Raw genomic sequence first — 119687 nt, 5'->3', positions numbered from 1 at the left:
GATATTAACACTGTCAGATGCTGAGAACATCATGCTTTTATTATAACTACACTGAGCTATTGGGTACGAGAAAAAAATAAGTGGGATCATATTACTCCAGTAGTCCAATTCCTAGATTGGCTCCTACTTAGTTTTAGAACCGAAATACTATTGGTATTATTATTGGTATTATTGGAAGATGTGGGTTGGTGAAGACATGCATACAGTACACCATACCAAGCAGACAAAGGTTACCCACTGCTGAATTGCCCAAAAAGTCGGTTTACTTAAAATCTTTTTATACAATATGCTTTTTTGGTTCTATTTCTGTAAAGCACTTTGAGTTACAGTCATGTATGAAAGGTGAGATATAAATACATAAAGTAACTGTGGGAGATAATGTTGATACATATGAAAGACAAATACAGAATCATTTCATTCATGCTTTGTTTTAATAATTTCGTAGAAAAAGTATTTAAGATTTTGTTGACACAATATACAATAGTATACCATACATTGTGTGAATCATTTTAAAAAATATTAAAATATCCACCTGGAACAACGCAGTATTCAACAGACATACAAACCCATTGGTCATGCAGATAGTGTTATTCTGACTAACCATTTGGACCAAAAGCTTTAACATAGATTATAATGTAAAACAGACTATCTGAATTTAAAAACTGCTAACAAGTTTGGTCAGAGAACAGTTCACATTAGCACAATAATTACATGAGATCACATTTTTGTAATGGATATCATATGAAATTCACACTGGCATTCAGAGAAATTGAAACATGCCACCAGCATCATCATCCCGCTCTACATTTTCTGAACGGTTACGCTGTATGTGGATTTCCTATCACTTCCCGTCAACTGGAATTTCACGGAATGCCAGCAATCTGCATTCAAAATGCTGCATTGTTAGAGTTCAGGTGCTACAAGCACTATATAGCTTAATTACAACATCAAACAAATTCTTCCTTCACCTAGACCACCTTGACTCCCATGGGTTACGTATGTCTTATAGCCACTGTTCAGGGCACTAAAAATTTTGTGCAATATATAAATAAAAAAAACATAAACATACTACAGAATCAAAATGGCTCCTTGGTCTGAGCCAGGACACATTAACACCACCCATCCCAGGTAATGCTTGTGCATATAAATTAAAATACATTTACAATGAACATTTATAGATAAAGTAATAAATACCACTGTTATAAACAGCAAAGGACGAACAAGGGCTCGTGCAAAGCTTGAGGGCGGGCAATGTGTGGCTAAATCTTCACTCCCAAGTGTGAAGACAAGGCATTGATGATGACAAATTTGTCTTTTGTTAATGCTGAAATGCTTTTTTCAGCTTGCCAAATTCACGCCAACACGACAGTGAAAGACACTGGAGTTGAAGTACCTCAAGATGGCAATGGAGAGAACAAAGGATAGGCTTTGTTTTTTCAGGAATAAATGCAGTTTTTTTAAAGCATTTTTCTTATAGCTCCCTCACATATTGCACCAGCACAAACACTTTTTCTATGGAAGGCTTCTGTTCTTTTTGGTTGCTTTCTGTTCTTGATATGTGCAGAGTTCTAGACGATGTTGGAGAATCAAATACAGATTGTGAGACATTAGGAGATGTGCTACAGTATCAGTAAGAGTAATGCCTCTGGTGTAAATGAATATAACACGCTTGTGTCAGTGAAGCCAAGCGATACCCAATTGCTTCTAATTTTCGTCTTTTTTTTTTTGGCAGTGAGCATGGCCACAACCACATATTTTGAAGTGAAGTGTCCATTATCTCTCTGAATTGACGTGACTATATTGAAAGGGAAAGAGCTCATTGCGTTAACACACAATGGGTTGGCTTTATGCCTTTTGAGAGCAGCTAATTAGCGGTTAGCGAGGAAGTGACTTACATTGTTGATATCAGATACAGGGAACAGTTTTGATTAATTCAATTAATGTGAGGCATTCTCATTTCCAGTGAGACTAAACGTTCATTTTGATCAGAGACGTATCGCGTCGAAGTGCTTTTATCCTCCCGAATTTGCGTTTTTCCTTGCTTCCTGACATCGTCGGAATTTCATGTTCATTTTACCAGAGGCAAAATAATTGGCTGATAAAAGAAGCATTGTTTTCTCCACAAGAATATGTACAGTGCAAATGAAACAAATACAATTAACACAAAAATAAACTAATTTCTTAAATGTTTTGAACATTACTACTTTACCCTGACAAAATCTGTGGCATAAATGGCAATAGACGTACTTTTTATTTTCATGAGTATCTTATGATTAGGTATAATTAAATAATGAACCTGTGCTTGTTGTAAAGCATTTCCCTTTCCCAATATCCCACCCATATGAAATGAGTACTATATATTACGCCACGTTTGTGGAATTTATTCTGTAAAGACAGTGCCTCCGTTCACTCAGGTATTGCCCAATAAAATTAATAAGGAAGACTTTGCATTCATTCTTCATTTAAGAGATAAAAATATTCTCCTCTTCAGCCATCTGTCAAAACACTTTACCATTCAAATCTACTAAAATGTGTTCAATAAATAGAAACAGAACTTTAAAAAGACAATTGTAAAAAAAGGCACACAAAGTCTTTAGACAAATGTTACAAGAAGAGTGAACTCTTTGCATTACAAATACCTGTATATCAGTAGTTCATATGCTACCTCAGGACATCCCCTCATAAAAAGTCACCACAAACCCCAAAAATAAAATCTCGATAATGTCAGGCTCATCCACTCCAGCGGCCCCAGATCCTTCCGTTGGGCCGCGTAAAGTGTTCCATTTGCCCATTGGGGCCCAAGTGACTGTAGCAGTTTCCTGAGAGCTCCTTCATCGACTGTCCTGGTCCCGGCTCCAGAGGCAAGTGCGCCCCCTCTGGACAGGAGGACTAGCGCCTCCGCTGACTCAAAAGTCAACCACCGAGGCTTCTGGAAAAAAAAGGAGTGTTTCTCCTCCGAATGCAGCTCGCCGTTCCGCCATTCCCGCCGTGCTATGTGTCGACAGGCGAGGCGTCCTGTGTGATGATCTCTATGTGAGCGGCGGGCTCCTCGCCTTCGCAGTCATAGTCCACCGAGGAGTGCGTCGCCCCCTCCTCGCCCTGGCTGTACTCCTCGTCCCGCTCCGTGCCTTCCTCGGAGTCGCCCTCCTCCTCCTCCAGCGTCAGCTCAAACTGGAACTTGTCCCCCCCGCTGCCGGCCTGGCCTTTGTCCGGCTCGTAAAATGGCGGGGACGGGCTCTGGGGGATCATGCTCTGGTACCAGTTCCGGTTGTCCTCCAGGGTATCCAGGATGTCCTGGGCGTCGGGGTGCACCAGGTCCCCCCACGTCTCCCACAGAGGGTGCACGATGTAGTCAATGAAGCCCACCTGTCACCACAACACAGTTGCACATTAGACTACACATAAATTCCAAATAAGCACTGCGCCCAAAAATTATGAAAGCTTCAGGCTAACAAGCAGTAGTCACGGGGGGTGTAGTCCTCTCAGTGTTAGCTCAAGAATTAGACGTTCTAAAAGTTCTGAAGATGGTCTTTACTTTTATTTGGCTTCAGTTTAGTAAAACTACTTTACTGGTAAACTGGCACTATACGGTATAAACAAAAAAGTATATTATGTTACTGGTATACATCTATACAAGTAGCTGACAAAACACGCACACACACACACAGACATACACACACACCTGTGATTTTTCCACAGAGGCTGTGTGTTTGTCACACATGGGGCTGATCTCCATGCCCCTCTCCCGTTCTTTGTCGCCCTGGTGGAAGAACTCGTCCATGATGCGGTCGGTCCACTGCCGGTACAGCTCCAGGGACTTGGTGGGATTACTGAGGTCAGCACAGTGCACCATGTTACGAAGGACCTGTTTCCCAGGCAACAGAGAAAGGGAGACAGGGGTAAGCTCACATGTCACCACAATATACAAACAATACTTCTCCTCCTAAATTCAAGGAACCATAGAAACTGTAGAGCAGCCCAATCATAAGTATCACAGAACATCATTTTGTTTTCTCAAAGCTCTATCAAGTCCTTTATTTTACTTTTGTGAGGACTCAGGATGTTTGGAACACTGAAAAATGATCTTTATATATTAAGCCTTGAGTCATTCAGGGTTTAGACATGCACTTTACGAACAGCTGAGGTTGATAGGATCATACCTGTATTCTGTCTGTGTAGTTGTCCAGCAGAAGCACTCCAGAGCTGGTCACCTTCTTGGTCTCCACCATGGTTTTCAGGTCTGCCAGCAAGCTCATGTGCTTAGACATGTCAGTCGCTAACACCTGGAAGAATCACAACACACAATTCTGTCAGGTCTGTGTCCTGGCAACCACACATAAACCGGCTCCATGCCTCGGCAACTACAAATGGTCTGTGACCGTTTGAGGGGTAGAGCGGGGCTCACCATGTCGATGACCATCTTCCTGAGGGACTGCCGCTGCTTCTTGCTCAGGTTCTGGAAGATGTCGCAGTTCTCCTCCTGCAGGAGCTTGAAGCCCACAGCCAGGTGATGGTTCTCCAGCACCGACTCATCATTGTACATGAGGGCCAGCTCCGAGTCTGGGGAAAAGGACGCAAGAGAGGAACCCGGTCAGGACCGGTCGGAACATCCACTGTCACAGTTATTTCCCTTATTCATCCTGCCCCCCGGCAAAATGCATAAAATCTCATTTATGAAACTTATATTTAAGCTTCAGCTTCAATAGCAGAGGGAATATTTTTAAATGTCTAGAATACAGAGCTGATCAGCTGGTTAACCATGAGAATGAGCTTCCAGTAGGGGAACTCACTGGTGTTGATCAGGAACTGGTTGGAGACTCCAGGGTGGTCCACGTCATGGATTGCGGCAGCAAAGATGGCAGCAAGGATCTCCAGATCTGTGAAGACAGCCTGGAGAGGGCAGGGTGGGGGACAGGGGGGGGCATATCATGAGTTTCAAAATTTCAAATCAAACAATATATCATACTTTAGATCACAGAGGGCTTTTTATCTACACCAGTGGCTGGTGAGAAAGATAGTTTTTACATTGAATGTATTCTTTAAAATGCATATTAAACTGGAGCTGAAAAAAGCCCTGAGCTGGATGAAGCAGGCAGAAGACAGGTGGTCTGGGCAAGCCTGCGGGCCAAGAGGAAGAATGAAGGTGCTTACATCCAGCGCCGGCGTGGACAGGAGGATGTGGGTGGACTGAGCCACGTCCGCGGCGTGCAGGCTGTTGTGGTATGCCACGTCGCTATGGTAATGGTCCTCCAGGGTCATCATGAAGGTCACAAAGGTGTCGGCAGGGATCTTAAATGTCTTCATCAGCTCTCTCTCCTGGGTATGGGGGAGGGGCGGGGGTGAAATGACTTATTAAAGAGGATGCAAGAACTAACTGGGCTAGAGAGGGAGTTTCATGAATCTCACAGTGGGTGGAGCTAAACTGACTTTTTGAACCAATTAAAAGGTTTTGCTGTCCTTTTAGCAGGACAGCTAAGAAGATGATTCACTCGTTCCCTTGATGTTGCCTTTGGCTTAAATCTATCCAACTGGCATAAGACTGCTCCTCGGTAGTAGCACTTCTTGTAACACAACTGCAAGCTGGTTCTAACAAGGGATTACAGAGTAAACTATCAATAGTTTATCACAGCTCTGGTTCCAATATAAGACAATGTGTTTTACTTCATTTTCAAAATTAAATATTAATAATGTTCATCATTCTCTACTCTGTGCTTACTTAATACTTGGCTCAGTCTCTCTGCAGGCAAAAGCATTTCAAATAAATTTGAAGAGATAGCTGAGGTGGGCTCTCACCTGGAAGATAGCGTACATGATACAGGTGAGCGGTCTGTGGTTGGAGAACTCTGACACTCGGAAGATGTTCAGGCCCCACTTGTTCAGGTCGTCCAGTTCCTTCCAAAGAGATGGTAGTGTGAGAATCAAAGCACTGCTTTCCAGTGAACGGGTAAGGCACAATCTGACCCTCAACAAATGTTATCCTAGTTTAAGTCATACTACACAAATCCTGTGAAACTACTTCAAATGCCTATATGCAATGAACTCTGTCCCATTTAAGATAATGTTGTATCTTCGATCATATGGGAGCAATTGACTGAACAATTTAGGATGAGGGCTTTACCTTGCCCAACTGGTCTTCCTTTTCTGATCGGACACCGAATCGGGGGATCCCACAGTTGGAAAGGCCGGGTCCGTGTGACACCTTCTTCACCCCGCTGATCTGGGTCATCACCTGCTGCTTTTTCTTCTTCTCCCTGCCCTTGGGTGCTGGAGGGGAGATCTCCACCTCGTTCTGCTTATCTGTAGAGGGGGGCACAGGAGGAAGAGGACAACAAACCGCTGTTACTAGATGTCCTTTAGGGTTCACTGTGCCTGAAAGGTGTCTGACCAGCCTTTTGGCTCATCTCATTACCCCTATAACCCTGCTCTTTAACTGGCACAGAGGTTCATTTACTAATGCTACTCAGTCTGGATTTCAATCTCCTTCATAACCTGTACCTGTGGTTGTAAGGCAACAGAGAGAGAACTTCTCTTTTTACCACAAGCTTCATTTCGTTGGACAATGGCAGCATTTGTTTTGCTCCGTCAAACAATTCAGGTGCTGCGGAGAAGACCTAAAACAAGACACACGCTTGGACCCAGGGGAGACGGCGCTGTCTTGCCCCACTTTTCCAATGACATCAGCCGCCTACTCCTGAACAATAGCAGCCTGGTATCTGCACATGGCGTATGGCGTGAAACCCAGTGCCCGACTGTACAGGGGGGCATCTCAGCGGTAAAAGAAATGATCAACTGGCAGAGTCCTGCCATCTGTCTGAGGGAATTATGCTGGATTGATATGGTCTGGGGACTGTAGCCTAAGCAGTTTCCTGCACAGGATCCGTTTCTCCACCTCTGCTCAGCTACCGCTGCTATTAGCCCACGTCCTTACACAGTTATTCAATTACTGTGATGATAATTTTTTTTATAATGGCCATCTGAGCTCTCTCCCTCCGCTTAATCAAAAGACACAGAGCGGTGAAAGGCTACTGAGGTGGAGACGTAGTCGTCGTATAGGTGGGGGTTGGGGTGGAGGGGGTTTTGTGAAATGAGAGCGAGACGCTATTCATTACCCCTTCAACATGACTGCAATCTTGCCCGTTTCTCAGTTTTCTGAGACACAATGAATTCAAAGGGACTTAGCATAGCGGAGCGCAACGCACTGAAATTCCAAGAGGATAGAGATAAAGCACGTGGGGTGGGAGGGAGGAGAAAAAAAAAAACAAGTAACGGCGGCAGAAAGCTTTGATGCCAGCTCGGCCAAAGTAGACAGAGAGGCAGGAATAGTTCCATGTGGGTGGCGCGTGTGCGGCGGATGCTCCGGTTTCGTGCAGGTGGGGCAGCGCACCCCCCCCCCTCCAAACACGCAGCATCACATGTTCAGCGCAGCTGACACTCTCCATATTAATTACGAGTCTCCCTCTCCCTCTCCACCTCTCCCTCTCACTCTCTCCTTCCCTCTCTCTCTCACACACACTGGCAGGGACCCCCAGATGGCGGGGCTGGGTGCTCTAAAACGTCTCTTAAACACCCCCACCCCGCAGCGTTTCCGGCTCAGCGGAAACGCATCTGGGAACCCAAGAGAAAACGAGTCGGGATGGTCAGTTCTATTCACGGCCTCCCCCCCCCCCTCCCCCCTCTGTTCCCTCATCTGTGAGGAAAGTGATATTCACCTGGGGGGCCTGGGCATTTTTTAACAGGGCGCAGGACACTGACGGGAAAGCGGAGGTGCCACTGCTGCCTCTGGCTAATTGGGATGTGAGTCATGGAACCCGCCGGCTCGGCTTTGCGAGAGGGGGACCACCGAGCGCCTGCTGTATAATGCATGAAGATGCGCGCACACACACGCGCGCGGGCGGGCGCATGCGCACACGCACTCGTGCACTGCAGTGGAGCGTCTCCCGCAGACCGGATCGGACCGGATCGCACTCCCGGGGCAGACGACCGCGGCGCGACCCTGGCAGATTCGGCCGTGCCGTGAACAGGGACGGCTCAGAGCCGCGGCGTGACCTCTGGGCCCCGTGAAGGCCACCGCGGCGGCTAATCCAATGAAATGGTGCCGGTGACCATTCGTATCGGCACCGGCACACAATAATTCCATCACCAGACACCAGCAGCAGCCCCAAACACATGGCCCAGCAGAGCCTTGACAATATCACCCAGCCTTTTGATCCCTGTCCTGTCCCGAAGCACAACACATTCACCATTGATCTCACAGAGTCATTTGTCCATTACTGAAAACTGCGCTTCAGTGTACAGCCTACTTTTTTTGTGTGTCACGCACTAGTGGATCTGTTCACGTGTACTGCACCAACACTGCAAATGGGTTTATGGGCACTAAATCAATGCGCTGTCACTGTAAACTGATGTGTGACCCTAGTGTGTGTGCGTGTGTCTGTGTGTGTGTGTGTGTGTGTCAGTGTTTTCATGCGCGCGTGCTTGAGAACGTGTGTGAGAATGCGTGCAGGCACACGTGCAAGCCTGTCGTCCTCTCTCCTCGTCAAGCTCAGGTGTTTGGCTGGTGCGCTTACCTAGGAAGGTGCTGGAGATGAACTCGGACACTTGGTTGCCGGAGCGACTCATCTCCGACAAGTGCGTCAGCTCCCGGTTCAACATTCTCTTGAACTGAAAGACAGAAAGGGGGAGAGGGACAGGTGAGCACATGCTGACCTGTGGCACGATTATGGGTTCTACCGTGGCATTAATTGACAGCTTTATCACACATTAATCACACAAGCAAAGAAATGGCACGTGTCTTCAGAACCGGAAAGCAAACATACACATTTCTTCCAATACATGCAGGTGACAAAAAATGGCCGCACTGAAAAACAATCTACACCTGGAAAAAGCAAAAAGAAATACTATATGGTACACTGTGCTTTGCACCATCGTGCCCCAAATACTCGTTCAATTCAAAATGCACAGAAGCCTAGTTTTCCAGCTTCTCAAAGCCTGCCCACCTCACATCTGCAATACGAAGCTAAGCACAGACGCAGTAGAGGACGACCAGCTTTCCCTCCAGACCACCCTCAGAATCCTAAAAGCGCGGCACGCGAAGCCCCGCCATTTCCGTTCGTCCGTCCCCCCACCCCTCAGAAACCGAGCCTAATTACACACCTTAATGTAGCCCCAGGACACAGACAGCAGGTAGTTCGCCTCTGGCATTTTGGACGCTATTTTGAGCGGAAGCCAGGAGCGCTCCTCTCCGTCGGATTTCCCACTCAGGTCTCCTCTTCCCCTGCTCTCCAGGCTGCCTCCCCTCCCCCCTTTTCGTCTCCCCCTCCCCTTGTCCGGCGGCTCGGAGGTCACTCTCCCTCCTCCCTGGCCAGCGGCCGCCTGCCGGTCCTCGTCTCCATCTCGCCGCCCGCGCGCTGGACGGACCGCGTCCGGGTGATGTGGCTGCGGCGTGGGGGTGCACGGCGGAAAAAGCCCGGGACGCTCGGCGGGATGAAGGGGGCTTCCTTCCCTGCGCTAGTCCTGCTCAGACGCTCTCTCCTTCTCTCTCCTCCTCTCTCTCCCTCCCTCCCTCCCTCGCTCAGCCCGCCTGTCTCCGCCCCCTCCCTCCTCTGGCGCCTCGCTCAGCACATTGGCGCTCCGTGGCACACATGATGTGGCAGAAAAGGGAGGGAGCCCCCCGCTCGGATATGCAAAGCGGGGTTTTGGGAGCCGCGAGATGCGCAGCCCCCGCCGCCGTGGCTCGCTCCGGCTGAACGAGCCGAGGGGGGGTCTGTTCCGCCCCCCCCTTCCCATCCCATCTCATTCACGAGCACCTCAATTACTGCATTCTGTCTCTAAATAAGCAGATTCCTTCATATAGGGAGAAAAAAGGAAAACAAATCTGCAGCTTGAAGCACTCAAATAAAAACACCCATAAAGTACCCATAATTAATGCGGCAATAAGAGGCAAAAATAAAATTGGGGAATTCTCCAAGAAACTAACACCAAAAAATGACATTTTAGCATGTTTTAAAATGATGGATTCCAATGGTCAGAGCTGTATACAATAGTAGGTTTAATAACTGAAAAACACATGTGAACAAGGTTGTTTGATTGTTGTTTTTTAAAAAATAATATTGCTACAGAGTGTTTCTTCCCATCAGCGGACGTGCTCATTTCTCTCTCACACACAGCTGCGGATAATCGCATCCATCACCATTTTGGATGACATCACCTCAGATTTCCCTCCACTGGAAGAGAATCCGAGCCTTTGCAGGCAGAGCGCCGCCAATTGCGCGGTCGTCAGAACGCCATGGCAACAGCGTCACGTGACCCTCCGGCTGCTGTTTCTGAGAGGTTCCCCCTTCCCCAGCGCAGCGCACAGGCGCTGTTCCGCCGCTGCCACTGGTCGGCTCTCACCCAGCGCCTTTACGGGCTTCACCAACATCCATTTCAGGACAGAGTCGCACACACTTAAACACCAAAACGGTCTGACGTTACGACGCGCATTAACGATGCACGGAATTACCATCAGCTACAGAAATGATCGACTTAACCTAGGCCATAAAATGACCAGTCTAATGTGCATGGCCTTGCTAGAATGACACGGAATGGGGGATAGGGTCATTTTATGAAGGAATTATTCTCTTCAAGGCCGGTGCGTCAGACGTGTTTTTCTTTTCACTTTCACTGGTGCAACTTTCAGTGGCGTAGTACAGACGCAGGCTGCATATTAATACCATCCGACAACGGGTAAGCCCCCGCCCCCACCGAACCTGAACTAGTTTCTGTGAGGCAGCTTCCCAAAAAAAAACAGCGGAAAGCAAGCGACCTTATCAAGAGTTTTAGATCTGAGGAAACGCGTGCGTGGAAGTGTCTGTGAGAAATTTCCTGGCACTACAGTATGTTTTTCATAAAATCACCTCCAAAAAATAGTTTATGAATGACAGAAAGTCCTGCTCTGCTCTGTGCTAACCTGCAAACCATGTTAACATGAAGACAAACAGAGAGACACTGCCCAACAATCACTATATGCTGCAGTGTCTGCTGCTTTTCAGTGCATTTCAGCAACAATGATAAATTTAAGTCAAAGATCGGCTAAATAATCCACACACCTTGTTCCCAAGGTCTTGATAGAAAGACTGAAATGAAACCAACAATATCTGCAGACCTTGCAGTTGCAGTTACTAAACATACTAAACTAAATCTGTTGCAGACTTATTTTAACATTTAGAAGACATTCAGCTTGGCTATATGGACTGAAAAATGCAAAAGAATGCTTTTAAAAAAGAATTTTCTGCTTACACAAAGTCAAATTTTAATAAAATTGTATCAAGTGCAGTCCCATCAATTGCAGTTCCAAGTTCAGAATGTTGGCATTTCTTAGGGTAATGCTGGAGCTTTCATAGTTTAGGAGTTGAGGAAGTGAGCATTATTTGGTAAAAACTGAACTACGCCATGCCACTATCCCTAAAACATGTACAAACATTGTACAGGGATGTACAATGGTCCCACACACACCAGAGGGTGGATGACAATGGCCTTCCATTTACAAGAAACGGTTATTTCCCAACTTATTGTAAAACCAGTATCTTGTCATTGTATCTGTGCCGTCATTGTGAAATCACAAGTCTCTTACATAAGGACAGCTCTTGGAAACCTTCTGTCCTTGGTAAGGCAGCCTGAAGTAAAATAATCCAATTCTGCAAATTGTGCGTCACGTGAAGTCCACAAAGCTATCCCTCAATCTCAATCCCGGGGACTGCACACATTATATTATGCACAAACGCGCAATGAAATTGCGGACTTTGTAAAGACATTACACTTTAATCAGAGCATGAGTCACAAATAAATGGGACCCATTCTACAAATACATTCCTGAAAATGGGTTTTACTGTATGTTTCCACATACAAATGTGGCATATGATGTTGAATGAATGTGGTGAATTTTGAAGTCATTTCAAGGAATAGACCAGTGGAGAGGGGGGTCAGGATGACTCAGATTTTGTGCGTCAAGAAAGGTGCTGAAGAACATCAGATTATTCTTACATCGATCTGGTCTCACCACATTATGATAATAATACTGAAGCGCCAGAAACAAGCATTTCCACTGTCCCTCAGGGTCAGCTCTTCATAAGGTTCAGCCCTGTAAACAGCCTATCAGTCATATAACATAGTCTTGTCGCAGGCGATGACCTTTACATCAACACAGGGAAAACCACATCTTTTGTCATACGCAAAATGACGCAAGATTGACTCTGGTTTAGAGAAAGAAACCAACACCTTGATGCGTCTTACTTCCACGAAATGAGTCATCACTCCCAGTGATTTTTCTTCCGCCCCAAGCCAACAAATGCGTAGACATGCCGAACTGAAGGCAGCAGGAATTTGTGTGAAAGGTAGAGGGGTTATGCAATGTGTTGAAATGCTTCCTGCTTTTCCAGTTGAAAATATGACCTCAACGACACTGCCGACTTCAGTGATTCAAGAGGCAATTTCATAACCTTTCCTTGCACAATTTCTCAGCAATTTTCTTGTCAATCAAATGAATGCCACAAATGAATGAGACCCGCACACTTGGTCTAAGGCACCGAGATGAAAGTTTTAATCCAGCAGCAGTGTTAAAGTTTCGGCTACAGCAAGCCTCCATCATCAGGTTCCGATGAATGGAAAGCCCAGTCATCTGCAACCGCAGCTGCAGCCCTGTTTATGCGCGGACCCCCCTGCAGATTTGAGAGTGCAGACACACTGGTGTCACCCGCTGCTTCTATTTCACATTGCAGGCTACAGCTAAGCTTGCGCAGAGCGGTGTCGGAGGAAGACGAGGCCGAGCAGTCCACAGGCGCTGGATGAAACGCTGACCCCTAGCTGACTGAACCCTCCCGTAATCGAGGCGAGACGTTCATGCCCTATGGAGCTACCAGCAACAGTCGGCTCTGACACGGAGCCTCCCCAGATGGAGGGAAAAAAAAGGTCTGGTTGAGGTCCAGTGGTCTCCAGAGTTTGGTAGCTAAATTAAACATGCAGGTCATTCCTGCTCACTGCTATTTATTTTTTCATATTGCGGTTAATTATTCGCACGGAAAATGCGCTCAGACCCATTCTCATGGCCATTACCCAAGCAGCAACACAAAGCCATTAATATTTCACTCAGCGAATAAGTCCCGACCACAGTCCCAAATCTGGTCATTTAACACCAAACACATCATCCAAAATCAAAATCACCCACGGCATAACCTATGTCAAAATATGCGCATGAACTGGATTAAATCAACATTGAAAATCAACTGCATTAAACTTGTTAAAGACTAATCTTGAATGAATCCAGAAAACATTATCTAGGACAGTTAAAATGTTGTCAGCAGCCTGAAATGCATTCTGCAAAACCAGAAGTTCATGATTTAAAAAAAAAAGATTTTAAAAAAGTGCTTCAGTTAAAACAGTTATTGTTATAATGCATAACTCTAATTATTGAAAAAGTGAAAATAATAATAATAATGGAGCCAAATTTCTCTTAGTAAAACTATTCACAATTTTCGAATGTTTCTGTACTGGCAGTAGCTGGCATGTCAAGTCAAGTCAAGTCAAGTTAAGGTTGAATCCTAATTCACGTAAAAAAGAAATAAATTCCTTCCTTCTTGAAGCAAGAACTTACTTGTTTCCAATTGTGAGGTAGTCCATACTTAGTCTTCTTCTTCTCGGCCCTACACAGTCGCGTTTTCATAGAAGCGTCAGTTCCACACATGATGAGAAGCTGTCTTTAAGACGGTGCGAGTGAAATAGTTGTGATCGCACTCCTGTCTGGGGCTCTTGTACTGGACGGCTGGCAGACGCAACAAATGCTAATGACTCACGCTCAGTCACGCTGCGCTGCACTGACACAGCCGGCTGACTGGGCTGGGCTGACTCCGCACAGCCTCTGGCTGCAGTCCCGCCAGTCCGGGGTTTTCCTCACACGAGTCCTCCACCCCGCCAGCGCTGTTGGGGGGCAATTAGTATACCCGTTCACACAAAAGGCGAAGACGTCAAATTTCTAAATCACTGAAATTCTTTGCCGGGCACCCACTCCCTGCTTCTTTTGAAAAGTGAAAGTTAGACCGAGGACTTACGTACAGAAAAACAAAAGCCTGTCAGATCTACCGGGAAGCAGCCGCGAAACGGCGTCTCTGTGTTTCTGTGTGCGATCCCGCAGGTTCGTGCGCAGCCTAAATATTTCCTGGAGTTCTACGGAGGTTTATGCGGGAGACACGGGTTTCTCTCGTGTTTACTCCAAACAAAATGATTTCCTAGTATTATTGTTATTATGTTTGCCGTTTATTTTCCTGGCTCGCACACAGGTGGGGGTTTGCCAAAGTCAGAAATCTGTCGAAGGATTCCACTTTGGCCCCGTTAAATCACACCGTTACACACTAAGACAGAGCAGGCTGGATGGTGACAGTGAATTGGGGAGGCTTGTTTTTGGCAAGTGGGGGTGACAACACAGTACCACTACATAGCCTTAAAAGGGCTTTTGGACTCCAATAACAACAAACACCGAGTGAATGCACGCCATACGAGTTCTCAGAACGTATTCAAAGCTGTATATTTCAGTGGCACCCTGTGGCTCCCCACATTCTGAAATCCAGCCTACGACTGCTCAAGGCTAAACCTGCTGACGGGCTTTACCGGCAGCCTGGGCATCGAATAATCGGCTGCCATAATCAAACCGCTGCAGAGTGAGGAGGAAACCCACTGGGAGTGCAAAGGAGCCTGGGACGGAGCGAGAGCGATTGTCCGCGGCGACGTGTTTGCACGACGCTGGGCCAGCGCTCTTCCGCGTGCGGGGCTCCTTGCCTTTTGTGTTCGCCCCGATGACGCCGGTCATCGCAGGAAAACAATGAATAAGTACGAGCCCAGTCAGGAAGGAGACAGGAAACCGGAGTCACACTTCCAGCGGCCGCGGCCGGCCTCCTGGCCTGCGGAAGCGGCGCTCTCGTCCCGGGATCCTCAGGCGGAAGGGGAAGACATCCCACGGCTGCTCTGGCATCTGGAGGCCAGTTCCTGCTGCCTCTGATTGGTCAGCTTTGTCCTTAGAGTTCATAAACAGCTCTTGCTGCCGACTTCCTGTTATCCAGCTAAACTCTTTCTCCCCCCACCATTTTTGCAACTTCAGTTAAAACACAGCCCTACAAAGTGATACTTTAAAAATGCATTTCATTCATTTACTTGCCAAATAATCAAAATTTTTTCAAAATAAATGGTTACTTCATATTTATTCAAAAATGAGCCAAGAATACGTGAAATCTGTATCTCAACATGCGAGTCTGAACCTTCTGAGTCACTTTAATTCTTGTAAGGAATTAAGGAATCAACACAGCTTCACAGCATGAGGGGATATTTCTAATACATCTGTTACTGTTCCACCAGAAAATATGAAGAACCTACACATAAAACACACTCCTTCCCCTCAAGCACACTGCAGTCTCCTCAAATTAAAGGCCCTCGCTGTTTTTTTATAACCACCCAGATGTGGTCAGACTTACAGCTAGTTACCCACAGTGCCAGAAAACGCACAGCTCCGGATAAATCGACAAGACCGCCAGTTCAGCAGCACACGTAGCGCCAAGCGCCCGCACTATTCTGCACATTTCGCACACAACATAGCTTAAATATTCATAACCAAAAATGTGTGAAAGTTTTCCGTCGCTTAAATAAAGGGATGTTGGCCTGTTTTCGATTTCTGGAAAACAGACCGGCGATCGCCTGTGCTCCGAAATGTGGTGAACGGATCTGCGCTGCCAATTACTACAGTACACCACCGTTACTAAAATCCAAACCATCACCGTACCGTTTCCAACTGCCAACGACCGAACTTCCACAAAGACGTAGAACAGCAACGCTCTCTCTAGCGTGTGGACGCAGACTCCCACAGCGCATGGGGACGGCAGTCGGTTTCGGGGGAGAAGCTCCTACCTTGTTAGAGGCCATCTCGCTGACCGAGCGGTAGGTCTGAATGGCCTCCAGCTGGTCCAGACACCAGTCCAGCTCCTCCATGCTCTCCATGGCGAGCTTCTGGTAGGACTCCTCTGCGAACAGACAGACGGACACGCGGTCAGGGCGGAGGCGGTCTGCGTGCTGGGGTCCGCGCGGCGTGCTGCGGAGCGGCGAGCAGTGCTCCTTCATCACGGGCTGCGAGGCGGCGCGCTGCCGTTTCCACTCGGGGCAAAGGAGCGCAGGCTGTCCACACGCGCATGCACACCAACTGCTTTACCCGCTGAGCCTGGCGTCTGCAGTCTGCGCGGCTCTGTGGCGGTCAGACCCTAGCTGAGTAGGCAGGGGGAGGGACGCTCTCTCTCTATCTATATACGCACATTCTGGAGGAAGCACAGGCAGCCTCTCTCTCTCTGTCTCTCAGTCTCTCTCGCTCTCTCTCTCTCTGTCTTTGTCTGTCTCTCTCTCTGTCTTTCGTGTCTCTGTGACTCTCGTGTCTCTCTCTCTGTCTCTCTTTCTCTCTCTCGCCCTCTCGTGTCCCTCTCTCAGTCTCTCTGCCTCTCTCGCTGACTCAGTCTCTCTCTCTCTCTCTCTCTCTCTCTCACCCTCTCTCTCTCGTGTCTCTCTCTCAGTCTCTCTGCCTCTCTCGCTGACTCAGTCTCTCTCTGTCTTTCTCTAATACTGAACAGTTTCGGTGAGGGAGGGGGAGCCTCTTTCACCCTACGCACTGCACAGACACACTCTGGTCCCCCACGGAGGCTGACTGACGGGCAGGCGCATTGTTCAGCAGCCGAAACCCCGCAGCAGGGAGGCAGAAGGCCGGGAGGCGGAGGAGAACTCCGCAGGGTCGGGGGGTTTGTGCCGACGGGTTCGGGTCCTGTGCGTTCCAGGGCGGCGTGACGCACCGCGCTCTGAGAGACCGCACCGAAGCCACCGAGCAGAGGCTTCCCACATCTCGCGGCCTCGTGCTGAAAAGCATCTCCGTTTCCACAGCGGAGGAAAACTCCCCTCTGGGACAGGAGAGTTGGGCTCCTGCCCGCTTTCTGAGTGTATCGAACCCTTCCCCATGGGGACGGATTCTCCAAAAAAAACTGGAACGGGTCTGTGTCTGTAATTTCAGCCATCAAATAATCCAAACAGTTCACTTCCCCTGGACAGAATCATTCTCCCTGATTCGCTTTTGCATTACTTACACTACAATTTACAGGATTAAATCTACAATTATTTTATCCAGAGTGACGTAAACACTTTACATCTGTACAACCATTAAGCTTGATATTACAGAGGTCATCCGCAATAATCCATGCTATATATTACCTGCATCTCATTTCCTTAACAGCTTAAGGGGAAACAATAATAACGTAGAGTTGATTATTAAAGAAACCGTAAGACTGGTTTATTTTCATAGGTTAGAATTAGGTCACTTACTCAGGTCTGACTGAAAGAGAGGGGGCAGGAGGATCACACTTTAGTCAACTCAGTTTGGCCTAAAAGAAACAAAAACCACAACTGAAACCCACCCGGTCGCCATTACCGCAGAAACTTCCGCATTTCCATCATTCGCTGAGAAAGGCAGGGAAGCAGAGAGGGGAACAGAGCGGCCTGCTGAAACACTTCAGCCTGATATCGGATCAGAGCGAGAACGGAGGGAACGGAGGGAACAGGTTTTTTCCAGATGCTCCGCAGTCTGACATAGCCGTTTTTGCGTTATTACGATTCCATAAACATGGTTTATATGCCGCCTGTGCTGGGCACGACATCAGAGAATCTGGTTTTTTAATGGGGGCACGAGGAGCCCTAGCTGGGCCGGGACACCGCACGAGCGTAATAAGGGGGTTTTCCGGAACTCTCCCCGCTCACGTCGACCACTGATGTGGCTGCTGGCGCCCCTTCTGAGCAGCAGCCGGGAAGCGACCGCTAGACCAGGTGGTCCGCCCTGACGGCGCGTTAACCTCGTCTGGGGGAGAAAGCCTGAAGAAATAAATGATAGCTGCGAGGTCCTTGCCGTTTGTGAATAAGTTATTAAGGACAGCCATGGCCCAGGCCTGAAGGCGAGCGAGCTGACCACAGGAGCCAGGCACTGAGGCATAAGAGACTGGGGCATAAGGGGACTGCCATCTTGATCGAGACCCCCTACTGTTCAGACTGCTGCCAGTCGATGGTGAAGGAGTAGGATTGTTTACAGAAAGCCAATTATCACGCATCCTCACAGCAAAAGTAACTACGACACTGCCGAAAGTCCCACCAGGAAACTTTACGTTGCAGGGGCAGCGAGGTCACTTCCTCTCCCCATCAGCGCTTCGCTCATTTCAGCGGGTTTGGCCCTGAATCAGGCCGCCGCTGGGGGATTTTAACCTGCTGAGTAATGCGGGCTTTCAGATGAAACGGAGCAGGAACAGAAACTCGTTCACCGAGCATCTCCAAGAAAAGGATGTAAAACGCGGCATGCGGACGGCTACAGTGAAAGAGAAATGAAGAAAGAAATGAAAGAACAAAATTTTATACACGTACATTCATGCCATTTCAAAATGGAAATTACAAAATATTGTCAGGCAGAGGAAGACTAAAAAGAAAAATAACATTTAAGTGTCTCTAATAAAAATTCAAAGGGATTGAATATTTATTTTATTTTCTTAAAGAAAAACATTGTTAAATATATTTTTCATAAAAAGATGAAGATACGGGTGTGAATGATGGAATTTTTCAACATGTCTGATTGCTGCTCCAGAGCACCATTTAACAGTAACAGACAGAGTTCATGACTGTAGCAAAACTACATCTACTAATGAAATACTCAAAAGTACACAACTCCCAAACTAAAAATAATAATTTTAATAAATAATTAAAAACCTGTATTCCTGTAAATCTGTATTCATTTTTTGCGTCTAAATACATGCCTCTGACTGTTCACCTGAAGCAACACGACTTTCCTGAGTAAACAAATGGCGGATAAATCAAGACCTGTTTAACGTGACCAACACCTAGCGAAAGGAGATGTGATTCTGAGGATGACGTGAACTGATGGGCCGCCGTCTGTTTGCCCAGATGAAATTAATGTAAGATGCTCAGGGTATTTTCTCACAGTACCCTGCTTTCACTGTGTTGCCAACACACAAGGACCTACAGTGCTAATTTGCCAACCCGCACAAAACAGGCTCTGTGCAGGTGCTATGCTACGCTCGTTGGGTTCCGGACTGCCTCCCACCCCCCCCCCCCCCACCCCCAATTCGCCCCGTTACCCCTGCACAGTGCCCCCTTTCTCTGCGCCCACGACATGGACTGCCACAACTGAAATATATTCAGGAAAGAGACGTGTGACATATGGAGCTTAACAAGGAATTTTTTGCAACAGATATATCTCGATCCTTTAGCACAAAGGTTACCAAGCTTTTTCACCTTCGGACAGAGGGTGGAAAAGCTTTTTTTTTTTCTAATTCATGAATATTCTTAAAAAGAAATCTGCTGAGGATGCCCTGGAGCTACCTAACGGGGCCCAACGAGGGAAATTCTGCATACAGGACTCGGCACCCGGCCACTGAACGCCAGAGCGAGCTCTGGGTCAGGGAGGTCCTGCAGTCTTGCTTTCGTAAGAGCAAAAAAAAATATTTCATAAAAAATGGAAAGAAAATAATAAAATGAAATAATCGGTGCCGATAACACTGGCAGCGTTTGTCGGCGGGGTCCGCGGGGAGCGGGGAGCCTGGCGGGCGCGGAAACGCCGTTTACGCTTCACCTAAACTGAACTGGCAGGCCCCCTGGGCGAGGGCAGGGGCGCACCTCAAAGAGGGCATTGTTAATTTCCCCCCAAAAGCAAACACTGGCAGACATCACAGAGCCTCATCCCCCTGCATGTGGAAGTCATCAGTGACTTAGTTTGCCATGCATTTATAGGGTTTTTTGTCATTTAAGGATAAACTGTTGAAGGAAAGGCCTCATCCAAAAGTCATTCTAAATTCTGTTGTGATCGGATACTACGGAAGTGAGGCCACGGATTCCCAAGCCCAAATCCATGAGGGTCTGAGGTGTCCTCAGCAAAACGTGAAATATATTTTCCCCCATTAAGAATATCTAGAATCCATTTACTTATTTAATACGATTAAAAGTTAGACTTACACATAAAATAAAATAAACCTTGTCTGGTTTACGCATCCTTGGTAATACTGTGATTACACGGTCCAAAATAGCGACGTCTTTTATTGACGCACGTAATAACATGATTAATGTGATTTTGACATGCTTGCATGTACTATTGTCTTGCGTGGGGGTAAAAAAAAATGTATCAACACTTAACCACTTTCACAAAGTGGAAGTTCAGACGTTAAAAGAAAAGAAAGTGGCTCCCCTGGCCAAACCCAGTCCTCTGCTTAAGGTTCTCTGGGTGTGATAATAGAGAGGGATTCCTACAATATATAATGATGAAGCCCCTGCAGATCTATGATGGATGAATTCCTCGTGATGGGGTCAGATGCGAATTAACACCAGACTCCAGGACTTTTGGGCTCATAAAACCTGACAAATGCTAACTCTACCCGCCTAGTCAAAGAGTCACAGGGTCAGCTGTTTCACCACAAAAGGACCAACCAATTTATATCCAAGAAACCAGGTGAGGTGAGTTAATGGTCAATTACAGCAGTTAATTACAGTTAATGGCTTTAATAACAAGAACCAGCAGAAGAACCTGTGGCTCTCCAGGACCTGGGTTGGGGACCCCTGCTCTACAGAACTAAAAGCAGCTTAAATTAAAAACCAAAAGATCAAACATTACAAATGTACCAAGGAAATGCAGTAATTAATTACTAAAAATGAAGGAGACTTCTCTCCTCGCCTGAAACAGAAGCACACGCAGGCAGAGGACCTTCTCTCTCAGCCTCCGAATGGCCGCAGTATCTTTCCCTCACAGCTGGGACCAGGCACGCCACATTTCAGAGTGTCACTTCCCCCTTTCTTGTTGTTCTTGGCTTTGCAGGGGTGTGGGCAGGCCACAACCACCGAAAACACAGTGAATCAGTTTGTAGTCGTGCGTCAGACGTGTTAAAAACACAAATGGCAAAAACATGTTTTCTTTTTTTTTTGTTTATTTGTTTATCCAACTTCTTTAAACTGTGCACAGACAGAGGCAGGATTGTGAGGGACAGAATTTAAGCATGAATTATTTAGTTTAATTGTGGAATTTACATATTTACGTACATAAATAACATGTATTACATACAGTGAGTTCCATAACATTTGGGACAAAAAGATATTTATTTTTTATTTGGCTCGGTACTCCACAATGTTATATTTGCAATAAAACCATTCACATATCGCTAATGTGCAGGTTCGCAACTTTTATTAAAGGGTATTCTTTATACATTTTGGTTTCTCCATGTAGAAAATACAGCTCTTTTTATACATAACCCCCAATTTCAGGACTTATAATATACAGGTACTCCACAATATACATAAAATGCCACAGAATGTAGCCTAAATAGATTTTAATACATACCCACTTCATACACACACAGTCATTTTTAATACACATTTTCCATTTACTTTTCACCAACGTTTACATTCCTAAACTTACATGAGAGATGGTTATTTCGAAGTAATTCACAGGTCAACTGATCGCATAATGTCTCGATTTCAAATCGATTCCTATCATGGGGAAGAATCTATTTTCTGAACACATCTTGGTCGGGCGGTGTGATTGCAAACATGGGGGACCTGCAAAACCTGCATCAATCTGCTTCTGGTTCAGGTGTCATTTGAACACATTGACCGCTTTATTGGATTGCAAGGCTAAGCACGCTTCATTATGTGCTGGCCTGGCAGCACTGACTTAGCTTAGCGACAAAGTGTGACATTTCCAGGGTATGCAATGAACCGAGTTTAATGTGGTTTTAATCTGACAAATTCGCAGCCAGCTAGCTAAACACAGTCAGTGTGTGATGAGATTTTTAAAAACATATTTTCAACTCACAAATGTTGCGTGCCCACTAAAACCAATATACAATGAGTTGTCTGAATACTCAATTATTTGGCTGTGACGTATGCAGTGTTTAAGTCATTATTTTATGTTATTGTGCCGGGAAAAACGGCTTTGGGCGGGTTCACCATTTTCATACCTGGCAACACTGACACGTGCATTAGCTTTCCATGTACGCCCAGTTATGAGTGACTGTATAGAGGTATAGAGTAGCTAGTCAAGTTAAACTTTTGTTTATAGTTTAGCCTCCGTTTTGAATATAATTCACTAGTTGGCTGAAACACGCTGTGAGACCATTGTAACTTAAAACCAAACTGAATTTTAATATTAGGTAACCCGGTTGAGGTACTAGAAAGACACATTCATTGCTAATGGTATGGGGTAGGCTAGGAGATATTTCTGAAACACTTAAGAAATGCATGTTTCCATTACAAACGGAGACAATTCATTTGCCTTAGCCAATTTCCCTCAGCGCAGGGCATTCAGACTGTGTAATGCTCTGCCCCTAAGACATTACCCCGCGTATGCAACGCAAACCAACAAAAAGCATAATCGCAATCAAAACATGCATTTCAGAATATATACTTGTTTTATTGTTTGCATTAGATGAAGAAATATCCTATTTTAATGAGTTTCATTCTTACATAGCCTAATGTATGACAAATTAATAAATGGAGCCAAGAGTTGTACATAGCCTTTATGAGAAAATAAAAAAGATCAAGTAGGCACATGTCCAACGAGTAGACAATGAGTCAATCGCTCGTGCCCACCCCTAACTTACATTTAAACTGACATTACCATATTCTGCATTAAATAGTTTTTCTTTCATAGCAAATCTTAATTTAACTGGCTTTACATGAAGGAACAGAAACTTCAAAAGACAAAGAATTCTTTTTTTCTCTTTGCCAACATTTAGGCTAATATATGTTTTAGTACAGTATACATATACATTATATCTTTTTAAATATGATGACAAATAACTGATGTATTCATGCTTCCCCTAGAGTTCTGCTTACTGCCCTTTGGCAGCGAAACACTTCAGAAATGGGCACCCTTCTGCTTTATGGCTGCATTGACGTCAATGGCATAATTCAAATGCTTACTATGGTGCACGCTTCCAGCTTTTGGTGCTGGCTTTATAGCTGAGGGGAAAATCAGACACAGACTTCCTTTAACGGGAACAGGGGTTCGGCTACACAGCAGGCCAAAGCAAATCAAGCGCCAGAAAGAAAGAGCCAGATTCCTCCTGATATTTAAGGTGCAGTTAAGATTTGACAACATCCTGTCACTTCGAGGATGGCCAGATTCTAGTTGGAACTGGTTAACTCGGGTTTTCTTTACAATAATCCTTGGTATGCTCCTTCGAGCACGCTCTCGGCGATAAGCTCCGCCAGTCCATACTTGAATGGCGAGGCTTCACTGTGTGTTGCATTGTCCCCGTTTGATTGTCTGCAGCAGGCACTTTGAGGGAGGGTGCAGAGCACCGCCGCTCTGCGGGAGAAGGAGCTGAGATGTGCAGAGCCGATAGATCCGCAGGCTCTGTGGCGGAATGTGTACAAAGACGCGGCTCTGATAGCAGCACAATGGGACCCGTGTGATTTTCCTCTCTCTCCGGCTCACATTTGTCACGCTGTCTCCGGCACGTTCTGTGATGAGGCCGCCTGTTCAGCAGAGACCGTACACTTCTGCTGTGCTTCCCAAGACTTTCCAAAACCCTGCAGAAAAGCGAGTGTTCAGTCTGCGCTAATTTCGGCCGGAACTGTGCACCTAGCGTCACTGCTTCCCCCGCTTCTTACATTTCGTTCTCTCCTTTTAATTTGTGGCATTGAGGCTACATTTAAACTCCAAGCACAATGGGTGCTAAAAACTTGCGGTCCGTCCATCTTCTCATCATGCACGTCAGCGTGTCTCCAGCTACAGTGTGCTTCCAGAGTTCTAGCGACGTAGTCATGTCTAAACCCATACGCTAAAAGGCCGTCCATAATATACCATCAGCTCTATTCAGTAATGGTGGTAATTAATTAATTAATTTTTTTAATCACATCTAAGGAGCTTTCAGACCTTGGGTGGCTTTTTTGCACCGCAAAACTGTAAACTCATTCCTACCAGGACTTGGTCGGACAGATTTTCAATCCCGTGTTTAAGGGACTCTCCCAATGCACCATTCTGTATCAGATAAAATCTGTACAAACATTCGCTGTACAAACACTGTTCTGGTTTCTAAGCACACAGCACAGTGGCTGACAACACTCTTGTTTCCTGTCGCCCATGTCTTTACTGTAAGTAACTAAGCATTATGGGAGTTCATGTAATAGTGGCCACATTACAGTGAGTGGGCCACTTCTTGTTCAAACAGAGGCCATGAGCTGAGAGAAAGCACAATGTACTGTACAAGGGTTTCTACATCAATGCAGGAATGTTCAGGCATATGTTGATAATGTGGCATCTACAGTCACCTCTTCATGGTTAATCCTCACTGTTACAGCCATAATTTTTTTGCATCTCCAATTTCCTTTGGTCAGACAATTTTAAGTCTCAAAAAATGTTTTTGAATTCATAATTCTGTAAATTATGATAATTTACAGAAATTTACGCTGCTTCTGCTATGTAAAATGTTAAGAGAAGTCTTGGGTTTTTTTATCTGACCATATCAACCATTAGTAAAATGTCGCTGGTGCCACTAGCATTTCAATGAGCACACTAGTATGCGAAAGTCATTAATTTGGGCAGTGAGAAATTACAGGTCTTGCTTAAATGACAATTTAGACATCATTAACATAAACCACAAATGTTCCACAGGCTTACAGTGCCAGTCCATCATAAAGGATTAGCATTCTAAGCTCTGCAGTGCTGCCCTTAAACCCTTGAATAACAGCCAATTAAAACAGGAAACGGTACATGCAAGAGGGATTAGTCAGCTGTATGGAACTCAGAAAGCTTTCATTCAACAAAGGCAGAGACAAACAAAAAATTATGAGGCGCAATCACTTCCCATCAGTGACGGTAATGGAGGCTGAATGGAGTAAACAAGCAGTCGGAGAATATGAGCTCAGTTATGAAGCCTGTTTATGCTAATAGCTTCTCGTACAGCTCAGGGAGCATTCTTTTAGTTATGTCGTGTAGCCTAAAGTGTGACGGCACCCGTTCAAAATCTGTCTCAAGAGCCCACAAGGCTCACTTAAGTTTGCTGTCCAAGCTAAATGCGAGTTGGGGGGGGGGGGGGAGTTGACCTCACCAAAGATGAGGCTTGCTGCTAAATCTGATCTGTAGTGTCACACAGTCTCCAGAAACTTGAGGAGATAAACAGTGTGGTTTCCACAGCATTATACAAGAGTGTGTTGGAGGGGATGGTGAGAGTAAGGTGTGATATTGGCTTTAGGTTCTTCTAAGAAACAATTCCCAGGCAGGCCCTGCAAGTTTTTTAATCCCATTTAATCCCCCTTAATTTTGCTTTTTTTTTTTTTTGAGAGGTCAATGGCAGGGTTACACAGGGAGTTATGCCTCAAAGTTACTGGCCCGATGCTGCATGTGCACCGTGGTAGAATTTACTCTCAGTGACTGAAACTATAGTGCACCGCCCAAATATTTTATTTACTTAAATATGTGACTACAGAGCCTGCAAAAAAAATAAAAAATAAAAAACAGCAGCCTCTGGTCTCCACCAAACTGCTGGTTATTCCCACATATACAGTAAAATGAGCAGAAGAGGGGTTAGGAAGGGCAGGATTTGTTTACAAAGGGGTGGGTGGAGGGGGGATGTCTGGGTTTTTGTAGAACGGGGAATCATCAGATTTTCAGGGTGGGGTCTGGCTTCCGGAGAGCTGATGTTTCGGAGAGATTGGAGATTTATGACGCACGCCAGTGGCAGCAGCTTAAGCTGGAGGACCCTGTGGAGTGGAGGGCACGGTTCGGGTGAGTAATGTGACACTGCTCAGCGCGCTGCCCTGGAGAGGAGCGTCAGCTGGCACTGGGACGCCGTGGACAGCAGTCACTGGCACACTTTGTAATAATCTACTCACTTTTCATTAAGGAAAAAACATCCACAGCCCCCCCCCCCCCCAAAAAAAGGAAATACACTTAGTGAAATGACCACCTTTTCAATTTCCAAATGGAGTCTAGACTCCCGAAGCTGAGTGACTTCATTTTAATAGAAGAAAATATAGCTACGGAATTCCACGAAAAAAAACAGTGTGATCAAAAATCACATTCAATCTCACATGTGCACGAAAGGTAATACTGGACCCCAGTATTTTCTGTAAGCCTTTTAGTCAGATTCAGATTCACTGACAATATCATGCTAAGCTATTTGACAACCTGCCGAACATGGCAATAACAACACAGGCAATGGTCAATGAAGTACAGTTATGGCTTTATAGAGCCCCACCGTCCACCCTGGACTGACACAAGGCCCAATGCTCCGCACTCGGGCCACATCTCTCAGAAGTAGCCGCTTCGACAGGAAGTAAACATATTTGATGAGTATGCATCATGCCCATACGATCGAGAAGTACCATTATGTAGGCTACATCGCAGAAGGAAAACAATGGCTATTTAAAAGATAATTCATCTGGAAAGGTTTCTCAGAACCCACGTCAGAGAAATGCCCATGGATTTCAGGTACAGGGTGTGACTACCGCCGAGCTTACTTCAATTCTACAGAAACAGGTAGGGTAGGTATTTTGGCAGAAGGCCAGCCAGAGAGTTTGTTTGTGTGTGTGTGTGTGTGTGTGTATGTGTGTGTGTGCGGTGAGTGTGTGTGTGAATAAGGGATGGTGATTTTCAATGATTTCACAGATCAAGTGTTTTCATAATGTGCTTGATTACACATCAATTCCTGGCATCTGGCCTCGTTGTATAGAAGATGTATGCAGGCATCACAACACATATCATTACCCAAGTTTCCATCAAAATAAAGTCTTAATGCTCAGCCTATTGGGTCAATAAACACAGTCAGGGTGAAATATGACTCAAAAAACTTTTATTCTCAACATACAAAGGTTGCTTACCCACAAAACAAATATACAATCACTTGGCAGAACACTCAATTCTGATTGGCTGGGGCGTGTACACCATTTTTCCATATATGGCCAGCTATGAAGTAGCGTCAGCAAAAGTTCAATCATAGTTCAATCGCAACATAGGTTCAATCTGACAGGTTTGATAAAAGTGGAAATTTGTAAGAGCAACCAAAGCCAACAGTTACAATATCATACTTACAGTAGTGTCAGCTTGATGTTCATAAATGGCTGTATGGAGAGTAGTTAGTATAGTTGTAGCTTGTCTGTGTTTTTAGTTTAGCCTGTTTTCATTGTAATTCAGTAGTTGACTAGGTGGCTATCCATGATAACAAACATAAAACCCAAACTGAATTTAACCCAGTTCATTGCTTAGTTTTATATGGCATGGGATATTTGCTGGAATAGCCTATTTAACAAATGTTTCCATTGCACCCCTAGCGTGTCTGTGCCATTGCGTGCGTGGGTGAGTGAGTGAGTGCGTGCGTGCGGTTGGTGGGTGGAAGGCGGTATATGTGCCTGTGTGTTTGTGCGGGTATGTGTTGTGTGTGCTTGTGTGTGTTGTGTGTGTGTTGTGTGTGCTTGTGTGTGTTGTGTGTGTGTGTGTGTGTGTTGTGTGTGTGTGTGTTTGTGTTGTGTGTGCTTGTGTGTGTGTGTGTGTGTGTGTGTGTGGGTACGCGAGTGCGAGTGCTGAGTGAGTGTGTGCATGAATGTGTGTGTATGAGTGAGTTAGGGCTAAATCCTGTTTGTTTACAGAAGGGAGAGGGAGGAAGAAGCTGTTGTCCTTGGACAGGACATGGCTCCTCTCTGGCGTGAGCCTCATAAACCCGCTCACCATGAGCCTTCCTGTAGCTGCAAGTGAGGTGGAAAAATAATACCGCCACAGTCCAAGAGGCACCAACTACTATAAGGACAGATACTACTGCCTCACAGAGACTCACTATACTGTCCCACAGACACACATTATACTGTCCCACAGACCCACACTATACTGTCCCACATACACACTATACTGTCCCACAGACCCACACTATATTGTCCAACAGAGACAATATACTGCCTCACATACACACTATACTGTCCCACAAACACACACTATACTGTCCCACAGACACACACTATACTGTCCCACAGACACACACTATACTGTCCCACAGAGACACACTATACTGTCCCACAGACACACACTATACTGTCCCACAGAGACACACTATACTGTCCCACATACACACTATACTGTCCCAGAGACACACACGATACTGGCCCACAGAGACACTATACTGTCCCACAGAGACACACTATACTGTCCCACAGACACACACGATACTGTCCCACATACACACGATACTGTCCCACAGACACACACTATACTGTCCCACAGAGACATACCATAATTTCCCACAAAGGCTCCCACTGGTTCCTGTTGTCCCATAATAGATACTTTGATTGCACTTCAGCAGACAACGCAGGGGCAAATCCACATGTGGCCTCTACAGGAATTAAAGCGGAGGGATTGGACTCATTCGGTTAACAGCGACAGACGTCACTTTCATCAAGCTCACGGAAGCACTTGTGGTGGGATAACTCAATGAACAGGTCCTAATGTAATAGAGCAGACACACAGAGCTCCTGTTCCTCTCACAGGGTTCGGGAGAAAAGAGACCAGGGCCAGAGACGGAGCATTCACTCACGTGCACGTGCCGTTTTAAACTATGCTTCCCTGACTCATATCCGACTGCTATTAGCATTCCTTAAACATCCTCTTCCCGAAGCACGACAAAAACAGGCCACTCAAATGCAGGTAAATGTGAAGGAGTCATAGAGGGCTGGTTAAGCCTAAAGAATCTGTAGCAGAACCTCTCTAAAGCACATGCATGCCTGACCGGTGACACAATACGGATACAAGAGACAGTGAAATTTCCCTCAGCTTCACACACATCTAATGGTTAAAAACACAGCAAACAAGCACAGGCTCGTCCGTGCATTACCGTTTGTCCTTACATTCACAAGTGAATGTCTACTAATGAATGCTTTTCAGATGCACTTCCCATAAATTGCATTTAGCAAAATAATTATTGTTTTTATTATTATAACGACTACTGATGTAATTAGGCTCATAATCATTGTAATTAGGTTCATAATCGTTATCTCTAGCGTCTGAGGAAGTTCACATTGTGCCTTCTTCATTACTGCAGATAGCAAACGCCGTTCTGAGAGCACAGGAAGCGGGGGAAGATTTGGGAAGAGGCCGCGTCGTCCTGGCACTGGAGCGGGGCGCGCGTCTGCGTCCCGACCGAGGAGGCGGCGCGGGACGGACCAATCGGCCAAAACGCAGGGTGATGGGAGCAGGTGCTGCACTCGAGCACGGAAACTCAACTGTGCAACACACTACCCATCAACTCGCACAAGCGCTTCACTTTATAGTGCGAAGCAGTTATGGAAGCACTTCAATTAAAATGGGCTTTAACTGGTTTTTTGTTACTCTAGTCATGATGCGCACTTATTGATGGTAAAAATAGGTAAAGTGAGGAAAAAAATCCATAAAATGATAACATTACACACACACAAAAAAAATCCAGAATAATAAAACTGTAAAATCCGAAAATGGAAAAAAAAATAAAATGGACTTTGAGAAAAAATGAAATGGATTTTGCGGCCCTACTTATAGAGCCGAGCTGCCAGCGTGTCCAGCACGTGCTGACCAGTGAGCGGCACATGCCGAGGGATGCAGAAGATGCACAGAGCCACCGGATTGCAGTAGTCCTATTACCTCAGCAGCTCATAACTTAACAGCAGCTCAGTATTTAACTTTACAAACGCACTACCCATTTACACAGCTGGACATGCTCTTAAGTACTCTGGGTTAGGAACCTTGGCGAAGGGCATGGCGGCAGTGTTCAACCTGGGATTCCAACCAGTCACAACTGAGTTACGGGGGCATTTCAACAGCCACTATACAGCACTGCATCCAGGGCTCATCTGAACAGACAGAATAAAGAGATCCAGCCAAGCCAACCAACAGCAAAGCCAAAAAAATGTAACATCACAGCCAGAACCCTGTCCCCCACAGAAACACATTTCTTCAGCCGGTCCGTCCGGTCGTGCTGAGAGCTCGGAGGCGGGCACGTGCCGTTCTCCAGGAGTGAGGGGCGTGCACGTGCCGTGCTGTGCACACGCCGCGCGGCTCTGAACCCTGGCCGAGTTCAGCACACGTTCACTGTACGTCCACGCCGAGCATAATCACCGCATCTCACCGCTGGATGAGATCCCGCGCGGACCCCGCCGGTCGCCGTGGTAACGCGGGCGGGGAGACCGAGGGGTTCTGGGCCTGCGCTCCCCGACATGGGGGGGGGGGGGGGCTGCACCGCTCGGCCCAAAGCCCGCCCACCTGTCCCGGGGTACGCTGTTAATTAGCTACTGAAAAACAATCACCGCTTCCAACGCAGGCGGGTTGCGACCGGGACGGAAAAACAGGAAAAACCTGCTCTCCTTTCCTGCCGCGAAGGGTGTTTTGGTTGACGCGGAGGTCCGAGCCCCCGCACGTTGTAGGAAATAGTTTTTTTTTCTCCCCCCTTTTCCTCATTGTCTGTGCGGGCGCAGACACGCGGGGGTCCGCATTACATCACAGGTCCTTTCTCACCATGGGTTTTTAATGAAACGCTGAAGTCCGACATGCACTGAAGGGACAAAACCACAGACATACACCCGACTGGAGTTCAAAATTACTTTTCAGTTTAAAAAAACATATTAAAAAATACATTTTAGAATAATAATAAATAAACCAAAATTAATCAGGAAGTATTTGGAAATTACAGACAATTTAGCCTAACGCTTAGAAATGAAGGAGGAAGTGGACTCATTAAAAGCCACCTGTCTAACGTCATTCGCTTCATTTACAGAAACTCAGTGCGGCCAGCAAAATACTTTGGCGTGGTTTAATACTGTGGCGTGACATTGTTATTACGAAACCGCAATTAATTTCCACGACTTTCCCTGATTACGGTCTAGTCGGTGCTTGACTTCTGGGCACTAAGGAAATGAACGCAGCAGCGCAGACTCTAAAAAGCCTCTTAGAACGTGCTACTCATTCGCTCTGCTCACTGAATAATAGCGGAGGGCCAGGGGGCTGTTTTCGCCCCACACACACCTGGTCACACAGGGGAAAGAATGAAGGCCCCTCTTTATTTACCGCCACCTGATCTGCAGCGCTCTGCCTCCACAGGATGCTGTTGTCTGTGGGTACGTGCAGGGAGGAAGTCAGCGCAACCCACATGCAGGCGTGCTGACGTCAATGGAGGCTTCGGCTCCCGCGAAGCAGGGCTCGCCAACGGCTGACAGGAACCGCCCCTCCCCCCTCCTCCCCGCCCCCCCGCGCCGCGCCGCGGCCCAGCGAGCTAACAAAAGCGCCTCTGTCTGCGCCTCCCGCCCCGCGCCGGTCCTCCCTGCCTCGGACGCCGTCGACCTCCGTCCCCGTGCCCGTTTGGCCCCTGGCGCGCCGTTCCTCTGGGCCCAACAGGGCCGGTTAACACTACCTTTCCAGAGACACGTTTCCGCAGAAATATGTTAAGTCGATTTGGGCAATTCCTTAACGTCGTTTACAGCTGCATATTAAATCAGCCTGTGTAATTGGCAAACATCATTCTGATCTTATCAATTTTACTATGACGGGAGCTAGATGCAAATTTGATTAACTGAAACTATCACACACATGCATGCCAGCACGTCTCTCGGCTGGATCACACAAGGTCTGTCCCACAACTCCATTGTCCTCTGTAAATTTGAGAGGGCGCATGCTTGTGGAGTCTGCCACACACAAGTCTGCTATTACTATGCACCACCCTCGTGCAAGGGTGCAATGAGGATTTGAACTGGCAACCCCAGAGCAAGACCTATTCTAAATATTTATACTATACCACCACCCGCATACTGTTCAGCACTATCAAAACAGTCTGACAAAACCAAAACATACTTCAGCGAGATTACAAATACGAACATAGGTTAATTCTCCAGGTCAAAATCTGCACAGCCATGTTTTTTCCCCCAAACTGGAGAAACACATTCTGCACAGTGATATACCATTTCTCTGTGTGGATGTGTTCTTCAGATACACAAATGTTCTGCATATGCATCCAGGTATTAAACATTTTGGGGAAAAAAACTGCTTTTCGCTCAATTTTTGGGTAAATTATGTTTTTAACATAAAATACAACAGCTAAAATCATAAAGCACAAAAAATACAGGAACATCTTAAAATACAAAAAACGATATTAATAAATTAGATGAACAACAAAGTTCACAGCATCAAACCAGCTACTCAGAGTTCAGATCAACAAATGTTCAAAAGGTTCCTCTCTCCATACAACCCTTTGTCTCCCCTCTCACTGCTTCTTCAAATACCCCACAGCTCCATCCGTGCAAACTGAGCAGGTGGGCTTACCTGGCAAGCAGACTTTGGTGGTCTGTGGTTGGCTGGCTGCGGGGGACCTCCTGGGGAGAAAGGCAATAAAGACCTTAGGCAAGCCCCAAATCTGAAGCCCCACGAAACCACACCCAATTGTAACCAACTGCTGCATTCCCAACATGCAATTGGAGGGTGGGAAAAAATGACCAGAGGTCACAGAGGTGACAAAGAATCAAGGGGACCAAGAAGGGTAGGGGTGTAACTGCAATTCATTCAGATGACCCCAGGTCAGTATCAGTGTCCACCAGTACATCTTGGGAATTACAATGAAGATGCTGCCATATGAGAAACATGATTGCTCAACTCTATGAAAGCGCATGTACACACAGACACAAGCACTAAATCACATACACACATGAAAACAAGTGTCACGACACCCACACTCACAGAGACCCACATGAATGTAGATACAAATACACATTTGTATGCATATACACAGCCACACAAAAACAATGGCAACCATGCATGTGTACACAAACACACACACACACACACAATCTCTCACATCAGTGTTCTTGTAGTTATAGTTAAGATATGACACGCTATATTTCACCTATTATCTGACAATGATTAACCACAGATTAAAATTTAGCATTTTAGTCTGAGAATCAGCAAACACACACACTGCAACACCATGCAAGCTATAAAAAAATGTGCTAAAGCAGCTAAGGATGTTGGGATAAGTGCATCAGCCAAATGAATAAATGACAAATACTGACACCACTCTGATTTCTGAGTTAGACTGTGGGGACACACAACACCTGTTATCCATCTGTGGCAGAGACACTGACTAGAGTTTTTCATTCCAGCAATGTTTCCAGCGCAAAAACAAGCAGTTTAATCTTATATTCAGATTTAAAATCTTATTTATATTGCTTTGTTTGCTAAATAAGACAGAAGGATTGCCAATGAGAAGAGACAGTTTGACTGATTTCAAGATTTGCAAAATACAATTTCCATTTTCCAGGCAAAAACTAACTTTAAACAAGTTAATACTGTATGTTCTACTTGAACGATAAAGGTTTTGTCTCATTACAAGATTAAAACACTGGTGAAGACAGACTTATTTTTTGGTTTTGCAGTGCAGAAGTATGTTTCAGTATATTTTTCCACTTTTAGAATGCTGGCACATGATTAGATTAGACAACAAACAAAATGTCTGACATACACTCTGCAACAGTCCAGGACTAGAAGCCCTGTATGCTTGAACTTAAGTTTGAGTGTAGAGATTGCCCTCTAGTGGCCAACTTTTAGGAGCACAGAATGGAACACTAAGTATTTTATAGGTCATATATTTTTATAGGAAATTTTCATATGGGGAATTTTCATCATTTCCTTTAGATAAAAAACTGAATTAATAAAATTCAATAACCATGAATACTCCTCTTGTTCACAAAAACTATTCAAATGTGCATGTAACAGGCTGCTGGATGGCTCATTTGGTTAAGGCCCCACACAGTAGTGTGACTGAGCCTCACGGATGCGGGTGGAATCCGGACCTTGCCTGTGGCGACTGTGTCGCCAAGGGAATGGGAGCATTCATTATGACAGGGTTCCTCATGCATCGCTACCTAGTGACCCGTACATTAGTTCTAAAGCCCAATCCGAGCCCGATGGGCGACAGCCTTTTTCATTTCCTACCCCCGGAATATCAGCCAATGCTAGCTGCGCGTTGTGTCCTCTCTTGTTGCAGCTGAGCTCAGCTCGTCCGCTCCTTTGTGGTGCATGATTCTGAAACTGTATTCTGGGAAAGCCAGAGCTCGTAGCCATACTACGAATTAAATGTTGCTCTGCGTTGATTAGTTTTAATTGACTGCACATTAATCAAAATTATCAAACTCCAGCGACAAGAGGTGCATTGTGGGATCTGCGGTGTGCTCCCAAGCTCCCACAACATAGAAAACACTGCCCAAAGAAAGCAATAGCCGCGCATCTACTAGAACAGAGGCTTATTTTTGTTATTTTGTAATGAAAATGTTTTATTTATTTTAAGTTCCCCCCTGAGATTGCAGGCTAAAAGAAACAATATGTCAGCCATTTATTTGTTTATTTTTGTTTATTTATTTTTTAAACTTGCCATTGCTTGGCACTAGCTGTGTGTTGTCAGTGTTTATGTAAGCCTATCTTAATTTAGCTTTTTTTTAGCATTTTAAGCAATGAAATGACTCATGGAGATGTGCTTTTACGGCTGTTAGCTGTGCGATTTGCAAAATGCAAACCTACGATGATGAAGAGAATAGTATAACATACAGGATATGTGGATACATGTATAGTTATATCCAGCTGTATAAATGGATGCAATGTAAATGCTATGTAAAAAGTTGCATAAGTCGCTCTGGATAAAGCATCTGCTAAATGCCTATAATGTAATGTAAAAAGATGTATATTCTCACATCATGGTGCTTTATAAACAAATAAATTTAGTTTCAATAATCATTGAAATTAGCAATATAATTAATACATACAGTCGTAAATAAATTAATAACTTATACTAAACCAAGCATTTTTTGAATTGTCAGAAAAAATAAGAGTAGATGTGAAAGTTGCTTTTTCCAATTGGTCCTGGAGATCTCTTTCTCTCTCTCTCCCTGCCCGTTGCTATGCTATGTCACAGGACGCAATGACACAAAGCATGCTAAACATTTCTGAAAACCAGGTTGTTTTTTCCGGGTCATGCTCTGTTCACTTGTGATAAGTCCGGTCTGGGTTCAGTCTCGGGCACGACTCTCTCTGGTTCGGTTCGGGCTCAAATTTTTTGGAGAGAACTATACCGTAGATTGCAGTCAAAACACCGCTCCAAGTGAACTTAGCTGTTGCCAGCGATGTGAAAAGCAGCAGCTGGAGACAGCGCGTCTCCAAGTGCAGTTTGTGCATGTATGTGCATCTGCTACAATATGATACGCATATGATTGGCTAAGCCAATTTGGGGTTGGACTTGGATATTCTCAGCCCTAAGTTGGGTGCCAAATAAATTTTTAAAAATTTAAAAAATAACTTAATATGCAGTTAAAAAACCACATATTACTTACTTGTTAGAGGCACATTGTACATTGGTCAGAACGGTGATGTTGTTCCGTACACTTCGAAGGCTTGCAAGTACCTACAAAGAACCGCAAAATGAAAAAATGTCATGAAAAAGGAAATTCATGAACAAATGTGCATTAAGCCAGCAGATACACATTACTGAGCATCAACAGAAACCGTAAAAACTGACGACTATGTCGTCAGTGAAAAAGTTATTCACCTGAGCAAAAGGGGTAACTATCAGATCATCCCCATGTCTGCAAAAAAAAACCAAAAAAAAAAACATATACGTTAGTTTTTATTTGTTAGTTCAGCCTCTCATCCTAAAGTATGACAAACTGTGCTACACTGGCAAGTTTTCCAACCTCAGCTACAAGAAAGCAATGCAAAGTGTTTTTATTCTTTATCTGAGGCCCACAGAAAGCCTGTATTCAATTAACATCTGTCCTTGACTTCGATTTTCAATAAACACTTATTTAATTTTAGACCTCATTAACAAAGTTTGGCACGATTATTTATTCATTTATTTATTCATGCAACAACTGGTGATCGTTTAGAAAAATAATTCCCACTGCATTTATTTGCAAGTGAATGTAAAGGGCAAATGTTGATTGAATGCAGACTTATACATATTTGTATACATATGTATTTGTATTTAAGTGCAAGCACATGGGGCGGTACATAGTACAGTTAAAAACAAGTCACTAGAATACATATAGTAAACCACTTCTGAAATCTATTATAAATGAGGGGTGAACAACACAAATAGATTGCGTCCATGAAGACATTTAGCAGGGAAAAATGTACTGTTTTTGGAGTGCAAGACACTGCACAATAACCAAATTGTTCACTAAGTGGGCTGCCCTGGTCTTCAACTAATCATCAAGACTAGGGCAGACGAATCCTGTTCCTAGAGATCTACCATCCTGTAGGTTTTCATTTCATCCCTAATTTGGCACACGTGATTCTACCAATTATCATCTCAATGAGATCTCTTGCTGTTGACCAGTGTGCTTTGTTAGGGTTGGAGTGAAAACCTACAGGATGATAGAGATCTGGACCCCGGATTGCAGCCCTGATAAAGACAAATGCACTGTCCTCTTGTCAGGATGAATTTCCGCTGTCTGTAAACCACGTAAGATACATTGCATATACAGTGCTGTAAGCTGTTCCCTGGCCGCCCTCTCAGAGCACTCTGTGGAACGGCTGAGAGGAAGGGGAGTGTGGGAAAAAGAGGCGGGGCTTACAGCTCGCTGACGATGGAGGAGTTGCGGGACATTGACTTGGGCGAGAGGTCGTAGTCGCTGTCAGAGCGGTACAAGAAGGACTCGCGGCGCTGGCCGTGTCCTGGGAAGTTTGTGTGCAGGACCAGGCCGGACCCAGGGGACGCCTGCGGGTCCAAGGGGCTGCAGCTGGCGGAGGGGCCATTCTCCACATCAAAGCTGGAACACAACAGCATACAGAAAACCCGTGTCAACCTCACGACGCCCAGCAAAACGGCTAACAGTAGCCAAACCGACACTACAAAGCAGAGCAGCAAATGCAACTAAAAATAAAGGATGACCACTGTCTTGTATTAACCAAGATTTCAGCCAAAAATGGTTTACACAATACAGGACACCCCATGTACCATATTTCCCTGTGCCCTGCAAATTTTAAGTACCATCAGATAATTAATATGACACACAATGAAAAGCAAGCAAATGGTGCAAAACAGAACTCTTGTAAACAACGTTCAAATTTGGGTTGCTATATGGTTACTAGGCGACACAAATGTCATTCATTTCATATATAACAATGTTTGGGTGGAGACCCAAAATGGGTCGCAGGAATCTATGAGGTGGGTCCCGGAACGAGCTGCGCCTGTCCACTAGGCAATGCTTGCATGTGTATTTGAGTGTAAAGGGTCTCTGAAAAGCACTACATTTCTAATTTTAGTACATGATATTAAAAAAAACAAACAAAAAAACCCAGTAATATATGACCCATTGCAAAGACATAACTTAACCTGAAAAAGACAACCTCAAGTAAATATCTTCTATATGTTTCTACATACAATGAAAAGGCTTTGTGGACACTGAACAGAGAGCAAGTGTGGACTTGTATGCAAAAAATTGGAGGAATGAGCTCCACGCAGAAGTACTACAGTAAGGTTTGGTAAAAGGAAAATGCAACTGAAGTTCCACTCACATGAATAAATTAAGCTGTAAAAAAAAAAAAAAAAAGTTTCAAAAATAAGGGTTAATGTAGAAAAGATATCCAAATATGGCACGATAGACCTTAAAGATCCACATATTCCAGTGGAGGTCTAATTTCAAAGGCCTAAACAGAGACAGGCCTGTATTACAACAGAGCATCAGAGACGAGCCATAGACAACATGTTTTCATTCAAAACAGGGACAAAAACATCCCATGCTGGCTCAGGTCGCCAACAACCAAAATAAGGCACCGTTCCTTGACCTCCAGCTACAGCATACTGAAAAGAGCTCTTCGTGGAAGTGCTGTGGGACTCCTCAGGTTTTTCCATGGGGGCGGCGGGAGAAGATGTGGACATGCCCCCAGGAGACCAGCTTTGGAAATATTCTTTCAAGGTTTCCCAGGATGTTGGACGGTCCCCCCCCCACACCCCACCCCCCCGACCCAAAACCAGATATCCGTAAAGCAAGAATCATTTTGACCAGCAACAAACAAACCCAAAAATAAAGCAAACCGAAAAATACTCTAAACTCTTGCAAACGAGGGCTCCAAGGAGGGGAATTCCTTCTGCCGAAAATGAGAACAAGCTGTAATGCGCTATCTGGAAAAAGTCCAGCTGTGCGACAGTTTTGAGCCAAACTCACAGAACAAAATATGTTAATACACGGCAAAACATTTAATCCAAGTCATATGCCATATACGACATGACAAAATAATTCACCTTCTTATTAATAGAACTACACTGCCAAAAATGCTTCGCTAACAAAGGCATGACCCCTAATGGACCTGTACACAAATGATTTAACTGCAACACAGAAGAAACCTGGAGCATCCAATGTAAAAATATAAGGGTGTAATTAAACTCTGCCCTGCCCTCTTGCTTAGATGTTGCATCACAGAGCTACCAGCACAGATTTGTTAAAGCCTTCAAGAGGAGTGGTCTCACAGGTCGCTTGTCACTGTGGTGGCTAAATGCACAGGGATTTAACTCATACTAAAAACCAATGGTAGCAATACCCCACTAGCCATTTCTTCACAGAATTATATGAATGTGGGCACCTCACCTTTTTTTTATTTTTTTTAAAGACTTCATTCATTAAATTGACTGAAACCGCAACATCAAGGACTAACTTAACTAAACTACTTAACTAAATGCAAGCTAACTTGCGCTAAACTAGAACCAAAATACATGGTATGAGTTGTATTGTGTTAGTACACCATACTAACACAATACAACATTCACATTTTGCTACACAGGTCCTCCCTCAGAGGACTCCCACGGATGGAATCCCTATGCCGCACAGTCGGTTACAGTCCATATCCAGTATATTTACACAATGTAGTCCAAAAATGTTTGGGAAATGTTTTGTCTCTCGCTTAAATACAAGGAAATTGAGGTTTTCCCTGGTACAGGATGTGCTGGCAACTTGTGATCTTAGTTTGACCAGGCTGCTGGCTGCAATGCCAAATTTTCTGGAGAGGAATTGGGCTCATTCCAGTTGCTTACTTTATCTGTATAAGTATCCTCGGGCCTCACCTGGAAATCAATCGAGGTCCGCCATCTTAAAAGGACATTCCAATTTACATGGCTTTAAAAAGACCTTTGAAAGAGCAAGAATATGCCATTTGCCTAATACAGGTTTCCTCGATTCCTCCATCCTCCTATCTTTTCCTCGCGTCCATTGCTTGCATCCTCCATTGGGTGGAGCCAAAAATTGAGGAAAGAATGCAATGAGCGCATTGAATTCTCGGGACTGAGGAGTCAGGCAGCGAGCATGCAATGTTGACTAAGGGCCAGCAGAGAGCGTCAGAATTGTCCCTCTCAAAGACAGTATAAAAAGCTCCCTCTACAATACCGAACCATGATCACTGCATACAATCTTTGACTACTCCATAACGTTGGGTGTGAAAACACAAAAACTGACCTGGGATCAGTTCTTGGGGCCAGAGTCGCTGGTCAGTCAAGAAAGAGACTCAGAATAGGCAGTAATCTCAAAGCAGACTGAATTTAAGAATTTATAATTCAAAGATCTGAAATCTTTGGCTGCGCCACATGAAGTGACACTGCCAGATATAAGGCAGCCTCTGATTTCCACAAATTAATAATATGATTTTGGTGTGGGGGTGTGTGGGGAGATGACCAGTTTTACTAGCGTGAGAGATTTCTTTCCCCCAAAGATTACAAGTCACCAGAGGAGGACTGGGGGAATTATCCAACTTCATTTCCTTCATGTGAGGAACAATTCAAATTCTTATAATGCAACAAACTAATTTAACTGTGGAGAATATGGCTTTGGTTCAAGGTGACAAATTTCAAAAAGAAAATTACTGAAGAATGAGACTAAAATCTTGCTGCCTGGCTGCTGCCTGAACAAAGAGGACACCAAATCGCATATCCAATCACACTGGCACACCTATTAGCAGATCATAATGGTTTTAAAACGGGCTCCCCTCATTGCTTCAAATGATAGGTGTTTTCCACAGGCGAGACACTTCTCCATTCAAGCGTCCAAACGAAACTCACATAGCGGTTTAAATGAAACTACTGTTATTGTGGCTTGTGGAAAAAAAAACGAAAAGCACACCGCTACCTGAAGTGTTCGGCTGACGGACGATTTATGTGCATTCAGTGACGATAAAAATGTAAACCCTCAATCTCACCACAGTCCTCATTTTGAATACTCTTGAGAATGGTTTGTTGTTTAAAAACAACGGTGACTTTTATTTCCGGCGTTTGATTTCAAAATACACAAGAAATTCGTTCTAAACCACACTTAATCTGCTCACGGCCAACGAACTCGATTTAAATACCACAAACTTTGTCCTCGCGCTCAAGGCAAGCATAAGCGCGGTTCTGTGACTAACTACAACAAGCAAGCTCGTGAAAACAGTTTTTAGTTTTGCGGTGAAAGGGACAGAAAGCTGACCTGAAGCCGCTGGAGTGAACTCTCCTAGTCACTTCTTCGCTGAAGTCGAAGTGCACTCTGCTTCTGTGACAGGGAGACCTCCGAAACATTGCCTCGAGTACGCGATCTCCCATGCATGACACGAATAGTGCCGCGAATACAAACCACGCCGCATCAACTTCTGGATTGCGTGTTGTTTCCGCGAGGTGGACGAAGAGGGAGAGCACCTATATCCGGTATGGACCAGAGGGAATGGACTCCCGCTACGTTCATCTGTCAAGAGGCAAACTGTGCCGCTCAAACGCGGGGCGTGGATTGCGGGTAAAATGTCAATATTTGGCAAAGAAGTACCAAATATAAGGAATGCGCCGTCACCAGTTGTACAGCCGGAAGTACAGTAACTCAATCCCTAATAGTTCTGCAGGGAGGGCAAAAAGTTTTGGCTTCCCCTAGGTGGCCTCCTCTTTCGTAGAGGCCTTTAAAGAACGACTATTTGCTGTCATTTTTGTCTAAAAAGCTTTATCAATGTACGCATTCATGCTTGTATGGCAGTTGCTCCTAAATACAAGTTTGCTGATGAAATAAGCATCCGATTATTAAATTATTTGGCATTCCTATTTTCAGAGCATAATGTACAAAATATTAAGTTAGGATTTATTTAGACCAATATTTATTACGGAGTGTTAAACTAAGTATACATTTGTGAAAATGGCCATCATTGCATTATTGTACAGTATTAATACAAAATGTCTACAATAATTTGTATTTAGCATAAAACTGTTGACTGAGCCTCAACAAGCCAAGCTGTTTGCTGATGCTTCACAGAAGAGCAGACTGTGTGGACATCAGGGGAGCGAAAGATTTGTGGGATACAATTATATTATAGATGGAAACTACAAGACATGCTTGTTTGTGCAGAAGAGACAGTATTACTGTCTCTTGAAATATATATTCTAAACAGCACATTTGCTGTGCAATCAGGACTGGACTAAAGTATAGGGCTTTGTCAAAGCAGATGGCTTCATACAGAGACTGTATTGGCATCTTGGGGACTGAAAAGATGTCTCAGCAGGGTTCTGCAGAACCACAGAATTGCTGGTGCCACTTTGGCAAAAGCACACTATGACTCCTCCGGTCTCCAGTAGCATGGGAGTTAATGGCAGTTAAAGCCAACAGCAGCCCAGCCAAGAGCCACACAGCCCAGGTAATCGTTCTATCTTTAAAAATTTAGAATTAAATACCACAATATCAGCTTAATAGAGCCACACAAGAGGTAAAGAGGTTAGCATGAAAATTCCTGGAAAGTACACAACAATCAGAGCACAGCCAACAGAGATGGAACCAATACAGATTCATCATAGCCACTAGATGGCACTCTAACTCTGTGGATACATTACTCTGGTCATAGTACATTGAAGTGGTTAGAATAGGTCAGTGTAACTGCAGAAGTTAAATGTAACACATGCCGCTCAGGAAATGCTGGGGTCAGGCTACTTCAGAAATTTTTTTTAAAAAGCGGAACTGTATTCTCCACATTGAATTTTGAAAGTGTTTACACAGCTGACCCCAGGTCAGCATCAAGCCACTGTCGGGGAACAATGTTACCACATGGTCCACAGAATAACATGTATGACCTGGGCTGGGTGAAACTAGCCTAACTGTCGGTCTCTGCTGACAGCCCAGGATCCAGTCCCCACAACTCAGTGACTCATCCTTAGTTTCAAGGCACCACTCAATAGTATGAAAAAATTATTCTGCGGTCTGGTATTGAATTGGGACTATGCCAATGGCAGCTGTGGTCAGCAGACACATAGGGCAGCAAATTTAATTGCTTGTACTATTGCCCAGGCAAAGAGACCCTTGGCATTCGGATAGCTGTGTTGTATCACATACCTTCAGTCCCCTGTGGCCAATCAGACAGCCACAGTCTGCCTACAGAAGTGATTCAGTGTCCTTCTCTGACAGTGTCTGTGTATGAAGCCTTTATAGATTTATTCTAGACAATGCAGGCATAATTAGTCTCATGAATGACAGTGATGCTACACAGAATCAATAGTCTTCACGAAATTCATAGCTTTATACTTCTATTGCAAGACAATGCAGCCAAATAAAAATTTTTGTAAAAAACTATGTATTAATAAAAATAATACTCATATTCCAGCTCTGCTGTAATACCAAATACATGATTAGTGACACAGATGCAAACTTGTGAGCAAGATTCACTAGGTCCTAAGATTTTAAGAAATTAAGAGGCTTAAGTAATTGTGGCCATTGGCTGACTGAACCTACAACTGATAAGAGTACACTGGAAGGAGTGTTGCAAAAGAAAGAAATGTAAGAATTTGCACATGCTTATATTCAGATGCACACAGACATAGGTTGATCTGTCTGATGACCTTGACAGACCACTGTACCATTCACGCACTAATAATGATGCCCATATTTCAATCTTTCCTTGTAAAAATTCTGATGATTACGCTATTACGGATGCTCAATAAATGATTGATGGATGCATTACACAAACTATATCACTACAAAATACTTTGTCAATGATAAACTTATATTAATAAATCAATGTTCATGTGAAGAACCAGGCCAGCCTGGTCAGATTGTGAAAACTTCACATATATATAATATGCATGGTTTATTAAGCATTGATACTTTTACTATTCATTTAGAGTAACAGGTCAAGTACATTTTCCCCAGGTTGCAACGGCAGTTCCCCACCCTGGATTTCAGCCTGCATCCCCAGAGCGACACGGCCACTTCCTTGCACTACGCTACACCGAGGACCAACACACTACCAACCTTTCTTCTTCGTACCCACAGTTCGCCAACACTGGCAACCCAGACACAGCATTGCAGTCTCCTGTCACGTGTGTTGTGCTTGCTGACCCAGGCAGCTTTGATGTGACTCTCCATGACACGCGGGGCACAGTCAGTGCAGCATGCCACCGGGAAGAGCCGTGGGGCTGTGGCGCTAATCGCGGTTTCCCTGCCATAGTGCCAGTGACCTGAAACAAGGCCCGTGAACCGATCGCCACGTCAACACGCATTTGTGACATTGCTTTCCTATACAATAATGTCAACATTGGAGCTGCTTATTTCCCCTGGACTCTTTTCTAATATGTACTAAAATTGATCTGATAGGTTGTGGTATTAGTAACCATGCTATACTGTGTAATTAGAGGTATAGTACAACATAAGAGGTACTATAGCAACAGATGCATGCTGGGACCTGATATTAATAAGTTCCTCACACGCGATGAAGTGAACTAAGCTATTTCCTGTCCATGCACTGTTCCTCATTTGTCTCTTCATACCAGCTAAATAGACACTACATAAATAGCTTATCAGTATTATTCACATAGAAGCATTAGAAACATGCAAATGCAGTAAGCTTCAAAATGTTTGGAACAAAGACATTTTTTATTGATTTAGCTCAATCTGATTTGATTCTTAATCAAAATTTACATGTGAACACTGGATAGCATTGCTTTGAAACAGAGCTTGTTCAATTTGTGCTTGCTAAGATAGCCAATATTGTTTGTTGTAACTTGACCCTATTTTAATATCAATACTTTTAAGGACCGGCCTAGATTTTATTTGAATATAACAACCTGTGCTTTGTATGTGAGAATAACCAGATCTTCTTGTACACTGAAAATGTCTTTTGTTGAGATTCAGACTTACTGTGATGGACCACTTTAACTTAGACATGTCTCACATGAAAAGGGGTGTGACTTCCTCATAAAAATATTCTAAATATTATTCAACACAGCCATGCAGATGCAATGAAGATTGCAGAAGTGAACAAAGTGTATACAACACCACATCACAGGCTACAGTGAGAATTCAAGCAGGCAGTGGGAATGCTAGCCATGCTTTTTTAAATTACATTTTTAATAACTCGCATACCAGCCTTATTCTGCCAAAAGAAATTATTTATTCCACAGTCATTTTTCTCCCAGTCAATACATTTATTCCTCATTGAAGCCCCTTTTGTCTGGTGGCAAAATCACTCAAAGCTGCGCATCAAATGTTCAGCTGGTTCCCGAAAGGCTGATTTGACTCTCCAGGATAATTGAGCGCCACAGGCTTGCATCGGGAGCGGATAATGAGATGGAGCTCTGCAGCTGGGCACTCCATGGAGACAGGCCTCTCATTGCGCCTGGTGACGAGACTGACGCGCGTGGCAAGGACAGCCCGTCTTTGGTTGAGCGGAGCTGCGTGCTTTCTCCCACTGATGCTACAATGGCTGGAATGGAAGGTATGGGGGCTGCACATACACATTTAAACGTCCCTCAGCACTCAAATCACGGGATCATGGGTGCCAGAAATGGGGCGGGGGGCACTTTTAGATATCGTAGAACTTTGTGAGTCTATGCTAAGTGAATTTGTTGATCTGTAGTTATTACATGTTGCGCAACACTCGATTCCGATTGGTCAGTTGAGGCATTATGCAGAAACTTATTTCTGAATAGTTTTTGACGAGGAGCCGATGTGGGCTCAAAGCTGAATAGTCTAATCAGCTTTCACTGTGATTATGTTTTAACCTGTCATTGACTACTGGATTGACAAATGTGTCCGATAAAGAATATGAAAACACAGACGCACGCTCTTTTTTGTAACACCAAATTTGATTGGGCTAGATGCCATCCTGCTCTCAGAGTTTCCCTTTCGCTGGTGTAGCCCATATCATAGAGTTCAGTGGTGTAGCCTTCTCTGATACTTTAAAATGTTAATAAAATTGCAAAGCCTAAACAGAGTGCTTTGTTCAAATTTCTTAATCATGTTCACAGTAGGCAAAGATGAGGATTCAGCCCCCACAACAGCTACCCCTACTGCTGCTAAAAGACCCACAAGCCAGCAAGTTAATGACGAGTGGACACGTAGACTAGCTATGACAGCTAACATTCCACTGCATTTAACCGAATAAAAATCTGGCCCACCCAAAAAGTGATTTCAGGCTACACCACTGGATTACAGTCAGAATTACTGTAAAAAAGACAGCCTGAAATTAATAAAAATATAAAAGATATATTCTGTCTTCCTCCTTATTGCATCATCCAAAATGACACACCATCATTTTGTCAGAATTCTTCAGGTAAATATTTTCACAGCTGCATTAGTGCACAGAGGACAATAAAATCATGTATAAATTATTTATTGTCATTGTTTTTGTATCTTTTTCAATATTGGGCGTTTTTCACACCCCATTTTAACTGGCATACTTTATCATTATTCATTGCACTTCTGCTAAATGATGAGTCCTTTGTTAAGGCTTCAATAATAAGTAAAACGATCAAATGATTTGTGCTGTATACAGTACACTACCTTGACAATAATTCAACATGCATTGAGTGTTGCGATGCAGGAGTAACAACTGTCCCAATCAATAAACGCCACTCAGTCAATTAATGAGCAAAATAGGCAGCTCTCAATTTAGCATGGATTTTGTCGGAGTGTCGTTTTGACGGTGAGGAGTGTGATTGGCAGGATCGTTTCTGGTTGTGGGGGGGGGGGGGGGTAAAAACACATTCCGCTGCTGCACGCTGTCACAGCCTGTTGATGTAGATCGATTTTCAGATGTGGTTTCGCGGACTGTGAATGCCCACGTTTCAAAGGGTATCTGACTGGCACTCGCTGTTCTTTGATTCCTCCGCGCATCTGAAGTCACTCAGGAAATGAAGGAGTGTGTGGAGAGATGTGGCCTCTCTTTCTCTCGCTCTCTTTCTCATTCTCTTTTTCCTCTCTCTTTTTCATACAGATCAGAGCCATGGAGAACAAAAGCCACTGGATTACAGAGGACTGGTTTGAAGGCCCCCGGGCCCTCATCCAAATGGGATCAAATGACACAGATACTGAGAAATCCACAGAGTCCCTAACGCACCCGAAAAACCACGTTGCTCCTCCCCCGCACGGCCATGTGACGCAGCTCTCCGTGGGTGTATGAGATACACGCGGGTCCATTGGGTTTGTATTTCACCACCCCCCCCAATTACAAATCCTACATTCCTGCCCTACATGCCACTGCTGTGTTGTTACTTCTAGGCCACTAAAACAGTACATAGGGCTGTTCTTTGGAAAAGTCGAAGCAGTGCATTCCCAAACCATTGTGTAAGATTTAGAGTCTAATTAAGGGGTCTAATTAATTACATGTTTTCTGGGCACCAGTGATGGGCTGCCAGACCGTGGTATGTACACAGACACTGGAGCAGTGTCATAACTACCCCCCTGGGGAAAGCCCCTGGGAAAAAACACAAGTTTCTATAAGCTTTCGATTTACTTTCAATGTGGCACTGTGTTAAGAGAATGTAATATGCCTGTGTAAAATTTACAGAATATACGCACATGTAGTCACATGTATGTGTCCAGCCAGTCTTTTCATGGGGTGATGGAGAGTGTTGTGTAATAATGTTGGTTTGGTAGATTTAAGGCCACTGGAGCAGTTATTTCGACATGGTAGGGTGGGTGAAGGAAGTCAAGGTCAGGACCCAATCAGCTACAGTCTGACACCACAACCAGACACTGAAATCTGCTTAAAAAGTGAGAAGCGAGAGAGAGAGAAAAAGAGATAACGAGATAGAGACTTTTCTCATGTTGGGGAGCAGAGCTGAAATTGGATTACTGACCTAATTCACTCCACAGGAGGGTGCCATCATGACTCTCATAGCTGGATGGAACATGCCGAAAGCTGGATGGACAGGCAGGTGTGCTGGATGTCCTAACAATCTTATGTCTACGGTTGTTCAACAGACTAATTAGAAAAATAATTTCAAGTGTTTAGCATAATGCACTGTGTAACATAAGCTGGAGGTCTCAGCAAAGCCAGGCAGGTGTGGAGAAGATGGATTTCACCTCAGTCCTCTCTTGCTAATCAGCTGGAGCAAACGGAAGCAGGCCAGAGAGGTGGGGCTCACGATATAGGGTGCATCCCATTGCTTTTCACTACTCATCTCCTTTCCTCCACTCATATCGTACCTCAAAGTATGTGGAGGAAAGGAGAAAACAAGGAGGCGTGAAGAAAACTGGAACAGCTTATCTGCTTTGCCATCATCAAGGCTGACGTCAACTATTGATGAAATAATCATCAAGGTCGACGTCAACTATTGATAAAATAACACATCATAATAGCTATATTATGCAGAGCCCAAAAATAGTTCCGTATCCAATCACAGAACATACTTACATGTGGCCAGAACATTTAAAGCTGCTAAATAGCAGTTTCAAGTATGCAACAGCCTGTACAAACATAAACCTGACATTGCAGATTGCGTTGAGACACCAATTAATATGTAACCAGCAATATTAGTTTATCAAAGTAGCTAAGTTTGCAGCCACTTTGCTTGACTCCTCTAATATTGGGATGCCGGAGGGAGGGAGGAAACAAAGATTGGTTTCTGGGGCATGGAGCAGACGAGATGGTAGTGGAGGAAAGGAGGATGCATTTTTCAAGTATTGGGACGCACCCAGAGAGATGAAACTCAAGAGCAGAGGAAACAGGAGCTCTATGCAGACGTGGGCTTGCTATAAAACACGGAAATGGATCACTGTGCAAAAGTAACGACAGAGAAGAGCAACCCTGCACCACAGGAAGAAAGAAAAAAACATTTATGTGTCACAACACATGAAATGTTAACTAACTAAAAAAACAATAACAGCATGACCCACAACCATTAAAGAGAAACATTTGATGAGTACCATATGGAAATATGGAAGTGTAGGCGTAAGAAGAAGTAACTATCACTGACTCAGAAACATAAAATGGATGTCATTGCTTTTATTATATTATTTTGTAGTTGTTTTTAGACCGTAAATCTGTGCTGATCTTGTTGAGTAACGAGTTTGCTGTGTAGCCATAACTTTCAACTGTATTTATACTGTAGTGAAGTCATCTCGTCTCCACTGCTACTGAAAGGACCACAATGGAGATAAGTTTTTTACTTTATTGTGTTATCCTTGACAATGTAAGATTCAATTTGCAATTGATATGCAAATTGCCATGCAAAGCAAGGGCATTTCTGGATGAGCCAAAAACAAAAAAAATATGTACTGTTGGCTTCTAATTGTGAATAATTAAGAAATGTGGAAGTGTAGACCTTCACCTCTTCCCACTCACATATTAAGTCTCCTGTGATGTGTAATCCTTTGATTGGACCGGCCTTGAAGAGCTTGCCCAAATCAAGGACAGATAGGTGGCTGTGGCCATGGTCTGTATTCAATCAACAATTTGTCCTAAATTTTGACTTTGAATGCAAGTAATCAAGTAATTTTTTCTTCACTACCATGGTTCGCCAAAATTATGTGCATAAAAACTTCAATCATCAAACTGTGTTTGTGAGACAGTTTAAGACAAATGAGCATCCAGCTACAAATAAATGGAATAGACTATGCAGAAGGTTCAGATGGAAAAAAGCTTTTTTAAAACTCTTATACTGAGCTTAGTGTAAAGAAGAGAAAGAGCCCCCACTTAATTATACGCGTGCGACTCCTCAAGAGGATCTTTTTCCCTCCTTGAGAGAGCTTTCCATTTGTGTGTATGGGGTTTAATGACACCATGCAGATCAGCCAGGCTGCATTTGGAACATGTTAATCAAATCATCTGTGTTCGCTGTCAGAAAATTGCTGAGATGTTTTTGATGCACCTCATTCAGACAACCAATTTAGTAAACATGTTCTTGAAGAGAACGTGATGAAACTTCACTAAATTGTCAACCTTATCCTTAACCGCAGACTGTGCAATGTTACATTTTTTCTTGCACTTACACACACACACACAGGCAGTCTGAATTCCAAAATGTTCACTCACTCAGGAACAGAGATTGGTCCCCATACTTACAGACATGAATCAATCCTGTGACATGATATCATATTACCTGATTGCAACACAGGTTCTATCTGCCTCACACATACAGACATGCGCACATGTACAAAGACCAACCGACAGAAAGACAGATCACACACACACACACACACACGGTAGACAGACAGACAGACACACAGGCAGACAGACAGACAGACACACACACACACACACACACACACACAGAGCAGTAACTAATTAGTGGTAAACAGCAGTGGCCTGGCACGCCGCAGAGCAGCTGAGTACACCTGCCACAGTCTGGTGCCGCCGGGAGCAGCCGGGTGACAGCAGCGGTGACTTCACCACCACAGTGCCACGAGAACAAATGGATGCTCAGTTGCTGCAGGGATACAAAATAACGTGCCAACTGACACTTTCTCTCCACCTGCTCCTGATCCACCAGAAGTCACACTTTCACTACCAAAATACACCAAATGTCTTCCGGCAGTACGGAGTAACTGCACCTAAACACCACAAAGACTTTATCTTTCTGCCTGCTCAAAACTCTCCCTCATAGAAGAACTGCACTTTCTGGGCCAACTTTAGTCTGAGGCGGCATCTTTTTCCACAGGGAGTAACTGGATCCCTACCATTACTGAGCTGCAAATGCAACAGAAGGAAAACCAGACAAAGAAACCCCTCCCCAAACACTCCCCTCACCCCAGGTGAAACTCACCTGTAACGCACCTGCAGGAACACCAGACAGCCTCTGCCGTTTCTCGGTAACAGCTAATGTTTGTATGCAATATTTGCCTTGTGTTCTGCTCTGAATTTTACACTCAGTAGTAAAAGTAAGTAAGTATCATTAAAGTACGATGAGGAGTACAGCTCCCTTTCGTTTTATTTCCATTTTCCCCACACAGCACTGCTGATGAGCCTGCAAATTATAGCAGTAAGGCTGGCGGCGAAAGTGAGTTAAAGTGCTTTGGGCTAAGTGAAGCTTAATTAGTCGACCACACTAAAGCAATCTGCCTCCATTGCGAGAAGGCGGTGATGAGGAGGATTGGCGGGAAATTGGTTTAGTTCCCCCAACACTTTGAAGCTGTGATTCCACTGCCTCGGCTATTCTGAAGCAGTTGGAATGCAATGCAATACTCAGCCCAGCTGTGGGAGGTAAATACCAGTAGCATGCTGGATATGCAGTCGTAAAACAGCCCTCTTAAGCACAGTAAATAAGACTACAGTACTTAGTCACAGAGGGTGCACTTCAAAGCGACACAGGGAAATAGAATTCAAAGTACTTTTCTATATTAAAAACACCTCTTGGAGTAAAGATGAATGCAGCTTTGTCACAGTAAATTACATATTTGGATTTTATGCGAAAAAAAGGTTAATTTCTTATATAGTCTCACAAATCAGGATATAAATCCACGATCCTGTATGACAGTAATGGCAAAAACTTGGCAGAAACATCCAGAAGCAAGAGCAACAAAATCAAAGAGTTCACAGAGATTGATTTTCAGGTAATGAAGAGCTGGAAATTTCCAGAGTGGAGTGCGAGCCGGTCCGGTGAGTTCGACGTAATTTGAAGCTGTCGACTCCAGCTTCTGGGGCATAGGAATGTGATAGTTCATTGCGATGTAACTTCAGCTGCGAGAGTCCACAGAGCTGGCTACTACTGCTGACATGAAGATCTGCGCATTTCTCATCAAGCTAAATTCACCCCCTAGCATTCTGGAACTCTCCCTGCCACATCCAATATTAATTACAGTACAATGTAAAGCTTAACATCTTAATGCCTAACTAAGAAGGATAATATCACAAGAGAGACCACAGCCAGTTAATTTATGCCACCAAGAAGAAGACTCTAAACTGAACTGGAGGCATTAAATGATCCAATCTATATGTTAGAATATTATTAATAAATACTCTTATTTTATTCCTGACCAAGCAATTCATCAGGCTTGGTTTGATGCTCAGCAGACTGCGGTAACAATATAACTCTGTACAATGTAATTATTTCTCTTAAGATGGAAATTTCATTTAGAAGTCCAGGCATGAAGACAGAAGACAATAACTCTTACAAAGTTGACATCAAAGGGTGTTGTGGTTAGTCTCAATCTGGACCTAGAAGTTCCCTTTCACAATTATTGTAAGCAATGTGAGGGGGGACTTTTTCCACAGCCAAGTGCATCACATGACCCTAGAGGGACAGAATAAGCGTAGACATTGGAAAGCAGTTCTGTTTAGGCTACTCTGTCTAAAAGAAAACACTTGCTATATGCGACAGTAGTACTCATATTAAAGACATTACCAAATATTTCTGAAGTCAGACAGACCATCGAACAGGTGGGGAAAATGACCGATCAAGAAATGTGTTGTCATTGTGTATGACTAATTCCTTCTGGCTAATGACAGCCCTTCATTCTTTGCATGATGGCTCAGTCAAAGGAATTTCAGCGTTGTTTGGCTGGTGTGCAATGCGTCAGTTGTTTACCTCGCCTCACAAAATGAGCTACACAGTAAACCCCAATAAATCCGTACTGAACTCCGAGTTGGCGCTGAAAATTCTGGAAACCCAGAATGTGTGTGCTGTAGGTCCAGTTTGAGAGCCATCCGGATGCAAGCGAGCCCAGAGGACAGAACAGGACCTGTATCACCCCAGATCGTGGCAACATAACAAGGACTGTGTGCCTCCACCACTCATCCACCCGGGTGACGATTGCCAGCTCGTGCAGCCAAAAGGAAGGTGTTCAGAAGTCTCTTGTTGCTCTGGTAACCGTATCCAAGGACCTCATCTGGATTTGACGCAAAGCAAACTGAGCCTTTATTTCCCCTCCACTGCAAATAAGAGGTTAAAATAGCCGCACTGTAGCGTATAGTAAGAGGCAACATATTTAAGGCAGCCTTTCTATTAGTCACCCACCGTTTTAAGCACACTTGAGCGAAACATTCAGCTCACTGAGGGAACTGTTCAGTTACTCACGCGCTCTCAATCGCCTACGAAGCCACTCATGCATAATTCTGTTTTTTTCTGCACTTGGACAAGAGAAGGGTTTTGCAAGAACAACTTGTGCAAAAGCCAACTATAATCGTGTCTAATGCTCACCAGTTGTCCTGAAAACCGCCACCAAACCTTTGGCTGCAGCGCACCTCACCGGTGCACCCCAAACCGGGTCTCACACAGGACAGAAAAGTGCAAAAAGCCATTGAGCCTTCTGTGAAACGGCAAGCTCAGAGAATGCTGAAATCCGCAGGACGGTGGCCAGTTTACTGTTCACAGCAAGCTGCGTTGACAGACAACTTTGCAGCAAACAGACAACAGTCTACAGTTCATACAAGCTACGATGACACGGTTGAGCTGGCTATTCCAAGGATAAATCAGAGTTCAATGTTATGTTCTGAAATCCATCGGAACTACAAGAATATGCATTCAGTCGGGATAACTCATGCATTTAGATTAAATATTTAAATATTTACATGAATATGCAAACACATTTTTGGTTTGAATGTAGCTGCTTCAGGTATTAGTGCACGCACCAGTGTGCAATACCCTATCTAACAGGGAGCACTGCACATGGGTAAATATCAGAAACCACCCCCCCCCCCAGTATCTAGAAGCAGATCCAAACAACAGGTGGTGCTGGGGTGGTGGAGGGTGAGCGCAATTCTGAGCAGCAGCAGTGAAGCATGCAAAGCAGCGCAGGCAATCAGCAGCACTGAGAGGTCTGATTGATGGTTTAAAAAGGGGCTCCATTGGTGATGTGTGCTTGTGATTGAATGGGAAGAAGAAAAGTGTTGTGTGGATGGGACTGGTTGATTATGGAAATGCGTGTTTCCATAAGTATTTCGGCACAACATTGTCCTCTTCATTTATGAAAGGCATTGCGTAATAGCAATTTTTTCGTAAACACACATTGTGATATAAATGTAATATAAAATTATTTATGGTAGTGCAGAGCTTGCTTTAATAAAGATGGGGTGCATCTTCTATCTTTAATAGAAGATGCACCCCATGGAAACAACAGCGTCAGCTTCGCAGTTCCTGCAAAAACACACAAACATTTCCTTCAAGCAATTTGCCACACTCACTCAGACCAGTCCACTTGTTGTATGTACTCACACTGGTTCAAATTCAGTATCCCAAATTTTTAATTTAACCTGTGCAGCTTTCTACTTCACTTCTATTTACTGCCATTTAGCAGATGATGTTGGAGACAAGCACATAGCTCAAAGTGCAGTAATTCCATAGAGGTGAAAAGTACAGTCTCGAGACAGACAGCAAGTGTGAGAAGTGCAGAATTCACAACCTGTCACCTAACCAATTCTGCATTAGACAAAGTTATAAAAACAATAACAAAAACTATCCCTAATGAGCATTAAAATAGACTAAACAAATAACAGCAAAGAACCACAGGCTCTGAAAACAAATAAATAAGTTGCACCCAATCAGATGTTCATGCTGTGAAGGTCAACGGATCTGTCAGTTGTAGATCCTTATTAGTTGAGATTTACTTTTGCGGTGTCACAGAGAACGTCTACAGAGTGACAGACAGGAGTGACAGAAACAGTCCCTTTGTGCAGAGAAGACTGACAACTCCGTATTGCTAAGCCCATGGACTGAGATGAACCAATTGCTGAAGGCCCCTGTCTTGCCCACGCCACGTTCTGGTGAAGCTGATGGCTCAACAGCTCGCGCGCCAATCACGCCGCCTCCACGGGCCACTCTTCACTCCTCCATTTAGGAAAGTGAAATGCCGCTCCGATCTGGGGAGGCGCACGTCAATCTCGCGTTCCGCTTGCTCTGACACGGCAGACGTTGAAAGACAAGCGCAGGAGTGGGACGCAGCTACAGCTGACGCCAAACATCTTGAGCAGCACAGAGAGGGTGGTTCCCTCCATTTGCCTGAATTCCTGTTAATTTACTGCATAGGCTACATTTATATCAGCATATTTTCAGTAGCTTGCAGTAAAGTACTGATAATTTCACTTTTATTATATTATATATTCTGTACATCATCTGAATAGTTCAGCTCACCCTGTTCACAGAATCCGCTCAATAAAACATATTCTAAAGGGAGGGAATCTGTGCAGAACCGGCACTGTGGAGCGCTATTGAAATTAACAGCCCTGGGGTTGTGGGACACATGATTTCCAACTGGGACGTGTCACTCAAAAAGGCATTTAAAAATCATTGTGCTGAGCACACTACCCCGTTTAGCTTCCTCCATTTGCAGCTGTAGCACTACTGAGAGCACCCAACAGTGAGGCAGAGCTCACAGACCAATCTGAACATTAACCACAGCTGCAGCCGAAGCCCCATCTCCCATCGGCGACAATAAGAAAAAACCCAATATTTACAGTCCCGTTCATTTCAGATGAGAGGGTCACTTTAAACCGGTATGTTTAACAAACACAAGCACGTGTACCCAGATTCAGTCCTGTTCATGCAGTCACAGCAGGCAACGTCTCCTGCTTAATGCTTTGCCGCTCAAGCGATTCACCTCATTTCCACTTCTCATCAGGCCGTCCAAGTCCCTGTAGCCCCCCTGTAAGCTGTTGTTAAACAGCCTAGACTATGTCACAGGAACAAGAAAAAGTGTACCTAAGAATTTACGGTTGAAAGGATCCATACATTTTGCCAATGTGGGCTTCCTGAATCATTCTGATGTGACCCAGGTGGAACCTAAGCCACCATTAAGCAAGTAATTCAGCTGCCAGGGGTAAAAATACTAAGGGTAAACCTGCATTTTACATTGCAGGGTTTCAAATTTTCCGCCAAATGAAGGAAATGTATGAGAAATCCCTAAAGTGCATTTCTGAGGGAAAAAAATGCATGCAGATCTATAGGTGACAGAGGAATTCAAAAGTCATTTTTAGGGAAAGGTGGTGAAATTCAGAAAACAGACGATTAAAAACAGTGATTATGAGAACTATGAGTGATTGTGAGACGAGAAAATCCCAAGCAATTGTCAGCGCCTATGGAAAAAACATAAAAGAAGGCTTGGCTTGGGGGGGGGGGGGGGGGGGGGGGGGCTAGTCACCACAGGCGTGTGACAGCACAACACCACAACACCACAACCCACCGCACTCTGCATGTTCACCGTGATGATTAACATTCCTGGATCATTAGTTTGCTTTCCTGGCTGCCAAAGAATGAGTCGCTTTGCTGGATGGCAAAATGTCACAGCACCAGACAAAAGTCAGTCCCGCTGAACGACTTTTTGGATGCCACGCATTTTTTGGATTTTGGATTTCCAACGCTGGCAGCAAGAGCATCTTTAATCATCCGTCACATTCAGAGTGAAAGTCTGACAAACCATACCACCTCCAAGCACAGAAATTTGGCCAGAATCACACTTAAGATAGACAGGCCCCCTCCTACAAGAAACACTTTATAACATCAACTTAACACTTGTGTGGGGGCTGAATGTTAACACAGATTATTTTAGAAGCATGCTAGCCCAGATTTAACAGCTAATTAGAGTATTCTATTTGAGGGTAGTAGATTTTTTCTTCCTATATTTTCTATGTTGACTGTCTATTTCCTCAGAATGAAACACGGATGCCTGAAGGACACTGAATCCTAAAGGAAATGTTAAATCTCCATATGTAGAGGAATACCATTGACTGATAATGGCACACGTTACAGAAACACATTAAAACCAACATGGGAACTGACCCCCTCAATTTAAACATGTAGTACGAATTGCGAATTAAAGATCCGTAAGTTGACCCATAACGTGAAAAAAAAATGTTTTTCCCACAAAGCAGAAGTTCTGACCTTTGAAAGCACGTCATGTATTTCTGGTAAATGCATTTCAAAGAGAGCCCAGAGAATGTTTCTTAGACACCCCATGCACCCTGGTAATAGAGCCAGCCGAGCATCCCTGTTTGAAACACACACTGCTGGGAGTCAGGCGAAGGCAGGGACAATGCTCATTCACTGCTCTACCTGGGCCATGACCCCTCCGGTCAACACTTGTGGGCAGCACACCTTAGTCAGTTAAAACAGGCGCACGATGTGAGAGAAGTCACATTTTGTCACACTGTGTAATGAAGCATTGCTAAAAGCTAATGATGAACTGTACTGCCATTCCATTAAATGCATTGCAGTACTTCCTTTAACAGCATTCAAATTACTCCTAAAAGCATTTATCCTCCTTGTCAGCAATACGCAAACCAGTACTGTCTAACAGGCTTCAGTGCATAGAATAATTACTATAGACTAGATAGAATAATTTTCAATGACAGAAATGCATTGCATGGTTTTGCCACCTCATTAGTACCTCTGTACCTAGTCTGACTGCTGCTAACAAGCCTGCAGCAGGAACTCTGTCCACCTGTCCAGTGAATGGCAGCAAACAGCCTGAGAACATTAACAAAATCATTCCATTCAGGTCACATCCATCTCCTCCGCACCGGAGAAAAACAACAGTGTCACATGCATCTACCATAATAACTATAACAGGCTCATATGATGCAGACCCAACCTCTATGCAAGTTTAATCACCGATTCACATTTCATATAATTCAGAGATAAAGGGCACAGTAATACTTAATGTTATTTTAGGAAATTCATGATGCGACAGCAAGAACACCCCGGTCACTTGATCTTCCTCAGCCCGCATCGGGTCTTCAGGCTTCCTCACGCGTCAAAATATTTCATAAACCCAAACAAAAAAAATCAAATTTAAAGCCACATCAACTCCACTGATCTACAAAAGCAGGGAAATAACAGAGGAAGCAAATCTCAAATAAAGTACAGTGAAATTAATGAATGCATCCCTCTGAAACAGGCACAGGAATTCTTGGTTGCGCGACCTGTGAAATGAGGTATCATTGGCCAGACAAATAGCCTGAAAGCAATCATCTGAGTGTCTAGTTTGTAGACACAAAATCGGCAACCAATTTTAAAAGCAATGAAAACATTTTTGATAAAAGGGGGGGATTGGGGAGGGGGTCATGCAGGTGGTAGGTATTGATATGCCACAGGAGCAAAAAGAATGAACAAAAGCTGAACAGCCAGAAATCCATCAAAAAAAAAAAAAAACATCAAACTGAAAAGCAGAGCCAACATATAATCTTTATCGTATGAAAACAATTGTTTCTCAAGAGCAAAATACAGTATCTATGGGATAATAAGTTGCATACATAGCTGATTAATAATCTTCAAGAGCAACATCACCATTCCCTCCTTTGTTTTTACTGAAAGGACATAAGTTATCTTGTGTTCTTCAATCTAATTGTAGCAGAGAGCTTTTGAGCAACTAAAACAGTTTGCGTCAGTTTAATATGGTCTAACACAATTATGAAGTTGACATATGCCCTGTGTTAATCCACTGATATAATTGCTACGAAAACTAATGTGTCAATCTCCATTTGCTACAGTCTAGCTACTGCTCATACACTATACAGGAGGGACACAGTCTCTTTGACTGGATTAGCCAATCACTGTTGTTGTTGTGACATTTACAACACGTCCCTATCTCAGCTTAATGATAACAGCAGCAAAGGCTATCCTATACTGTTAAAGGGAAGGCAGTCAATGGCCAAAATAATTAGCCCTGGCATTCTGAAGGATATAATTCCCTTGGCAACGTACAGCTATAGCACCATGGATGGTGGTGGTACTTGTTTGTCCTGCATGGTATTTGACGGAGTGGGTTTACAAACCAAGGCCCCTCAGAATCAAATAAGCTTGTCTTTTACAGCAGGCTGCCTTACATGTGGGACCGTTGGGTCTGGCGGCCCCTGAAAAGGTCCGACAGCCTGCTCTCCAAGAGAGACGCAAAGCGTAAATGAGGCACCCATTTCGGAGGATAAATCAATCATTATTTCTTTCCCTTTAACCTTTTTTCTTTTTTTGCCACAGTCACCCAATTTCCTTGGACATGTCATTTTGGTTTAAAATGGAACAGTAGCAAAGACAACGGAGTCTTAGATTTTCAAAAAATACTTTTCTGGCAGCAGCAAATGGTCTGAAACTCAGACAGAACATCTCACCATCATCTCTGAAGCGAAGATAATCAGAGACAGCCTGTCAAACTTCTACACAAACTAATTGAAATGGCCATTAGGTAGCCACTGGACTTACAGCCCTCTTTATATATAGTTCCCCCATTTTAGGGGACCAAAAGTACCTGACAGAACTCGGACAGAATTTCAGCAGTGTCACCACCATCCCTGAAGGGAACACAGGCAAAGACAGCCTGTCAACCTTATTTAAAAAACTACCTGAGATGGGCACTATGTAGGCACTGCAGAAATGTGTTCTTCTCAATAATGTATAGCCTACTTGCAACAGTTAAGTGCTATAGTGAAAAAAAGCCAGAAGAAGTTGCACATTCTAAACTGGGGGTTTGACATAGCAAGCACCTATTACGCAACTTCTAAAGGCACTTTTAAGGTAAGTCCAAACATGGATAATCTTTGATAGCACCCTTAAATCCTAAAATTATTGCAAATATAATTAAAAGTCCTCATATTTTGTACTTGTTGCAAGTTATTTACATTCAATGACTGCCTGAAATCTGTGATCCATAGGCATCACCAGACACTGGTGATGCTTGCCTTCAGGCTTGTCTTCAGCCAGTGAAAGGCATGTTCAATTGAATTCAGGCTGGGTGATTGACTTGGCCTGTCAAGAACATTCTACTTTTTGGCCCTGAAAAAATCCTTGGTTGTTTTAGCGATATGTTTCTGGTCATTGTCCCGCTGCAAGGTAAAGCACTGTCCAATGAGTTTTGAGACATTTTGCTAGAATTGAGCAGATAAGATGTTTATGTACACTTCTGAATTCATCCTGTTGCTGTCCAATTACTTTTGGACCCCTATAATGGAAGAACTACAAATAAAAAGCACTGTAATTCCTACATGGATCACCCAATATAGATGTACTAATTTAAACGAACAGGCTGCACTTTAACCTCACATTCATAGTTTCATTTCAAATCCAATGTACTGCAGTATAGAGCCAAAATGACAAAAATTGTGCTGCTGTCCATATACTTAGGGACTGCAGTGCACTTCTGTATGAAAGTGCTTGTGGTGCTGTGCATTGCATACCCCCAAACCCACAACTGTGAATACCTGGTAAATAATGAAAAAAGCAAACTGTGGGTAGTATTCCATAAAAAAACTGAAGGTGCTTGGTATAGCCTGAAAACCATATTTCAAATGTTTTCAGAAAAACGTCTTCAGAAATGCAACGGGCATACTAGCAGGGGAGATGTGACTAGCTGAGGTGGCAGGGGGCCGAGCAGATGGATGTGCTCTGGAGGCGGTAGGGACTGCGGAGGCGGAGACAGCTGTGCCGTGAGACGGTGACTAACAGGGACTGGCAGACGCCAGGTCCTTGAGGCCTCCATCACACTGATGGTGATTGACACCTGAACTGTTGGGCAATTATGTGTCTCTCCATTTTAGAATTGTGGCACAGAAGAGCAGACAAGGCTTTCCACTTAAAAGCCAAGAATCCCATCAGCATTCACTTCATAGAAAGGGTTCAGTTCAGCAATGGCCACCATGGATCTCATCTACAGCATTACGCACTGTGGGTCTCTGATCTACACCAGTGTGCACTGTGGGTCTCTGATCTACAGTAGTGCGCACTGTGGGTCTCTGATCTACAGTAGTGCACACTGTGGTCTCTGATCTACAGTAGTGCACGCTGTGGGTATCTCTTCTACGGTTCTGTTTCACACATGTGCATATGTTCAAAAGAGGTAGTTTTGCCTAACAGGTAATCACTGTTTCTGTCAGAAATGTTGCGCATAATCAAACTTCACATTTCACAAGCTACATTTAGCATGTTATCTTAGCACATTGAGGACACTGTTCATACAAGACAATAGCAGGGTCCCCTCCACCGAGGATTTGAACCTCCAACCCTGTGGTTGAGACCGCGTTCCGAGTGCCAGAGAAGAAACAGCTGAACGCGGGTTGGTGCTCCCTCTGATCTCCCCTACCATCACTTGGCAATGGCAGCAATGGTATTTTCCATTTATCAGGGCGACCTCCCCAACTTATGCAGCAGGTAAACCCTCTGCAGCACCTACTGCATCATAACTAACACTTGAAAAGATGCACTAGGTATGTCATGCTCTCCACTTGAATCCAAAGATTAACCTGGGGGCAGGAGAAATGTAGGCAGCACAGGGAAAAATAAAATGCCGAACAAGTACGCAGCAGACAACCAAGTTATACTGCTACAAGGTATGGGTTTGATCTAGCTGCAAACTGCTTGACATTGAGAGGCAGAATTCAAGCAAGCTTTATTCCTGTTTTCCTCTTAAAAGTCTTTCTCTTTACAGCAGATCCCAGTCTAACCCCCACAAAAAACAAGCCTAGGCTGGCAGTGGCAAAAAAAAAACGTTCCTTGGTGGAAGATATACAAAGAAATGTTTGGAGGAACCAGATCCATTTTCCTTAGGCCAGCTCAGAAATCAAATTTCAAATCAATCAATTGTTCCAATGGCAATGGTTACTAGATTGTAAAGAGCAAGGTCCTAGGCACATAGAGGAAATTTATGAATCCAGACCATCATCAGTTCAACGAGTATGCTGCAGAACAAGGACTTTCAAAGCAATAAGTTAAACAGAACTGAAATGTGTTAACATTGGAGTTGAGCCTTTTAGAATTCAAACACAAATATACATACAAATATATATCTAGCATAAAGGGACTCCCAAAAATGGACCCTATTCCAAAGCTCTGGGAATGTAAACGTTGAATACACATCCAGACATTACACTCACTCTGCCTTCAACGGTCCAGGTTACTATAGAGATGTTGGTCGCCAAGCACATTTAATTGACACTGATTACCATCTTCGCATTGTTTCCATAGCAAAGGGTACTGCCACCACTCCTCCATCCCAACACATTAATGGTCATAAAATTCTTACGGTCTGAATCTCTGTATAACATGGTATCTCACAAGAAGTATTCTAAATGTCCTGAAAATGAAAATAAACCAAACAAGCCTAGAACTGAAATGCAGCTGGATTTTCTAGCAATTCACATTTATACACATGAAAAGTACATGTACAAAAGTAGTGCATTTTATTTTATTTACTTTCCAGTCAAAGAAGGAAAATCTTTAAAATACATTAATAATGAAATGGTACTGTTAGAAGATGAGGAACACATGGATACAAACCACGATATAATTGTTTTTATGTAGGGTTCTGTGATACTTATTTAGTCATACTATGAACACTCTTCCTATCCCTCTCAATAAAATGATGTGTGCTCACACTGTACAAAACTATTCACAACAGTATAATTGCGTGGGTCTTTTAACATCCCAATACCTCAGGAAGGTGGTGTGTAAACAGTGTACATAAAGGATTTTTATAAACCAATTAAGCATGTAATTCTTGCATATAGGCACGTTTCTAAACAAAAGCTTAGACGGTGTTCTATGTCGATATGAAGGTATGGTTTGGAGATATTTTAGTAATCCATGCATTTATTTGTATTTGCATCATGTCATGTTAACTCAGCTTGAAAATATTAATTTAACATATACTAATATGATCAGCTTTGATTGGAAAATCTGTTCCAGAAATCAAATGGGCAAATAGACATAATGGACATGACAATGGATGATTGATAGATGATGATTATGTTAACTTATGATGGTGATAATATCAGCAATCCAATAATAATAGTAACAAGAATGACAATCATCATGCTTATTATGGTTATTATTATTAGATCATCTAGCGGAGACCCACACTTTTAACTTATGTTGTCTGTACAATGCAGAAGCCATTGCACAGCATTAACTCAGCATCATATCAACAGTCTAAAAACACTCCTGCCAGCTCAGAACAGCAGTCCTTCAGGGTGGCCCGTATTTAGCTGTAGCATCACCCAGGGACGAAGGGTTTCATTAGCGTGTCTGTCTTCATCTCATCACAATCAGTTACTCCAGATACAAATGGATATTCCAGTTGCGCCCAAATACAATGCACTTGGTTTGAACATTAAAGTTTAAAATAAAGCAAAATGAAATTGCACTTCAAAGCATTAATCATACTTCTATGATGTAACAGAAATTAGTAGCAGGGACAGGGCCAACATCAGGGACTGGATCAACCCCTTGGTGAAATAAATGAAGGAATTCAGTCTCCAATCATTTGAAAAGCTTGTTGGGGAAGACAAAATGGTGCTTTTGCTGAGGACTGCAGTCCCCACGAAGGTGCAGGAAGTTCGGGCATTCTCTAAAATATCACCTCCCTTTTAAGTGCAATTTTCCAGTGTGAGAGGGTTCTTTTGGAAGGTGATAGAGCGCAGGATGCACCACCAACTGGCACATACTCTACGGGAAGGGACTTCACAAACTGGAAGATATCAGGAGACACATTATCCACCAAGCTCAAGGGCGCAATAGAGAGAAAGATTTTCACCACGGAAAGCATGTGACACAGCATGGAGGAAGAAGGGTTTCGCCCCCAATTTGATAAATATGGCTGTCTGCACGAAAAGTGAAATCATCGCAGCATGGGGGAACTACTTACGGCACTTTCCTGTCACCTAAACAGGTCTCCATTTCCCCCCACTCCTCAGTAGAGGAAAATGAAATCATTCCAGCTACAAAATAGGCCACAAAAACATATTTTGCAACATTTTTGAATTTACAAAGAGTTTCTCTCGATTTGTATGCTTCCCCGTATTTATACGGTGCAGTCCGTAAGTATTAGGACGGTGATACAGGTTTTGTTGTTTTGGCTCTGTACTCCAGCACACAGGATTTGAAATGAAACAAAGAATATGAGTAAAGTCAGCTTTAATCTGAGGGAAATTACACCTATATCGAGTGATCCATGTACTGTAGGAATAACAGCCCTTTTTATACATAGTCCCCCATTTTGGGATGAAAAGTAACTGGACAACTGGCAGCTCAGCTGTTTCTTGGCCAGCTATGTGTCATTGCATAATTAGTCACAGTTTTTACTTTAACCTCATATCCATTGCTTCATTTAAAATCCAATGTGCTGGAGTACAGAGCCAAAACAACAACTGTCCTAATACGTATGGACTGCACTGTAAATAACTCACTAGTGTGAGTTAGAAATACATAATTTCCTTAATCTAATCTACTACACCATGAACCAAGGTTGAAAAACATCTGCAGGTACTGCAGGCACAAGTTCCTCTCCCAAGGTATCCAGCACACCTGATTCGGTGGCACCAGGGTGGTGATGACCCTCCCATCTTGATGCCCTTCCATCTTGGGTGGTGAATACGGATTTCAATCTCAGAACTGTTAATGTGCAACGCCTTCACAGCACTGCACCCGCATGACGCAAAATGTCAATTTCTCTATCTGTCTGCAGTGATTCAGTAACATAGGAACTGCCTCAACCAGTCAAATCCAATGTTCCAGAAATGGAAAGCATGAAAATGTACCATAATCACAGGGACTGCCCCACAATTCCACAGCAAGGCTACCTTAATAAAAAAAGAACTGATTGTAGAGGAGACAACAAAACAGGGGCTGTTGCAGTTTTTCATGAAAAATGAAACATTCAAGCTAATCTACAAGATACAATCATTTTTGCTCTCCCTCTGTTCTTGGAGCATTTCACAAAAGAATTACAATTTATTTCTGGCAAAACATCTCACAAATCATATTCCTGGAGCTTGCAAGAGAAATCAGACGCCCTGCAATCGTTTTCTTTCCCCTGCCCCGCTGTATGTCGATAGCCACAAGTGTACACACACATGAACACTCAAATGTCAAGAATATGTCCAAGTAGGTGGACACAGTCCACTTTATTCTAGTCTGTTTCTCGATAGTTAGAACATTAACATAATGTAGACTATCAAACAAGGTGCTGACTAAAAGGGTGCTTTGCAGGAAACAGAATTATGAGGAATAAATCTATTGAGTCAGCAGTTACAGTACCTAACTAATAGCCCTGTCATTACTGTGACTCCCATTGCTATAACTCTTGCTTCGCATCAACAAGACTGAATTCTAGATATTCACCTCCTGCTTCTTCACAATTTAAATTTTTGCACAACAAGCACAAAATTCCTTAGGTTCCTTTATCTTAAAAATGTTTAAAACTTAATCTAAACTTGCCAACATGAAAGCAAACTGACTTCAACATAAATAAAACAGAAATAGTGTAGTAAAGTGAGAAGACAGCGATTTATTTTAGTGTCAGAGGGAACAAGGCAGGCTTTGGTATCAACAAAACCATCAATCAGGTTAATGGGGCGAAGCCTTAGGCTAGGTGCCTCTGAGAATAATAAATCTTCTGAATCTATAGTCATAAAATACAACACAAAATAAATGTAAAAATTTCTCATATGTAATTTTATTATCTGACAATTATATAGTATTAATTGATTTGATGGTTGGGACACCCAGGTGTTTTTCCAAAAAATACTACCTCGTCTCACAGTAACTGCTTTCCCCAGAGACCAAAACTCCATACCGTATTGTTGGGCTCAGACATCCAGCACGTCAATGGCTCTCCAGAATCATGCTGTCTCAAACTGTCCCACTGATTAAGATGGACATTCTTAACCCATGTTGAAACTCAAAATAACTAATGATCTGAGAGGAATTGGTGGTGGCGGGGGGGGAGGGCAAAGTGAGTTTTTTTTGTTTAAAAAAAGAACACTTATGCAACGGCTGGCTCGCAGTGATGATTTGTTTGCCCACGGAGCAATGAAAAAAGATGGAGAGCGAACTGACAGTGAAACTCCCAGAGGGAAGAAAGCGCATGGTGTTTGGTGAGGGAAGACTATGGAAAGCACAGGGGTTTCATTTATATTCATAGGGAACTGAAGGAAACTTTAGGAACTTTAGTCATATGAAATAATGTTCAGGCGACGAACATGAAGCGACCTACAGAACAGAACAGAACCCGAGCTGATCAGATAATGGACGCGCAGGGACTGACAGCAAGGGGCAGATCCCCAATTGCTCAGATAAGGAACACACAGGAATCTTGTGGGGGTTGTGATAGAAAAAGAGATACAAGGGAGAGGGGGGGAAAGAAGATAAAAGAATAAGAAAGAGGGAGATAGAGCTTAAGGCAAGACATGAGACAGGAGAGAGATGCCCTGAGGTTAAGAAACATTAATGAATATTATGTGAAATAATGTTGTAGATGCCCTGGCCTAGCGCTCCCGCCCTGATCTTGGCCCCCGCTGCTGTAGTCTCTTCCGCTCCCACGATGAGAGGCAAGGGGGAAGCGTTTTAGAGACGTCTTCTGCTCGGCTGCCTGGTCCCCCTTGCATTGCCTTCATGCACCAGTTCTCTCTGAGGCTATTTCCAGAGGTAATTACCTAACATTACTGACATACCCCCCACCCCCCCCCCTCCAAGCCTCCCCACCAAAGTGCCAGGCAGAGAAAGGAAGCTCCCATGCAAAAAAGGATCATGGGTACTGACAGACACTGCCCAGATCTTCAGCACAAAACCTTGAGGATGTCCCCAAAATGGTATAAAAGCAATTACTATACTTTGGAACAACAGCAAGGTGATGGGTTACTGGAGAATCAAGTCTACCCCCCCCCCCTTCCCTCCCCTTCCCCCCTTCTCTCCCCTCCCCCAGGACGGCGGCTGACGTCAGAGCTATCGCTAACTCGGCTATCGCTCCTGATCTGTGCCGAGGGCGAGCGCTCGGAGGATCAGAGACTGCACTGGCGAACAGTTAAGCCCTCATTTCAAAGAGCCTGGGACGCCACTTCCTGTGTAACTAGGCTATTGTTGAGCTCCGATATCTAAGCCACCTCATCCAGCAGGTTTTTAATCCGCATTTAGTATCGTGTCTGCGCACCTGGAAAATGATCTGTGTGCACATCGAGTCTCCTATTGCCCACTCCCCTGAAATGTTCCAGAGATTGAGCTGTTCGATAGAGCGAGACGAAAGAAAGAACAGGGCATATCAGCAGCACCAACGTAGTTATGCGTTTATGTCATTATTTAGGAATTATACAGAGCAAAAAGGTAATAACAGTTTTTTTTGTTTTTTTTAAACATTTGAGGTTGCCCCTATACAATATAACAGTCGATAATGGGATACAGACTGCAAGATCAATGCTAAATGTGTAAGCTAATGACCTGACATTTAAAGTAGAGAAGCCTGCATTCTGTACAGGACGTCCAGGGGCGCTGACTGAAAGCCTGTCCAATGGAGGCCCATACCGCCAGACCTCAATACGTTCCTAACTCGAGACAATTACGTTACACGAGAAGGAAAGTAGCCTGTAACGGTGGCCACCGCGCAGCCAAAGCTTTCACCGGGGTTTTCCTCCGTAACAAAGACGTGCAAAAGCGCGGAAAGCGCCGATGCGCGCGTCAACTCTCATGATCAAGCGGGAGCGGGAGACGGGTGTTTCTCCACCCCGCTTCCTGCAGACCCGCTCCTTTGATGCTGATGTTGTCAGCTCCCGGGGGTCGCCCTGCCTGTTTGTCGATGCTTGGGAGCTGTGATTGCCTCCTACGCCACATCAGTTCCTTCTGTGTCCGCTCAAAGAGACGCCAGCGCGCAGTAACCGGCGAGAGCCGAGCCTGAGGCCCAGGGTGGCTTCGCCAGGTCAGTGTTGTAATCCACGGAACCCCCATCACCCAGCTGGAAAACCACGCAGACTGGAATGAACTGGTTTCAACATCAGTAGCTGCAGCTCCCTTACCCACTTTTGTCATTTCGACACAGAATGCGCGCACGCACACACACGCACGCGCACACACACATACAGACACACAAAATAATATGGCATAAAAGTCTTCATCTGCACCCCCCCCCCACACACACACACACACATATATACAAACACACATAGGCACTGCTTTAAAATAATTTTGCAGAATGCATTGCTAATATAAATCAACAAAGCTAAAATTGTTCTTCATCAACAACCCCAATTCACTAAATGGATCTAGCTCAGGAAAATGCATGCGTTTCTGTTTGTGTTTATGTGCGGATGGGTGGTGGCTCCCCATTTATATCGATTGCTGTTAGTTGCAATTCAGGTTTGTTGCCAAACAATTTCACACACTTAAACACAGACTTTCAAGAGGCTCATATTAGCAATCTAAAAATAAAGCGGACAGTCACGACTCTTTCATTAAGCAAAGAAAATAAAAACAAAATTTAGCCAGAACGACCAGCAATTAACAATACTTTCTTCTAAATGGATTAAACGATTATTCAGAAACTATGAACAGGAACTCTCCTCAAGGTATTCAAAAGCCAATGGCTGCTCCCTCTACCTGTGCAGCAAAACAATTAAAATTCATGCAAATGCATGTTTAGGACAACTTGATTTCATGCAAATATGTGTACGTGTGAGTATACACACACACACACACACAAGCACATGTTTGTGTATGTGGACAAAAATGCCTACATAACATTTTCAATGATTTTTCAGTGCACTTTTACATATGTATTTGCGGTCAATGATTACTAGGTCAATCTATATCCAAAAGCAACAAGAAGCTGCATTTCCACACACAAATGCACAAAACAACACACTGTTTATTGACACTGGTAAAAAAAACTGTCATTTTCACCAATTCATAACCTGAGCACCCAACAGGACACACTCATCGGTAAGCCAAGACCACTAGGCAAAGCCGTTAAATTTAAAAACACAAATAAGCAGAAAGAAAGACCCCTCAGATTAAACTAGTTACAGTAGCCAAACAGCTATGCTCAGACCTCTTAAAAGACCTCCCCAAAGCAGTGAATCATCGGAGTTAGCCACATTAGCACACACAGGTAAGTATCATATTCAGGCGCACAGGTAAAGCAGCTCAGGATGAATAAGTTGAGGGCAGCGATCGTGCCCCTTCCCTGCGCATGCAGTCTTAATGCCTCATCACTGCAGGGAAAGGTCAGAGAGAGGCACTTAAGCAAAAACCGGCGCCCGCCGGTGGACCCCTCTAAAAGGTGCCACCCGCGCCCCTGTGCCCCGCCGCGTGCCCGCGCTTACCACGTATGAGCGACGGTGAAGCGCCGGCGCTGCCGGATGCTCTTGTTCACCATCGGCTTCCTGAAGAAGCGCGGCGAGCTGCGGGGGGAGATTTTGGGGGAGCCGGCCCGCGTCCCCGCCGGTTTCGGGGGCTCCAGCTCCAGGCGCATGTGCTCCTTGAAGGTGCGGACGGCGGGGTCCGGCCTGGGCTCGCTCGGACCGGGTTCGGCCCCCGACATGGTGAGTCTGGCGATGGGCGGGCCCCCCTCTCCTATGCCATGCGGTGTTGCCGGGGCGAGAGAGCAGCGGGGAGCCGGCGTGACGCGGCGCTGGCGCTGGCTATGCTCCGCTGTGGCGCAACACTTCGCCGGAGCCACTCCAGCACGGGCTCTGAGCGAAGGCTGTTCTGAGCGCAGACACTACTGCGGGAGGGAGAATAATCTTCTCGCGTTCAACCCCCCGCTAGCTCCCCCCCTCCCCCGTCTCTCTCTATCTCTCTCTCTCTCTCTCTCATGCTCTTTCCCTCTCTCCCCCCTCCCTTATCTCCACCCCCTTTCTCGGTCTCTCTCTCTCGCTCTCCCCTCCCCACCCTAGTCTCTGTATCTCCCTCTCTTCTCCTCTCACTCATGCTCTCTTCCTACCCCCTCCCACTCTCTCTCACTCTCCCTCTCTTTCTCTCTCTCCATCATCCCCACCCTGTTACAGTGTGTCTGTTTGGAGCTCTGTTGGCTCCATTCATTGCCGGGATCCTCCCTAATGAAATATTCATTAGCATCTCGAATCTGCGCTTCTCCTCATCTCGATATTAAGGGACAGAGGAGGCATCACCCCCCTCCTCTACCTCCTCTGAAAGAGGGAAAACCAGTTGCCTCTCATGCCCGAAGAGGAAATTTATAAGGGAAACAAAGCTGTAGTGTTATGTCACCTGGGCGCACCATTCACTCAGAATGTAATTTCAGAAGTCAGTGCACACGACAGCAGAAGCCCCGCCCGACGGCACACTGATTGGTTCATGACCTGTTTGACAGCAGGTATGGGAGCATTCATGTGTCAGAGGGATGAGGGGTGGAGCAGCAGCACAACTCAGGGAGGCAGAGAGGAACTGCACATGAATTCTGATAGCTGGTGACCTTTTCTCAAAGCAACCACCCCTCCTCCCTCAATAAACTTCTAAGCCTAGTCCAGCAGGAGCCAAAATGTGTCTCATAGTTTTACTCCCATGGGTCTCAAACTTGAGCGAAAACAAAGAACACCTTGTTCATGAGAGAGTGGACTCTACCCAAGGTGATCGTGAGAAATTGAGGGGCCTTTTACTTTATGGCTTTTGTCAGCTCCATATTTGCTTCACGGGAAAACCCTAACCCTAACCATCGCAAAACAATCCAAAAATAATAAATATCTACCATAAAATATATTTTTGGAACTTCAGAAAGAGTCTTGACTCTACGGTAATAGGATTACTTACACAAAAAAGTAAAAAAAACAACAAAACGAAAACACAGATGAAAGGAAGGAGGTCAACTATCAATCCTTCTCATTAGTATCTGGTGCAGCTGCATTCACACAGGCTGCACACCCCTGGATCAACCGTGTCCATCATCACGGCAACTCACCATGGTGAAAGGATGAAGGATGGACTGCTGGCAATAGCAATGACTTCCCCAAGTCTTCCAGGGCATAGAATGGTCCTGAGCTGGTACTCATACCAAGGGTGCAGCCCATTGCCAGAGTCACAGGCGACTTATAGCCCAGGTTGGCAGACACCTGGAGATGCGCCCCGGGGAAATTAAGTATATACTACGTATGTATATATGTAACCACTGGACCGACTGTTATTAGAAAATAATGAAGGATACTCTTTCAACTTAAACAACATCAGGAGCAGGTATATACACCTACACTTCCACCAAATGGAAAAGGTCATTCCCCAGCAATTGAAAGAGGGTTTACTGGTTTGGAAGATAGCCTTTTCTCAAGGTTGTCTGATACAAAGTAAGCTCCGTTGTATGAGCAGTTCTTCATTCTTGTTCGGCTGTGCAATATCCTAGACTGCATTCTCTAAACCCTAAAATACCCTTTGAGGACAGATTGTAAAATATTGTGTCATGTGACTTAAGATGGATGCATCGTTTCTGGGTACTTGTCCTTCCAGACTATAAGGAGCCAAGTCAGACAAGTACATGGAAAATTCTTTTCTTTTTTTTTAACCCAAAGTCTGTCCTGTTCAGGGAAGTTTCACATCCTCCAGTGGGATTGCCAGTGCTCCTCTGTCCAAAAGGCCAGTCAAATCCACAGTAGAGCTGTCACATCCACACAGCACACATCTGACACTTTTACCGAGCAGCTCTGTCACAACCAACCCATGCCCTCTGTCCTCTAACCTCAAACTACATCACTGGCAGCTGACTGAAGGGCACACAGAACGGATGAAGAGGTGTGCCGGGGGGTGCTTCAAGAGACTACAACAGTGCCCTGTTGACATAATTGCTTTCCAAAAATAATCAGCGACCAGCTGCTCACCTCCCAAATATCATAAATCCAGTAGAGAACTGCTGGCTGTCTATTATGATGAAAAAGGGGAAATTAAATTTTTTTAACCATGGATTTTCACTATATATTTTATTCCCCTGTGAATCGCACCTCTCACCTTAAAATAGGTCACACACACACAAGATCGTGTGTGTAAGGCGGAACAAATCTGTTGGTGAATATTCATTCAAATATTATTTTCATGTATTCTACATGATTCGCTATTATACCTATTTCACATTTGTTTATATTCTATAAACCAGGCTATTGCTTCTAACTATGAACAGCTTACATTTTTTATTTTGTCCATTTTTGCAGCTGGAGTTTATGAAATAGGTTTCAATAACATTACATTTAGTATGCTCCTATCCAGACATTGCAAAGTGGCCTTTATCAATTTCAGCAAATACAGGATCACTACAATGTACATTTCCGAAAGATAAACTAAGGATAAACACAAGTACTAAAAGACAAAACGTGACTAAAATATGCATTTCTTCTTACTTTGGTACGGTTATTCTTCTGACATCACTAGGTCACGTGATGGGTTACTGTGACATCACAGTATCACCCAGACTCAATAGAACATAAAAAAAGTAAATTCAAGTATTTTGTGAAACCACTTTCTGTTGAAAATACAATTTTGAAAAAAGCCACTAAAATAATTAACCTATGATTAATCACTTAGATACTAATTCACCAAATGCCTTGAAGAATCAACTACTCACTGATTGGCCTTTCGTCATAAACCCGACATTTCATAAGTGATGAATATGTTGGTAGCAAAATATGTTGTTAGCAATTTTGATATGAACTGAAATAAACTGGCAAAGTTTATATCCTGCGACTGAAAACACATTAAAATGTTATGAGTCACATCATTGCCAAATGTCAAAATGTGCCAGTGAATAACAAAATCTTTCTATGCTGCCCAATGGTGCATATCCCAGTTGAAAAGAGCACTCCAAAAGGGAAATTTGTATACTAACTTGCTATGCGTTCATAATTTCAAACATTTAACAAAATGACTACCTACAGAACTAAACATTTAAAAAGCAAAACAATAGCTGGCACAGTCATTTAAAATATAAAATAAAATATTCTTATATAACAACTAATACATATTTTAACTACCTCATAGCACTCACAGGCCTATTACTTCAAGCAATTCTTATTTAAGATAAGAAAACCTTTTTATTGCCAGCACTGTGAATAATGACCACACCTCTATGTGTTAGAACCTCTCACTTCACCTACATATAAAATATTTTTTACATGATTTAATTTAACAATTATTATTGAAAATGACAATTATGAATTAAATCACCAATTTTTTTTGGTCAGTCTGCAGTAACTAGGTCTTAAAGATTAAGTAATTTATTAAAACAGAAGTCAATTAAAATAATCAATTGAAATCATACATTCTTTATTGAATGTAGGCTCACAATTTATAATTTACAGAACAGAAGACATTCAACAAGATGTTAACTTGAAATCAGTAGAAAACAGCGAGAATATCACCCTCTTCCAGTCTCAGCACCACAGGAACAAAAGGAAAGGAGCTAGTAAAACTCATGGCCTAGATCAGATTGGCTTCTGAAATCATTCTAAGCTGTCATTGTGACATCAGTGGAAGCATCCCGATTCCATGGAAACATTCTCTCTCATATAAAGCACATCATGAATGTTGCATGGATACGAGGTAAATTGTATATTTATAAATACATTTCTAATATAAATGCATTCCAGAAGTACATTTGTCTCTGTGACATCACAGAGGGATACAGAGTCTGTGGAACACTGAGAAGCATTTAAAATCGTAAAAGTGTTTTAAAACGATCTTCAATTAAGTTTGCCTCCTGTTGAAAAGACAGTACTGACAATAACAATTTACATATGAACAACAACGTACATCTAAATTCAGCAAGGGGTAAGTAAGCCCTGAAAAATTATGATTTGCTAAAACTTGTCTCAATCACATTACAGTTTGCTGATGTTGGTAGAGTATGGATAGGACTGTAGTGTTTGTTATACCTGCAAAATTAACATTGTATTGGTATGATAATGATAGATTTTTTAACAGTTGACCAAATATTGATTATCTCTTGATGATAACTACTACTTTGATTACAACCACTTCCAGTGATACAGCAAATTGATTTTCTACTGGAAAGTTTTTAAATATGTTTGTTAATAAACACCCCCTTTCAGAGTTGGGCTAATCTTCAGGTTAACTAATATATGGCATTTTTACTCACTTAAAAAAAGTAAAACAAGTAAAACATTAACCAGTAGGTTAACTACAGTAGATAGTAGATCTATTTGTGTCAAATTACACTGATGGAGACTCAAACAAATGTACACCGTGTCTCCTAGAAATTAAGCAGTGAGTAAACAGTATGACAATTCATAGAGCTCAATCACATCATCTCCATGCTTGTGAGCTAGCATGATACTGTGTGCTTGCCAATAAATCATAAAGCTAGATTTCTAAAACTTTGCTCAGCTGGACAATAACTGAACATTATTGTAAAAACCCTTTGCTAAGATTTATATGTATGTTAAAAATGGAGGATCAAATACAATCAATGGAAAGCCTGTACTGTTTTTCTAGGGTATTATGGCCCCGCTCACCTTGTGATGCCGACAAACTACTGGACACCATGGCAGCCCCAAGCTCTTATCTACTCGTTAAGGCCCCTGCCTGGCTGGGTGCAACCCCCCATACCACAGCCCATCAGCACTTATGCTCCTGTCAGGGGAATGGTATGTGGAGCAGCTCCCCAGGTGATGCAGTCCGTACAGGAGCCCTGCAAACTCTTGGGGAATGCCAGCGAATCCTGTCTCTTTGGGCTCAGAGATCACATGGATTTGAAAGACAGTCATGGTGTTGAAACAGCGATCCTCAGAGATACAGCAGCACCCAGGCAGCAGATTCCAACCCAGGCCCGTGGTGACCCTGAGGCCCAAAGTGGTGAGCCTAACCTCTTTGAACCGCGCAACCTAACTGGCGTGGACACCGCAAAAGAGGTCAAGGCAGAGCTGGACAGGGAAAGGACAGCGCCGACAAAAAGGGGACGAACAAGAAAAAGAGAGAAGGCGCCAGGGATGAGGAAGAGGAGGAGGACAAAGGCAGATGTAGATGGAAGGGGCAGTGCGAACAGGAATCCCGCAGGGCAGGAAAGGGTCGATGGTGATGCGGGCCACTCAGCCACCTCTGCTGAGAGGAAAAGGCAAAGCAAGGCAGAGCAGGCAGGAGCCAAGCCCCAAGTGACCACGCCCAAGAGCCACCTGCATGAGCGCATAGCGGAGTCCATCCGGGTCTACCACCGCCTTGGGGATAAAACCAGCAAGTCCAGCCCCTTCCAGCTCCACAAACACACCCATGAAACTGATGTCAACAACAAGCTTGTGGCCAGGTCTGACAACCACATGCCTCCACAGAAGCATAAAAGAGGGAAAAGCAAGAGGGAGGGCGAGCCTGGATTCCAGCACTGCGTCGATAACGAGACCTTTCCTGGGGTCAGCACCCCAAGTTTGGTACCAAGATGTAGCTCTGGCAACACCCCAGTTGGCTCCGCCCCACAGTTGGCAAGAGAGAGGTCCCGCGGAAGTACGCCTGCCCCTCGTTCACAGGCCAAGATTCGCGGGAGATGGGAGCACGGTACCTCCCGTTGGCCCACCTCCCCTGCCCTACTCCCGGACGACTGCTCACCACCCACATTCCCCATCGTCCTGGAGGAGTCTGCACCCATCCAGCCATGGCAGAGGAAAGAGAGGGAGGCAATGAAGATGGAGGCACAGAAACAGAGGGAGCAGGCTGCCAGGGTGACTAGGATGGGCCTAGACTATGCCACTGACAAAGAGAAGTACACACGGGAGAGCAGCCTGTATAGCCTGTGAACAGACACATTTAATGAGCCTCCATTCTTCAAGTCGCTCTTAGAATAAAAACAAAACAGTGACTTAAAAAACATTTTAAAAGGTTAGAGTTATGATAAATTGATGCTAAACTGTAGGCATAGCCTAAAACCAGTAAATTATACAAAGCAATAAAAGTAGTTAAAATGAAAATGTAAAATGACCACAAATGAAAAGCAAATCTACTGCACACAAATTACAAATAACACTACCCTCTAGTGGCTGGTTTTCTTTTAGTTTGCCTGAGTGTACCCTTAATGTCTTCTCATCTAAAATATTGATTTTGGCTTCAGTAAATTGTGATTTCCAGAAACAAGGACCTCTACTCAACCAACAAGATATATGTGATTTTTAACACACACACACACACACACAGACATTGCAGTCCGTAAATATTTGGACAGTGACGCAATTTTTTTGTTGTTTAATCCAACACATTGTATCAGAAATGAAACAATCAATATGAGGTTAAAGTGCCGATCGTCAGCTTTAATTTAAGGGTATTTAGATCCATATTGGGTGAACAGTGTAGAAATTGCAGTTCATTTTTATGGGAACCAAAAGTACTCTGACAAATGAACAATAATATTTAGTACTTTTTTTTATTTTATTTTATTTTTGCAAATTCATTGCATTCGATGATGGCCTGCAGTCTGCAATCCATTGACATCACCTGACGCTGGGTATCTTCCCTGGTGATGCTCTGCCAGGCCAGTACTGCAGCCATCTCCATTGCCTGTTGGTTTCAGGGGCATTTTTCCTTCAGTATTGTCTTCAGCAAAGTGAAACACATATTCAATTGCATTCAGGTTGAGTGATTGACTGGGTCAGTCAAGAACATTCCACTTTTTGCCTCTGAAAAACTCCTTGGTTGCTTTAGAATTATGTTGAGGGTCCTTGTTCTTCTGCAAAAGTTAAGTGTCATATGAGTTTTCAGGTATTTGGTTGGATCTGAGGAGATAAGATATTTCTGTACACTTCGAAATTCATCCTGCTACAGATATCAGCAGACACATGATCCACTGCGAACAATTGAGCCAGTTCCAATGGCAGCCATAAATGCCCAAGCCACAGCACGACCTCCACCATGTTCCACAGATGCCGGGGAGCTTTGGATCTTGAGCAGTTCCTTTGTTTGTTTCTCCACAATTTCCTCTTTACATCAATTTGCTACACGGTAATACTTGTCCCATCTGTCCATAAGACTTTGTTACAGAACAGTGCAGTTTTTTTAATGTACTTTTTTTTTTAGCAAACTGGGCCATTCTGTTCCTGAGGCAAACCAGTGGGTTGCACCTTGCGGTGAATCCTCTGAGGTTACACTGGTGTAGCCTTCTATTTATGGTAGTTTTTGACACATCTATGCCTACATCCTGGAGTGTTCTTGTTCTGTTTGACAATTTAAAACCGTTGTTTCTTCACAATTGAGCACTCTTCATCCACTACAATGGTCTTCCATGGTCTACCTGGTTGTTCGCTATTGCTGAGCTCAGCAGTGAAATCTTGCATCTTTTGATCAATGTTTTGCCGATGCCCCTGATCAATTTATTTGAAATTTTCCACCCAATGATGGGCTGCTTTACTGGCATGAACTCTTCTTTGGTCCTCATGATGAGTGACAACAGCAACAAATTCCAAATTCAAATTTGACACCTTGAATAAACTCTACTTCTTTTGTTAGCATTCTTGTGCATGAACTAATACGACAACACACAGCTGGCCAAGAAACAACTTAGCAGCAAATTTTCCAATTACTTTTGGTCCCCCAAAATGGGAGGACTATTTATAAAAGGGCTGCAATTCAAACATTTTTCAATTCAATTCAATGATATTTGTATAGCAAATGGAGCAAACACCAGGCCTGAACCCCCAAATAGCAATCACAGGAGGCAAAAAAACTCCCAGTGGATCACCCAACAAAACTACCCACAAATCGAAGCTGATAGTCCGCACTTTAACCTCATATTCATTGTTTTGTTTCAAATCCAATGCGCTGGAGTGCACAGCCACTGTGTGTTACTGTCCAAATACTTACACTGTGTGTGTTTACACACATATTTATATATATATATACACACACACACACATACAAAACAAGCCATACAAACCCCCTCCCACCAACCCAGCTCAGAATGTCAGGGACGTATGATGTCCACAGGGATTCCCTTCTGACAGGGCATCTGCCATGCAATGTGCTTTACCCAACCAGGGCAAGAAAAACTGTTACAAGCTCAAAAAACACTTTCTAACATCTGATGCTTTTGCAACAGGCCAAGGACACATCTGTCTGTGCCACCATTTCCAAGGTAAGTTCTGGCATCATCAGCAGTGGGACCATGCACAGGTTCTCCTTCAGAGTATGAAAGCCTTCTGCTGACTGTCCACATCGCCATGCTGAGCTGCTTGTTTTCAATATGGGATCCTGCTAAGGAAATTTGCGAGGGGGCGACTATGGTTTGATAAAAAAACCTTTGATAGCTTGTGAACCCTGTGAAGGTTCTTACCTGCCTCTTCATTGTGGGTTGTGGCCAGCTCTGAATGGCCCAGAGCCTTTTCTGCTGTGGCTTCACACATTTCCTCATCTGACAGCATAAACCAAATTCCACACTTGTTGGCACATCTACAGGGCTGTTGTAAGCCTCTCCCACCACAGTGCCACCTACACAATTTGTGGCCTACTTTACGGGTCAATTCCATGCAAAATGATGTCATCTTTGTAAGTAGCCACATGTGGTGAGGATGGAGGACCATCAGGCACTGTAACATAGGCAGGGCTTCATGCAGGCTGAACTATCACACCCTTCATTACTGGATATTCATCACTTTTATGCAGCTCAGTAAGAACTGTAGAATTGTCTGATTCTGTCTGTCTTTGGTACCAACATTACAGGACTAACCAATTCATTGTGCGGTTTCTAAATGATCTCCAACTGCAGAGACATACTTTGTGATCGCTTGACTGCAAGCATCTGGGATCCTGTAAACTATAAGGCTTACTTTCTCAGGCTTGGTCAGAATGTTGTATGAAGGTGTATCGAACAGGCACATTTGAGAACCTCTCGGTTTTGATTCACCGGTTCCTTCAAATCTTGCTCGTGAGCAACATTCAGGACTGGTCCCACGAAGACATCAACATCCTGATACTGAGTATGACAAAGAGAACAGAAGGCACATAGCAGCCCCTCTCATACATGTCACTTCTTTAGTAAATTCATGATTTATCTGGGTATTTTTGAGCCTCCGGGATACCTTTTTGCGTAAGGTATGTGACATCATAAAGGTCCCTGGCAAGTGGGCAGAAATTTGTATTCCATGGTTGGTACTCATATTAAAACCTTATCTCTAGGTCTGAATTCAGATGGCTGAGATCCCCGGTTAGACTCTTTCAATTGAGCCTGTTGAGCTTTCACCATATGTTCTCTTATCACAGGCCGGATCATTGTCATCCTGTCTTTCATCTCCTCGACATGATCAATCAACAACAGATGGGGGATGCTTATTTTTCCAGGTCCAGTAGTCCTCTTCCTTGTCAGCCTGAAGACTGAGAAACCCGTGGACACCAGCAGCACACCACAGACAGCAAACAACCCATATGGTAAAAACTCAATTCCCAATTCTTACCAATAACTAACCAATTGAAACTCTTATTCAGTGTAATGATGTTAAATCATTCCATCCGCAGATGTGCCCCCAAGAGATCAGTGCACATATTTCTGGGTCACTAACAGCTCTAATATGTTCCTTTCTCTTATCCACATAGTACAGCAGATGACTTTTTATGACAAAATGGGGGTAATAAATTGCCACCAGAGGCCAGATGTGTGGCACTGTTCGTAGCTCTCAAGCAATATACAAACCCCATGGGCAGGCAGGGGTTTGATCCCCACTATGGCACTTTCTCACCTGTGATCTCTTCTCTATCTGATACCCTCTCCGCTTCCTTATCCAATCTGAAAAAGCAAAATACAAAAGGAGGGGGGACTGTATGCTCTCCTTTGGAACTGAAAGCTGGGCTATTTCTTCATGTTCAAAGTTGCAGTGCAGGCTTTTCTTCTTCTTGGACCTCTTGTTTGTTACCTGGTATATCTCCACAATTTCTAACATCAAGTTAGAAGCTCCAAGTTCTTCAGGTTAGGTAAACTGATGGTTCAATTTGATTTGTGAGGAAGAGCATGGAAGAATCAAGCTCCCTTGTAAGCCTCATCAACCCCTACATTTGGGCCCAAGGGGATGTGGTAGTTTCAAAAGCCCATCCATGGTACTTCTGGGCCCAGGCCTGGAGACTCACCCTCAAACGGCTCAAAATTTCTTTTGTGAAAGCTTGTTTCTTGTTTGCCTCGTCATGGGACAAACTTCGACCCGTTGAAGTGACCCACGCAAAATGGTGCAACTAGTCCCTCCCAGTCTGTTCTTGGCCATTTCTCTCTCGAGGTTTGCAAAGACATGTGATCCGTGTTGCCCTCCTGGCCTTATAGCCGTGGGCTACTTTGTAACTCCATATGGGGAAGGGAAGTCTGTCTTCTTGTTCTATCATTATCTTCCCGTCAAAGTCTTGCAGGGTTAAATTAGCTTGAATTGGCTGCTGTAGTAAAGCTTCCATTTTCCCCACATACAGTACTATTGCCATTTTATGGCACAGTGCGCACCTTATCCAGTAGGGGGCATCGGTCACTATTTTCCTCCGACGGTGGAACGGCCCAGGGTGAGACACAGACAGGCTGGGTTTTGTGCAATAAAATTGCCAGGCAAAACAGCAGCAAATACAATAGGAGAGGGAGAAATGACTTGTTTTGTTTTTTTTTCAATCTTCCAGCACAAGAAAACCAAAAAAATGTATAACCCAATGAAATGTGTAACCCAATGTCTACCCTTGACATTTCCAAATACCTCTCTATGAGCAGGCAGCTAAGCTTGTTACAACAAAAACAAAAATCACAGTTTAAATCCATTAAGCCATACACACAATCTTAGGTATAAACAGGAGTTAGAACATTACATAGTTTGAGCTCCAAATATACTCACCCGACATGCTTTCCTACACCAGTATTCAAACTGACAAAAGGGCTGGAGTGACTTTTATTAGCAACAGAAAATGAGCTACATGTGTCCTTAATCTCTGGATGAGGCAGCATGCAAATGCCATACTCAGCCAAAGGGTGGTGCCAATGTGTGGGAATGTACCAGCCACCAATTACCCTTCCCCTTGTCCTGCAACTACACACGCATGCACATACACACAGAAACACACACACACACACACACACACACACACACACACAGACATATGCATGTATGTATGGATGTATATGTGTTTTTATGTATGTACTGTATATATATGTCTGTATGGATGATATTAAGATGAATGCTCAGACTTTCTAAGGCAATCAATAAAATGATACCAAGTCATTAAGAGAATGACAAACACTGCTACTTTGCATTTTGTAAATAGTTTGTTTTTCTTTAGTACAGAAACCAATAAATGATATGTTAACGTGACTTACTTTCCAGTTCTTCTATTTTCTAATTACTGACAGACTTGAGTTTCTCCTTTTCAATCTGTGAGCCAAATTATGATGAAAATTAAGCTTTTCTGCAGTGATCCAAGCAGGATCAAGCCAACTGTCTACACATATTCCCCTTGCCCCCCACAGAAGACTGCCAGATTATCCTCTCACAAATAATACACGTTTCAGGTAAACCAAAAAGGTTGAAGCAAGTCCTTCCCACTAGTTGGATAAGCAAAACCCTTCCACATATCTGTCTGTAGAGGCAGAAAAGTCCTCATTTCCACTCCCATTGGAGCACTGAATAAACTGGGAGTGTGGTTCCAACACTGTGACAAAACCATGGTAAAAAAAACACATATGCAGTCAGGAGAACATCTGTATGTGTGGTCCATATGGAGTCCAATGCTAGCAAGATCAAAGTCAGCGTTCACTTCCAAAGTGAGAGTTGAGGAGAAGGAAGAGCAGAGGAAGTAATGGGGCATGACTCACCTGTCCGGCTCAACGGGCGTGATGTCAATGCGCGGCGGGGGGAAGAAGGGGAGTGTGGTTGGCCGGGAAACCAGGTCCTCGTCCGGGGTGCGGGCCCTCTCGGCCTGGCGCCATGACAGTGGAGGCAGCTGCAGGGTACCAGAGTGACGCCGACGTCCCCTGCGCAGGTCCACACCCAGCGTGCAGGGGGAGGGGGAGGGTTCACTGGGCCCACCATCCCCACCTGGAGGCTCTTTCTTTTCCTAGAGGGGGAAGGAACAAGAGTTACACTCCAATGAAAATCTACGGTGAGTCTGTCACTGCCATGTCAATACTTGGTCCTTAACTTTGACTTAGAAGTAATGTAAACATTACGCTTTTTTTAAACAAACACAATTTGGCAAGTTAGATACAGAGATCTCTGAGCTCTCCACACAGTGATTACTTGTGAAAACAATTATTGCTTTTAATTGTTATTCAAAGTTAAGGACTAATGTTGATTCAATCCAGGCCTAAATCTGGGATGATCAAAAAGCACACTGTGGACACTGGTTAATCCTTTACAGCACAGTAGAGGGCGCACTCAGACTTTGGCAAATACAGTTCACAATTCCAACCACAGAGCTTGTTCTATGCATTTCAGACATTGAACAAAAACCAGGACATTACTTTAATTCATTTATCAAAACCTCATTATACAAAATTTCTAAAAGACATTTATTTCCTCATTTACAACAGCTAAAGTTTGTAAATAATAAGAGTACTCACTTTTAGTTAAGTAAGCATTACTGTCATCACAAGTTAGCTGGAAAAATATAAACACTGTTTTGTGGGACAGTTGGCAAGGAACACATCTTTCTTGTTGGCATGGGTTCCAGGTAGAAATAGTTTGGTAGATAGCGAATAGGGTTCCATAAAAATTAACAAACTTGTCTCCCTGGAGACCCTATTACTGTCAATGGCCATCATAGCCCTTATAAGGAAACAGTTTCCATCATTTCCACTGGCTCATTGTGCTTCTGTAGAGTCTGGTGACATTGAAAGGTAGCAGGACAAACTAGATGAGCTCTCTTGTGAATCTGTTCTCTTTGATAAACGTCAAGAGCTAGACAACAGCCTTCGTAGTAGAAGCTTTCAAAAGATTTCAAACCCCTAATATAATATATGTGGGGAAAAACATACATTTATAACTAGACACAGGTTCGAGTCTGGTATGCTTTGGGTGACATTTAGTTTTTAACAAAATTTACGGCATATGCTTTTGACAAATATACATGGAGGTGGTATTTAGCATGCAATCTGCATGCAGAAAAACTGCAGTTTTTCTGCAGGTAGTGAGCCAACAGAACAATGACAGAGGAGTCAGTACTCAGTGTTAAGCATGATTAGAGACTTTCTCAACAGCAACAAAACAAAGTGAGATGTGGTGACCTTCTACAGATTCACAGAGAAACCACAGCTTCAATCCCTAAACAGCCAATCGGTCTGAGCAAGTGGGAGCATACGAACCAGGAACAAGTGAGGGAGAGCGAATGTCCGTGTGAGTGAATGATTCTGTGTGCGTGTGTGTGTGTGTGTGTGCATGTGTGGGCATGTGTTTATGCGTGCATGAGCGCAGCTGCAATGGCTTTTGTAGAAGTGAGCATCCAGCAATACAGCCATTGGACAGCAGGAACACACAGGCCTATGCTATGCATAGAAAGCATCTGACCCGAGAAAACTTCAACACAGATGAAACAGAGGGAAGAGGAACACTGGAGCGCAGAGCTCACGTTATAATCTTTTGGCAGACGCACTTATCCAGGCAACAAACAGTAATGCAGAACATCAGTGGCGGAGAACATCAGATTAAGATCTATTTGGCATATTATTATCATCGTCCAAGCTGGTGAGCACCATTCTGTCCTTCTTTATAATAACTGGGCTGAAGTGCTACTGGCACTTCATTTTAACACATACATAATGTATCTGAGACAGCTGCTCAAACTGAAATGAATAATACTGTCGAGCCCACTGGGTTAATGTAAGGCTCAGCACATGCGAAGCTTGTGCTCAGGAGTCGGAACTATTTCTCCTACAGGAGACAACAGAGCCAAAGGCAACTAAATCCAATCTAAATCGCAGGGCTAAAGAGAGAAATGCTAGAAAAACTTTAATGAATTTCTTCACCCTCGAACATGAGTCACACAGAATGTTTGAAAGATGCTTGCGTCATTGTGTGCACTTCTGTGTAAGGCTGTCTGCCTGATTTGCTGTCCATCTGCGCTTGCTCTGCAGTTTTTTGAAATATAATTTTTCATGATATAGCACACCATCTATATAGCACACAGCCTAGAACAAACTGTAATAATCAAGAGAAAAAATTACCCTTTAGCTAGTTTCAGCATGTGCACAGGAAATTCTCATTTGTCTTGGGACACAACACCAAGCAGCTCCTCTCGAATATAAACTGCCAGAATGAAATAACCTGCTTCTGGACAGGGGCCCAGATACAGCTTGTGGTCCCTAAAAGTATTTGTATGTACAGACAAACTGTAGCTTTATATTTTGTATTAGTTTCAGCCGGGCTGAATTCAAGTGTCTGTTCACTCAACCACACAAATTAAAACAGAAATATAGAGTTTCATTAAGTATGACTGTTATACAAAAAACACAAGGTTAAACACGATCAACCATTTAGAGATGTTTTGCTATCTCCTTGGCCTAAACTGAAATACTATGTTTGCATTTAATGCTCAAGCGAGTATTCATTTAAAAGCAGTTGAATCTGTTGTTTAAGAGTATTATTATTAAATATATTTCATTTTAAAACAATAGCATTTATGAAGATTAAAATTGCAAACACTGTCTAGGCTATTATCTTTAGGCGAAATCGGCCTTGTATTAACACACCACCATTTATTCTAAGCAATTCAAGACATTGTCTCATAGTTGTTAAAGTAGGTCAGAAAACAGCATACAAATCAATAGCCTGTCTTGTAGTACACATCCATTGTTTTTAGGCCAAAGCAAGTTGCAAATGCAGGGGTAAGCTGGCAAGATTGCGTATATTTCAGAAGACTCACAAATTTGTTTTTCATAGGTGTCACCCTCTCTTTTAAAAGTTGTTAGCAACCATTGGTTGTTGTTGTCAGGCCCAAAAACTCATTAACTTAATTTAGCACATGCATTTTCCAAGTATGCCGCATATCTTATTGTTGTTGTCCTCCATCCCCTTGATTTCAGTGCATAAGAGAGACCTATAGGCTTACAGGCATACTATGCAGGATTTTTAACTTGAAAATATTATAAAAATAACCATAAGGCATATCTATGATGCACTGGCAATCTCTGTCTTTACGCACTTTCGCTGAATTTGCGCACCTTCATCTATACTGTGGTTTGTAATCAGATTTCAATGAGGTGTAAGTTGCTATAGGTAGCTAGCCACTGTAATGGCCCAGATACAGAAAAGCAAAAAGACAAGCTGACAGGGCTTGTTCAAGAACTAGAGTTACTGTAACCGTGGAATTGCTTTTCCTCAGTGGCGTCAGCTGAAGATTGCCAAGGGGATGAAAAGTGACGCAGAGATGACTTGTTTTCCATTGGACCTGTAAGTAATATTGCCTCTGGCTATGCAGAAAGGGTTTCCAGAGGTCTGGTCTTTGTTCGGTTTTCAAATTATTTGTACGTTTGGTTTGTGGTCCCGACCAGACAATGTAGCCCAATGTCCGGTCTGAGTAATTGATTGAATTAAAATTTACCAGTAGTTTCTAATGAATTTGCGTGTCTGTGACTTGGTCGGGTACTCGCAGGTGAGTGGGCAGGGTCGAAGACGGAAGAGTAGACTTCTTTGATTGTAAACACAGGCTAAATAATCCTGTGTTTATGCCGTTAAGGCTAAACAATTTGCAATTTTAGGCCATGATTTCAAAGATGTAGCCCAGCCTCATCTATTTTTATGTCTTTGTGTCCCAGAATAGCCAAATAAAACAACTATCAAACAACGTCTGTGGCCAGTCTTCTAAAGCCTGGTAATTATTGGAATGGGGACAGATAGCGGTCGGATGCTTATTCACTTATTCCTGTCCCCGTGTTCTGTGTGAAATAATGCTGCAGAAAATGCTCTGTGACACCTTAAAGCGGATCTGCGGCTATAAAATGGGCTTAAGGCACCAAAGAAAGTACTTGAGTAATGGCAAGAACAAATCAGCTTGTCATTCTGTGGAGAAAATAGTAGAATGTCCCACAACTAGTAACCAATAAAAGAGGGGAGTGGGGAGAAAACATAAAAATCTCCATGGGCTGGATACCTTTTTCGGTTGTCTTCCTGTTGTTACCCCTTAAGTCGGTTCTGCTTGAGCTCTGACAGGAGAGGTAGGCTCCTCTGCATTTGGGCCCTATGACACAGCACTCAGTGCTCCCCATATGGCACCTTCCGCTCGCCAGGGAGCTGGCAAATGCCCAGCACTGCCACTCCGCTTTGGCGAGAGCAGGAAGCATGACGCACGCCACTGGGCATCTGTGCTTACCAGAGAACTCAGACAATGGGCAGAGAAGCATGAAAAGGCACTCTCCCAAGCTGCTTCACACAAAAAAAGTAGATAACTATCCCCTTTTGTGCATCCGAGTATCTTTTTACAGGTTAGACAGGTTCAGTTATTCTTAAAGCAGTGCGAGGGAACAATGCTGGTGGTGCCATCAGTCTTGTTCCCTGTGCTGTACTTTGCAGTAGGACTAAGAGCAGGTGGCCCACTTCAGCAGAGGCAGGAGATGTAGTCCATGGCATACACAAGACAAAACCTGTCACTCAAAACCAATGAATGTGAGATTGAATAAAGCAAGAGATGCGCATATGCCCAAAGATCTCTAAATAAAACATAAACGAAACATAAGGTCAGCTCTGTATCCTTAACACTGGAAGTTCTGTCATTGCTCTCAATGCACCACGTCTGAAGTGTTCCATTTTGTAGGCTCATGATAAATATTCATAAAGGGCTATGTTTGAACACAACAACACCGAGTTGCACACTGGTCCGATGAGTGTGGATGAAGCCTGAGGAAACATGGCAGTGAGAAATGAAGACGTCATTACTGCAATCCCTGACTAACCAAGCTCCGAAGGCTGTGTGGAGGCCTAAATTATTAAGTGCACTGCAAAATGCATGCGTTTGGAGTTACAGCACTTATCCTGAGGCACAACTACGCACAATGCCCACCTTCACCATCCACACATTCCATCAGTGTCACACCTCTGCAGGGGGAACTCAGGATGGATAACAAGACAGACAAAAGCATCCAATGGGGGTACAGCGTGAGGAGGGGATAGGGTTTATTCTAATTGAGAAGCAACCCAGGGGAGTTCCAACACAGAAAACATGAATGAGAATGGGACTTCGGGTTACCATGGCAACGGTATTCACTGACTGCCACGGGCACAAAAAAATAATAAAAAATGGAAGACAGTGCTTCTTGGCTCATTTAACACAGGAGAATAAAAAATTAATTTACCTGTGAACAAATCAACTTCTCATAAACCAGAGAAGAAATTAAAAACTTGTATCCAGACATGCTCCAGGGACAAGTCAGTGGTGGTAACAGAAGTGATGAATAATCCAGCAATGTTTCACACAAATGGCATTTTGCAACTGTCAAGTAATTGCTACACTCATAGAGAGTATCTATCCGGCAAAAAATAAATGAAAATACGAAGGGGTGAACACCACAGTATATCCTGAATGACATTTATGCTCTGGGTGCAGCATGCTAGCAGAGCTAAGCTGGTGGTCAGTGCACAATACAGGACAGTACCATCATCCTTCACACCAATCTTTTGGACAGAGAGGGCATCATTCTGCAGAAGAGAAGACTGAGGTACACAATTAGAGTACACACTAACTGGTAAGACCAACTAGCCACCAAAATCTCAAGAAAGCAGTCTTAGAAAATAAGACACAAAAGATCAAGACCAAAGAAAACCACATATGTTAGAAGTTAGCACATGATTATTAGGGGTCCAAGCAGCGAAGCTGGTGGAACCCTATTGTATCTGTTAGGATTATTATTCTTATTTTTTTCCGCTAAAAGTGTCTGAGGCTCAGCAACCATGAGTCCTGGAGCAACCAAATTTGACAGGTGGGTTCCTATGGCCCCCCACTACTCAGGCACTAAAAACCACGTACGTCGGCCAGATGGTGGCGCTATAACAAAGGGTTTTGCGTAAAAGGCCATAACTCCCTCACCATAAGTCAGATCAACACAAAACTTCATCAACATATGCATCTGAACGTGCTCTACAACTTTGCCATTGGCCCCACTTTTGTCCGCCATATTGTTTGCCTGCCATTTAGACTTTTTAGTTGAGGCGTGGCAGTTTTCTCCACAAAAATGTCTGAGGCTCAGCAACCATAAGTTGTAGACCAACCAAATTTGGTAGGTGGGTTCCTATGGCAACCCACTAACCAGGCACTAAAAATCACCTATGTCGGCCAGATGGTGGCGCTATAACAAAGGATCATAGTTTAAAAGGCCATAACTCCCACACCGTAAGTCAGATCAACACAAAACTTCATCGACTGATGCATCTGAATGTGCTCTACAACTTTCCTATTGGGAGCACCTATGTCCGCCATATGGTTTGCACACCATTTGGACTTTTTCATTAGGTGGGGTGCGGAAAAGCTGGAGCTCCAAATCCAAACGATTACGACATCGAGTAAACTTCTTTACGGCAAGCGACAACCATGGCGACGCTAGTTTTTATCAGTGAAAGCACGGTCTGACACTGCCACCTAGCGTGCATGCTAAGATCGGCTACCCAAAGTTTCTTAGTAAAAGCTTTCTGAGAGGATGAATAATTACTTTTCTTTGGCATGGATCCATTTGAAGACAGTATCGGGTGAGTTCGTTAAGTCTTTAAATCTGTCATTATGGTGAGAAAAAGCTAAACAATTTTATTGGTATGTTTTGAGTTTCTGTGCAAACGCGCGAAAACATGCTGGTATAATAAAACAATGACGGTAATACATATATAGTCCGCTTCGTTCCGTTGCTACCATAACATAACGACATACAGCTGCAGTTTCTCGCTGCATTTACTAATATTGAATATAAACAAAAGACGCATTTTACGCTGTAGTCTGCCAATGTCTAAATAAATAATACGGTCCATTTGAAGACAATATCGGGTGAGTTCGTTTAGTCTTTAAATCCGTCATTGTGCTGAGAGAAATCGTATTCTCAATTTAATCTCTAAATTGACTGTAAGCTTAGGGTTGTAACTAGGTAGTTGTTCCGTTGGTGACTTAGTCTTAACTATTGCTTGAATGTTTTCATAGACTGCGTTGTTGCTGTTCTTGTTTGTGTTAGCGTTAATCAGTTTAACCTACTGGGTCCAAGTTGAACTATGCGGTTGTTCCCTGCACTTGGAACGGTATTTCTCTCTAGGGTTTTCGGCACACTTATTCCTGGTTATGTTTATACACTTTGTTGTACGTCGCTCTGGATAAGAGCGTCTGCCAAATGCCTGTAATGTAGGCTACTGTAATATTCCGTAGCAACAAGATAAACCCGGCGTTAGCCCTGAAATATGCCAATACAGCAGTGAAAACGCTGCTCACTGAATAACGAAATAAACGAGACAAATTTTTAAAAAAAAATTATGCCATGTCATTCTACATTCAATATCTGGGACTAAACTTTGAATAATTATACAATCTTACCACTGGTTTCACGCGTAGAGATGTCCCTTTTGCGACTGAGTGGTCATATATTGTCTTGGACAATCCGTTTGTGATTCCTGTTGCTTCTCATCTGTCAATAAATAAATAAACGGTCGGCTGCTCTGCGCGTAGGTGGCGACTTGATAACTCGTTTATTGTGTCGTTTTTTCTCAATGTCGTATTTATTATTTGAAATGTGTATTTATGTGTTATTATTCTATCTGTCTCTGAGGCGCTCTGAAATGTGCATTCTCTGCTAAACTGAGCAATGGATTGGAATATGTGTCTGACGTAGTGTTGCACGGTATACCAAAACTTCAGCACTTTCTCGGTAATTAAAAAAAAAAAAAAAAACGGTTTCCTATTTGAATTTTCCGACGTTCGGTAGTTCTGCGTCAAATGTAAAAGCCAGGGAAATGTATCTCCCGCATTACTGATTTAGAGGATGAAAAGTGTAGTTTGTCAGAATCTTCGCTAGATGGCAGTAGCAACTAAGGTTGCCAAGTGAGGTGACCTGCGCTTGTGCATTCACTTCCCTGATACAGCGCAAGCTTTGACTCAGTTCACTTCAGTAGCAATAGGTGTTCCAATTTGGAAATATTTTATTATAGATAGATGCTTTATTGTTATTAAAATATGCTGTTTTTAAATCTATTTAAAGGTGAAAGACCTGTTTTAAAGATTATTTACTTTACAACTGTTTAATTTTTGAAATATATTTAACCTGTTTTTCTATTGTTCAGTGTTGTAACACTATAGGCCTATGCATATTAATATGTTGAAGAGACTTCAACTTACAGGTTGTTAATCAACCAGGTCGTTAATAAACCATGAATTAGAAAATGAGGTCAACCCTTGTGGACATTACGTTTTTGATCTATTAAGGTAATTTCAGTATCGTTGGGTACCGAGTATCGAATTAGCACCGTTTAAGTTTCAAGTATCATTTCAGTATTGAGTATCGTAATACTAAACCTGGTATCAGTATCAAAGTCAAAATTTCGGTATCGTGACAACACTAGTGTGAAGCCTTTTTTAGTTGCGGTGCAGAAACACTGCAGCTGTGCATGCACACCGGACCATCTAAGTGTTATGACATGCCATCTAAGTGTTACGACATATTAAAGGCCTTGACGGGAAGCGGCCAGGACACATCCATAGCGACGTAACTAAGTCATCCGACAGCGTCTCTTAGCTCAAAATTGGCTATAAGTCATCAATATATCATACGATCATCATGATATTCAGTAGATATGTTGGGTGAAGGCATATGATCATGAGGACAAAGCCATTTTAAAATCGCTCCATAGGGGGCGCGATGCTGCCACTGCTTGGACCCCTTCCAACGCCGCTTGCGGCTTTAATTTGTCATTGGCCTCATACGCAGCTTTGGAGCCAGTGTGCTGACACACAGAAAAATGTCTCAACAAGGAGTAGTCGCATGGAACAGCTTGCCAGGTCACGTAACAGGAGACATTTGGGGATATTCGAGACTAGGTGCAAAATAGCGCACCACAGACTCTCAACAGGGGAAAAACACAATGAGCATAACTATTTCATTTCTGAAGTGTTTTTAACATCCCTATGCTACCAAATACATATCTATTGACTAATGAAAATCTCTACCGAGCAGTGAGCCATGAACATCCAGCAGGGTGTCAGATCGCCCACTGGCAGTCTACCATCTTCCAAGAGGGAACAGATGGGTCAGGTGACCTTTTCCTGGGCAGCCCGCCTTGTCAGGGGTCTGTCTGTTGCGCTTGGTCACAAGATCAGCATCCACAGCTCCATTACGCGAGTGAAAGCATTTTCGGTTCATTCCTTTGCTTCTGTATCCTGACTCATGCAGGATCCCCACCAGCCATGCGCAGCTACACATCAGCCACAGAGAGCTGTCCCTGTGAAAAGCGCCAATCTTTAACGATCTTCCCATTCGCCTTTTTCCTGAGCTTATGAGTGACACTGTAAATGCCACATTTATGACAGGTGTCAGCTATCTGCGCTGATATCTCTGTTGTCAGAAAATAAAAAATGTGCTAGCAGAGACTGAGGGAAAAAATATAAATGCTTCTCTTTTTTTCAGTTTCACCGCTTATTTAAAAAATAATTATTTCTCACAATATGGCATGCCTAATCAAATTTGTAGGCCCTTCCGATCTTCACAATGTCCTGTGGCAATTCTGGCACCTCTAAAGCACTTGCTGCCAGTTGGCACTGCATACAGCCTATGAGCTGAGCTTAATCGTTGTACCAAAGAGACCTCACTTAAATACCCTTCCCTCTGCGGACAATGCTATGGTAAATTATGCACTGCCCTGAGGGATTCCCAGCCAGTCATCCCTGGCACTGTCAGAATGATTCCAGACCATGGTGCATGTCACTACACCAAGGATTATTGCTTTAGCAGGAAATTCCATTGTTCCAGTTTGCCATACTCACATCACCAGGAGACACCGTCAGCACGCTCCTGCTCTTCTTCATCCCAGATGACGAACAGACTGACAGACGGACGGACGGAACGCTTCTGTCAATTCCTCCGCCCTATCTACTGTTGCCGGCTCCACCTGCACACCTGAGCATAGGAAAGAGGGAGTAATTTGTAATTATTATGTTTGTGTATGTGTGTGTGTGAGAGAGGGAGTGTAATGAGTGTGAGAGAGAATGTGTTTTTGATGTTGTACATGAATTATTGATTGAAAGTGAATTGAAGTGGGGTGTGATTTTCAGCAAGAGATGAAAAGCATGAACACAGGGGCAAAATTGAGGTTGCTTTCAATTTAAACATTGATGACGTAGAATAAAGAAGCCAAGCTCAGATGTAATTCTGAGGACAGGGGCAAGACACAATGCTGTGAAAACAGTCAGCACAGTGCCAGGGACACACTCCTAGTACTAGTTTAAATGAAAAGCATTTCAAAACATTTTTTTTTTAAAAACAGCGAGTCTCTCTCCCTTCAAGCAGAAAAGGCTGTTTTGGGTGGGTGTAGAAAGGTTTTTTTTCACATGCTTTGCCTAGATCTGACTGGGAATGTGTATTCCTCTCATCTCTTGCCCATACATCTCATGCTCTAAAAGTGACCATGGCATCCAGAAGTTATCTGGTAGGGGTTATAACATATATTAGGGTTGCACCTTCAATGCCGAAAAAGGAAAGAAACAGGCCACACTTTTTAGTGACAGAGCTATTCAGGACATATAAATGCCAGCTCTGCATATGATTTATAATAAAGAGGTTGTTGAAGACTATTAAAAAACAAAAACCTAATTAAACACATTAGTTTATTACCTAATTACATAATCATTGCACAGTTGTTGCCAACAACTGCCAAATATTACATTTCTAACTAATTGAATTCAACAAAAGACGCATTTTACGCTGTAGTCTGCCAATGTCTAAATAAATAATACGGTCCATTTGAAGACAATATCGGGTGAGTTCGTTTAGTCTTTAAATCCGTCATTGTGCTGAGAGAAATCGTATTCTCAATTTAATCTCTAAATTGACTGTAAGCTTAGGGTTGTAACTAGGTAGTTGTTCCGTTGGTGACTTAGTCTTAACTATTGCTTGAATGTTTTCATAGACTGCGTTGTTGCTGTTCTTGTTTGTGTTAGCGTTAATCAGTTTAACCTACTGGGTCCAAGTTGAACTATGCGGTTGTTCCCTGCACTTGGAACGGTATTTCTCTCTAGGGTTTTCGGCACACTTATTCCTGGTTATGTTTATACACTTTGTTGTACGTCGCTCTGGATAAGAGCGTCTGCCAAATGCCTGTAATGTAGGCTACTGTAATATTCCGTAGCAACAAGATAAACCCGGCGTTAGCCCTGAAATATGCCAATACAGCAGTGAAAACGCTGCTCACTGAATAACGAAATAAACGAGACAAATTTTTAAAAAAAAATTATGCCATGTCATTCTACATTCAATATCTGGGACTAAACTTTGAATAATTATACAATCTTACCACTGGTTTCACGCGTAGAGATGTCCCTTTTGCGACTGAGTGGTCATATATTGTCTTGGACAATCCGTTTGTGATTCCTGTTGCTTCTCATCTGTCAATAAATAAATAAAACGGTCGGCTGCTCTGCGCGTAGGTGGCGACTTGATAACTCGTTTATTGTGTCGTTTTTTCTCAATGTCGTATTTATTATTTGAAATGTGTATTTATGTGTTATTATTCTATCTGTCTCTGAGGCGCTCTGAAATGTGCATTCTCTGCTAAACTGAGCAATGGATTGGAATATGTGTCTGACGTAGTGTTGCACGGTATACCAAAACTTCAGCACTTTCTCGGTAATTTAAAAAAAAAAAAAAAAAACGGTTTCCTATTTGAATTTTCCGACGTTCGGTAGTTCTGCGTCAAATGTAAAAGCCAGGGAAATGTATCTCCCGCATTACTGATTTAGAGGATGAAAAGTGTAGTTTGTCAGAATCTTCGCTAGATGGCAGTAGCAACTAAGGTTGCCAAGTGAGGTGACCTGCGCTTGTGCATTCACTTCCCTGATACAGCGCAAGCTTTGACTCAGTTCGCTTCAGTAGCAATAGGTGTTCCAATTTGGAAATATTTCATTATAGATAGATGCTTTATTGTTATTAAAATATGCTGTTTTTAAATCTATTTAAAGGTGAAAGACCTGTTTTAAAGATTATTTACTTTACAACTGTTTAATTTTTGAAATATATTTAACCTGTTTTTCTATTGTTCAGTGTTGTAACACTATAGGCCTATGCATATTAATATGTTGAAGAGACTTCAACTTACAGGTTGTTAATCAACCAGGTCGTTAATAAACCATGAATTAGAAAATGAGGTCAACCCTTGTGGACATTACGTTTTTGATCTATTAAGGTAATTTCAGTATCGTTGGGTACCGAGTATCGAATTAGCACCGTTTAAGTTTCAAGTATCATTTCAGTATTGAGTATCGTAATACTAAACCTGGTATCAGTATCAAAGTCAAAATTTCGGTATCGTGACAACACTATTGTGAAGCCTTTTTTAGTTGCGGTGCAGAAACACTGCAGCTGTGCATGCACACCGGACCATCTAAGTGTTATGACATGCCATCTAAGTGTTACGACATATTAAAGGCCTTGACGGGAAGCGGCCAGGACACATCCATGGCGACGTAACTAAGTCATCCGACAGCGTCTCTTAGCTCAAAATTGGCTATAAGTCATCAATATATCATACGATCATCATGATATTCAGTAGATATGTTGAGTGAAGGCATATGATCATGAGGACAAAGCCATTTTAAAATCGCTCCATAGGGGGCGCGATGCTGCCACTGCTTGGACCCCTTCCAACGCCGCTTGCGGCTTTAATTTGTCATTGGCCTCATATGCAGCTTTGGAGCCAGTGTGCTGACACACAGAAAAATGTCTCAACAAGGAGTAGTCGCATGGAACAGCTTGCCAGGTCACGTAACAGGAGACATTTGGGGATATTCGAGACTAGGCGCAAAATAGCGCACCACAGACTCTCAACAGGGGAAAAACACAACGAGCATAACTATTTCATTTCTGAAGTGTTTTTAACATCCCTATGCTACCAAATACATATCTATTGACTAATGAAAATCTCTACCGAGCAGTGAGCCATGAACATCCAGCAGGGTGTCAGATCGCCCACTGGCAGTCTACCATCTTCCAAGAGGGAACAGATGGGTCAGGTGACCTTTTCCTGGGCAGCCCGCCTTGTCAGGGGTCTGTCTGTTGCGCTTGGTCACAAGATCAGCATCCACAGCTCCATTACGCGAGCGAAAGCGTTTTCGGTTCATTCCTTTGCTTCTGTATCCTGACTCATGCAGGATCCCCACCAGCCATGCGCAGCTACACATCAGCCACAGAGAGCTGTCCCTGTGAAAAGCGCCAATCTTTAACGATCTTCCCATTCGCCTTTTTCCTGAGCTTATGAGTGACACTGTAAATGCCACATTTATGACAGGTGTCAGCTATCTGCGCTGATATCTCTGTTGTCAGAAAATAAAAAATGTGCTAGCAGAGACTGAGGGAAAAAATATAAATGCTTCTCTTTTTTTCAGTTTCACCGCTTATTTAAAAAATAATTATTTCTCACAATATGGCATGCCTAATCAAATTTGTAGGCCCTTCCGATCTTCACAATGTCCTGTGGCAATTCTGGCACCTCTAAAGCACTTGCTGCCAGTTGGCACTGCATACAGCCTATGAGCTGAGCTTAATCGTTGTACCAAAGAGACCTCACTTAAATACCCTTCCCTCTGCGGACAATGCTATGGTAAATTATGCACTGCCCTGAGGGATTCCCAGCCAGCCATCCCTGGCACTGTCAAAATGATTCCAGACCATGGTGCATGTCACTACACCAAGGATTATTGCTTTAGCAGGAAATTCCATTGTTCCAGTTTGCCATACTCACATCACCAGGAGACACCGTCAGCACGCTCCTGCTCTTCTTCATCCCAGATGACGAACAGACTGACAGACGGACGGACGGAACGCTTCTGTCAATTCCTCCGCCCTATCTACTGTTGCCGGCTCCACCTGCACACCTGAGCATAGGAAAGAGGGAGTAATTTGTAATTATTATGTTTGTGTATGTGTGTGTGTGAGAGAGAGGGAGTGTATGAGTGTGAGAGAGAATGTGTTTTTGATGTTTGTACATGAATTATTGATCGAAAGTGAATTGAAGTGGGGTGTGATTTTCAGCAAGAGTGAAAAAACATGAACACAGGAGCAAAATTGAGGTTGCTTTCAATTTAAACATTGATGACGTAGAATAAAGAAGCCAAGCTCAGATGTAATTCTGAGGACAGGGGCAAGACACAATGCTGTGAAAACAGTCACCACAGTGCCAGGGACACACTCCTAGTACTAGTTTAAATGAAAAACATTTCAAAACATTTTTTTTTTTAAAAACAGCGAGTCTCTCTCCCTTCAAGCAGAAAAGGCTGTTTTGGGTGGGTGTAGAAAGGTTTTTTTTCACATGCTTTGCCTAGATCTGACTGGGAATGTGTATTCCTCTCATCTCTTGCCCATACATCTCATGCTCTAAAAGTGACCATGGCATCCAGAAGTTATCTGGTAGGGGTTATAACATATATTAGGGTTGCCACCTTCAATGCCGAAAAAAAGGAAAGAAACAGGCCACACTTTTCAGTGACAGAGCTATTCAGGACATATAAATGCCAGCTCTGCATATGATTTATAATAATGAGGTTGTTGAAGACTATTAAAATACAAAAACCTAATTAAACACATTAGTTTATTACCTAATTACATAATCATTGCACAGTTGTTGCCAACAACTGCCAAAATATTACATTTCTAACTAATTGAATTCAACACAAGCATTAAACTGACTGAAAAGGTTAATGGTCTAAGTGGTTTTTTGAAATTGTATATTTTTGCTTTTGGAACTTGCCATTCTGTTGGATTTGTCCTTTGTCCTGACATTTAATGGAAATGTGGTGCCGTCAGAGGTTTTTAGCTAGTTCTACAGAAGAGATACATCAACTTGACCTTCTGAAAAAAGACCTTAAGCCATATCCCCCCTCCCCACACACCCTTCTTTGAGATAATATCCAGTTAAAAATATCAGAAAGGAAGCTCAGTGTTTGTGCTCTCAAAAACACAAAAAAATAACAAGAAAGGATCTTCACATTCTGAAATGGATAATGTCATTTGCTGAAAAATATATCCAAAGGAAACAGATTCTCACTAAGCAATATACTCATTCCTTACTGCTCATGTTCCTGGAAAACAAGACAATCGTAAGAACAGAAAAGATAAATGTTAAGCCAAATGCGAAGTCAAACAAATGGTGTACTTGATGGGATTTTAGTTAACGAAAGAGTAACAAAATTACAATAAGTAAAAAAATAAATAAATAAAAACTCCAGACATTTTTTATTGCAGATTTCATTTTCAAATGATGTATGACTGCTATTCAGCAGTAGGGCTATAAAACAAATTTTTCCAGGAAACGAGGCTGACAGAAAGAAGTCTGTGCCTGACTGGGGCAGGAAGACTGTGCTATGCTAAAAGAGCCAGTGCTCCCGACAGGCTTAGAGGGGAAACATGGGAAGATAAATGGAATAACACTTCCTGGAACATGATAGCCTGTCACTGTGTAAATGTAATTGCTGGCCAAATGCTTGTATGTTCCAGTCGACTACACAATAAACTGGCTTGAAGTGTTATGTGACCGTACCTATTCGTTTGAACACATTGGAGGCATGGCCTTATTCATGTCCTGAATAAGAAAAACATAACAGAACAATATTTTCCCCCTGGGGGTAGTGCCAAACTCAGAAAAAAACAACCATGAACTCATTTAAAGCCTACGCTATGTTCTGCCTCACAAAATTACTTCGCTTCCATTAAGCCACCATCTTCGGAGCCAATTCAAATTTCATTTAGTAGAACTGCACGGTTCCAAGAGCCTGAATTTCAATTTCTAATCCAGACTTGTTTACCAATTTGCCCATTTATTGCTGGCTTGCTGATAAAGTGCCTCATACAGAAATTATCCAAACTGCGCAATTTTGTTTTATAGTCACACGCCAGCCAAAAAAATCTGGTCTTAAGGTGAAGTACAGGGCAACCAGTTCCATAAGCAGGTTTGTCTGCAGACACAAACTACAATAGACAAAATATGAAACAAAAATAAACAAAGTAATCACAATAAGTCACACACAAAATAGTAAACAGCCCTCAATTTCAACTCTTAAAGGGTCGTGTTCACCTCTGGGCAGCTGTCATTGACAAGCAATTTGAGAGGCATTTGTTTTGTTTGGCGACTTAGGTAGAAGCATGAACAGTAGAAGGGTTCACACACAATCACTTTTTGTAGGTAACAAAACCCTTAGAACCACTTTAATTTGTTAACTTGCATAGCTTATTGTCTGCTTTGTAGCCCAACATAATATGCTGTGTCTAGCTTGCAATGTTTCAGCTGTTGTGTATCGAAGCCTCAGATTTTCAATTTCCAGCTCCTCCAAAAACACAAAAGAACACCTGCAGGGTGGCTGAGGTTTGAAATTACTCCCCAATTCTGTTTGACTAGCAATTTATTTTATATGAAATGCTCTCCTTACCACTCTCTCCTGGGGGGTACATGCCTTTCAGGAATCACGTTCCCTGAGGAATCGAGTGTTCCTTGTCTTTGTCTATAGCATTACTAATATGTTTGAATGTAATGTTCTGCATTTTGCTAAGAGTCAATTTTGTTTACGGTCAGATTTAAATGAAGGAGACAATTACTTCTATAAATATCCATCTGTGTCCATATACAGTACATGATATGCAGCAATAAAGTTGAGAAAAAGACAGCTATACGCTGCTATCTATCAGTTTGTGTGTTTGTCTGTGTGTTCCTTCTAGTGACATGACTGATCCAGCACAATCCTTTCCACAAGGCACTCACATTTATAGAAAGAGACATGGGTCATATGGGCGATAATCATCATCACGTCATAGTCCATACCATGTCTGACCTACGCTTCAGCCACAGACAGCCCAGTGAAGGGCCTGGGTTCCTGCTGGGGAGGTCGGATTCCCCCATGCACTGCCTATTTTGCTTCTTTTTTTTTTCATTTTTAAGGCGGTATTAATAGTACTCTGTCTGAGTGCAAAGGCTTGCTGGTCACATGGGGTTTTGAAGCCCACCATCAAATGCATAATGTGCTTTGCATGCTTCTTGGCCTGGGGAAATGTCAGTTTCAGCATCCTGATCACGCCTGTCTTGGCTGTCATGACATCATCATCATCAAAAAGGGCTCCTCCCCTTCCTTGCTATCCCACTATGGTAGGAGATTGAGAGCTGGGTCTGAGACATCATGCTGCGCTGCTACCTCAGTCTTCATTGAAGTGTACAAAAGAGACATCAAACAGTGGCCAGATGGCAGGAGAGGGGAGAGGAACTCTACTGACGAAGTGAAAGCAATGATTTTTTATCACAGTTTCTCTATATACAGACCAGATATTCGGTTCCATATGCTTAACATTGTAAGTCCTATCCAACTTCCAATTTAGCCAAAACATTCAATTACGTGCATTTTTTAATATTCATGAAGAAGTATGATCAAGAACTGTAATGGTGGCAATGGATGTTTTAGCCCTTTAAACACGCCTCTTCATGAATATGCACAACACACAACACTGCTCAACACTATATCATTGGGAACTCCTATTACCAGCTGAATCTCCGGGGGAACAAGTCTTATTACGTTCCGACTGATAATGGATTCAATTTATATAGTGCCTTTCATGATCTTGATGTACACTGTTCATTCTTATGTTCCAATTCAAAACACTGCCTAGTGCCTACCCTCCAGTGATTTGTTAATCCAACTGCCATATATTTCTTGGAACAGCCATTTTGCATCAATATATTAGTGCCTAAATATAGTGGCCTGGTGTCCAATAAGTGACTTTATATTGGCCTTTCCATTTTTTCCCTACCTGTATGCATGCATCACATATACCTACATTGTGTTGAAATATAACTAGTAGTAATATGTACAAACGCACCATCTGCGAGTTCAGTGGCAAGTTGGGTCAGCAAAAAGTTGGATCACAACAAAAGAAGTTACACCCACACACACAAAAAGAAATCCAAGTACACAACAGGAAGTGAACTTGCAGCAGTCAATTAAAGAGAACGTTATTATGTTTTCTGTCACCGCCAACAGTAATTAGATCGCGACATGACACATGACAAGATACTGAGCTGCTGGGGGCAATGCAGCTTGGTCACTCCCACTCAGTCCCATTTTCCCACTCATTACCAGCAGCGAGTGTCGTGTAGACAGGAGCTCGGACAGACTGTAGCCGCGGTTGTCACTGAGTCATCAGTCTTATTCACAGTCCCACAGTAGTGAAGAACAAATGAATGTCTTGTTAAAACAGACAAAGTGGCTTTTACATAATGACATAGCTTTGCATCTTCACTGTCACTTGGTGTGGAATTCTTAATGGGGGAGAAACAAGGGAACAGGTTTCTTTAAATACAGTAAATGCAATCCCTCTACCATGATGTTGGGTGATAAGGCCTGGCTTGCAGTTTGCTTTCCAACTGATCCAAAAGGTGTTGGATGGGATTGAGGTGAGGTTTCTGTGCAGGTCAGTCAAGTCCAAACTTGGCAAACCATTTCTTTATGGACCTCACTTTGTGCACAGGTTATTGTCATGCTGAAACAGGAAAGGGGCTTCCCCAAAAAGTTATCACAGTTGGAAGCACACAATTCTCTAGAATGTCATTGTATGCTGTAGCATTAAGATTTCCCTTCACTGGAACTAAGGGGGCTAGCCCAAACCGTGAAAAACAGCCCCAGGCCATTATTCCTCCTCAAAACTTTAGAGTTGGTATTAAAAATTTTGGCAGGCACTCTACTGGCATTTGCCAAATCCAGATTCATCTGTCAGACTACCAGATAGCGAAGCACGATTCATCACTCCAGACAACATGTTTCCACGGCTCCAGAGTCCAATGGCAGTGTGCTTTACACACCCCCAGCCAATGTTTGGCTATGCGCATGGTGATCTTAGGCTTGTGTGTGGCTGCTCAGCCATGGTACCCCATTTAATGAAGCTCCCGATGAACAGTTTTGTGCTGATGTTGCTTCCAGAGGCAGTATGGAACTGAGTAGTGAGTGTTCCACTGAAGACAGATGATTTTTATGCACTACGCACTACGTGCTTCAGCACTCGGCTGTTAGCTTGTGTGGCCTTTCCACTTCACAATAACAGCACTTACAGTTGACTGGGGCAGCTCTAGCAGAACAGAAATTTGACGAACTGACTTGTCGGTGGCATCCTATGAGAGTGCCACACTGAGCTCTTCAGCACGACCCATTCTACTGCCAATGTTTGTCTATTGAGATTGCATGGCTGTATGCTTAACTTTGTGCACTTGTTAGCAATGGGTGTGGCTGAAGAAGTCGAGCCCACAAATTAGAAGGGGTGTCCACATACTTTTGCCTACGTAGTGTACTTAAGTGTGAGAGAGAAAGAGAAAAAGCAAGAGAGGGAATGTGCAGTGCTCCCAATGTTTGTCTCTTCAGCTACGACTGCTAATATTTGTGAAAATCTTAATCTTTGTGACACATCACATATCTCTTGCAGCATTTACTTAACGCCACCGTTTCTGCTTTCTGGCTCAAGGGCCATGAAATATTTACTTGGTAAATGATTACTTACAAGCCTTACCTACTTACTTGGCTATTATACTCAGCAGGCTCGCCACTGCCATGGGCTTTCCACTACAACTAGGTCCTGACAGGACAACACAAAAAAAAAAAGCCGAAAGGGATAGATCTGTATTTTTGGCCGTCCACAGGCCCACAAAAGTCCACAGCATTGCCTCGAATGGATCGGGGGCAAAGCAAGCGCATATGTGAAAATCGTGTTCCCATCCACCTGTTCTATTGCCATGGGTATCAAGACCTCTGCTCCCAAGGGTACTCAAAGATATGCCGAAACAAAGTACCAAAAATGATTTAAAAAACATTCTTTATGGTAGCCACATGGCTAGCTCCATATTTTCCATCGTCCCCACTTTCTTATTTCTGGAGATTCCAACCGGTAACAGTTCCTGGGGATAAATATGCAGTGTACAAGCATTCAACACAAAAAATCCATTGTCCCCACAACAATTCTTCATCATGCCTACATAAATATTGTAAAACATGCATGTAATTGAATGTTTTGGCATAAATCAAAGTTGGACAGGACTTTGTTAAGCATATGGAACTGAATATCTGGTCAGTATATAGAGAATCTGTAATTAAAAGTCATAGCTTTCACTAGAATTCAGTAAAAAATTCGGTAAAATCGGTAGAATTCCTCTCCCCTCTCCTGCCATCTGGCCACTTTTTGTTGTCTCTTTTGAACACTTCAATGAAGACGGAGGTAGCAGCACAGCATGATGTCTCTGATCCAGCTCTCAATCTCATACCATAGTGGGATAGCAAGGGAGGGGAGGAGCCCTCTTTGATGATGATGATGTCATGACAGCCAAGACAGGCGTGATCAGGATGCTGAAATTGACATTTCCTCAGGCCAAGAAGCATGCAAAGCACATTAAGCATTTGATGGTGGCCTTAAAAAAACCCACAAGCCTTCTCACTCAGGAGACTTCTCTTAAAACCGCTTTAAAAATGAAATAAATAAATAAATTCAAGCATTTACATCACTTGTTTAATGTGATGCTCCATGGTGCAATTCTGAGCGGGAAATAAGAATGCCCCCCGCTACAGAGGGTTTCAGCAGCTTAACACTCTGGAGAGAGGCATCGACTGAGAGGGATCATTCTATTTTCTTATTTTTGGAAGCTTGCTATTTCTTACAAGCGTTCCGTTGTCAAATCTTAATTGGAAAATTCTGAAACAAAGGCAAAGCATGGTGGGACAGCCCAGGTGCTCCCTTCTGAATTTTGATACGGATGAAGCATTAAGCCCTTCAGTAATGAACAGAGATTAAATGAGGCTGAGACCTACATGCAGCACTTCAAAAAAATTATTAGAGAGGAGCACCGACATGGAGTCTGTCCATTTAAAAAATCTAGGGCCATATTTATTAAGCATGCTGCAAATTACCATTAGTGGCACAATAAATTTTTTAATCTCATTAGTAAAAAACATTCAGAACACAGTTTTAATGTTTCAAGTTGTTTAATTCCATACCCAATAGCCAACATCCTTAATAAATATGGCCCAAAATGTGAAACGTAACCTCTGAGTAGTCTCCAGATCAATATGATTACAAGCATTAACTCTTGCAAATTCTACTTTGCCCCCAGTTAAATGAAGAAATAAATACACATACAAATAATAAATTTGGTTGTAGTGGCCAATTTGTGTTGTGAGCTCAATGTATCCAAATAACAAGTTCCTCAACGGTCCATTTTCAAAAAAAATGACAACTGTGAGGTAAACTGGTAATTAGAATTCACACAACTGTCCTAATCCTTCTTTCAGGGCAAAAGCACATGGCATGACCGAGTATCATCATCAGTGCTACAGCCAGTACCTCTTGGCAGGTGGCATTTACATAAACACAGCTAAACCAATGGTTATGATTTGACCTTTGCCATGGTACAGTTTAGAGGTCATTCTGAGAAAGGCCAAAGAGAAATCTGGCCCCACGCAACTGGCCATTCCAGCCAAAACCAATGGCTGCATTCCCTGCTGGGAGCAATAACAATAAACCAAAAACCTCAGATGACACGCACAGCTCGAGAAGCTATCTTTCATTTAGATGCGATTTCCAGACCCGCCGCAACATATACATATAGTGACAAAATTAATAGTGCTCAGATGGTCCTGGCTGGCAGCAGATCTCTAAGGCTGCAGAGTGTGCACTTTGTTTTTTGAGGGTTGGAAATGAGCAGATTGCCGATGCAGACCCCTTATAAACAGCAGAAATGGGTTTTTTAAACAGAGTATATATACACATGTGTTTGTGTGTGTGTGTGTGTGTGTGAGGGTATGTGTGATTTCTGAGCTCACCAGTTCTCTCTTTCTTCTTAATGTTCCAAGCAGTTGATTTTTGTTAGCCTAAGGTTTGGCCTATGCCTCTGATAATAGTTTAATAATGATAATGGTTTCCTTGACTTTCATTGGCGCAACTCTGGTCCCACTGCCAAACACTAATAACAGACTCCAAAGGCAATCAAAAGGCTAGAATCAAGACTAGAAAGACTGAAAGCTCTCTTGTACTTCCACTAAGGAAGCACTTGAACACACCTGACTAATCATAAACACCTTGTCACAAACGTTATGATGCCCTGAAATGGCAGGACTATTTAAGAAAAGTCATTTCTACATGGTGAAATCAAACTATATAAAAATGCCCTTACATAAAAGCCAGTTTTTTTTTTATTATAAATCAAAAATTGTGGAGAAAAGAGCAAAACAAATAAAAAATGGTGCTCACAATATATATCACTATATTATATATATATATATATATACACACACACACACACACACACAGTACAGGGAACAAAAGAATTAGTCCTCCAGTAGTTAAAACAATAAACTTTAGTTAAAGAAAAATTCTGTAAATATATGTGCATGTATTGAATAACAAACCAAAGTACAAACATTTTTATCCATTTCTACCAACAATAACAGAAAAAAACACTTTTTCTTAAAAATAATCTCAATAAATCTTTTCCTCAAAATAGCCTCCTTGTGGAAAAATACATTTGGTCTGTACTGTATATAGCCTACATACATATACAGTACAGACCAAATGTATATATGTATATGTCATACTACAGCTGTGGTCAGAATGTGACATATAGCTGTTCAGCTATAGCCCAATGAAAACACAATCCCCAGGATAAGATTATGGATGCTCTGTGATATCCTCTCAACTCATTGCTCAACCTCAGCTCAGCATTCACACACATTCCTTGATAGCAACAATCACTTATTTCACTTTAACTCTACAATCAGCACACATTGCACATAACACAATTTTAGGAAGCTCTGTAATTTAATTCACAGCTATAATCAAAATGCAGTGGTAAAGTAAGTGACAAAGTACAGTAATCAAAGGCATGAAACCAAAACCACTTTCTCCTCACTCTGCACAACGTTTAATAAACAACGGCAGATATTAGACGTATGTTTACCGTAAAGGGATGTTAAAATCGTAAACTTGTCAGTACAGCGTATAATACTGAGTAACACAGCTTGCATAAAGAGTACCCAGTTCTACAGAATGCAATAATGACACAGAACTACTAAGGTGATGTCATTGAAAGAGCGAGTCAAAACACAACCTAACAGAGATCATTTTGTGGACTCACAGAAAGGAAAGCTTACGGTCATAAATGAAATTAAATTTGGATCAACGTAAATTACCCTCAGGCAATACTGAACACACTCAGGATTTGACAGATATCTAGCTTTAAACATAATAACAAGGACCAAACTGTTAAGATTAAAAATAAATATTAGCTCTTCTTGTCATACAACTAGTCATCAAAAATAAAATCCTAAAGTCCGAAAATAATCCATGATACATCCACTGTAATCCCAATAGACAGCCCAATTAAATAGCCTTTAACTGAGGACAGGCAAAGACATACTATAGGTTACTAATCCGCCTTACTGGCTTAAATGTGTGCCAAGTCAAGGGAGAATTTTAATCATATTCTATTTCATAATATGTTCCTTCTCCAGTATTGTAGTACAAATATGTATTTTAATAGTTTGTTTAAGCAAAAAGTAACGAAAAGTAACACAAATTTCTGTTAAATTATATCTGTTAAATATAGAATACCTCTCATTTAAGCAATCCTCTTCAGCTTCTTGTTCAGCTAACTCAAACTACAATCTCTTATTGACCAGGCGTGTGGTGATTTTCTGTTATGGGTGACGCTAGAGATTATTGTGCATCACCCTGCAGGGCTGCCTACCACAGTGCGAGTATGGTCTAGATTTGACACCAGACCATGAGGCCCATCCATGCATGTGAACAGAGCATTAACAGGATGAGCCCGTCCCCTAGTTCTTCTTTTAGACAGGAGACATACCATCATACTGTACCTTACCTGTCCTGAACAAATTACCTGGAAGATCACAAAACCGCTTCTAACCCAAATCCTGCATCCGAGGGAAATCCTGCTTCAGACTGAAATTTTTGAGTAGGCAGGCCGGAGGGAGAGGTTGTGATCCCAATGTTACAGTATGGTTTCACTTAATAGAGTCGAATTGACACGGATATTGGAAAGTGCTAGAGAGAACATAGCAGCAGTGTTTCCCAAATTACGGGGGCCGGAACCCACTGGCAAGTCGCTGTGCTCATTAAAACAGGTCCTAGGGTCTGGGGTTTTTGGAACCCCTCCATTATAGCCAGTAGGACTGGTGCTGGCTATCATCCTCTTTTAGACATACTGTATAATTTGGTGGATTTTTCCTGTAGTAGCTTCAAGCAGGTCAGGTAAATGAAAAGGGCTGGATTTTACCCCTGGGCTATAGTTTGGGGACCTCTATCCGACAATATTATACTTTGTGCTGGAAGCTGGGTCATAGACCATTTGTTTCTTTACTCCGTTAATAACATGAGAGCTTAACTTCCTTATTTGGCCTTGGGGAAGCAGCCTCTGTGCCTCAGTCTGGAAGTGTAAAAGCTTAACTAGGCCCTCCGGTTGCTGCCCCGATGAAAAAAAACATGTTTCAGCTACTTTATGTACCATTGAGGTGATGCAGCCAGGAGTTGAAGAGATTCCAACAAACATTTCCAGAATGTATATACACATCACATTTAAATTTACCTCTGGTCTCCAGGAATACAGCGCTACTTATAGATGAATAGAGATGTATCTATGAGTGCATATGCATATTAGATGAGAATTGTGACAAAGTAATTTTGGCAAGCTTGTGAAAATTTGGATTTATTCATGTGACATATAACATTACTTTGTCATGCTCTGACAACAGTTAACCAGATGTATCCTTGTTCAGTTTAAGTACAGGTGACCTGACAACCAGCAAAATCATAAAAGGAGTACCATTATCAGACTACAACCAGCCAGCAGCCACCCTGCAATGTCAAGGGTACCCAATTTTGGTGGAGGATACAGTTTTTTGCCATTGGCACAATGCTGAGACTTTACAGAGCAATGAAGCCATTATCTTCACAATGATTTGGTTCCACACGAGTAACAGAGTAAGCTTAGGAAGAGTAAATACAATTCCAATTCCACAGAGAGCACAGACAGACACACTGCCACCGCTGCCGCCACCACCACCCCTCTGTCACACAAGCAGAATGCTTAAAATTGAGGGAGACAGGCAACAGAAGCTCTCCGCTGTTTCATGAGGTGCTTCCTCCAATGCTACTCTAATTCAAATGAGCCAGAATCAGTATGGGAAGCAGTTACCCAAGCACACACACGGAGCTGTAACCAGAACAGAAAAGCAGCGGGTCTGTGTGACAGCGGACACATAAGCAAATTAAGCAAAATTAAGCAAATTAAACAACGACGCGTGAGGCTTTTTCTTTTGTAATTAGACAAAATGCTTATTGCACTTCTTTATTTTCTTACATTAAATGGGGACTTAAAAAAAAACTGCACTGCAGTAGAGACTGAAAAAGACAGGTGAGTGAAAAAGTGAAGAAGAGAGTGATAAGCAGTCTTGGCCATTAAATTTGCCCGATGCTCAAAATACATGTTAAAATACCAAATAAAAAGGAACAACCTCCCACACACTGTTAGAAATGAAACATTTTTGGTAAAAAAAATTAAAAAAAAGAGTTTATTGGAGCAATCAAAGACAACTGCAAATATCATATCTCACGGCAGTAATAAACAATGCCAAATAGGTTGTTTGGAAGGGTAAACATGTTTTAGACTGTACAAGAAATCATTACTCAAGAGATAGTCTCAGTCACTCAGCAGTCCCTCAGCACTATGGAACAATGTGCTAATTTGCCATCCAGCAGCCCAATGATTCTGAAAAAACCTCAGGCAGTCTCTAATATGCAGCAAGACTAAAAAGTAATCGATCATATAGGGCACAGCGCAGACATCAATCAGGTCTACTACACAAATCACGAACAGGAGACAAGCACGGCCTTTACAGCTGCCACTTAGGTTCCGCCCACTTCAGGACACAGGGGCCAGTTGATTAATAAACATTGACCACCTTCCCTGTGTTTGATAAAGAACTTCCCGAAGCAAAAGACCGTGCATCACAACAGATCGACAAGACGCTGACAAGACGGTCAAAGGTCAAATCCCACAGACCACAGTATATGCCATGCCGGAAAAAAAGTATGTAGACCTTAAGAACATATGCAATATATCCTTATTTCTTCAAGAAATTAAAATGTTTTTAAATTACCTGAAACGTTATTTTGCATTTGTATTATTTTATTCTTGATATTTACCTTGTTTATTAATCAATTTTTACTGGGTTTTCTGAAGTTTTCCAATCTTCCAATGGCTTTAATTAGGGTTAGGGGCCCAAACTAGGGTTAGGGTTAGGAAAACCGTAAGTCTGAGGGTAAAGGCAAGTTCACGGCTGTGTTCAGCAGCTAGAATAATGGTTAGGACACAGGTTTGTTAATGATTTTGAACAAGTCAAATATTTCCTACTGTAGCATGGGTACCTATGGCCTTTAACAACATGTGCAATATATTCATATTTCTTCAAAAAATAAAAATGTTTTTAAAAGACCTGAAACATTATTTTTCATTTGTATTATTCTATTCTTGATGTTTACCTTGTTTAATAATCAATTTTAAATGGGTTTTCTGAAGTTTTCCAATCTACCAATGGATTCAATTAGGGTTAAGGGCCCAAACTAGGGTTAGGGTTAGGAAAACGATAAGTCGGAGGGAAAAGGCAAGTTCACGGCTGTGTTCAGCAGCTTAAATAATGGTTAGGACACAGGTTTTTTAATGATTTTGAATGAGTCAAATATTTCCTACTGTAGCATGGCTACCTATGGCCATAAAAAAAAGTTCAATATATCGATTTTTCTTCAAAAAATTAAAATGTTTTTAAATTACCTGAAACGTTATTTTGCATTTGTATTATTTTATTCTTGATATTTACCTTATTTATTAATCAATTTTTAATGGGTTTTCTGAAGTTTTCCAATCTACCAATGGATTCAATTAGGGTTAGGGGCCCAAACTAGGGTTAGGGTTAGGAAAACCGTAAGTCTGAGGGTAAAGGCAAGTTCACGGCTGTGTTCAGCAGCTAGAATAATGGTTAGGACACAGGTTTGTTAATGATTTTGAATGAGTCAAATATTTCCTACTGTAGCAAAGGTACCTATGGTCTTTAACAACATATGCAATATATTCTTATTTCTTCAAGAAATAAAAATGTTTTTAAAAGACCTGAAACATTATTTTTCATTTGTATTATTCTATTCTTGATATTTACCTTGTTTAATAATCAATTTTTAATGGGTTTTCTGAAGTTTTCCAATCTACCAATGGCTTCAATTAGGGTTAAGGGCCCAAACTAGGGTTAGGGTTAGGAAAACGGTAAGTCTGAAGGTAAAGGAAAGTTCACGGCTGTGTTCAGCAGCTTGAATAATGGATACGACACAGGTTTGTTAATGATTTTGAATGAGTCAAATTTTTTCTACTGTAGCATGGCTACCTATGGCCATAAAAAAAAAAGTTCAATATATCGATATTTCTTCAAAAATTTAAAATGTTTTTAAATTACCTGAAACGTTATTTTGCAATTGTATTATTTCATTCTTGATATTTACCTTATTTATTAACAAATTTTAAATGGGTTTTCTGAATTTTTCCGATCTACCAATGGATTCAATTAGGGCTAAGGGCCCAAACTAGGGTTAGGGTTAGGAAAACCGTAAGTCTGAGGGAAAAGGGAAGTTCACGGCTGTGTTCAGCAGCTTGAATAATGGTTAGGACACAGGTTTGTTAATGATTTTGAACGAGTCAAATTTTTTCTACTGTAGCATGGCTACCAATGGCCATAAAAAAAAGTTCAATATATCGATTTTTCTTCAAAAAATTAAAATGTTTTTAAATTACCTGAAACGTTATTTTGCATTTGTATTATTTTATTCTTGATATTTACCTTATTTATTAATCAATTTTTAATGGGTTTTCTGAAGTTTTCCAATCTACCAATGGCTTCAATTAGGGTTAGGGGCCCAAACTAGGGTTAGGGTTAGGAAAACGGTAAGTCTGAGGGTAAAGGCAAGTTCACGGCTGTGTTCAGCAGCTTGAATAATGGATAGGACACAGGTTTGTTAATGATTTTGAATGAGTCAAATTTTTTCTACTGTAGCATGGCTACCTATGGCCTTTAACAACATGTGCAATATATTCATATATCTTCAAAAAATAAAAATGTTTTTAAAAGACCTGAAACATTATTTTTCATTTGTATTATTCTATTCTTGATGTTTACCTTGTTTAATAATCAATTTTTAATGGGTTTTCTGAAGTTTTCCAATCTACCAATGGCTTCAATTAGGGCTAAGGGCCCAAACTAGGGTTAGGGTTAGGAAAACCGTAAGTCTGAGGGAAAAGGGAAGTTCACGGCTGTGTTCAGCAGCTTGAATAATGGTTAGGACACAGGTTTGTTAATGATTTTGAACGAGTCAAATGTTTTCTACTGTAGCATGGCTACCTATGGCCATAAAAAAAAAGTTCAATATATCGATATTTCTTCAAAAAATTAAAATGTTTTTAAATTACCTGAAACGTTATTTTAAATTTGTATTATTCTATTCTTGATATTTACCTTGTTTATTAATCAATTTTAAATGGGTTTTCTGAAGTTTTCCAATCTACCAATGGATTCAATTAGGGTTAGGGGCCCAAACTAGGGTTAGGGTTAGGAAAACGATAAGTCGGAGGGAAAAGGCAAGTTCACGGCTGTGTTCAGCAGCTTAAATAATGGTTAGGACACAGGTTTTTTAATGATTTTGAATGAGTCAAATATTTCTTACTGTAGCATGGCTACCTATGGCCTTTAACAACATGTGCAATATATTCATATTTCTTCAAAAAATAAAAATGTTTTTAAAAGACCTGAAACATTATTTTGCATTTGTATTATTCTATTCTTGATGTTTACCTTGTTTAATAATCAATTTTTAATGGGTTTTCTGAAGTTTTCCAATCTACCAATGGCTTCAATTAGGGCTAAGGGCCCAAACTAGGGTTAGGGTTAGGAAAACCGTAAGTCTGAGGGAAAAGGGAAGTTCACGGCTGTGTTCAGCAGCTTAAATAATGGTTAGGACACAGGTTTTTTAATGATTTTGAATGAGTCAAATATTTCTTACTGTAGCATGGCTACCTATGGCCATAAAAAAATGTTCAATATATATCCATATTTCTTCAAGAAATTAAAATGTTTTTAAATTACCTGAAACGTTATTTTTCATTTGTATTATTTTATTCTTGATATTTACCTTGTTTAATAATCAATTTTTAATGGGTTTTCTGAAGTTTTCCAATCTTCCAATGGCTTTAATTAGGGTTAGGGGCCCAAACTAGGGTTAGGGTTAGGAAAACCGTAAGTCTGAGGGTAAAGGCAAGTTCACGGCTGTGTTCAGCAGCTAGAATAATGGTTAGGACACAGGTTTGTTAATGATTTTGAACGAGTCAAATATTTCCTACTGTAGCATGGGTACCTATGGCCTTTAACAACATGTGCAATATATTCATATTTCTTCAAAAAATAAAAATGTTTTTAAAAGACCTGAAACATTATTTTGCATTTGTATTATTCTATTCTTGATATTTACCTTGTTTAATAATCAATTTTTAATGGGTTTTCTGAAGTTTTCCAATCTACCAATGGCTTCAATTAGGGTTAAGGGCCCAAACTAGGGTTAGGGTTAGGAAAACCGTAAGTCTGAGGGAAAAGGGAAGTTCACGGCTGTGTTCAGCAGCTTGAATAATGGTTAGGACACAGGTTTGTTAATGATTTTGAACGAGTCAAATTTTTTCTACTGTAGCATGGCTACCTATGGCCATAAAAAAAAAGTTCAATATATCGATTTTTCTTCAAAAAATTAAAATGTTTTTAAATTACCTGAAACGTTATTTTTCATTTGTATTATTCTATTCTTGATATTTACCTTGTTTAATAATCAATTTTTAATGGGTTTTCTGAAGTTTTCCAATCTACCAATGGCTTCAATTAGGGCTAAGGGCCCAAACTAGGGTTAGGGTTAGGAAAACCATAAGTCTGAGGGAAAAGGGAAGTTCACAGCTGTGTTCAGCAGCTTGAATAATGGTTAGGACACAGGTTTGTTAATGATTTTGAATGAGTCAAATTTTTTCTACAGTAGCATGGCTACCTATGGCCATAAAAAAATGTTCAATATATATCCATATTTCTTCAAGAAATTAAAATGTTTTTAAATTACCTGAAACGTTATTTTTCATTTGTATTATTTTATTCTTGATATTTACCTTGTTTATTAATCAATTTTTACTGGGTTTTCTGAAGTTTTCCAATCTTCCAATGGCTTTAATTAGGGTTAGGGGCCCAAACTAGGGTTAGGGTTAGGAAAACCGTAAGTCTGAGGGTAAAGGCAAGTTCACGGCTGTGTTCAGCAGCTAGAATAATGGTTAGGACACAGGTTTGTTAATGATTTTGAACAAGTCAAATATTTCCTACTGTAGCATGGCTACCTATGGCCTTTAACAACATGTGCAATATATTCATATTTCTTCAAAAAATAAAAATGTTTTTAAAAGACCTGAAACATTATTTTGCATTTGTATTATTCTATTCTTGATATTTACCTTGTTTAATAATCAATTTTTAATGGGTTTTCTGAAGTTTTCCAATCTACCAATGGCTTCAATTAGGGCTAAGGGCCCAAACTAGGGTTAGGGTTAGGAAAACCGTAAGTCTGAGGGTAAAGGCAAGTTCACGGCTGTGTTCAGCAGCTAGAATAATGGTTAGGACACAGGTTTGTTAATGATTTTGAACAAGTCAAATATTTCCTACTGTAGCATGGGTACCTATGGCCTTTAACAACATGTGCAATATATTCATATTTCTTCAAAAAATAAAAATGTTTTTAAATTACCTGAAACGTTATTTTGCATTTGTATTATTTTATTATTGATATTTACCTTATTTATTAATCAATTTTGAATGGGTTTTCTGAAGTTTTCCAGTCTACCAATGGATTCAATTAGGGTTAGGGGCCCAAACTAGGGTTAGGGTTAGGAAAACCGTAAGTCTGAGGGTAAAGGCAAGTTCACGGCTGTGTTCAGCAGCTAGAATAATGGTTAGGACACAGGTTTGTTAATGATTTTGAACAAGTCAAATATTTCCTACTGTAGCATGGGTACCTATGGCCTTTAAGCTCGGCATGTAGAGCTTAAGGTCTACATACATTTGTGTTTCTTTGTGTATTGTCTGTCTATACATAAAAAACTCACCACACTCGGTAAATTGCCAACTAGGCAAGTGTGTAGGCCCGCAGAATGGACGAGTGCGAAGTTAACTTGAAGATGCTACCTGAGAAATATGGACCAAATACAATATTAGAAGTCCAAGACAAGTCACAATCTTTAACGATACTTACTTTTTCTCAGGAGATTCAAACATTTATCTCCATCTGGAATACAACCATCTCATCTTCACCTCAGGGAAATGAGACACCTACACTCACAGCTACCTTAGCTCTAACCAGCCAACTTCATGTTAAAATCAGCTGGGCCACTGATCTACTTACAGTAGGGAGACGATCACCATTTGGAATGTCTCATTTCATTTTATATGGATTATGCATTGCATGTAAAATACCAAAGTTAACTGCTTTAGTACACATGGTTGCATCAGGACTTTCTCAAAACTAGGCAGTTTGTTCATTGCTTATTAATGAGAAACAGGCTCATAACCCAGCACAGATCATCCAAACTTGTTTTCTCCTTGGAAAGGGTTATTGCATAACCATGTTACTAGACTTATATAGCCCTCATGGAAAAGTGATAGTGATTCTGACTTAGATTTCTAATTATAAATAATAATAAAATTATTTTCAGAAATTATATGACAAACTCAGCTGGGTGATAATAACCAGACACTAAGGCCTTCTGCACAGTAACTAATAACAGAGTGAATAGGTCCTGCTGCTGTTTTGAGTATCTGTTTCCAAATGTTCTCTTCTCCCCTGCATTAAGACACTGCATGAGAAAAAGAAAAATGACCTAAATACCAACAACCAGAGGGTTTCCCAAAAATAACAATATCTAAAATAAGTTCAAGCCTTAAGTGGTGAAACGGAAACATAAAAATCTATGGAATTGTTTGCTTACAATAACATGAGACAGAACCCAAATGTGAACTCCCCCCCCCCACCCCATACCTTAGTAGTACTGTATCATGGTGAACAAAAATGCTTTCAGAGATCAGTTGCAACCACCTTACAAAGAGATCCACCCGATGAGGTTCTCACACACAGGCTGTAGTCATAGTAGAGTCTGTAGTCTCCTTTTTTTTTTTTTTTTTTAAAGTGGGAAGGGTCATGAAAAAACTAGCCCTGAATGCATTTGACAGTCCAAGAAATAGACGCACTCTCAAAACTGCATGGCCATGCTCAGTGTGTACCTCCACTAACAGCACAATTCAAGGCAATTCATCTGCCGACAACTCAACCATGGTGATCACCAGTCCGACTGCCTCCAGCGTTCAGCAAGATTAATAACCCTGCTGAAGCCAATGGCTCATATCCTGCAACACCTCACATACTGTAGATACTGTCTTGATTGAACCCATTTAGTGCCACCTCCTCCCCACGTCTGGAGATGCCTGCAGTTGACAGAGAGCTTGAAAATCTGAAGCATAAGCCCGCTCCTGCTGGTTACATGCTAAATGGGTCCGCATGGATCATTACACAAAGACAGGCATTGTATTACATTCACTTAGAAGGCACTCTCACCCAGAATGACTTAGAGCATTTGGCAGGTTAAGATCCCCAAAGCAGTGTTAACATGTAACTGTAGTAATCGAAATTGTATTTTAATATTTTAAAAGGAATTTTAGATATGAGCTGTTCTCTGCTGATATGTACTAAAAGGGGGTGTGGTTTGGTCTGACCAAGGTAAACAAAATTCACCATAGGTAGCTAGCAATAATGGCTAAGGAAAAGCCAGAAATATTTTAAAGGTTTTCTTCTTTTTTAGCAACAAAGTCATTCCTAGCTACAGTTTGATTTTTTAACCAATAGGACTAATATGATGTATCAAATGGAAACAAGATACTTGCTTTACAACACAAAAAACGTGATTTAGTGATTATTAACCCTTTAATAGAATGCAGCTAGCTGAACTAGCTCATCCTTATGGCCAGCTAGCCTTATGGCTAGCTCTCCTAATAGCCAACTAGTTTAACTAGCTGATCCTTGTGGCAAATAATTGAACTAGCTACAAATAAAATGCAGGTTTTCTTAGGGAAGGACAGAGTGGGCATGTCTATACAGCTTTTGCCTTTGATTTTAGTTTTTATTGCATATGTTGTTACTAAAAATAGTAATTTCATCTGGCTAAAAATAAAGGAAAAAAGGCATATAGGGTGAATTGAACAAACTCATAAAAAGTACCTTGTCATACAGACCTCTTTCTGTACTATTGAGAGATTTACAATTTTTTACAATTTATATAAAATATAATCTTTTCATAATACCAGGCATCCAGCCTGCAAGAATACCTTCCTAGTCATTCTGTGTGAAAGTTACATATTTGTCTACTATGTCTTTCTAGCAGTTTGTCACATATCATTTCTATCAGTAGCATGACAAACCAAATTTCATTTTTGTATCTTATCTTTATTCAGTGCATGATGGCTGAATGAAATGGTCATCTATTTCCTGCCATTTTATGTCTCAAACCCTATCCTTTACTCTCCCCAGACCCTTCTATTCTTCCTCTGTCCCAATCACTGCCACTTCATCTGATAAGCAGACTGCCAGTGCCTCTTGAGCACCTACTTGTGGAGCTGTACCTGTGGTGACTGTAGATAAACTCGAATTGTACAGAGACAGACTGTATACTGTTTCTTCATGCTATTGGGCTGCTAGCTTTACGCTGATCCACACAACAAGATTGTGTAGTCATAGTGACATCAGCAGGAGAGCCTGCTATGTTCTGATGCTACAGTGCGTTGAAAAATAACAATGGCATGTTTCACCTGAACATCAGTCCAGGATCATATGATCAACAGCAGTCAATACCATAGACCACAAGAACCACACATTCACCTTCTCCAACCTTATGACATAAGAATGCCATATTTGATGATATGAACATCACAAGTAAAACTGTCAGCGCTAATTCAACTCTATCCTCCACGAGGAACACAATAACCACATTTCCGTGTATGTACAAATGCTAGATAAGGCCATGTTTGTTAGTGCTCATTGTTTCTTCTCAGGCACTTTCAAGCTTTCGACAGTGATTAAATTACATCCTCTCTGCACCTTAGGCATGCACTTTTCGCCCTTCTACCCTCCTTGGTCCTCATCAGACAGTCTTTACCTGGTGATTTTACCAACTGCCGAAAGTATCCATTAATGTGTCAGATCTGACCTTGAACATCACTAGTCTCTGCTTCTACTTACATGCCCTGGCAGTGCAGATATATAGGGCAGACTGATACAAACATAACCACGTGTTTCACTCCAGTGTCTGGACTATGTCTACAGTTTATACAGCTGCATACCCCATCTTAAAAGGACAACGAGCCATTACTGTCTATCCCATCTAATTTTTCTTCATCCCAAAGTCTCCCTCACTAATTAGTCTACTCCCTTTCTGTTACTCCACCTCCCAACCCTTCATGAACTCCCTCACCATGCATGTGGGTACTACAGAAATCCCATTCAAATACCCAGACTGCTATGTGCCTGCCAGTCCTGACGGTGCACTGAGATGCTATGGTCTCCAACCCACAGCTAGCATCCCTTCAATCTAAGGGAATTCCTTTCCCCCCTTTACAATTTGTATTCCACTAGTGTAGTTACAACCCCCCAACTTTCCATAGCGACTGATGTGTATGCTTGCATGCACTATATTAGTATAGGCTACTTCTTTGACTGCCCTTTAAAACGTGTATATAATTTCAATTTTGACTTCTGTATTATCAATGGAGGTATTCCATAATTATTTTAATTTACAAATGGTCAATTGCTGAAGCATAAACAATCCCATTTGCATTTTGTTATATGTATTCCGCTTGTCTAAATGCTTTGCAAGTCAAACTGACAAAATAAGGGCGTCTATAATAAATTAATACGTAGCTACTTATTAGCGACACAGACATGCTCTTATAAAATAAAATTTGTTTCAGGCAAATCATTTCGTGAAATCTCATATGCTTATACACTATATCCAATACAAACAATGAACCGTATTTACCGTGAAAAGTTGATTAATATGTGTCCTAAATGTAACAAAAGATCGTTCATTGAATTTCTCAAACTAGGACACTTGAGAGAATCACCAACTGATACATTCTGCGAACCACCTCTAATAACCACCTCTTGTAAAATATTTACAACTGATTGTGAGGCACATTAAGCAATGCATACTATTTCACTCGTGGACGTTAAGGATAACAATAAACCAATATATTTAAACTACAACTGGTATCAGGAACAAAACAACCTACGTTCATTTACTGAACAGCGTAATACACAGCCTTACCTCAAGCGTGTATCCACTTTTCCAACGAAGAGAAATAATCTTGTCGTACGAGTCTTTGGTCAGAGAGAATAGACTAAGAAGAGATCCCCTGTTCTCTTTGTTAGCACAGCGAGTTTCGCGTGCTGTTGTATGTACACCTTCCGACGGACCCGTGTGGTAGTTCACTTGGTCCTCGCCCAAGCCGAGCAGTATCGTTTGTTGAACTATACGCCTGGACAACCCGTCCCAGCTTCCTTTTCTCTTTTCTGTACTACTCTTGCCTCACCTCTAAATAAAGGATAGATAGCCTAAAATGCAAAGATGGATCAGGGCTGTTCAAATGTGGTCATGCTCTTCGCGTTTTATAGTGGTACACTCTTACCAAAAACAAAAAGCTTCATTTCAGTTTGGTGGCACTTAATTGAAACTGTTTGCTAACAAGGTTTTTAAAAAACACGTTTCTCCCCCATTGTAATGTACTGTATGCGCTGCCCGAGCGAGTTTAGCGCTCAAACGCGGATTTTGGCTTTCAACATGTACTCATTTCCAAGTGCAGCGTACTTCATTTGTGTCTAGATTAACATCCATCATTCCAAGACATTTTCGCGATTAGCGTCTCGGGATGTCCTCTTTTGTTGAAATTAATGTTTGTTTTTTATGCACAAAGTAGTTAGCTGATTTCAATGTAACGTCAACGTGATTCGTAAAATATATGAAGGTCATTGTTATTGTAGAATACTTTTAAAGAGATTGGCATATGGGGCTTTTATATTTTATTACATTTTTGAAAAACGCATGATCATTAAACAGGAATATAAAGGAAATTGTATTCATTAAGTGAGATGAGGGATTTGTACCTAATGATTACTTGCACAACAGAAATTTGACTGAAAGACGGCTGAGGATTTGGAGAAATTCGCACTTAAGTCTATTGTTTTTGACGAACAAAGTATGCTGGTGGAGATACAAGAGAAAAATCCCCACATCCATAATAGATTACACGTGTCTTTATAATATACCTTTGTGGAATGAACAGCAAATATTGGGTTATTTGCCTTCAAGTGGAGATTTATATACGTATTGAATTTATCAGAGTGGAGAAACTTATCACCTACCTCAGTAGGCACACCTTTCCTAAATAAAGCCACACGTGCGCGCGCACACAGACGCACACAATTAACCCAATACAATTACTAGATTTTAAAAAAGAAAATCCCCTCTGTGGATAAATTCACATAATCAAATATGTAAAATAACAATAATACGTAACCTGAGTTGGGGAACCATTTATTTAAAAAAAAATTTTTTTTTAAACATTTGAACGTCAATATCACATTAATGCTCCCACTGTAAGTACTGTGCATCATCCTTTAATTATTATTTTTATTCTTTTCATTCTGAGGCAACACTCACAACCTTGACCTTTTTCAGTTCTTGGTAGAATTTCAAAAGCCCTTTCAGATACTGAAACATCCTCTTTTATAACAACACATGCTTCAGTCCTGGGCAGCCCTGAATCTAACCGTGTATGTTCAGTCATCCAATAACCATTTGCCTACAGACCTGAATGTGTGCTTTGTTATGTGAGTGTGGCCTTTATTCAGTCAAGCTCAAGATAATATAGTGTCGTGGGCTGACTCATTGCAAGTGGTTTTGTTTAGTTTGTGCAAGCACACATGCACACACACACACACATGCACAATAAAACAGACTTGGCTCATCCCTACCTTGAAGCTAGTGGCTAGCGGTCAAGTCGTAATATTAAGAGCGGCCATGGTGTCATATTCATAGGTATCAGACCAGGACTGCTGTTCTGTTCAGTTTTGCCTTGAATTATAATGGGTGATGTTAGGATATGGACAGGGAGAACCTGTGCCTGTGGATTTTTAGTGCCATCTGACCACAAAAGAAGGTGGCCCCGACTGTAATTAGGATGCAGTTTGAGAAGTTTGTTGGTCTTCTGATGTTATACCTTCTGAAGATGCCTGTTCCCTGGAGCTCTGCAGTATAGTTTGTGCACCCTGTTAATTCAGCTTCACATACCCCTGAGCACCTACGGCTTTTCCCAGAAATCTGTAATTGTTGTCTATGGTGTATGCCCCCAAACTGCTTTTCTCACAGCAAGGAGCAGTGAATGGTCTCGCTTCCTATTAACGGGGGCAATCATCCCGGTAACACTGAGCTTCTGTTTTTTTGTGTATTATTCACCCTATTTTTGAATGCTGAATTTATATGTGTCCCTTCACTGCAATGTCACCTGTCAAATTGGGAGGGGAGAGACTAGCATGTTTACCCTCAGAAATATGTTTAGTCTACTGGCTGCTTCTTCCAATCTGCAGTCAGGCGGTTGAGCTGCAGCAGCTACTATGTAAGGCAGCTGTCGCTGGCAGACTGCAGAAGCTTTATTCTACAGTGTCACTATAACATGACGAGGCAGGGGTTAATCTGCTGACTGAAACCCTCCCTCGCGGGGCAATGCTATGACTGGCTGTGCCACACCTTGTCTCATGATTCAGTTCTCATTCATCTCATTCTCTGGTTAATCGGGCAGTTACAATGACTCCAATGTTCAGCTGAAAGACTTTGGGGTATATAGAAGTGGTGCCTATCCTGAATCAGCAAGACAATTTAGCATAAATTGGGACTTTAAAAACTGGTCGAAAAGAAAACCAGTGATTATATGGGGGGAAATTCAGATATGCACCATCACATTAAATGTCAGGTGTCCTAATAAAACTGGCAAAACATTTCCCATATCCTGATGGTGCAACTGCATCTACACAGATATCTACTGTACTGTACATATATATATATACAAAATTAGTGTTTACTTGTTAAACTTACAGAAACATAGTGAGTCATCTGTAGACAGGGTATGTATAAAGATGCTATACATATATATTTTACATAGGCTAAATGTGTGGAACTGGTATTGCTCATTTGTTAATGAATTCAGATGAAAGAAATTACAATATTTAGGTACTGTTTGCAATCTTTAATCATTTCTGTGAACCTCTTGGGTTATTTGAAATGGTTTGTATTGCGATGGAGAATGTACTGTACAGAAAAAATGTGGGCACTACCATGGTGTTTGAAAACACAGGGCTTTGACATTCCAGATAGAATGCTGCACACTGAG

At 42.5% G+C, this 119687-nt stretch overlaps 1 protein-coding gene and 1 long non-coding RNA gene across 5 annotated transcripts; both read right to left on the bottom strand.

Moving 5' to 3' along the window:
- Positions 1 to 412: 412 nt before the first annotated feature.
- LOC135256556 (3',5'-cyclic-AMP phosphodiesterase 4B-like) lies at positions 413 to 90965 on the bottom strand. 4 transcript variants are annotated; one of them, XM_064338438.1, is made up of 16 exons: positions 90831 to 90965; positions 80713 to 80954; positions 36655 to 36849; positions 35628 to 35664; positions 35413 to 35483; positions 32360 to 32409; positions 15925 to 16037; positions 8568 to 8661; positions 6119 to 6297; positions 5794 to 5892; positions 5152 to 5316; positions 4791 to 4890; positions 4406 to 4560; positions 4161 to 4283; positions 3683 to 3865; positions 413 to 3366 (listed from the first exon to the last, which is right to left on the bottom strand). In XM_064338438.1, exons 1-16 carry the CDS (start codon positions 90870 to 90872, stop codon positions 2992 to 2994), a joined length of 2223 nt encoding a protein of 740 aa, XP_064194508.1. In that variant the 5' UTR covers positions 90873 to 90965; the 3' UTR covers positions 413 to 2991. The 4 variants fall into 4 exon arrangements, with proteins under 4 accessions (XP_064194508.1, XP_064194509.1, XP_064194510.1 ...); XM_064338439.1 differs by lacking the exons at positions 80713 to 80954; positions 90831 to 90965 and adding an exon at positions 68288 to 68709; XM_064338440.1 differs by lacking the exons at positions 80713 to 80954; positions 90831 to 90965 and adding an exon at positions 40531 to 40851.
- Positions 90966 to 93792: 2827 nt separating this feature from the next.
- On the bottom strand, positions 93793 to 117235 carry LOC135257954 (uncharacterized). The gene is made up of 3 exons (XR_010330821.1): positions 116570 to 117235; positions 94799 to 94931; positions 93793 to 94257 (listed from the first exon to the last, which is right to left on the bottom strand). It is a non-coding gene; the product is annotated as an uncharacterized LOC135257954 (long non-coding RNA).
- Positions 117236 to 119687: the final 2452 nt, after the last annotated feature.

The sequence above is a fragment of the Anguilla rostrata genome, chromosome 6 (assembly GCF_018555375.3).
Source record: "Anguilla rostrata isolate EN2019 chromosome 6, ASM1855537v3, whole genome shotgun sequence".
In the NCBI taxonomy this organism is placed as follows: Eukaryota; Metazoa; Chordata; class Actinopteri; order Anguilliformes; family Anguillidae; genus Anguilla; species Anguilla rostrata.
The sequence above is the reverse complement of the archived record's forward strand: the minus strand, read 5'-3'. Positions and strand labels throughout refer to the sequence as shown.

Bases quoted from the DNA above. Each gene is read 5' to 3' on its own strand.
- LOC135256556 (XM_064338438.1), bottom strand. From the start codon at position 90,872: ATGAAGAAGAGCAGGAGCGTGCTGACGGTGTCTCCTGGTGAT. The intron at 4,561-4,790 runs GTGAGTTCCCCT...CCTTTTCCCCAG, and splicing joins CCAGTTCCTGATCAACACCA to ACTCGGAGCTGGCCCTCATG. The intron at 4,284-4,405 runs GTGAGCCCCGCT...TGATTCTTCCAG, and splicing joins GGAAGATGGTCATCGACATG to GTGTTAGCGACTGACATGTC.